General features: G+C 41.6%; 3 protein-coding genes and 2 long non-coding RNA genes across 8 annotated transcripts; 2 read left to right on the plus strand and 3 right to left on the minus strand.

The window, feature by feature from the left end:
• The first annotated feature begins 45,990 nt into the window (after positions 1-45,990).
• On the plus strand, positions 45,991-115,603 carry LOC132869642 (scavenger receptor cysteine-rich type 1 protein M130-like). Its single transcript, XM_060902933.1, has 19 exons — positions 45,991-46,906; positions 53,011-53,319; positions 56,583-56,885; positions 57,108-57,449; positions 57,635-57,940; positions 58,258-58,638; positions 63,766-63,828; positions 64,116-64,418; positions 64,576-64,893; positions 65,008-65,322; positions 65,407-65,732; positions 65,876-66,200; positions 66,423-66,766; positions 66,966-66,999; positions 67,463-67,765; positions 67,978-68,062; positions 68,133-68,266; positions 68,424-68,522; positions 115,483-115,603. The coding sequence occupies exons 1-19, from the start codon at positions 45,991-45,993 to the stop codon at positions 115,554-115,556; spliced, it is 5,280 nt and encodes a 1,759-aa protein (XP_060758916.1). The 3' UTR covers positions 115,557-115,603.
• On the minus strand, positions 85,062-86,176 carry LOC132870188 (uncharacterized). Its single transcript, XR_009651077.1, has 2 exons — positions 85,967-86,176; positions 85,062-85,395 (listed from the first exon to the last, which is right to left on the minus strand). It is a non-coding gene; the product is annotated as an uncharacterized LOC132870188 (long non-coding RNA).
• LOC132870185 (uncharacterized) lies at positions 90,235-92,989 on the plus strand. The gene is made up of 5 exons (XM_060903771.1): positions 90,235-90,925; positions 91,491-91,622; positions 92,120-92,211; positions 92,322-92,432; positions 92,887-92,989. Exons 1-3 carry the CDS (start codon positions 90,333-90,335, stop codon positions 92,151-92,153), a joined length of 759 nt encoding a protein of 252 aa, XP_060759754.1. The 5' UTR covers positions 90,235-90,332; the 3' UTR covers positions 92,154-92,211; positions 92,322-92,432; positions 92,887-92,989.
• LOC132870171 (uncharacterized) lies at positions 93,769-104,205 on the minus strand. Of its 3 annotated transcripts, XR_009651065.1 has the most exons (7): positions 103,935-104,205; positions 103,356-103,795; positions 95,792-95,906; positions 95,549-95,651; positions 94,975-95,115; positions 94,765-94,879; positions 93,771-94,473 (listed from the first exon to the last, which is right to left on the minus strand). XR_009651065.1 is itself a non-coding variant. In XM_060903753.1 (2 exons), exon 2 carries the CDS (start codon positions 103,052-103,054, stop codon positions 99,977-99,979), a length of 3,078 nt encoding a protein of 1,025 aa, XP_060759736.1. In that variant the 5' UTR covers positions 103,055-103,795; positions 103,935-104,197; the 3' UTR covers positions 99,969-99,976. The 3 variants fall into 3 exon arrangements, 1 of the variants encoding a protein (XP_060759736.1); XR_009651066.1 differs by lacking the exons at positions 95,549-95,651; positions 95,792-95,906 and having other exon boundaries at positions 93,769-94,473; XM_060903753.1 differs by lacking the exons at positions 93,771-94,473; positions 94,765-94,879; positions 94,975-95,115; positions 95,549-95,651; positions 95,792-95,906 and having other exon boundaries at positions 99,969-103,795; positions 103,935-104,197.
• Positions 104,634-105,043, minus strand: LOC132870189 (uncharacterized). Of its 2 annotated transcripts, none has more exons than XR_009651079.1 (3): positions 104,982-105,043; positions 104,801-104,884; positions 104,634-104,692 (listed from the first exon to the last, which is right to left on the minus strand). It is a non-coding gene; the product is annotated as an uncharacterized LOC132870189 (long non-coding RNA). The 2 variants fall into 2 exon arrangements; XR_009651078.1 differs by having other exon boundaries at positions 104,958-105,039.
• Positions 115,604-121,896: the final 6,293 nt, after the last annotated feature.

Consider the following 121,896-nt stretch of genomic DNA (forward strand, 5'->3'; position numbering starts at 1 on the left):
CACGCCCCGGTCGGTGGGTGGGCCTATTTGGGGAAAAAGTCCAGGGCCTTTTTTTGGTCCCAGTCCGTCCCTGAGTGGAAATAATGATTGATAGTGTAAAGCTGGAAAGAGTATATGAGAATATATTTCTCGGGGTAATAATCGACCACAACTTTAGTTGGAAACCCCATATTAAATACAGTGGGGCAAAAAAGTATTTAGTCAGCCACCAATTGTGCAAGTTCTCCCACTTAAAAAGATGAGAGAGGCCTGTAATTTTCATAATAGGTACACTTCAACTATGAGAGACAGAATGGGGGGAAAGAATCCAGGAAATCACATTGTAAGATTTTTAATGAATTAATTGGTAAATTCCTCAGTAAAATAAGTATTTGGTCACCTACAAACAAGCAAGATTTCTGGCTCTCACAGACCTGTAACTTCTTTAAGAGGCTCCTCTGTCCTCCACTTGTTACCTGTATTAATGGCACCTGTTTGAACTCGTTATCAGTATAAAAGACACCTGTCCACAACCTCAAACAGTCACACTCCAAACTCCACTATGGCCAAGACCAAAGAGCTGTCAAAGGACACCAGAAACAAAATTGTAGACCTGCACCAGGCTAGGAAGACTGAATCTGCAATAGGTAAGCAGCTTGGTGTGAAGAAATCAACTGTGGGAGCAATTATTAGAAAATGGAAGACATACAAGGCCACTGATAATCTCCCTTGATCTGGGGCTCCACGCAAGATCTCACCCCGTGGAGTCAAAATGATCACAAGAACGGTGAGCAAAAATCCCAGAACCACACGGGGGGACCTAGTGAATGACCTGCAGAGAGCTGGGACCAAAATAACAAAGGCTACCATCAGTAATACACTACACCGCCAGGGACTCAAATCCTGCAGTGCCAGACGTGTCCCCCTGCTTAAGCCAGTACATGTCCAGGCCCATCTGAAGTTTGCTAGAGAGCATTTAGATGATCCAAAAGAGGATTGGGAAAATGTCATATGGTCAGATGAAACCAAAATAGAACTTTTTGGTAAAAACTCAACTTGTCGTGTTTGGAGGAGAAAGAATGCTGAGTTGCATCCAAAGGACACCATACCTACTGTGAAGCATGGGGGTGGACACATCATGCTTTGAGGCTGTTTTTCTGCAAAGGGACCAGGATGACTGATCCATGTAAAGGAAAGAATGAATGGGGCCATGTATCGTGAGATTTTGAGTGAAAACCTCCTTCCATCAGCAAGGGCACTGGAGATGAAACGTGGCTGGGTCTTTCAGCATGACAATGATCCCAAACACACCGCCTGGGCAACGAAGGAGTGGCTTTGTAAGAAGCATTTCAAGGTCCTGGAGTGGCCTAGCCAGTCTCCAGATCTCAACCCCATAGAAAATCTTTGGAGGGAGTTGAAAGTCCATGTTGCCCAGCGACAGCCCCAAAACATCACTGCTCTAGAGGAGATCTGCATGGAGGAATGGGCCAAAATACCAGCAACAGTGTGTGAAAACCTTGTGAAGACTTACAGAAAACGTTTGACCTCTGTCATTGCCAACAAAGGGTATATAACAAAGTATTGAGATGAACTTTTGTTATTGACCAAATACTTATTTTCCACCATAATTTGCAAATAAATTCTTTAAAAATCAGACAGACAATGTGATTTTCTGGATTTTTTTTTTCTCATTTTGTCTCTCATAGCTGAGGTATACCTATGATGAAAATTACAGGCCTCTCTCATCTTTTTAAGTGGGAGAACTTGCACAATTGGTGACTGACTAAATACTTTTTTGCCCCACTGTATGTCAGGTCCAAGTTAGCACGTACAGTGGGGATTCTTTGTAAAAGAAGGCACATTCTGAACTATAAATCATTGCACATATTGTATTGTACTCTCTTTTTACCATATCTGACTTATTGTGTGGAAATTTGGGGCAACAGCTATAAAAGTACCCTGCAGTCAATATACATTATGCAAAAGAAGGTAATAAGAATAGTGAATAATGTAGAATACCATGAACATACCAATGCACTGTGTCTAAAGTCAAAAATACTGAAATTTAGAGATTTAGTCAATTTCAAAACTGCACAATTTCTGTATAAAGTAAGACATAATTTACTTTCTGGCAATATTCAAAAAATGTTTATAGATAGAGAAGGGGGTATCACTTAAGAGGGAGAGGGAACTTGAAACAGCCAATAGTTCATACCGCGCTGAAAAGTATGTGTACTGTATATCTGCATGTGGGGTGAAGCTGTGGAATAGTTTACCTGTTGAAATTAAAGAGAGTAAAAGTGTTGCACATTTCAAGATAAAGCTTAAAAACATTATACTTGAGAAGTATAGAGAGGAATGTACGGATAGTTAAAGGATTAAATACATGTTGATTAATCTCTTTTCTTTCTTTTTTTTCTTCAATCTTTTCAAATTTATAAATGTATATTTATTTAAATGACAGTTATTTCTTTTTTGTTATTGTATTTTGTTTGTATGGCTCCTGTAGGGCAAGTGATTTGTGGTTAGGCACTTATAAGCTTTGTTTCAGCCGAAACCCTTTTCGGTCGGCCACAGAACTGTTGCGTTTGTGGTGACTAAATTGGCTTGTATTGTACATATATTGCTGCTGTTGTTGACCGAAATAAAAAAAAAATTAATTCATTCATTCATTCATTCAGGTCAACTTGTCAGATCCTGAAGGATTTCATAGTGATTTCAAAATCAACATCACTATTTAAAATTAAATTCCTACAACTCATCATTTCTATTCATTCATTTTTTACCCATTTTCTTTATCTTTCAGCTTGTGGCTTTTCTTGTGAAAGATTTCTTCACCTTTCTCTCGCTCTTTCACCGCTTCTTTCCTTGTCTTCCTCTGGCAAAACTCTCTTTCTCTTCCCGGGTTTGGCTTCATCTTTCTCTCCTTGGTGAACTTGTTCTGACATCTTTTTAAAGTTTGTATTAAAGTGTGTATAAATGATGATTATTGTGTTGCGCTGTTTGAGTTGTTCTCGGTGGAAAAACCCGATAAATATGAAATTATCTGCAGACAAAAATAAGTTATGTCGGCGCGCTCGTGCTTCTAGTTCCCGCCAAAATCAAACAGCCAATCAGAATGGCGAGGGGCAGGGACGGACGTACACGACTGGGATCCCTGTGTGTCCATGAAAAACCAACTCAATGGGTTACCAGATTTTCTTAAGTATGGAGCTACGCAAAAGCTCCACGATTAAAAGAGGTGGCATGGTAGTGTAGTGATTAGCACTGTTGCCTCACAGCAAGAAGGTTCTGGGTTCGAGCCCGGCGGTCGGCGAGGGCTTTTCTTTGTGGAGTTTGCATGTTCTCCCCGTGTCTGTGTGGGTTTCCTCCGGGTGCTCCGGTTTCCCCCACAGTCCAAAGACATGCAGTTAAGGGTAATTGGTGGCTCTAAAACTGTCCATGACCCAAAGCAGTGCAGCAGAGCAGTGGCTAGCCGGCTGTACTTACTTAGCCAAGAAACCCTAGGAAAGGGACTGAACCCAGAACACACTGGACAGGCAAAGAAGAAACTGAAAGAAAGAAAATTTAACTGTATCTGTAAAACCAGTCATTCTTACAAATATGAAAACTGCAGGTTATTTAATATCAACTCACACTTTGCCACTTTAAATAGATCCTCTGGTTGTTTTTTTTTTTTGCATATTCACTGCATTCCAAAAGTTCACTTCCCCACGGTAAAATCATGCCCCACACTGAGGGTTTCTATTAATCGGAGCCCACGAGTGACTCTTGTGTGCCCTGGACACCGTCGTGTTGGTGTGTGTCAGTGAAAAAGCCCCGCCTTGTACATGTGCACAGGATTGTGGGTGATTTAAGAACACAGAGCATCCACAGGTGCGGCCCTGGGGAAGAGAAGCAGCGCTTTAGGTGAGGAGGCTGTGGGAGGAGCTCTTGAGGGAGCTCGGTGTGTTCGTTTGGTTGTTTGTTTAGGTTAGGGCTAGGTTGTGTTTGGAGAATTCTGTGAGGGTGTCGGCCGACGGCCTGTATAGGTCCGGTATACGACATTCTTAAGAGTTCTCTGCCATGGCGGAGAATCAGGGATATGAGTGTTTTAGTATGGATGGCATTGATGATGATGATGATGGTAGCTGGCAATCGAGGAAAAGGTTTAGATTGGCTATGACTAGAGACAAGGGGGGGGGGGGGGGGGGGAGGGAGAAATGCTATTTTGTTGTTGTGAGGTTTGAAGGAGGTGGTGTTAAAAATATGGACCCAATAAAACTGACGAATATACTTAAAAACCAGGTTGGGACAATAAATAATGCCAGAATATTGGATGATGGTAATTTATTAATTGGATGTGTGTCTGAGGAACAGATAGCGAAGGCTGAAAGGCTGCAAGTTGTTGGGAAGACAAAAGTTGTGCGAGTGGTGAGAGTTGGTAGTGAGGGAAGTAAAGGTGTGATATATGGCATTCCTCTGTCAGTGCAGATGAGCGATTTGGTAAAGAATCTAAAAGAAAAGTGTGAAGCGGTTCAGAGTGCAACTCGATTGACCAGGGGAGTTGAGAAAAAGGAGACTGAATCAATTCTGATTCAGTTTAGCACTAGAGAAGTACCAACTGAGCTTTATCTTGGGTACATGAGGTATAAGGTGAGGGAGTTCATTCATAAGCCTATGAGATGCTTTAAATGTCAAAAATTCAGTCATATTGCCAAAGTTTGTAAAGGGGTGCAAACATGCGCAAAATGTGGGGGAGCTCACGAATACGGAAAGTGTGATGTGGGAACGAGTCCTAAGTGTTGTAATTGTGGAGGAGCGCACAGTGCAGCATATTGGGGATGCGAAGTCATGAGAAGGGAGATTGAAATTCATAATGTAAAGTTGAAAAACAAAACGTATGCGGAAGCAGTTAAAAAGGTGGATCAGGCTAGAAAGGACGGAAGAAATGTCAGAGGGGACTTGGCTGCAGCTAAAGATAGGGGGGTGGGGCTAGCATCTGTTAAAACAAAGGAATATGAATGGAAGGAGAAAAGAGACCTGGTCATATTTATTGCAGGTGTGATAAATGCAACAGCGGAGGTCAAATCGAAGACTGAAAGAATTCAGATTATTACAAAGGCAGCAATCCAGCATCTGGGTATGGTGGGCTTGAAATGGGAGGAGGTGAGGGATGGTCTTAGTATAGTACCAGCAAATCCGGAGGGAGGTGCAGGATGATCTTTTACATTATGTTAATTCTTTAATGGAATGCAAGGAGTTTGCTTGCAAATGGGCAAGAGTTTAAAAAGTATATAGATGGTATGATCATAAAACCAGATGTTATTTGTGTCCAAGAAACATGGCTTCAACCCAGGTTTGACTTTGTTTTGGTTAATTATATAACTGTAAGGAGGGACAGAATGGGAGGAAATGGAGGGGGATGTGCTACCTTTGTGAGGCAGGGGATGCCATATAGGGTATTGGGTGTAGGGCAAGAGCAGGAATATGTGGTGGTGGAAATTTGGGCAGGTAATAGAAATATAGTAATTATAAATTATTATAATCCTTGCAAACAGTTGGGACTAACTGATCTAGAGGGAATAGAAGGACAGGATAGAGGAAATGTGATGTGGGTTGGGGATTTTAATGCCCACAGCACATTATGGGGTGGAGACAGAACTGACAGCAATGGTCAGGTAATTGAAGATTTGGTAAATGATAGGCACCTAGTTTGTTTAAATGATGGTAGGGGAACTAGGTCTGATGTGACGACGGGCCGTGAGTCAGTGTTAGATCTCACACTCTTATCAAATAGATTAGCCCCAAGGTGTGAATGGGAAGTGTGTGGACATACTTTAGGGAGCGATCATTATCCTATTGTTTGTACCTTGGATGTTGAGATAAGATTAAGACCAGGAGTGAGGTCAGGGAGGTGGATATTCGAAAAGGCAGATTGGGTAAGGTTCGTGGAAATTAGTGATTTATATCTTAGGTCAGTTCCAGACACAGATGATATTGAGGGACATGAAATGGAGGTGCGCCAGAGGATTTGTATGGCTGCGATGGAAACAATTCCCAAAAGTTCAGGGAAATTGGTTAGGAGTGCAGTACCATGGTGGAATGATGAGTGTGAGAAGGCTGTGAAAGGTAGAAACAGGGCTTTTAGAAGGCTGAAAAGAACACATAATTTTAAACATTTAATTGAATATAAACAGGCGCAAGCAATAGTCAGGAGGGTTATCAGACAAAGAAAAAAAGACCTACTGGAGAGATTACTGCAGCTCAATAGGTAACAGTGTTAATATAAATGAAGTATGGGGCATGATTAAAAAAATGGAGGGTAACACAAGAGAATTCCTGCAGGCTGGAAAGAGGCTGTCATTATTCCGATTAGAAAATCAGGAAAAGATGCAAGTAACCCTGCCAATTACCGGCCGATAGCTTTGACATCCCAGTTGGGTAAATTGATGGAAAGATTAGTTAATGGGAGATTAATGCACTTAATTGAGGAGAAGGGGTTGATGACAAAGTATCAGAGTGGTTTCAGGAAGGGGCGGAATACAACTGACTATTCTATGTCTTGAAGATGCAATTAGAAAAGCACAGGTAAAGAAAGAAACTGTTGTGGCAGTGTTTTTAGATGTTGAAAAAGCGTATGATATGCTTTGGGTGGAGGGACTTTTAATTAAGATGCATTTGTTGGGCATTGGGGGAAATATCTTTAACTGGGTAATGAATTTTTTGAGTGGCAGAAGCATTCAGGTCAAAATAGGGACAGACATATCAAGGCAATGTCTAGTTGAAAATGGAACTCCACAAGGGAGCGTGATCAGTCCACTGTTATTTAATATTATGATCAATGATGTTTTTTGTAATGTTCGACCAGACATTGGCCAGTCTCTGTTTGCAGACGATGGTAGTTTGTGGAAAAGGGGAAAAAAATGTAAGACACACTTTGAAGAGGATTCAGGAAGCCCTAACCATTGTGGGGAATTGGGGTAGGAAGTGGGGTTTTAGATTTTCAGTTGAGAAAACCAAAGTAATGTTTTTTACCGGGAAGAAGATATGTGACAGTCTGGAACTACAACTTTACAACTGTCCCTTGGAGAGAGTTCCTTGTTTTAAATTCCTAGGTGTGTTTTTTGACACAAGACTTACATGGAGAGCACATATCTCCAGAGTGGTAGATAAATGTAAAACTGTACTGAACTTAATGAGGTGTCTTACTGGAAAGGAATGGGGGGCAGATTTGACATCTTTAAAACAGATTTATATTTACCTAATTAGAGCAAGAATTGACTATGGGTGTTTGGCTTATGCATCTGCAGCGGCGACTGTACTGGCCAGGCTGGATGTAGTCCAAGCTGTTGCTTTGAGATTGTGTACCGGAGCCATACGTTCTTCCCCAGTATGTTCCTTGCAAGTTGTGGTAGGAGAAATGCCTCTTGGTTTGAGGAGAAAACAGCTGCAGGCCAATTATTGGGTAAATCTGATGGGACAAGGACCTGATCACCCTGTTAGGGGAATAATTGAGCCAAGCTGGGAGAAAGAGGTGGCAAATCTGTCAAGCTTTGGATGGACAGTAGAATCTGTGGCCCAGGACATAAATTCTCCATAGAACCTTTTGCCCAGGAGTGTTGTGGCCATTGATTCCTGTGTGGCAGCTGGGGGTCCCAGACACTGACTTAATGTTGCTAAAAATTAAGGAAAGGGATCCTGAAGCAGAGCTGGTATATAACTTTTATTGTCGTGTAGAAAATAGGTATCAAGACTATGTCTTAATATTTACTGATGGGTCAAAGGATCAGGGCACAGGTGCTACTGGGGCAGCTTTTATTGTTCAGGGAATGAATGTGCAGGCCTCGAAGAGAACTTCTGATTTTTTAAGTGTGTTTTCAGTAGAGTTACAGTGGTGCTTGAAAGTTTGTGAACCCTTTAGAATTTTCTACATTTCTGCATAAATATGACCAAAAACAATCAGATTTTCACCCAAGTCCTAAATGTAGATAAAGAGAACCCAGTTAAACGAATGAGACAAAAATATTATACTTGGTCATTTATTTATTGAGGAAAATGATCCAATATTACATATCTGTGAGTGGCAAAAGTATGTGAACCTCTAGGACAGGGGTCTCAAACCTGATCCATAAAGGGCCGTGTGGCTGCAGGTTTTCATTCCAGCCATGCAGCAGCACACCTGACTTAGCTCATTCAATCAACTGAACTGTCTTCACACAGTCAAATACTTGCAGCCACACCCACCCTTGATTAAAGGGTGGGTGTGTCAGTTGATTGAATAAGCCAAATCAGGGTGCTGCTGCATGGCTGGAATGAAAACCTGCAGCCACACGGCCCTTTATGGATCAGGTTTGAGACCCCTGCTCTAGGATTAGCAGTTAATTTGAAGGTGAAATTAGAGTCAGGTGTTTTCAATCAGTGGGATGACAATCAGGTGTGAGTGGGCACCCTGTTTTATTTAAAGAACAGGGATCTATCAAAGTCTGATCTTCACAACACATGTTTGTGGAAGTGAATCATGGCACAAACAAAGGAGATTTCTGAGGACCTCAGAAAAAGCATTGTTGATGCTCATCAGGCTGGAAAAGGTTACAAAACCATCTCTAAAGAGTTTGGACTCCACCAATCCACAGTCAGACAGATTGTGTACAAATGGAGGAAATTCAAGACCACTGTTACCCTCCCCGGGGGGGGGGGGGGGGGTCGACCAACAAAGATCGCTCCAAGAGCAAGGTGTGGAATAGTCGGCGAGGTCACAAAGGACCCCAGGGTAACTTCTAAGCAACTGAAGGCCTCTCTCACATTGGCTAATGTTAATGATCATGAGTCCACCATCAGGAGAACACTGAACAACAATGGTGTGCATGGCAGGGTTGCAAGGAGAAAGCCACTGCTCTCCAAAAAGAACATTGCTGCTCATCTGTAGTTTGCTAAAGATCACGTGAACAAGCCAGAAGGCTATTGGAAAAATGTTTTGTGGACGGATGAGTCCAAAATAGAATTTTTGGTTTAAATGAGAAGCATTATGTTTGCAGAAAGGAAAGCACTGCATTCCAGCATAAGAACCTTATCCCATCTGTGAAACATGGTGGTGGTAGTATCATGGTTTGGGCCTGTTTTGCTGCATCTGGGCCAGGACGGCTTGCCATCGTTGATGGAACAATGAATTCTGAATTATACCAGCGAATTCTAAAGGAAAATGTAAGGACATCTGTCCAGGAACTGAATCTCAAGAGAAGGTGGGTCATGCAGCAAGACAACGACCTTAAGCACACAAGTCGTTCTACCAAAGAATGGTTAAAGAAGAATAAAGTGAATGTTTTGGAATGGCCAAGTCAAAGTCCTGACCTTAATCCAATCGAAATGTTGTGGAAGGACCTGAAGCGAGCAGTTCATGTGAGGAAACCCACCAACATCCCAGAGTTGAAGTTGTTCTGTACAGAGGAATGGTCTAAAATTCCTCCAAGCCAGTGTGCAGGACTGATCAACAGTTACCGCAAACGTTTAGTTGCACTTATTGCTGCACAAGGGGGTCACACACTTTTGCCACTCACAGATATGTAATACTGGATCATTTTCCTCAATAAATAAATGACCAAGTATATTAGTTTTGTCTCATTTGTTTCACTGGGTTCTCTTTATCTACTTTTAGGACTTGTGTGAAAATCTGATGTTGTTTTAGGTCATATTTATGCAGAAATATAAATTCTAAAGGGTTCACAAACTTTCAAGCACCACTGTATATGCCATCCTGATGGCTGTGAGGTGGACTGAACAACTACAGAATAAGAAGGTATTAATATGCAGTGATTCAGTGTCAGCTATTAGAAGTCTTGGGAAGGGAATGTCCAAGGCAAGACAAGATTTGATATATGACATTTTACTGGCGATTAGAGATGTTGGAAGACATGGAGTGAAGGTATCATTTTTATGGGTACCTGCCCATGTAGGAGTCAGACTGAATGAAAAGGTGGATAAGTTAGCTAAGGAGGCAACTCAAAGGGAATCCATCGATGTCAGTGTGAGCTTATCAAAATCAGAAGGCAAGAGTATTGTGTGGCAGGAGTCTCTTTTGAGATGGCAACAACTGTGGGAGAATGACACAAAGGGAAGACATCTGTTCTCAATCACTAGTAGTGTTACTGACTCAGTTAAAGTTTGCAGTAGTGGTAGACGTAAGAAAGATGTAATCATTGCTAGTTTGAGAATAGGTCATACTGGCCTAAACAGTACTTTATTTATTTTAGGAAAACATCAAGACGGCTTATGCTCTTGCCAGGAGATGGAGACAGTTCAGCATGTTTTGCTGTCTTGTAGGAGTTATGACAGCTATAGACAAGAATTGTTCAGTCACTTGAGACAGAATGGCATGACAGAGGTGTCTTTGAAAAGCATGTTGGATATGGGGACAAGTGTGAAGTGCAAACGTCACTTCTTCAAGTTTTTACTGGACACGGGACTGTACGGAAGGATCTAGGCCAATGGCGTTTTAGTTCTATAGGGGGCAGCAATGCAACTTTTTGGATGCCGGCTGCCTAAAAACCACAAAGAAGAAGGTGCGGCCCTGAAAAATTCCCTGAAAGGAGGACGCAGTCCGTGGGAGAATTTGAAGGCGCCTGGACCTCAGGTAGGATTCAATAACGGGGTGTCCTTGAAATAGAGCCTTTAAAGGACACATCCATGAGAGCTAATCACCTGTGATGTTACTGTAACCCACCTGGCAGATAAGTGACCACAGGACCAGAATTCTCTAGATTCACAGGGAGAAGTGATGATGGAGGATATGATGTAAAACCAATTGAGTAAGAGGAAACACGCAGAGGTAAGATTAAACAAGATCAATGTATTAATACACATTAAAAAAAATGAAGCATTTTTACAAATACAGCCGGCTTTCAGTTTGTTTTCTTTTAAAGTGTCTTTTAAATTGGGTGCACCCTTAAAAAAGTCTCTTCTTTTCCAAAAAAAAAAAAGAATAGTTCCTCTCAATTTCTGAGTCTTTCTCGGTCCTACCACACCGACAGGACGACAGATGAAAGAGGAGAGGGTCCTCTTCAGCCCAGATGTTCACACGGCTGGCTCGCCATCCCCCTCGTCAGGGAGAGAATCCAGTTCCATCCAAAATCCAGGGTATCCAAAAAACCCACACTGTACAATAACAGGCTTAAATAAATCCACTCACTTCTTTTTTTCACTGTACAGTTTCTAACTATGATCTACATCAATGTATAAAACAACATTTAACTGTTAACTTAGAAAAGATAACTGCTGCATTAGTGACAGCATATGAAATATCAGCCTCACAGTTTCTTATAATGAAAATAAAATCATTAACTGACTGATAAACAATCAGAAACCCATCTGTAAATGATTATAAAGCCACTGAGAGTTCAGCAGTAATCACTCACACTGGATTAAGGTCAGTAAAATAGTGTGATATGAGTTTGCTGTGAGTTTGTTTCCCAGCCCTGATAACAGCACAGCGCTCCACAGAAGAATGAAGCATCTCACAGCCCGACACTCATCTTAATGATGCCTCTCTCTACTCACACACTGTAAACAACATGCACACACACTCTTTAACACACACACACGGTTTTCTCTCCTATCACAGGAAGAAGATTACCACAACACTGTGAGTTTGTGCTGCAGCTCGGAGGCTAACACACCCCGAGGTGATGCTAACTCGCGGGGCTAACTCCTTATGCTCCACAGGCCTCACCGAGAAAAGAAAAGAATAAACACAGCTCGGGTTCCCAGGGTCGCTTCTCCGCGCTTCACCGGACACTCACGGATGAGCTCGAACAGTTCCTTCCTCTTGTTTTGAACAGTTTGCACAATACCGAGTGTTTGAGCGAGTTTTGCGCTGCAGCTCCCTGTTTCTGCTCCTCCTGCTGCCGCTCTGTGCAGCTCTCACAACGCGCCGCACTAACCTGCGCCAAGGAGGCGGGACATGAGCTGTGTTCACCAATAGCAATTCAGCTCCACCACGATGAACCAATGAAATCACTTTTTCCTCACAGAGCCGCTGCTGAGGTGGGAACAGACCTCTGGGATAAAATGAATTCATAAATTAAATGCAGAATCAAATAAACACTGTGATTAGAAATTAAATGAAAATAATGCTCGATGAAAGAAAAATATTTCTAAATGTTGTAACACTCTTTTTTTCCTTCTCAACAGGTTACAGAACTAATTTAACAGTTCGGTTTCTCTTCCCTTTTCCCCAGCAGGTTACACACCACATGCTTGTCTGTATTTGTATAATGATGATGTGTTTTGTAGAATGTTCTTTCATGTTGCCTGCGACCCTGTAGAAGGATAAAGCGGCGAGAGATAATGAGATGAGATGAGATGAGACAATAACCCAGCAGCATCCTAACAGCGCCCTCAGCAGGTCAGTTCAGAGAAAAACACATTTCACTCCACAGTAATTTCAGGTTGGAAGCGCTTTACTGCCATCTAGTGGAGGGAAAATTGTCCTGTTATTAATAATAACACTAATAATTTATTTTTAGTTATTAATGTGTATGAATCTGAAACATGTATCGAGCCTCTGTGTGTGCTGTAAAAAATCTAATAATTTATTTCAAAGCATTTCAGAGTCTCAATTCTCTAACAGTAAAAATCATGAAGTGAACAAATAACAGTAAAAGCAAATGTAAATTCATGTTTACATGTCTCATCTCATCTCATTATCTCTAGCCGCTTTATCCTTCTACAGGGTCGCAGGCAAGCTGGAGCCTATCCCAGCTGACTACGGGCGAAAGGCGGGGTACACCCTGGACAAGTCGCCAGGTCATCACAGGGCTGACACATAGACACAGACAACCATTCACACTCACATTCACACCTACGGTCAATTTAGAGTCACCAGTTAACCTAACCTGCATGTCTTTGGACTGTGGGGGAAACCGGAGCACCTGGAGGAAACCCACGCGGACACGGGGAGAACATGCAAACTCCACACAGAAAGGCCCTCGCCGGCCCCGGGGCTCGAACCCAGGACCTTCTTGCTGTGAGGCGACAGCGCTAACCACTACACCACCGTGCCGCCCCTCATGTTTACATGTATTAAATATTATGAAACCAGATAGAACTCGACGCCAACGGCGTCTATGGGGATGCCTCCGCCCGGTAGACTACACGCCTTATTAAGTTGTGATTTGGGGATGGACATTTGACCTCACAGTAATCTTGACCTGGTGAAATTACTTGTATCAGCCTTGGAGATATTGTGTTCACAAGGTTTTCGGACAGACATTTGACCTCACAGTGACCTTGACCTTAGACCTTTTGATCTCAAAGTCTAATCAGTTCATGTTTGTCCCAAAGCGCACAAATGGTGAAAGTTTGGTGAAATTCCTTTCATTAGCCTTTGAGATATTGTGTTCACAATGTTTCAGGACAGACGGACGCACGCATGCACGGACAGATGGACAACCCAAAAACATAATGCCTCCTGCACCTTACGGTGGCGGAGGCATAAAAATTTTTTAACCGAAATGAAGATTAGTATTCAAATCTTAAGTAATAATAATAATAATAATAATAATAATAATAATAATGTTGTAAAAGTAATGTCTCTAGATCAGTCTTGAAGGTTTCATCTGATTCAGCTTTATGAAGGAACTACAGGAGCTTATTCCACAGTCTTGGTCCAGCTGATGAAAATGCTCTATCACCGTAACTTTTGGTGTTGGTCCTTGGAGCAGCCAGGAGCTTCTTCCCATTCGACCTCAGTATGTGAGGTTTGGAATCTACGCACAACAGTTCCTCTCAGTATGTCAGAGTGAGTCCATGTAATGATTTGTAGACCAGCATCAATAACTTAATTCAGTTCAATTCAATTCAAAACACTTTATTTGTCCCCGAGGGGCAAATTAAAGGCTCACAGAGAAGTACAGTTAAACACATTAATAATAATAATAATAATAATAATAATAATAATCATGCATTAAACAAAAATATGACAGTATGCAAGGTGGCAGTATGTGGATAAATAACTGTACAGTATGTATAAATATGATCATTTAAAAAACAGTATCTACAAAAATATGGTGTGATGCAATTTGCTTCTGAGGGAGAAGGATCAATCGCAGCAGAGACGATATTTAAAGGAGTACGCCACCCCCAAGTGAAATTGAGTCAGTCCCTGCAGTCCCTAGAGTTGGATGAGTGAGCCAAAGGATTTTGTAGCCGACCCAGCCATTGCCCTGATCTGGAAACGTCCCGGTTAGCTTTAGCTTAGCATAGTCGCTGTAATCCGGCATGTCCAGATAGCATTGTCGTTGCAAAAGTGAATCAAATAACTCAAGATTTTTTATAATTATTTCTCATGACCTGTACATTCACATCAAGTACACATATCAATGCAAATTAACACGAAGGGATTTACTAGACCAATTTATATCTGGAACTATTTTCGGCCACAGCACAGGCAAAGCACCGCTGCAGGCACAAAGACACCACGCAGCACCTGAAAACCCTGGTTTCCCTGGTAACACTGGTGTATTGATGGAAGTTGTGGTGCTGCGTGGTGTCTTTGCGCCTGCAGCGGTGCTTTGCCTGTGCTGTGGTCGAAAATAGTTCCATATATAAATCGGTATTCCTTTAAAGTGGTGTGTGTACAGAGGGGGTGGTTAATGCACCAGACAGGTTCGAGTGCATGTGAAGAAGGGGGAAGGGGCTGGAGGGGTGAGGAGAGGGACAAGGATGGCAGAGAGTTGAGGAGCTGAACCTCTCTGGGGACAAAGTTCGCTCTTCTCCTCTGTGTTCATCAGCTCAGACAACGCAGCCAGCGTCCTGAGGGGACCCACTCAAATGCAGGGAACTGGACATGTGAAGGGTCCTGAAGAATCCTGCTCACTGATGGGCCTTTTCCACTACCCTTTTTCAGCTCACTTCAGCTCACTTCAGCCCAACACGGCTTGCAATTCAACTACCTCAGAGCAGCACGACTGAGCTCACTTCAGCCTTACTCAGCACCCAAAACTCGCACGGTTTTGGAGTGAGGCTGAAGTGAGCTAAACCAAGCCGAGTGGGGCTAGGGGCGTGAGGAAACACCTCCCTGTGCACTGATTGGTGAGGAGGAGTGTCCTCACATGTCCACACACGCCCCGCGAGCACACTGGGAACCACCATCTGTAAACACCATAAACCAGGAAGAAGAAGAATTATGACAAATTATGCACCTCGCCTCATCTATACGCTCTTGCCAGTATCTGTTGGCGTTGTCGGTGACAACAAGCCACAGCACCAAGACCAGCAACACTAACGACTCCATGTCCTCCATGTTTATTGTTTACTATCCAGGTCGTGAGACTACCGCTTAAAAGGTCACTGATGTCACTGTTTGCGCCACCTAACGACATCACGTGACATCCACCCACTTTCGCTAACTCCACCCAATGTGTCCACCCACTTCCAGCCAGCACGGTTCAGCGTGGTTGTAGTCGAAATGCAACCCCAACAGCCCCACTCAGCTCGACTCAGCCCAACTCAGCACCGCACGGCTCAGCCCAACTCAGCCGCGTTGGTAGGGGAAAAGCCCCATGAGTTTACTGTCTGCTGCTCACACAGTGTTGAGAGGGACCTGGGGGGGGGGGGGGGGGGGGGGCGCAATAATTTTAGAGCACACCTTGACTGTGCTCTGCAGGCAGTTTTTGTACTGAAGGCTAAGGGAGTGGAACCAGCAGGTTATGGAAAACAACATTCTACTCTCAGTGAAGGAGTAGTAGAAAGTAGTCAGAATGTCCTTGCTGACCCCAAAGGACTTAAGCTTCCTCAGGAGGTACTGTCGCTGTTGGCACTTTCTGAGGATCTCCTCTGTGTTGGAGGCAAATCTGAGTTTATTATCAAAGATTGTGCCCAAGTACTTGTACTCCTCAACCATGTCCATCGCCTTCCCATGAATGTTGGTGATGATGGCAGCATTATACTCGATGCAGGCATTATACTCGAAGCAGGCATTATACTCGATGCAGGCATTAATCGGCAGCCAGTGTCGCCTCTTCAGGGACATTGGTGACGTCTTCACCATGTTGAGGTCATGCTACGCCTCTGGCAGCTGAATTTAGGACATGTTGGAGTTTCTTGAGCTTGGACTCCAGCAGACTGTAAACCAGGCTGTTACAGTAATCCAGCCTTGATGTAACAAAGGCATGGACTGACCTCTCAGCAGGTGGGTGATCCAGGCCCTTTTGAATCTTGCTAATTTGGCCAGCTCTGCTATGGGGCACTCGCTACGACGGTATTCCTATATCACACCGACAGCCTTGTACGACTCGATCAAATTCTTGCCTCTTTGGTAATGTTGCAAGACCTTCTGGTAGCTCTTGACCACCTGGTGTGGATTTACTGCTATCATGGAAAAGACAAAACAAAGATAAATGAAATGTATACAACAGCTATTTCCAACCATGCATTGATATCGGCCAAGATACATTCTAAGCTGTGCCAATATAATTTAAATAATCCACAGAGGTACAAAAGAAATTATTTGTTGCACAACTCTTTTGGAATTAACTGGAAAGTCAGTTGATGGGAACATAGGATAGCATCTGTGAATCTCTGACTCCACTGCCTGAATTCATATTTTGCCCATGTGCTGGCAGGGGTCCCAGACAGATGATGACAGGGCAGATTATTTAATGTTGCTATTAGGGCTGAATAAAGGCCACATTTGTGATAGCTAGTGACACATTTTGATTACTTTATTTGGGAGGACCAATACTTCTTAAAAAAGCAACACAGCACCCAAATATTTACAAAGAGCATCTTGTGACTCCCACATCAATACAAATACTGTGCTGGCATGCAACCACATATAGATGTTAAGTATATCAAGGATACAGGTTACATTGCCTTCTTCATATATGCAAACTGCCTATAATTGCTGACACAGAGTGATATTTTGCTAACTGCTTTGAGTTCTTCTTGTTTAGGCCAGCTATTTGCAGCCCTCTAACACAGTCTATGGACGTGTCCAAGGCGACCATAAATGAGACCCACCAGATTTGTACTATAGCCACCTACTCTAAGAGTGTCCACTAATGGCTGGTATTTTATCATTTTCTCAGAAAAACACAAGTCCATATCTGCATCAAAACACCATCATACTTCCAAAATCACAATAGTTTTTAAAATCTCATCAACAACAACTATGTCAGGGGAGTTAGGGGAGTCTTTTATAACATTTTTCAGAGCAACATTGTTCATCAAATTTGAAAACCAGCTCAACTGTATTTTTCTGTTTGTGTGTATTACAGATTGTCCATATACTTTCTGCAGCTCTGTCGCAGTTATATTAACAATGCGATCATGATGAGCGATGTTCAGGCCTTTAAATGCTGGACAACCATTCATTATATGTGCTGTTGTTTCTATTGTTTTATCATTGTGCAACAAGCAGCGTGGTTTATGACACCTCGGAAACCACAAAGAGAGGTTATACTGAGCTGGACGGGCTTGCAGTTTAGCCTTGGTGACAAATTTTAGAATGCCTTCGTTGACAGCTGGATTGTGCAGCGCTACATGAGAATCAGTGTGATCAGCGCACTGAAGGCACGCGAGTTTGCCTTGAAGACACAAGTTCACCCAGGGAGCACGTTGTTGTGAGTGAAAATACTGGAGAATCTCATACCTGCACACCCGGCCGTTAAGCTTTTTACTGATTCCGTCATGATGTAGAGTTGCCTCCGCATGCACATTTACGTCCATGATTAGCTCCTCACTGACGTTCATCTGAGCTCCGCTTGTATGTATCCAGCTCAACTCTATGTTGTTACGACTGCACAGGTCGTTCAAATCCGGCCAATCCGAGCGCACCCCAAATCCACTGGCACGAGTATCCAATTTTCTGTTACAGTTCTTCTTGAAGCCAAGGAAACTTGGTTGTCTGCAGGGGGCAGGGGAGATCTTGCATTTCCCTAAGGGTTAGGGACACACACACACACTGAACTCATCCAAAAAAGGTCAGAATTGTGGGTTTGGTGGATCATATCTCTGTTGTCACTGTATTAAATAGCATAGTTGGGTCTTATGTAATCAGAAAGCCTGCTCTTTTCTCTTTACACTGACCCATCCATAAAGCTCATGCATTTCTGGGATGAGCAGCAAAGGTGATGATCCTTGCAGATGTGACATCATTGTAAAGGGAAATGAACAGGCTTTCCAATAATGTAAGCTGCAATGCTACTTATAACAGTGACAACAGATATATGATTGACCAAACACAAAGCACAACAACTTTTTGGGTTCTAAACCAAGAACAGCATGCAGTGAGCTGAAATGGACATCCATGAATCAACAACACTGTGGATAATTCAACAATAAGTATCTGTGTCCATAATTCCAAACTATTCATTTTAAACAGTAATTCACGCCCAGTTTTTGTAATCATAGCTCTCAAAGACACACAATTTCTCCAGCCCATATTTACCTCTGTGTCTGAAGTGTTTTTCTTCCCTTCTGGTCTTCTCTTTTCCCCTCCTCTACTTCTGTTTCTTCTTTCTCTTATCCTCAGAGGATGAAGAGGATGAGGAAGATGATGAGGAGCTTGAGGAACCCTGGAATGATTCTGATGATCCAGAGTCTTCCAGGTCTATCGCAGCATCCTCATCTGCCCTGGCACTGCTTTCTTACTTTTCTTCTTATCTAATACAGAGCAAAAATAAAGACAGACATACAGTAAAAATTTATTAGACACAGTAAAGAAAATAAAGAGCTTAGTTGTGGCTGCAAATAGTGTGTTGGCATGAGCTGAAGCTGTCCATGACCCGATGAAGACTGTGTTCTTATTTACTTTGAAATGTAATAATACAACAGCGTGATTTCCTCAATTAGCAAATTTATAATCGTTCTTGAAGTTCAAACAACATATTAAATTTACATAGTGTTTACAGGAGCATATGCTGAACTTAGGCATTGATTTGTAAGAGGCATTAATATTCAGACCCTCCAGGATTTCGCAATGTTGCGATTTTCAACTTCAACGCAAATTCAGCCAATCCCCGCGAATTCAGGGCGGTGCTGCAATTATATCCAATCACCACAACCTTCCCGCAAATTTGACCAATCGTTGGCGTCGTCTTGAGGTGACGTCGACAAACTACCTTCCGCCTTACTTCCGTGTTTCCGTTCAAGAGAAGTAGCATGTGCGAGTCAGTGTTTATGTAGGCTTAAATTCTGTTACTGAAAGTATGTTATGTTTACAGTGAAGGACTGTGTGCACTTTACATTATTTTTTTACTTAATACAATAAATTAATGGATGCCAACATTTTTGCCAAAATGGTATTTTATTTTCCATTGTTTAGGCAGCTTCAGCATCATACTGTGAGATTTTGTTCAAATTGTTTTTTTTTTTCTTCTATGAAGCCTGAGCCATTTATTTTATTAGTTTATAATTATTGTTTAATTTAGTCTTCAATTTTAGTCTACAATTTTAAGAATTCCGATTTTAAAAAAGTTGTCCATGTAAAAGAGGCTATTGATAGAAAATGCAGTAGCGAGCTTGCCAGAGTGGTTTACTACCGATTCTCAATCTGAACTGGTTCTTGATTCCCATCTGTAGTTATAATGCCAGCTATAACAATAACGACTATCCTTAATAGCAGTGGTGGATAGTAACTAAGTACAATTACTCAAGTATTGTACTTGAGTACCAATTTGAGGTACTTGTACTTTATTTGAGTCTTTCCATTTGATGCTACTTTATACTTCTACTTCACGACATCTCAGAGGCAAATCTTGTACGTTCTACTCCACTACATTTGTCTGACAGCTTTAGTTACGTTTCATATTACAATACTTCATATCCTTCCTCTCCAGTGGAAACCATGTATCTCCAAATGTGCTGATTTTGAATGTTTGTGATAAACTGAGAGATTAAGTGTTTCTTTATGAGTTGAGAGAATTCTCCTGCTCCTTAAACGAATTAAACTATTTAAAAATCCTCTTGGATTCGCTGGAAAATGCACTGTTTTTCTGAGCTCATGAAAAGTAGTCTTTTTAGAGATAAATGTTTCTCACAGGACAGTGATGCTACAAACAGGCTGTGATGATCTTATAGATTAAACGACCCAACAGCATATAAAGTAGTGAAAATGAGCTCAAACTTAAACAGCTACAACAGTAAAATGCAACATGAACATTAATGTAGTCGTAATATTAATCCAAACCATCCTATATAATATAAAAAAACACTGAGAAGGACTATTTTACTGCACAATTCAAACTTTTACTTTTGATATTTAAAGTAGATTTTGCTGATAATACTTACAGACTTTTACTTCCGTTAGGTTTTGAATGCAGGACTTTTACTTGTAGTGGAGTATGTTCACAGTGTGATATTAGTACTTTTACTGCACAAGCACAAAGTATTCAATGTTTCCTGTAACACGAACTCATCCCCTTGCATCGATCTGCATTGACTATGTAGGATTAGCAAAACTATCATATCTGTCATGTAGTAGTGTTGATAAAGTTGGCTAGACTAGCCGATATAGCTAATATAGCTAACGAGCTAAAAAACGATTAGTGTTTGTGCTTGCTTGATAGCTTAGCAGATTTATCCAGTCAAAATAAGTCAACAAATAAGTTAGCCTGCAAATGTCAATTTAGTACTTTGGGTTTACTGAATACTGTAATGTTAGCTTACCTGTGCTGGTGCTAGCTTCTTCCCCATCTTCGATAGTAGAGTGTCACTTGGAGCACTTAGCTCTTGTTCTGGCGTCCATGTTCCAGCTTCAGAGTGTCTAACAAACAGTGTTTAATTATCATACAAGCTCAAACTTATCACATTTTGATGAAAAGTAGCTTAGACGAGTCATAACCAAGATACATTTCTGGTCTATCTGAGAAACTCAGGAGGATCTTCTACAAACACAACATTCCGGTACATTTCAGACCCAGTAACACCCTGAAGCAGAGACTGGTCCACCTTAAGGACAGAATCGCCAGACACAAATAGGACAGCGTAGTGTATGCTATTCAGTGCAGTGAGTATTGCACAGACTCATATTTTGGGGAAACAAAACAACTGCTTCACAGGTGCATGGCTCAACACAGAAGAGCCAGTTCCTCAGGCCAGGACTCTGCTGTCTATCTTCATCTTAACAACAAAGGACACTCATTTCAGGATTGCAACGTACACATTTTAGCCAGAGAGGATCGTTGGTATGAGCGAGGAGTTAAAGAAGCCATTTTTGTCAACCTGGAATGGCCATCACTGAACAGAGGTGGTGGTGTAAGACACCATTTATCAGCCACCAACGTACAATGCAGTCCTTGGCACACTTCCCAGATAACTGAATGCACACCAAAACCCAGCTGTTTTCAGGGACTCACAGGAGGACAGAGAGAACCAACAAACCATTGATCACCCCAACGACTCTCTAGGCCGTTCACACCCAGCCCCCAGTGACCCACACCAACAGGATGACTCAACGACACCTTAGGATTGCTTTTCATCCATGAGAGGATAAATACCTGATACTCCCTATTAGTCAGACAGAACTGAAGAAGCCTTTTGGATGAGAGGTGAAATGACTTCAAGACTCTTCAACCAAGTCCAGTTGCTCTCTTTTACCACCCACAGTTGTTTGTACTGTTTCTTTACAAATGAGGGCGTTTCTTTGTGGGTGGACGAGTGATGTAATTTCTACACAGTAGCAAAACCACTGTGTAGAAATTTACCAGTAAAAGTACAAGTAATTTTTTTATTTCTCAAAATAAGCAATAAGTGACTCCAGCTACCAAATAAATGTACTGGAGTAAAAACTAGGAGCCTATAATTGCTTTAAGAGCAATTATGAAACTTCACCATCGAAGATGAGCTTCAACGCTTATTTCACGCCAATCGGATGAACGGCTGATTTTTGGCGAATTTTCAAAGATTTGACCTTGGATGACCCCGTGACCTTGGAAAATGAGGTCAAGGTCAGCGATTTTGATCGCACTCCACTCAGGGCCCCAAGGGGCATCTTTGCACCAAATTTGGTCGAGATCGGACCAATTTGAAAATTTCGCGATATTTGATGACGTCATAATGACGTCATTTCCGGCGATATCGCTTATTCCCGCCTTTCTGCACTCGGCGGTCCTAAAAGACATCGAATAGCATCAAAAACTGCGAATTTCCTTCGGCGGTTCTACCGGAAGTGAATCGAGACTGAATTTGATGACGTCATCAGTTCCGCCATATTGGATGGGCGGAGCCAAGCGGTCAAGGTGCCGGAAGTGAGGCAAATGTCCATGGGGTAAGGTGCCATGGTCAAATCGTCCATATCTGTCGCTGCCGCAGAGTTATGAGCATCAGAAAATCGGCCAAATCGGCACTTAATGAGCCCGTGACCTTGACCTTGGGGGTCAAGGTCAAATCGGCCGACGCAGCGAGTCTTAGTTTTCCATGGGGTATCATGTCTGATAAGTCTCATGGGCCGGGAATGAGTTTGGGTTGTAACAAAAAAAAAGAATAATATGAATACCTACGAAAACAATAAACTTCACCATAGTGATGGTGAAGTTTAATCACCATAGTGCTGGTGAAGTTTAATTACAGGTGCAATTACAGTGCTGTTAAATAAAGCAAAGTAAAAGAATAAATAAACTAATGAAGTAAAGTAATTCAGAAAAGACTTTTGCCTTCTTTTTCTTTTCTAATATGCTGTTTTGCATTGTTATTCTGTTTCTTTAGGTGGTATTGGTTTGCACCCCTTTGGCCTTTTGGAATAAAAAATTAAAAGTTTACTGTATTTAAGTAAATATACATTCCTCCACTGATTTTTAATCACTAATAATCCACTAAGATCCACATATTTCTTTAAATCAGGTGTGGTGGAGCAGGAAAACATCGAAAACATGCAGGTCAGGGGAAAACCAGTGCCTTATGGCACATACCATATTACTCTTTCTTCAAAAAAACCCCATCTATTTTTCTAAATTGTGGAAGGAAATTCTGAAATTAGATACACTGGGCAACAATGAAGATATTGAAATAAAACGAAAAATAAATAAATGAATAAAATCTACATCAAAGAAACGTGCCCCCCCCCCCCCCCCCCACACACACACACACACCACCTTTCTGACCTTCCCATCTTCTCCCAAACATTTTGCTACGACCCGGCGATTCCCACATGTGCTGCTGACTCTAACACCTGTGGATTAAATCCTGGGAGGAGCCAAGACACTGCAGGTAAGACTGATGATGAAACTCAAAACTCAGGTAACAATTTTACGCAGTAACTACGTACTTACAATGTAGTGGTTCGGTAGATGTTACGTCATGTTTTTACATAGTTACTACATAAAATTCTGGACTACCAACAACGTTTTACTATGTCGTAAAGTTTTTACGTAAAGAAATTACTTACCCACCACCTTCCCACTACCCTATGGGCACCTTCCCACTACCCTATGGGGACTTTCCCACTACCCTGTGGGGACCTTCCCACTACACTATGGATACTTTCACACTCAAATGGGCACGTTCTCACCACCTTACATTTTCACATCCTTTCACATTTTCACTACCTTACAAAACCCGAGCAATATTATGCAGAAAACTTGGAAGAAGCAACAATATTTTGCATAGTCGGTGCATTTATTTCAACAAAAAAATAGCATAAAATGGCATAAAAACCTACAGAGACTGACTGCAATATTTACACACATGCCAACCATTATTTTTTTTCTGGCTCTAGAAAATATTTAATGGTGAACCAGTATTCAATATTAGAAATTCTAGCAGTGAAAGAGCTAACAGCTGTCCCTGGTCTCCGAATCAGATGAATGGTGGGTTGGTACAGTAGTTGTCTCCTTAGTTGTTGCAGCCACAGCAGCGCGAGCCTGTAAATATAATTATAATCAATGATAAATTGGGAAATCCTTGTTTACCATTATATGGTCAAATTAAGTGATGTATGTACACATGAAATATTTGCAAGAGGTACAGATAATTTTCTACACTGAACATGAGAGAATACTTTCTTATCCAATCAATATTGAAGATCTTGAAGACTTATTACCCCATTTGCATTTTGCAATATCACTGAAAAATAGTAATGTTGAACTCGGAAGGGATTTCCATGATAATATCACAAAACTAAAGAAGAACCATGAGCATGTCATGTATTTTCTTGCATAATAATATACCAGTCAAGCATCATGTCATTGGAATCGAGACCCCAACCAAGTACTAACCTGAAAGAGGTATCCACCCCTCTTGCTTGGGGCATGTGTCAGTGTCTCCGCCACTTGCAGCTCAGTGTTGTGGTCTTTACAGGTTGGGTGGATCTTTCTGCATGCTTCTGTTAGTATATATAACACACCTTGATTACAACCAGCCCCAATTAATTAAAGTACTCAAAGTTTTTAAATTGTCTCTATAATTATTTGTGTAATGTTTAATGAATTTATTTCTGAATTTATATATGCGGAATTCAGGTTTATTCTGCAGGTAAACTTCATCAAGAATTTCTTAAATGTCTGCAATTTTGATTCATGTTGTCATTTTTAAACTGTTGCTAATCTTATCATCAGCATCGGACCTCGGACCACGCAGGGTCAAGTGGCCACTGGCCAGAGTTAGAGAACAGCTTCCCTTACAATGAAAAGTGTATATCAACCAATGCTTACCATCATCCTCATCTTTGTTATCCATCATTTCACCAAATTCTTCAAACTTTCAATCTTTTAAACCAGCTTATCAAATAACTTTATTCATTGAAACTCCTACCAACCATACATTTGTACATATAAGTTAGAGCATAATATAAGTGAGCCTCCATGACAGAGTGGTAGATTCACACCCGAGTCTGGGGATCGTTTCATCCTTCGTCTCATTATCCCAGGAGGTCTCTTGGGCCGCATAAGCCTTAGTTGCTAAAAGGTGGGCAAAAATCCCAATTCACCACCACTTAGAGTGCAAAAACTAACCGATATTGCTTGAGTGTTGTTCACCAGTTTAATTTCATACTTTTGGGTCTTTAGGCCTGAATTAATGTAATGTAAATATTATTTCCTGAGAATAAATGACTTCTGTGCATATACATACTATATATAACTCTGTTGAGTGGCAGGGCCTCAAATGACCGCTTCTTCTTCCTTCCTTTCATGTTGAACTGAGACCGCAGTGGGGAAGTTCCCAATTTTTTCATCATCCTTTGGATGGTGTCTCCCACATCATGCCCACCGATAGCACGCAATAGTCACCTCTAAACAAAAACAAAATTCTTTCAGGACATTTTGTTAAGAAAATATATGCAGACTAAATGTTTTTATTTCATTAAAATCATATGAAAATTTGTTGATATAATAATATTGCTTATGTTTCATACTAATAGTTCCCTATCATATTTACTGCATTTGCTTTCATACAGTATAGTTAGAAGAACAGAGTTGAGGGTTATAATCACATATGGTGGATAGGCCAATGCAGCAGTGATTTTTACTGATGTAACAAAGTGGCCTGTACTCTGTCATTGGCATCTCATCAATATAAATATATAATTACCAATTTCTTCCTTCGAGCTGGATCTGCCAGCTTTTCACAGAACCTGTCTAACTCTTCAGCTGATGTTAGAGGATCCTCCAACACGTCTTCAATAACATCAACATCAGGCCCTGCTGCTGAACCTTTTGCCAGGATTTGTTTCAAAAGATTCATCTGAACCTTCTGATTCTGCACAATTTCATCTAGGCGCATCAGAACCTTTCTCTGATAATCTATAAAAACACATAAAAAGGAAACTGTTAGTGTCATGGGTCACATAAAAATGAGTGAGCATTATGCATTTATGAATTAAAGACATAAATTTTAGAAATGGTTGGATTTTATGATAAAATGCCACACATCAATAAGTAATATTATTAGTACTAGATGTCACTACACAGATATTCAGACTGACAGATCACAAATGGAAGTCATTTATTCAAGTAGTGTTTCTATCTTTTCATAAAATGTGTACGCTAGCATGCCTCTTTTGTAAGGAAGAATAGAACTCCCTGTCTGATCTGGTATTTTGCCGTGGATCTGCACTCCTCGGCCTGAACAGCTCTTCAAGGTCCTCTGCATTGGAGACAAATTTGCAAACCAGTTAATATCTTGCAGAACGAATAGAATTAATTAAGCTAATGGTAAGATTTTACTGTTTGTTTTTAATAAATGTAATATGCAAACCTTGGAGATGAATGATATTCCCAAGAGATAAAAAGAAATTCCACCTAAGTGAATTTTTCTATAGATTGCATAATAAATACATGTAACAGTGAAACAAACTGAAATAGTGTGGAACAGCGTTATGAAACATTCCAAATACCCCAATAAGTAGTCTACATATGTTGCTACAGAATACATTTTGTGAAACAATTTAGTTTTTAAATTTCACCAAACATTCATATTAGGATGCATGTTTATCAGTTTATATTGTAACAATACGAAATAACTGACCAAAGTCATCTTTTGATTGAAATCAGGAGGTAGTTAAACCTTCACAGCTTTAAACCATGGTTTAAAAAAGTGATTGAAATTCCCCATAAAGGAGCCACACTAACATTCAGTAACAGGGTTGCCACTCAAGTAAGATTTCAAAATGGCGCCGCGGCGCGCTTTCCTGCGGTGGATACTCATACACTAAAATTCGTTAAAATAAACATTTAACGATAACTTTTGCATCTAATATATCGTCAGACTTAATCACCTTACATTTATGGAATCAATTTTGTGCCAAAATGTTCATACAATACTTTTGAAATATCAAACAAAAACGACAAATCAAAATACAAAAAAAGAGAAAAAAAGTCAATTTTTTTAGACTGGCAAACAAATTATTCGTGTAATCATGCAAAATATCAGTCTATTACTCTTCAGAAACCTTTTATTTTTGTTCCGTGTCTTTCTCAGTTTTGTTTGACGTAATTTATTTTGGTTGCGATTCCAGCTTTCTCATTTGCGCTCCCTGACTTTTTGCTTGCAGTTTTGGCACAAAATTCCCGTGTGGGTGGGCTGTCCAGGAACGCATTCCCATTGGCTAACTTGTGTTTGACTGACAGCTACGCTCAGCCATTCCCCGGAGGCTGTTGCGGCCATTTCCTACTCGGATTCTGGCAGACTGTTTGATGAGTGACCGATCCATTGACTGTAAACAAGGATCGAGTGGACTTCAGTGGCGACTATGATACTGAATTAATTCAACAAAGTGTAAATTCAATATCATAGTCGCCACTGAAGTCCACTCGATCCTTGTTTACCATCAATGGATCGGTCACTCGTCAAACAGTCCGCCAGAATCCGAGTAGGAAATGGCCGCAACAGCCTCCGGGGAATGGCTGAGCGTAGCTGTCAGTCAAACGCAAGTTAGCCAATGAGAATGCATTCCTGGACAGCCCACCCACACGGGAAGTTTGTGCCAAAACTGCAAGCAAAAAGTCAGGGAGCGCAAACGAGAAAGCTGGAATCGCAACCAAAATAAATTACGTCAAACAAAACTGAGAAAGACGCGGAACAAAAATAAAAGGTTTCTGAAGAGTAATAGACTGATATTTTGCACGATTACACGAATAATTTGTTTGCCAGTCTAAAAAAATTGACTTTTTTCTTTTTTTGTATTTTGATTTGTCGTTTTTGTTTGATATTTCAAAAGTATTGTATGAACATTTTGGCACAAAATTGATTCCATATACATTCACATTTACTATTCTTACCTTGAAAGATTCTGTTGATCAAAGCTCTCCGATTATAATGAAACACCTTCCCTTTGCATGAATAAAAAAAAACTGGGACAGAAGTCAATCCAACGGGTTTTGAAAGACTGACGCGATCTGGAGCCACAAAGCATGATGGGATAGAGGTCAGCCCAAAGTTCGGGACATTCCGCATGCCCTTTTCCCACCAAGTTAACAGGGTGAAGTGGGGTGGTGGAGGGGGTCACGGGATAGGGGCGGGTATTGGCTTTGGAAAAAAAGTGGGGGGATATTGATAATTTCTATGAAAAGTGTCGATGAATGGCCCAAAGGCAGCGCCCTGGAAAATGAAAATGTACATGTTCATTCAGTGAATTTGAGCATATTTTGAATATTTTTGCTTGCTTCAAGCTTTCTGTTGTGTTTACTCTTTTATACCTCCCCCCCTCTCCCCTGGTCGCTGAAGGGGGGTGGGGGGTTACGGATCCGCCACTGGGGGATCACAAAAATAAAAATTCTCAATCACACATCACAGGAATAGAAACAGGCTCAAATCACGGGTCATGGAAATTGGCAATCATGGATCATGTGAAAGTCCTCCCCTTCAGTTAAAGTTTTGCGTGTACCGCACATGATTTGGGATTAAAAAAAATACCACTAATAGTTATATTCGAGGGTTACAATGCAGATAAACTGATAAGACAAACTGCAAAATCATGAATCTACGAACTTTTATTTCATTGAAATGGCCTCATTCAGCGCTATTTTAAAGTTAAATAAACTACGATCAATTCATCAATAGACCAAGATCACATTGTTAATGTTATTCACAGAGACATACAACAAAATGTACGAAAGCAAATTATTAATACATCGATCATCAAATAGAAAATACACATAACATGTAGACTAGGACATACGTTACTGGATGGTCGCTGGATAATGTGTCCATTAGATATTACCACTACGTTGTCATTACGTATTACCACTATGTTGTCGTTACTACATTGTCATTACGTATTACCACTACGTTGTTGTTACTGTGGTGTCGTTACGTATTACCACTACTGTACATTGTCATTATGTATTACCACTACGTTGTCGTTACTACGGTGTCATTATATATTTCCACTATGTTGTCATTACGTATTGGCACGACGTTTTATTAGGACGTGCCTACTACATAACTACGACGTATTTCCATGACATTACCAGACCACTATCTAACCACTGCGTCGTATATACGTATGTGTTTGCTGGGATGTAAAGAACCTGTTCACACTCTGGAAGAAGATTGCCACTGAAAACAAGATGCTGACAGTCACTGGCACTTGTCAAGTCAAGTCAAGTGAACGTGATTGTAAATTCTGCCATATGTACAGGACAGACAGGATTGAAATAGCATTTCTCCCACACCCTCGGTGTAAACACAAATAAAGTAAGTATGTCTGTGTGTGAAAAAAAAAAAAAATCTCCTTCTCACCCCCGGCGGGGGGGTGGTATCCATGTCATCCTCAAGCTCGGGTCCTATATCAGAGGCCTGGGAGTTTGAGGGTTCTGCGCAGTATCTTCGATGTTCCTAGGACTGCGCTCTTCTGGACTGAGGCTTCAGATGTTGTTCCTGGGATTTGCTGGAGCCACTCTCCCAGTTTGGGGGTTACTGCCCCAAGTGCCCCCACTACCACGGGGACCACGCAACCCTTGACCTTCCACATCCGTTCCAGCTGCTCTTTCAACCCTTGATACTTCTCAAGTTTCTCATGTTCCTTCTTCCTGATGTTGGCGTCAGCTGGGATCGCCACATCTATCACCACCACCCTCTTCTGCTCTTTGTCCACCACCACTATGTCCAGTTGGTTAGCCAGGATCTGTTTGTCAGTCTGGAAGCTGAAGTCCCACAGAACCTTGGCCCTGTTGTTCTCAGCTACCTTCTGTGGTATGGCCCATTGGGACTTGGGTACTTCTATTCCATACTGGTTGCAGATGTTCCTGTATACTATCCCAGCCACTTGGTTGTGCCTCTCCATGTACGCTGATCCAGCTAGCATCTTACACCCTGCTACTATGTGCTGGACTGTTTCAGGGGCTTCTTTGCACAGTCTGCATCTTGGGTCTGATCTACTCTGGTAGATCCTGGCCTCTATGGCTCTTGTGCTTATGTCCTGTTCTTGTGCTGCCATGATTAGTGCCTCTGTGCTGTCTGTCAGTCCTGCATTATCCAGCCACTGGTAGGATTTCTTGATATCAGCCACTTCCTCTATCTGACGGTGGTACATGCCATGTAGGGGTTTGTCTCTCCAGGTTGTCTGTTCCTCCTCCTCCTCTGCACTCTCATCAGGGTTCTGCTGCCTGAGACATTCACTTAGCAGTTCATCCTTTGGGGCCATCTTTCTGATGTATTCTCGGATTTTCGATGTTTCATCCTGGACCGTGGTCTTGATGCTCACTAGCCCTCGGCCTCCCTCTTTCTGCTTAGTGTATAGTCTCAGGGTGCTGGACTTGGGGTGGAACCCTCCATGCATGGTGAGGAGCTTTCTAGTCTTGATATCTGTGGCTTCTATCTCCTCCTTTGGCCAGTTTATGATACCAGCGGGGTATCTGATGACTGGTAGTGCGTACATGTTGATGGCTCGGACCTTGTTCTTACCATTCAGCTGACTTTTCAGGACCTGCCTTACTCTCTGGAGGTATTTGGCTGTGGTTGACTTCCTTGTGGCTTCTTCATGGTTTCCATTAGCCTGTGGGATGCCAAGGTACTTGTAGCTGTCTTGGATATCACCTATGTTGCCCTCTGGTAGGTCAATCCCCTCAGTCCCCTGGATCATCTTGCCTCTCTTTGAGACCATCCGGCCACACTTGTCCAATCCGAATGACATCCCTATGTCATCGCTGTAGATCCGGGTGGTGTGGATCAGCGAGTCTATTTCTCGCTCGTTCCTGGCATACAGCTTGATGTCATCCATGTAGAGCAGGTGGCTGATTGTTGCCCCACTACGGAATCGGTACCCATAGCCGCTCTTCGTGATGATCTGACTGAGGGGGTTCAGGCCTATGCAGAACAGCAGTGGTGATAGCGCATCTCCTTGGTATATGCCGCACTTGATGTTGACTTGGGCAATGGGTTTTGAGTTGGCCTCTAGGGTTGTCTTCCACATTTCCATTGAGTTCTGGATGAAGGTCCTTAGGTTCCTGTTGATCTTATACAGTTCCAGACATTCCAGTATCCATGTGTGTGGCATTGAGTCATAGGCTTTCTTGTAGTCAATCCAGGCAGTGCACAGGTTGGTCTGTCTCTTCTTACAGTCTTGGGCAACTGTTCTATCGACCAGTAGCTGGTGCTTGGCTCCTCTGGTGTTACTGCCAATTCCTTTCTGTGCCTCGCTCATGTATTGAGCCACATGCTTACTCATTTTTGCCACAATGATGCCTGACAGGGCCTTCGATGTTGTGCAGAGACAGGTAATTGGCCGGTAGTTGGATGGGATGGGTCCCTTCTGGGGGTCCTTCATGATTAGGACTGTCCTGCCTTGGGTTAGCCATTCTGGGTGGGTTCCATCCCTCAGCAGCTGGTTCATCTGTGCTGCTAGGCATTCATGGAGTGCAGTTAGCTTCTTCAGCCAGTACGTATGGATCATATCGGGGCCTGGTGCTGTCCAGCTCTTCATCTTTGACACTCTTTCTTGGACATCTGCCATTGAGATGGTTACTGGTTCTTGTTCTGGGAGGTTGCTGTGGTCAGCTCTTAGGTCCACTAACCATTGGGCATCGGTGTTGTGTGATGCCTTTCTTTCCCATATGTCTTTCCAGTATTTTTCCACCTCAGCTCTTGGTGGGTCTGACCGGTTGTTGTTCCCCTGCCACTGAGAGTACACCTTGGCTGGTTCAGTGGAGAACAGCTTGTTTATTCTCCCTCCTTGGTGTATCTCTTCAACCGGGTGGCCAGAGTCGTTAGTCGCTGTTTGGCAGTTTCGAGTGCCTCTGGTATGGAGAGTGAGTTGTACTTCCTGGGTGCCCCTTTATTCACCATGTTCCCTTTCTGTAGTTCAGCTAGCTGGCTAACTTCTCTCCGTGCTGCCTTTATCTTGGCCTCTAATCGTCTCTTCCATGGTGGATACTGTTTATGTCCTGAGCCCACCTTGTATCCAAGCATCTTCATGATTACTGTGTTGCTGTACTGTGTATCAGCTTGTTGGTCTCAGTGATGGTTCTTGTGGAGATTGTCTTCAGAGCAGCATTCACATCTACTAGTAGATCTTCTGAAGGTACTTGGTATTCAGAAGTATACAGAGGTATTCGTCAGGGGCTCCAGGTTTCCAGTTGGGTCACGATCTTCCTTCTTAGGTCAGCAGCTCTTGTGTTGAGGCTGTTAGCTGTTGGGGCTTGGTACCCAATCTCTGGTTGTGGGGATGATGACATCTCCCCGCTGACCTGTCTTCCTGGCTCCCCCTTGCCGTAGCATCGTTGTATTGTATTTCATTAATCTCTAGTTGTGATAGTAGATTTCGATTACGGATGTTGGAACACTGGGCTAATAGCTGTTTCTTTGTTAGCCTTGATTGTGGGTTTCGAAGTATCCTGCATGTATCCCCTCTCTCTGGGATTGCTTGTATAGTAGCATTCCAGCAAATCCGTATTTTCTGTCCTCGTCCATCGATGTCTTGTTCCAGTAGCCCATTTCTCATCAGTTTCCCTAGCAACTGACGCAGACCTTGTTGACCCGGGCAACGTCTGAGCCGGTATGACTCTATCAGTTATGTCTTCACTCATTCCTGAGGTAGGCTGATATATCATGAGGGGTTTTTGCCTAAGGACCCTTACTGGATGATGTTTTGCCCCGACCGGGATTCGAACCCCGATCTCCTGCGTTGTAGTCAGTGAGCGTTACCACTGTACTATCCAGCTGATTGGCTGGTATATTGGCAGCCAATATACCAGAGAGTTCTGTACAAAACTTTTAGGCATCCTATTTTTTAATGAAATCTTTGTGATAGATTTTTATTTTATGACTTCTGCATGGGGGCAGCATGGTGGTGTAGTGGTTAGCACTGTCGCCTCACAGCGAGAAAGTCCGGGTTCGAGCCCCGTGGCCGGCGAGGGCCTTTCTGTGCAGAGTTTGCATGTTCTCCCCGTGTCCGTGTGGGTTTCCTCCAGGTGCTCCGGTTTCCCCCACAGTCCAAAGACATGCAGGTTAGGTTAACTGGTGACTCTAAATTGAGCGTAGGTGTGAATGTGAGTGTGAATGGTTGTCTGTGTCTATGTGTCAGCCCTGTGATGACCTGGCGACTTGTCCAGGGTGTACCTTGCCTTTCGCCCGTAGTCAGCTGGGATAGGCTCCAGCTTGCCTGCGACCCTGTAGAACAGGATAAAGCGGCTAGAGATAATGAGATGAGATGGGATGAGACTTCTGCATGATCCAGTCAGTACAAAAACATTTTAGATTTCAAACATTAGTTTTCTGCAACAAAATTAAATGATTAAATGTTACAGAAGGGCGGCACAGTGGTGCCTCACAGCACACCTCACAGCAAGAAGGTTCTGGGTTCGAGCCCAGTGGCTGACAGGGGTCGTTCTGTGTGGAGTCTGCATGTTCTCCCCGTGTCTGTGTGGGTTTCCTCTGGGTGCTCCGGTTTCCCCCACAGTCCAAACACATGCAGGTTTGGTTCACATGGATCATCCTTGGGCTGAAGAGCCCCTGAGCGAGGCCCCGGACCCACAACTGCTCCCTGGGCGCTGTAGCATAGCTGACCACTGCTCTGGGTGTGAGTGTGTGTGCTCACTGCTCACGTGTGTGTGTGTGTGTGTGTGTGTTCACTGCTTCAGGTGGGTTAAATGCCGAGAGGAAGTTTACTGTGCTTGAGTGTACGTGTGATAAATAAAGTTGTTGTTCTTCATCTTAAAAAATGATTGAATGACAGTAAAGAAAGCAGCAGATTTCAGAAAAGATCATTTTCAGGAAAAAAAAAATGAAGGCTGCTGAGTTTTCTGCAAAAATAAGAAGCAAGTGTGACAGTAAAAACCTCCAGAAGAACTGTGGCTGGTTCTGCAAGACTTTCACTAAAACGTATCTTTGAAGGTGTCTTTGTTCTCTAGCATTTCTTTACACATGCCCAAGACATTTGCACAGTAGTGTGTGTGTGTGTGTGTGTGTGTGTGTGTGTGTGTGTGTGCACTTCTGGTGACATCTAGAGCTGATTGTTACCAGTTGAACATGTTGAGGAAAAGGCGATATTTTACTTGTAATTTTATTGATTTCCCACCAGAAAAACAGAAATAAACCCCAATAGTAGTCGCCCTGATGTGGGTGGAGTCCTGGAGCACGACAGGCAGGAGATGATGTTCACACACACTTTATTTTTAAGACTATCGCTTTTCAGCTTCATTCATTCACTCACTCACAATTCACACACACACACACACACACACACACACACACACACACACACACACACAACATGACAATTTTTCCATCCACTAGATGGCAGAAAAGCGGTTCCAACCTGAGAATACTCATCACATCTCATCATCTATAGCCGCTTTATCCTTCTACAGGGTCGCAGGCAAGCTGGAGCCTATCCCAGCTGACTACGGGCGAAAGGCAGGGTACACCCTGGACAAGTCGCCAGGTCATCACAGGGCTGACACATAGACACAGACAACCATTCACACTCACATTCACACCTATGGTCAATTTAGAGTCACCAGTTAACCTAACCTGCATGTCTTTGGACTGTGGGGGAAACCGGAGCACCCGGAGGAAATCCACGCGGACACGGGGAGAACATGCAAACTCCACACAGAAAGGCCCTCGCCGGCCACGGGGCTCGAACCCAGAACCTTCTTCCTGTGAGGTGACAGTGTGAACCACTACACCACCATGATGCCCAGGTAGGGAGATGGTACATGGTAATCTACATGAATGTGAGGACCCAAGGTTTCCCAGCAGAACATTGCCCAGAGCATCACACTGCCTCCTCCGGCTTGCCTTCTTCCCATACTGCATCCTGGTGCCATCTCTTCCACAGGTAAGCAACACACACACACCTGGCCATCCACATGATATAAAAGAAAATGTGATTGATCAGACCAGGCCACCTTCTTCCTTTCCTCTTTGGTCCAGTTCTGATGCTCATGTCCCCGTTGTAGGTCTTTTGCCAGTGGACAGGGGTCAGCATGGGCACTCTGACCGCTCTGCAGCTACACAGCCCCAAACACAGCAAGCTGCAATGCAGTCCTTTCTATCACAGCCAGCAGGAACTTTTTCAGCAGGTTGTGTTACAGGAGCTCTTCTGTGTGATGGGACGAGATGGTCTAGCCCAGTGATTCTCAAACTGTGGTACGCGTACCACTAGTGGTACGCGGGCTCCATTCTAGTGGTACGCCAAAGAATCACTTAATTAAATATAAATTAAAATAAATAAAATGTGAAATACTATCCATAATATCCGAATGGATGAAAATATCTTATCAACCGATGACAAGAAAATGAAAGGAGATACAAATTAAGTTAATAATTTTAAAAAGTTTGCAAGTGCTTCTGGGTAGCCATACGTAGCGTACGTACGCATTCCCGCCGGTTCCGCTGACAGACGGTTATCTGCCATTGGTAGCTACAGAGTAGGCTGTGATGGGAAAAGGTGGAGGTGGCTTTGCTAATTATGATGAGTAGGACAAAATTACTGTCGTGGCTTAAATCCGCGAATGGGAGCGTGGATCAGGGGAGAGGGAGAACTGAAGAGGACGTGTGTGAGCCGAGCGCGGATGCTAACGACAGTGGCAAAACCAGCCCCAGAACTGCTAGCAAACAGCAGAAACCAGTAAGGAGGAAGTATGATGAAAAATACATAAAACTGGGATTCATTTGGAGCGGGACAGAGGAGCTGCCCAGGCTGCAGTGTGTTGTATGCGGGGACGTTCTGAGCAATGAGTCCATGAAACCATCGCATCTCAAACGGCATCTTACAAGCAAACACACAGCACTAAAGGACAAACCAATGGATTTTTTTTACGATAACGTGATGAACAGAAGCAGTCCAAGTCCACCATTCTGTCCTATGGTACACCCATAGCCAAAGCACAGGAAGCTTCATATCGTGCCAGCCTCCTGATCACCAGAGCCGCTAAGCCGCACACAATCAGGGAACTGCTGTGTTTACCATTAGCCAGAGAGATGACACGTATCATGTGTGGAGAGAAAGCTGCCAGAGAGTTAAACTTGGTACCGCTTTCAAATGACACCGTGTCAAGGAGAATAAATGACATGGCTGACGATGTTAAAAAGACACTAATTGAGCGCAGTAAGAACAGTAGATATTTTGCCATACAGCTTGATGAGACTACAGATGTTGCAGATTTGGCCAATTTATTGGTTTATGTGAGATATGAATATGATGGTGTGGCACAGGAGGACTTTATGTTCTGTAAATCACTGGAGACCAGAACTACATCAGAGCAAATATTCCAGTTACTGAACAAGTTCATCCAGGAGCATGGCTTGGACTGGGAAACGTGTGTGGGTGTATGAAACACTGAAGGCATCTTTCAGAAAGCACACTCTGTTGGACTTTTGGATAAAGCAGTACAGTGAATACCCTGTGCTTTCTGACAAGGCTGTGTGATTTCTCCTTCCTTTTGTGACCACCTACCTGTGCGAGAAAGGCTTCTCTTCACTTGTTGTCATAAAAACAAAGTACAGAAGCAGGGTGGATGCTGAGCCAAACCTGAGACTGAAGCTGACCATTGACCCAGACGTTGCAGGACTGTGTTCACAGAGGCATGCACACCCATCACATTAAGCTCAGTAAGTTGTCAATCAATAGTCAGTCAATAGTCTGTGTATATTTAACTACAGCTGTTATTCTTAATGCTTTTCCTCACTTTTGTTTTATTCTTAATCTTATTGTTCTTCCTCTGTTTGTGGGTGTGTGTTTCTGTTTCAGAAAGCAGTCACTGGGGTTAAGAAACGGCAAGAACTGCAGCTATGCATAGCCTGTTTTGATTTTTTTCAAGTACATCAAGTACAGTACTTTTTTTTTACTTAACATTTAAGTACAGTACAGTTATTTAACTTTTAAGTACATTTTCATTTAATCTTTAAGAACTGTCTTTTAATATTTATTTTAGTACAATGTTTATTTCACTTTTATGTGCAATTAATTTTATTTGATTCATTATTTAAGTACAGTGTTTTATTTTCCTATATTTAAACACAGTGTTACTGTTCAAAGTACTGTGTGTAATGTTACAGTGGCCAACAATATTAAATATACTTGTTAAATAAAACCTCCGCCTTGTTTTTAATGAATACTTAGGTCTACTACGCTACTGTATTTTAATGTTGGTCAGTATGGTGGTACTTGGAGAGCCAAGTATTTTCTGACGTGGTACTTGGTGAAAAAAGTTTGAGAACCACTGGTCTAGCCTTCGCTCCCCTCGTGCATCAGTGAGCCTTGGATGCCCATGACCCTCTCACCAGTTCACCAGTTTCCTTCTTTGGACCCCTTTTGGGAGAGACTCACCACTGCATACTGGGAACGCCCCACAAGACCTGCCATTGCGGAGAGGAAATGACCCAGTCATCCAGTAATCATAATTTTTGTGGCAAAAAAAGAAAACAAACAAACAAACAAACAAACAAAATTTAGTGGGTGGGGATTGATGGGGGGAGGGGTGTGTGTTTGCCCAGGGTGCCATATATAGCTCACACTGCCACTGCCTAATATACCCCACCCCTTTACAGTTGCCATTGTTACAAGATAATCAAAGTTCTTCATTTCACCTCTCATCATCATCATCATCATCATCCAGCAACATTCTAACAGCGCCCTCAGCAGGTCAGTTCAGAGAAAAATACATTTCATGAAACACAATGTCAGTTTGGAAGTGTTTTACTGCCATCTAGTGGATGGAAAATTATAATAAATAATCAAACTAAAATGGATTTTTATAATTCATAATATTAATCAGTGTGTGTGTGTGTGTGTGTGTGTGTGTGTGTGTGTGTGTGTGTGCGCACTGTAAAAATAATATCTCACTGAAAATGAATGGATTTTTTTAATATGCAAATCTGTCGAATATGTGTAATAATGCTGAGGGAAAAAATGTTGAACTTCAGTTTAAAGTCTAGAAATTGTTATAATCATGGAATAATAGTGTTATAATAGTGTAATACTTAAAATATTAAATATTTAAAGTTTACCATAATACCAGATTAAAGATTAGATGAGTGTGTGTGTGTGGGGAGGTCATGGTCAGTTCCCACCCCCAGACAGGTCTCCTCTATCACATGGCAGCTACCAATCAGGGACAGCAAAGACTCTCATGCGTGTCCTCCAAGGAACGTGACACCAGCCAACTGCATCTTCTTGATGCAGCTGCTGATGTAACATTAGGGGGCAGAGTAACACACTCAGAGGAAAACGGTCTCCACCCATGAGCACGAGCTCACAGATGCCCATGATTGGCTATCGTCACTGTAATAGACAGGGGTCAGAGAGTACACCACCCCTCCCTCCCTGAGAGCACGGAGCTCTTGGGCTTCCGGCCACGGATGGCTATGACATCATCAGGATCTGAACTAGTGACCTCCAGATGATGGGGCAAATACTTTTCTGTTGTGGCCCTCAGGAGCCAAGTTAATTATAATTATTTGGAATGTCGCCAAAAAGAGTCTTCAGCTGAAAGAGAAAAAAAGACCGAAATGTGGCCCTAAAAGATGAAATGGGCCGACAGTGACGTGTCAGATCTAATGAATAATGTTAATGGTGATGTGAATTAGAGAGGGATTTATTTTTGCTGTTTTTGTGCCTGTGTTGTGCTGAATTCTGACTCCCTGCAGAATCTGACTCCCCTTCATGTGCACATGCAGATGGACCTGATTTCTGCTGTTTCTCTTCTCTTGGTAGATTGCAGTTCATTTTTAATTGTCCTCCACAGTAACCACCAGAATAACGCAAAACATCCCAACAAAGAGCCTCACAGTGAAACTAAATGCATCTAATGACCTGAAGACTTTGTGAGTGCGCTGTTCAGAATCCAACTTCCCTTCACATGCGTGCAGGCCTCATAGTGTCCTTTTCCTCACATCGCATGTTCGCAACAGAAACTGGAGGAAATATGCAGCTTCACTATACGGATTCTGTAACACACATGAAGAGCAGTCTGATTCTGCCGGGAGTCTGAATTGGACACGACACCGGCAAGCGATTCCCAAGCTCATGAATCGGCCATCAGTTCAGGATGATTATATCGTTTATCTCCAGATTTTAAAATCTCAATCATGGACAAGGAATAAATCAATATCGCACAAGCTGATACTGCACTATTGCCCTTTCACCTGCCCCTGACTACCTCTATAAGCTGCTGTACCGTTCGACAGCCCACATTCTCATCATTACGTACACTGAAAAAAATGGCCTGTTAAATTAACACAAAAAAATCTTGTACATCGGTTGCACTTATTAAAATCATATCCACTAAGACCAATTAAGTCATGTTCGTCAAACAGAACATGACTTAATTGGGCTTAGTGGATATGATTTTAATAAGTGCAACCGATGTACAAGATTTTTTTGTGTTAATTTAACAGGCCATTTTTTTCCGTGTACTGTACATCCATATTTTTATTTCTAATTCTGGACATTTTAGGACTTTTTTTTTTTACTGCAACCCAAATGTAGACTGTACCTGTACAATAACAATAAAGATTCTATTCTCAGGAACACAAACATCATCGATCATGAGTTTATACATGTACATCATCTAATTTAGGCACGCCAACATAATTTTATTTGTTTTATATATATATATATATATATATATATATATATATATATATATATATATATATATATATATATATATATATATACAGTGGGGCAAAAAAGTATTTAGTCAGTCACCAATTGTGCAAGTTCTCCCACTTAAAAAGATGAGAGAGGCCTGTAATTTTCATCATAGGTATACCTCAACTATGAGAGACAGAATGAGAAAAAAAATCCAGAAAATCACACTGTCTGATTTTTAAAGAATTTATTTGCAAATTATGGTGGAAAATAAGTATTTGGTCAATAACCAAAGTTCATCTCAATACTTTGTTAGATACCCTTTGTTGGCAATGACAGAGGTCAAACATTTTCTGTAAGTCTTCACAAGGCTTTCACACACTGTTGCTGGTATTTTGGCCCATTCCTCCATGCAGATCTCCTCTGGAGCAGTGATGTTTTGGGGCTGTCGCTGGGCAACACGGACTTTCAACTCCCTCCAAAGATTTTCTATGGGGTTGAGATCTGGAGACTGGCTAGGCCACTCCAGGACCTTGAAATGCTTCTTACGAAGCCACTCCTTCGTTGCCCGGGCGGTGTGTTTGGGATCATTGTCATGCTGAAAGACCCAGCCACGTTTCATCTTCAATGCCCTTGCTGATGGAAAGAGGTTTTCACTCAGAATCTCACGATACATGGCCCCATTCATTCTTTCCTTTACACGGATCAGTCGTCCTGGTCCCTTTGCAGAAAAACAGCCCCAAAGCATGATGTTTCCACCCCCATGCTTCACAGTAGGTATGGTGTTCTTTGGATGCAACTCAGCATTCTTTCTCCTCCAAACACAACAAGTTGAGTTTTTACCAAAAAGTTCTATTTTGGTTTCATCTGACCATATGACATTCTCCCAATCCTCTTCTGGATCATCCAAATGCTCTCTAGCAAACTTCAGACGGGCCTGGACATGTACCGGCTTAAGCAGGGGGACATGTCTGGCACTGCAGGATTTGAGTCCCTGGTGGCGTAGTGTGTTACTGATGGTAGCCTTTGTTACTTTGGTCCCAGCTCTCTGCAGGTCATTCACTAGGTCCCCCTGTGTGGTTCTGGGATTTTTGCTCACCGTTCTTGTGATCATTTTGACCCCACAGGGTGAGATCTTGCATGGAGCCCCAGATCGAGGGAGATTATCAGTGGTCTTGTATGTCTTCCATTTTCTAATAATTGCTCCCACAGTTGATTTCTTCACACCAAGCTGCTTACCTATTGCAGATTCAGTCTTCCCAGCCTGGTGCAGGTCTACAATTTTGTTTCTGTTGTCCTTTGACAGCTCTTTGGTCTTGGCCATAGTGGAGTTTGGAGTGTGACTGTTTGAGGTTGTGGACAGGTGTCTTTTATACTGATAACGAGTTCAAACAGGTGCCATTAATACAGGTAACGAGTGGAAGACAGAGGAGACTCTTAAAGAAGAAGTTACAGGTCTGTGAGAGCCAGAAATCTTGCTTGTTTGTAGGTGACCAAATACTTATTTTACCGAGGAATTTACCAATTAATTCATTAAAAATCCTACAATGTGATTTCCTGGATTCTTTCCCCCCATTCTGTCTCTCATAGTTGAAGTGTACCTATGATGAAAATTACAGGCCTCTCTCATCTTTTTAAGTGGGAGAACTTGCACAATTGGTGGCTGACTAAATACTTTTTTGCCCCACTGTATATATATATATATATATATATATATATATATATATATATATATATATATATATATATATATAGTGTAATATATAGTGTATATATAAAATATTAGATGAAAAAAAATATTGTGTGTGTGTGTGTGTGTGTTTAGCTGATGTAGTTGCAGTGTGCTGCAGTGGTTTATCAGTGTTTGTATCTGCTCTGTGCAGCTGTCAGGAATTAATGCTGTATGAGAGCTGAGTGCTTCCTCTCTGTGAAATCAGTGTGTGATGTGGTCGACTCTCATCAGTCACACAGCTCAGAGCCGGGAGGAGGAGCTCTGTTCATCAGTCACACAGCTCAGAGCTGGGAGGAGGAGCTCTGTTCATCAGTCACACCCCTCAGAGCTGGGAGGAGGAGCTCTGTTCATCAGTCACACCCCTCAGAGCCGGGAGGAGGAGCTCTGTTCATCAGTCACACACCTCAGAGCCGGGAGGAGGAGCTCTGTTCATCAGCGCTGATGTTATTTTGATATATATGGAGAAAGTGAAAGATGCCTCGTCTGATTTGTTCTTGAGGCTGTGTGATGATTTCCTCTCATCTTTCTAATAAGGTAACAGTGAGTGTGATTGGTGTCTCTCTCTCTCTCTCTCTCTCTGTAGGGGCTGAGTGAGGGGACACACTTCTCTCAGTCTCTCTGGGTGAGTGGAGGTGAACACATCGTGTACAGCGAGGAGGGAGATGGAAATCTGTCTGAGTTTTATTCTTCTCTCTTCCACATTCCATCTCTCTTCTGCAGGTAAGAACACACTGATTATTCACACTAAAACATCACACACTTCTCACTTTAACAGGAGAGATTATTTTTAATCATGAAATCTGAGAAAGTCTCATGGATCCATCGTAACTTTATAAACAGTGAAACTTTCATTGTTATAGAATTTAAAAAGCTGTAGATGTGCAAACACACCATCCTCAGGGTTTTTTTTTTTCTGAGGCATCGGTTATAAAATCAGCTCCAGATTAATGTTTAGAGTTTACACATGATTTTTTGTGAGTAAAAACACCTGAACTAACACAAGGCTGTGTTCATGTGTGTGTGTGTGTGTGTGTTTGAGAGAGAGAGAGAGAGAGAGAGAATTCTCATGAACCACAATATAAACTGGAATATCTCTCTCTCTCTCTCTCTCTCTCTCTCTCTCTCTCTTGCTCTCTTTTCCCACTGTAATGCTTTATTGTATAAAATACATAATTATCGCACAGTAATATTGTAAATCAATAATATGAAAGTTAAATAATAAAGGAAAATGTTTCATTGAAACTGTAACATTTACTAAACTAACTAATTTATGCTAAATACTGTATTTCATAAACAAAGTCTTCATCCTTCTCTCTTTTCTCTCTTTGTCGTATATTATCCCGGTTTCTCTGGCTGCAGAATTTCAGTGTGATCAGGGATATCATCTCTACGGGGATTACTGCTATCACTTCAACAGTGAATCAGATAAAACATGGCAGGATGCTGAAAACTATTGCAGCTCCCAGAACGGACACCTGGCCAGCGCCCACAACCAGGAGACAGTCAGATTCATCACAGGTGAGTGACAGACAGGTGCTCATGCTGGACATCACGGTGGTGTAGTGGTTAGCACTGTCACCTCACAGCAAGAAGGTTCTGGGTTTGAGCCCAGTGGCTGACGGGGGTCTTTCTGTGTGGAGTTTGCATGTTCTCCTCGTGTCTGTGTGGGTTTCTTCTGGGCGCTCCAGTTTCTCCCACAGTCCAAAGACATGTGGTTTGGTTAACATGGGAGCAGCCTTGGGATGAAGAGCCCTTTAGCAAGGCCCCTAAACCCCCAACTGCCCCGGGTGCTATAGTATAGCTGCCCACTGCTCTGTGTGTGTGCTCATTGCTGATTTGTGTGTGTATATGTGTGTGTGTTCACTGCTTCAAAGGGTTAGTCTTAGTAGCTTCATGTAGTAGGTGGGATTTGAATATGACTGTATTTATGGGTTTTTTTCTTTCTCAAGCTTACATTCCCAGTTCTTTCTGGATTGGACTTAATGACCGACTACATGAGGGAAACTTTGTCTGGTCTGATGGAACGCCTTCTGTATGTAACACTCCCTCAATATCCTTCAACATGTACTTGAAGTAAAGGCTCTCATTTTAACCCTAAAGCATCATTTTAAAATGACTTTAAATAGTTTATGTCCATGTTTAGTTGTTGGTTTGTTTACAGAAATATGTATTTGAACCACTTTTTATTGTATATCTCTTTTCTATACAATATTTATTCTGATGGAATAAAATATTAAGACATCTTCAATAAATTCTCCAACACCACAGCACTGATGGATTCTTGATTCTGATTGGTCAGAAGGTGTTGATTAATTTTCTGTAACAGCAACTGAGACAAAAGTGTAGCTCTAAATCACAGGTTTATATTAATGCTCTCATTCTTATACGTTGTTTCTATAGCAACAACTCATTCAGAGGGACTTTTACAGTCGATGCTCCAGATAAGCAAATGAAAAATAATTATTTTCTCCAGGGTCAGGAGATGTTTATTTAACATTTATGGAAGGAGTCTCCAGTGTCAGTGCTTTGTAATAGTCAAAGGGAAAACTGAAACTTTTTCCCAGACGGCTGGAGGATGTTGCGTTTCATGCATTACAGTTTTTATTAACTCCATGAGAAAGTGAGGGAACGACCGATTATAGCTGCTATAACGTAAAAGATGACAGGAACTTACTTGTTCTGCAGATGTTCCACAACATTGACTGTAACTTTTAGGGAAAAAAGTATTACATGTATTTTTTTTATATCGTTATTTTTTTACTGAATACAAATTTAAATCTTTGTCACATTGTTGTGGTATAAGAGGAATAAAACACATCAGGACATATTTTTACAGGATAATAATCAACTTTAGTGTGGTGAGATTAACTCTGCTTCATCACTCCGCCCTGTAATTGATTATCTAACAATAACAGTATGTCCTGTCATATTGTCATTATTTTCTTTCATGATTTCTGGTTTGCTGTCTCCAGGACTTCTTGCCGTGGGCCCCAGGTCAGCCGGATAACTGGGAGGATGATGAGCACTGCGTACAAATCCACGGCATGGAGGACAATTATAGGGGAAAATTCAGTGATCTAAACTGCTCGAGCTACGAACCGTTCATCTGCCAGAAAGGTGAAACCTGAGCTCGGTTTTGAGGTGGAAAGTTGTGCTCAGGTCATGTGTAAACATTATTTTATGATCAGAGCATCTCCATCAGTCAGAGGCGATGACCTTCGACCTTATAGCCTGCTTCTTTCTACTGTAATCTTTATGTCCTCTTTTCAAAAGGATGAGATTCATTATATTTCTTTTATTAATTCTACAAATTTATGTGTATTTACAAATTTAAGTAAAGAGTGGAAATATATGATGATTTGCAGAACTTTCAGCTTTCTGTTAGAGTTTTATTATATTATTAAATATCAGTTTTATAATATTCAGATTAATGTGATGTTTTGATGTCTTTAGGAAAAAATGTTGGTCCTCCACCAGTTCCACCCACCGCCCTACCAGGTATCAGTTTCTCTCTCTCTCTCTCTCTCTCTCTCTCTCTCTCTCTCTCCCCTTTATTAAGCTTTATTTTATATAAAATATATAATAATCACAGTAATACTGTAAACCAATAATGTGAAAGTTAAATAATAAAGGAAAATGCTTCAATGAAACTAACATTTACTAACTGTGTAAACTTTATTTGATGATCACAGCATCTCCATCAGTCAGAGGCGATGACCTTCGACCTTATAGTCTGCTTCTTTCTGCTATAATCCTCTTTTCAAAAGGATGAGATTCATTTATCTTTCTTTTTTAATTCAACAAAATTACCTGTATTTTCAAATGTAAGTAAAGAGTAGGGCGGCACGGTGGTGTAGTGGTTAGCGCTGTCCCCTCACAGCAAGAAGGTCCGGGTTCGAGCCCCGTGGCCGGCGAGGGCCTTTCTGTGCAGAGTTTGCATGTTCTCCCCGTGTCCGCGTGGGTTTCCTCCGGGTGCTCCGGTTTCCCCCACAGTCCAAAGACATGCAGGTTAGGTTAACTGGTGACTCTAAATTGACCGTAGGTGTGAATGTGAGTGTGAATGGTTGTCTGTGTCTATGTGTCGGCCCTGTGATGACCTGGCGACTTGTCCAGGGTGTACCCCGCCTTTCACCCGTAGTCAGCTGGGATAGGCTCCAGCTTGCTTGCGACCCTGTACAGTAGAAGGATAAAGCGGCTAGAGATAATGAGAGGAGATGAGAAGTAAAGAGTATTAATTATCTGAAATTTCATGAAATATATTTTGATCTGAGCCCTGTGATTACCTGGTGACGTGTCCAGGGTGAACCCCACCTCTCGCCCATAGTCAGCTGGGATAGGCTCCAGCCCGTGACCCTGTACAGGATAAGCGGCTACAGATAATGGACGGATATTTTGATCTGCATTACTTTCAGTTTCTGGGAGAGTTTTATTATCTTATTAAATAAACGTTTTATAATATTCAGATTAACGTGATGTTTTGATGTCTTCAGGTCAAAGTTTTGATCCTCCACCAGTTCCACCCTCCTCCCGACCAGGTATCAGTCTCTCTCTCTCTCTCTCTCACACACACACACACACACACTCTCTCTCTCTCTCTGTCTCTCTCTCTCTGTGTGCGCATGCAGAGTGAGTGTGGAGCTGTGGCCGCTGTGCCGCGAATGAGTGGTCTGTTTAAATCTCTATTTCTTACTTTTTTCTTATTTTCTTTCTTTCTTTTTTTTCTCCTTGTAACTTTCTGCTGAACTTCTACTTCGTATTTGGGTTAGTCCCTTTCTGCTAATAAACATGGGTTTCCCCTAAAGTCACTGCCTTCAGCCTTTGTGCTGGAATCATGGCAGAGGATTTTGATAAACTTACTCGGCGTCATGCTGTTAAAATAGCATCGACAGCCAGTGTGGAGGATTGTAGTTTGGCTGCTGGTGAAGTTGTTGGTTATGAGAATATCGGATCAGCTTCCCGCATGAATAATGCGATTGTTTTGTTCCTAAAATCAATTGAGCTTGCCAATCACCTGACGGAGACGGATGTGGTGATAGATGGTGTTTTTACATCTGTTGTCCCTCTTTCTAAGCCATCCAAGAAAGTAATTCTCTCAAATGTTCCCCCCTTCATTTCTGATGAAGTTCTAGGACAAACACTGTCGCGCTATGGTAAATTGGTCTCGACAATTAAGAAAATTCCGATTGCGAGCAAATCCCCTTTGTTGAAACATATAGTGTCCTTCAGGCGTTGTGTGTACATGGTTCTTAAGGATAACAAAGATGATTTGGATTTGACAATGAATGTGACTGTGGATAACTTTAATTATGTGTTTTATGCAACAACTAGCGTGATGAAATGCTTTGGTTGTGGACAAACGGGTCATCTCGTACGTGCGTGTCCTGATAAAAAGGAAGACGCTAATAATTCTGGAAACAAAGAAAATTGTAATGTTAATGAAACTAGGGGTGATGTGGCAGAGGGAGCGTCTAGCGTGATTGATGTTAACACTAACGTTAGTGCAACTACTGAGGGGGAGGGTACCGCTGGTGCTACTGGGCCTGTGAGCGAAGCCCAGGAACAAAATGTTGCGCATGGGTCTGAAGCGCAAGTAGAAAACCTCAATGATAAAACTACTGATGGGGAGGGTCTTTCCACACCTTTGGGGGAGATCATCACTGATTCTCAGTGTCAGGGAAGCAATGACGATGCCACTATTGCTGAGGAGGCTCCAGAGGAAGATATGGAAACTTCTGTTTTGGAAGAGGGTGATAAGTTTTTTAAAATACCGTCAAAGAAAAGGAAAAAGAAACCAATTCAAAAGAGTGAAAAAGTCGAACGGTCTCTTATTGATTTGAGCGATAATGAGAGTGAGAGCGATCTATCTGATTGTAGTATATCCTGCAGTCTGCGACTAAGTGGCTACCACACTCGCAATTACAGAGTGGAGGATATAAAGAAATTCCTTAGGGATACAAAGCATGCTAAGAAGGTCCGGGTTGATGATTATTTTCCTGATATTGAACAATTTATGACGAAAACACGAACATTTATGCGAGAGGGAAGCTTCTCTGATCAAGAGTGCTATCGTCTCAAAAAAATTCTCACAAAACTCAATGTTCTACTTGCTAAAGATGTTTAGTGTTAAACACCCTTTCAACATGTGTCTTGGGATGGCTGATTGTATAGGTCTATTTTTCTTTTTTCTTTTTTTCTTTTTAATGATGGGTGAGGTTCGTGTGGCTTCTCTAAATGTAAATGGTGCTAGAGAAAGAAGTAAACGAGCCGCTGTTTTTGAAATAATAAGACAGAATAAATTTGATGTCTTCTTTGCTCAAGAAACGCACAGTGACATGTTTAATGTAGCTGATTGGGCTCAGGAGTTTGATGGGCTATCTATTCTTAGTCATGGTACATCTAATAGTGGTGGTGTTGCAGTGTTGTTTTCAAAGTCCTTTATCCCTATTACCTATCAGATTGATGAAATTGTAAAGGGTAGACTTTTAAAAGTTAGAGCCCAGTTTGAGAATCACTTCTTTGTGTTTATCTGCATTTATGCTCCTACAACAGCAACAGATAGAATGCTGTTTTTGAATACCATAGGAAATGTTTTACGAAATTGTTGTCCTGATGATATTGTTATTCTTGGTGGAGATTTTAATTGCACTGCACAAAGTATTGATAGAAATCATGTAGAGCCACACATGCCCTCTCGTAGACGACTTGTAGAGATTGTGAACTCCAATGACCTCAGTGATATCTGGAGAAACTTTCATGGGGGGCAGAAGCAATATACCTGGGTACACTCACATAACAACTTGTTGTCTTTGGCAAGACTTGATAGATTTTATGGTTTCAGACACCAGCTTAGTTTATTTAAGAAATGTTCCATAATTAAACTTCACCATCACTATGGTGATTAAACTTCACCATCACTATGGTGATTAAACTTCACCATCACTATGGTGAAGTTTATTGTTTTCGTAGGTATTCATATTATTAAACTTCACCATCACTATGGTGAAGTTTATTGTTTTCGTAGGTATTCATATTATTAAACTTCACCATCACTATGGTGAAGTTTATTGTTTTCGTAGGTATTCATATTATTCTTTTTTTTTGTTACAACCCAAACTCATTCCCGGCCCATGAGACTTATCAGACATGATACCCCATGGAAAACTAAGACTCGCTGCGTCGGCCGATTTGACCTTGACCCCCAAGGTCAAGGTCACGGGCTCATTAAGTGCCGATTTGGCCGATTTTCTGATGCTCATAACTCTGCGGCAGCGACAGATATGGACGATTTGACCATGGCACCTTACCCCATGGACATTTGCCTCACTTCCGGCACCTTGACCGCTTGGCTCCGCCCATCCAATATGGCGGAACTGATGACATCATCAAATTCAGTCTCGATTCACTTCCGGTAGAACCGCCGAAGGAAATTCGCAGTTTTTGATGCTATTCGATGTCTTTTAGGACCGCCGAGTGCAGAAAGGCGGGAATAAGCGATATCGCCGGAAATGACGTCATTATGACGTCATCAAATATCGCGAAATTTTCAAATTGGTCCGATCTCGACCAAATTTGGTGCAAAGATGCCCCTTGGGGCCCTGAGTGGAGTGCGATCAAAATCGCTGACCTTGACCTCATTTTCCAAGGTCACGGGGTCATCCAAGGTCAAATCTTTGAAAATTCGCCAAAAATCAGCCGTTCATCCGATTGGCGTGAAATAAGCGTTGAAGCTCATCTTCGATGGTGAAGTTTCATAATTGCTCTTAAAGAAATTATAGGCTCCTAGTTCTTTTTTTTTGTTACAACCCAAACTCATTCCCGGCCCATGAGACTTATCAGACATGATACCCCATGGAAAACTAAGACTCGCTGCGTCGGCCGATTTGACCTTGACCCCCAAGGTCAAGGTCACGGGCTCATTAAGTGCCGATTTGGCCGATTTTCTGATGCTCATAACTCTGCGGCAGCGACAGATATGGACGATTTGACCATGGCACCTTATCCCATGGACATTTGCCTCACTTCCGGCACCTTGACCGCTTGGCTCCGCCCATCCAATATGGCGGAACTGATGACGTCATCAAATTCAGTCTCGATTCACTTCCGGTAGAACCGCCGTAGGAAATTCGCAGTTTTTGATGCTATTCGATGTCTTTTAGGACCGCCGAGTGCAGAAAGGCGGGAATAAGCGATATCGCCGGAAATGACGTCATTATGACGTCATCAAATATCGCGAAATTTTCAAATTGGTCCGATCTCGACCAAATTTGGTGCAAAGATGCCCCTTGGGGCCCTGAGTGGAGTGCGATCAAAATCGCTGACCTTGACCTCATTTTCCAAGGTCACGGGGTCATCCAAGGTCAAATCTTTGAAAATTCGCCAAAAATCAGCCGTTCATCCGATTGGCGTGAAATAAGCGTTGAAGCTCATCTTCGATGGTGAAGTTTCATAATTGCTCTTAAAGCAATTATAGGCTCCTAGTTCCAATTGGCTTTTCAGACCATAGCTTAGTCTTCTGTTCTTTGTTTTTAGAATCTGTCAAACCAAAAAGTGCCTACTGGCACTTTAACACCAATTTATTGACTGATGGCCATTTTAGAGAAGTCTTCCTCTTTTTTTGGAAGGAATTCAGAACCACAAAATCCTGTTTTAAGTCTTTGCAGCAATGGTGGGATTGTGGCAAGGTACAAATTAAACAATTGTGTCAGGAGTATACAGCCAATGTCACAAGGAGCATAACACTTTCAATGAGAAAGCTGGAGGAGGAAATTATTGTACTTCAAAATCAGGCAGAGCAATCCGGTGATCAGAGGTCTACTGAAATTCTCAAAACAAAGAAGAAAACATTGGCTGATTTTCTAGGGTTGAGGGCACAGGGAGCTCTGGTCAGGTCCCGCTTTCAGAGTGTGGAGTTGATGGATGTACCATCAAAATTCTTTTTTAACTTGGAAATAAGGAATGGCCAGAGGAAGTTCATTCATGTTTTGAGGTCTGAGGATGGGAATATCTTATCTGATTCTGCGGCAATACGTGAGAGGGCAGTCAATTTTTACAAGGAGCTTTACAAATGTGAGATTCCGCAAGATCAGGCGACTGACAAGGCGTTCCTTTGCGATCTACCTAAGGTATCCGAAGAGGCAAATGCAGCCCTTGGAGGGGTGTTGACCCTAGAGGAGCTGGAGAGAGCCCTCCAGAGCATGGAGAGTGGCAAAGCACCTGGTGTGGATGGCCTGCCAGTAGACTTTTATAAGTCCTTTTGGCCAGAATTGGGCACAGATGTGCTTGCTGTTCTGAAAGACAGTATTACCAGGGGGAAGCTGCCACTGAGCTGCCGTAGAGCAGTGCTTACTTTGTTGCCAAAAAAGGGAGACCTGACAGACATAAGATCATGGAGGCCAGTGTCAGTCCTCTGCTCTGAGTACAAAATGCTCCCAAAAGTTTTAGCAAATAGACTGGGGGAGTTTCTCGACCAGGTAGTCCACCCTGACCAGACCTACTGCGTGCCAGGCAGACTGATTCATAACAATATTTCCTTCATTAGGGATGTTTTTCACATTAGTAACATCTGTAGCCTTGATTTTGGTGTGGTCTCAATTGACCAAGAAAAAGCTTTTGATAGGGTGGAGCACAGTTATTTGTGGAATACTTTGTCAGCCTTTGGTTTTAGTCCAAATTTTATCTGTATGATTAAAGCATTATATTGTGACATTGAAAGTATACTCAAGGTTAATGGTGACTTGTGTGCTCCTTTTAAAGTATACAGAGGTGTCCGTCAAGGATGTCCCCTGTCAGGTATGCTGTACAGTCTGGCTATTGAGCCACTCCTAGTAAGGTTGAGGAGGGATATTGCTGGGGTGAAAATCCCAAACTGTGAGGAGGTTTTTAAATTGTCAGCCTACGCTGATGATGTGGCAGTCCTTGTTAATGGCCAGAGAGATGTTGACACCCTTTTGAAAATCTGTGATGAGTTTAAAGCTGTTTCTTCAGCAAAAGTGAACTGGTCAAAAAGCTTAGCCTTGCTTGTTGGGAGATGGGTGAATGGTGAACCTTGTCTGCCCGATGGCTTATCCTGGAATAGGGGTGGGTTTAAATACCTTGGAGTGTTCTTAGGTGATGATGTGTACATCCAAAAGAATTTTGAAGGAGTGGTTGAAAAGGTTAAAGGTCATTTAGAAAAATGGAAATTTTTACTTAACATCACTTCCTACAGGGGGCGTGTTCTAATTATTAACAACCTGGTTGCATCCTCTCTCTGGCATCGTCTGGCTTGTGTGGACCCTCCATCAAACCTGCTGGCGAAGATTCAGTCAATACTGGTTGATTTTTTCTGGGACAATCTTCACTGGGTACCACAGAGCGTTTTATACCTGCCCAAGGAGGAGGGTGGACATGGACTCGTTCACCTACAGAGCCGAACCGCTGCTTTTCGTCTGCAGTTTATACAGCGTCTTCTCACAGGATCAGTGAACTCAAGCTGGAAAGCTGCAGCCTGTTGTATTTTACAACGTTTTGAAGGGCTGGGGATGGATAGAACTTTGTTCAGGTTCAGTCCAAAGAGAATGAATCTTAATTTGTTTCCTGTTTTTTATAAGAATCTGTTTAAAGTCTGGTCCCTTTTTACTACACAATGCACACGACCAATAGGGTCATTATTCTGGCTACTTAATGAGCCTCTGATTTATGGCTCTGTTCTTGATGTAAGCCAAGAAATTTCCCTGGTACCTACATCTAAACTTATCAGCTCAGGAGTTACAACCCTTGGGGATTTAGTGGAGTTTGTTGGTCCTGATTTGACTGATAGCTGTACATTAGCCCATCACTTGGGTGTGAGGTCAATTCGGATAATAGATCGGTTACTAGGGAAATGGCGGTCTCTCTTAACTGGAGAGGAAATGCAAATGCTACGGGATTTTTTTAGGGGGGAAAGGGGTCCTGATTATCAGGACCTTTTTCCCAGGTTTACTTTGCTCCCAGATTTAGCAGGGTGTACAGGTTGTTATTTAAATACGGAGAGTTTGGTTTTTCTTACTGCAGCAGGTAAACAATTGTATAAACTGTGTGTTTTATCTTTTAATAAAAGGTTCCTAGACAAGAGGGTGGATACACCCTGGCGTGAGGTCTTGCAGGTTGATAATAATGTCAAACCACAATGGCGAGCTCTGTACAAGTCACCATTAACCAAAAAAGCTGGGGATTTACAGTGGCGTATTCTACATGGTGCAATAGCTGTGAATGCTTTTGTCTCTGTTTTAGATCCAGGTGTGGATCAAGGGTGCCCTTTTTGTTCTTCAAGGGAAACTGTATTCCATGCTTTTATGCACTGTCAGCGGCTGAGCCCTCTTTTTGCTATTTTGTTTACACTTTTTTTTGAGCTAAATGAAAGCTTCTCTTTGGAGACTTTCATTTTTGGGTTTAAATATGTAAAGAAATATCGCTTTAAATGTCAACTCTTAAACTTCCTGCTTGGGCAAGCGAAGATGGCGATATATGTAACTCGTAAAAGGAAAGTTGAACAGGATTTAAATGTTGATATTTTAGTGGTGTTTTCTACTCTTGTAAGATGTCGTATTTTGATTGATTTTCATTTTTATAAATCTATGAAAAGCCTTGATGTATTTGAGGAAAGATGGTGTTGCAACAATATGTTGTGTGCTGTTGAAAATGATAAGCTGCAGTTTGCACATTTCTTTAAAAAATAGACTTTTTAAAAATATTTATTTATTTATTTATTTATTTATTTATTTTTAAACTATTTTTACATGTTGAATACAGTGGAAAATTGATTTTGATGTATTTTTAAGATTGCAATAAAGATCTTTTGAAAATTCAAAAAAAAAAATTCTCTCTCTCTCAGGCAGTGTGAGGTTGGTGAATGGTGGAAGTCGCTGTGCTGGGAGAGTGGAGGTTCTTCATGATGGTCAGTGGGGAACAGTGTGTCATAATGGCTGGGATATGAGAGAAGCTGCAGTGGTGTGTAGAGAGCTGCGCTGTGGGGAGCCTGTAAATGTTCGGTATGAGGCTCACTTTGGACGAGGATCCGGACCAATCTGGATGGATGGTGTGAAGTGTAGAGGATCAGAGTTGACACTGAAGAACTGTACATCAGCAGAGTTGGGCAAAAATAACTGTAATCATGGTGGAGATGCTGGAGTCACCTGCTCAGGTAAATTGGTTTTAATCTTAACATTTAAAATATATGCTCAAAAATATATTTTTTACCACACTCGATATTTACGTTCTATAAAATAAATGTTGATCATAATAGACTGCGCTGTCGGGGTCCAGTGTAAAGTCTACTTTGATGAACATGACAGTGTGTTGGACGCAGTGTCACTGCAATCTGCTGTAAAATCAGCTTTAGAGGAATTACACACTGTATGATCATTTTACTACAACTGATAATAATAATAATAATAATAATAATAATATTGGTATATTAGAGGCAGATGACATAAAACGCAGTGACATGAGAAAGGCAATGTCTAATGAGTAGTTGAGAAGGATATGAAGGATACTAAAGTCAGAACTCAATGGTGGAAAAGTGATGAAGGCGATCAATTTAAGGGCAGTTTTAGTGGGAAGGTCTGGTGCAGGAATTATCAATTGGGCCAAAGAAGGGCTCAGGAAATTGGACCAGAAAATGAGAAAGTTGTTCACCATTAACAGAACACTTCACCCACAGGGGGATGCCGATAGATTTTATGTGAAATGATAAGTGGTGGATGAGGTTTATTAAGTGTCGAGGACTGTGTGAACATTGAAGTAGGTCGTTTATACAAGTTTGTTGAAGCAACTATCGAAAGGTTACTTCATATTGTAGCAGACAGAAAAAAAATTTGGATGAGGGGGTGAGAAAGCAAAGTATAGCTGAAGAAAGAATGAGCAGATATAGAAACAAGACACTGCATGGACAATTTATGAAGGTACCGGAGGAAGTGAGAGATTAGGATTTGTGGAACTGGTTAAATAGACGTACCATAAAGAAAGAAACGGAAGGACTCTTAACTGCTGCACAAGATCAAGCATTCCGAACCAACAGCATCAAGAACAGAGTCGACAAGGAGAATGTGTCCCTGATGTGCCGATTTTGTGGAGAAAGAGAAAAGACAATTCGTCATCTAACAGCAGAATGAAAGAAACTCACACAAACAGAAAACAAAATGTGGAGACATGATAAGGTCGGACAAGTCATTCACTGGAAGCTCTGTCAGAAGTTCAGTGGTATAAGTGGTATGACCACACTCCGGAATGGCTCATGGAAAATGATGAAGTGAAAATACTGTGGGACCTCAGGGTTCAAACAGGCCATCATCTTCAACATAACAGACCTGATATGGTCAAATTGGAGAAGGAGGAGAGAACGTGAAATGTAATCGACATAGCATGCCCCTTTGACACGCGAGTGTTGGAAAAGGAACATGAGAAAATTAAAAAATATCAAGACCTTAAAAGAGTGATTGGGAAGATCTGGAAGTGCAGGAGAGTAAATGTAGTACCAGTTGTTATTGGAGCACTTGGGAAAATCACTCAGAACTTCAAGGCATCGATAAACAAAATTGGACTGAATGACAGCACTGCGTTGCTTCAGAAAGCTCACTTGTTGGGAGCAGCAACGATTTTAAGAAAGTCACTCGACACCTCAGGATATAGGCTAAAGCTCGATGTCTAGATTACAAAAACCGCATCATCAGCTTACCATGTGAATTGCTGAAATAATAATAATAATAATAATAATAATAATAATATCTCAGGTGACCTCTGGTGGGATCACAACCCTGAGGGTAATAAGCTCTGCCTTAAACATTCACACTCTGCTTTTCTTTGATTTCGATGAAACAACAGGGAACTCTGATTATGTTTTGTGATTATTACATTACATTCTGCTCAGTGAGATTCTGTTCAGTTTCTTTGACAAATTGGAAGAAATTTTAAATTATATTTAAATCTCCACATCAGTATTCAGACCTGCGATGTAACAACTGTCATATTTTCAGACGTTACACACAAGGGGCGGAGTTTATCTAAAACAGAGGCGTGTCTCAGTTGCGTGCGTTTCTGATGTTGAATTTAAACACGTGTTTCTTGCGTGATATCAGCCTGAGTGAGGAGCAGTGTTAACTCCAGCGCCACCATCTGACAGTTTGATGGAACAACAATGCCACGCTGACATTTATATTCATGCTGTAAATTCACTCAAAAACACGATGGAGCGTCATTCAAGGACAATAATCAAGACATAAATATGATGGTATTAATTGATCAACAATATTCACACTTATAGTGCACAAAAAGGTTGTTTCACATGGAGGATGTTGGAGGAGACACATGTGAATAAGAAATATTGCTTATCTGGAGGAGTGAAGTCTTTATGGCCAAAATTATAAATGAACTTAAAGTTTCTCTGTAAGTGTATCAGATGAGCGCTCGGTCAGATTATCCTTCACACCGTGATTATGTTTTCTGACCAGGAGAGCAGATGGAATTAACACAGACATCATGTTTTATTCATTTGAAGAATTAAAATTCCAATCTAAAGCATGAAAAAAATTGACTACAATAGAACATGATGTTCTGGATCAGGGCCTATTTTATAAGCTGGAGAACGAGTGTGGAAGCCATATAATTAAATTAATAGAACTATTCAGGCATCAAAATCTTATCAATATGATCGACTCAGTGCTCGCCATCTCATTCCTATATCATCATATTAGTCTTTTTATTTTTAAACTGTTTCTTGCTTTTATGTTCCATCTTGTTACATTTGACAGGAAATGTAAAAAGTGCGATTTTCAGTCCCAGATATTTTGTGAATTTAATGATGAGTGTTAATAAAATGATGATATTAAATGTGAATAATATAAAGGAAGAACACATCAAACTGCCTGAAGCAGCTGTGTAACCCGACTCTGAATATGAGGAACTCTCCCTGCTGACATTCTGATGGGACTTCTGGACTTCACTGGTTCTGAATCTGGCCCACTGGGATTGTTGTGACTCTTCAACACTATTTCTGTCACTTTAATGTTCATTCTGACTTCATCACTTTAAATATCTGTGTGTTACTGTAGGAAATGATCCTGAGAACGATGATGACGCTGTTCCAGCTGATCAGAGGACAGTTATAGTGACAGGTATGATAATAATGTCACAGTTTTGTAATCTCCATAATGAACACAGTCATAAATAACATCAAAGTAGAAAACTGCCATTGATTTAATTAATTTGACAGAGAAAATACCAGAGTCCTGTGATACTGCTGTTACCAATAGTACATGAGGATCATATCACAGAGAAAGAAAGAAAGAAAGAAAGAAAGAAAGAAAGAAAGAAAGAAAGAAAGAAAGAAAGAAAAGTGAAACTTCTTTCTATCTGTGGGTCTTTTTTTTTTTTTTGCAGACTGACTCCATTGTTCTGTCCACCTCTCAGACGGTGTGAGGTTGGTGAATGGTGAAAGTCGCTGTGCTGGGAGAGTGGAGGTTCTTCAGGATGGTCAGTGGGGAACAGTGTGTAGTTCTGCCTGGGATGTGAAAGATGCTGCAGTGGTGTGTAGAGAGCTGCGCTGTGGGGAGCCTGTAGATCTGCAGTATTGGGCTGAGTTTGGACGAGGATCAGGACCAATCTGGATACACGATTTGTACTGCAGAGGGTCAGAGTCAACACTGAACAACTGTAGCTCACAAGGGGAACATGCCTGTGGTCATGTGATTGATGCTGGAGTCGTCTGTTCAGGTAAACTGATGTATTTGAAAAAATAAATAAATAAATAAATTGATATCAATGCAATAATGTGAGTATATTTTATGTAAATCTAAAGCATTTTGCAACTCCAGTGTAATGATTTATTGATATTCTGACTGAAAATGTGTGTGCGCGTGTGAGAGAGAGAGAAGTTTTATTTGACGGTATGGTTCATATGGGGTCTCTCTCTCTCTCTCTCTCTCTCTCTCTCAGACGGTGTGAGGTTGGTGAATGGTGGAAGTCGCTGTGCTGGGAGAGTGGAGGTTCTTCAGGATGGTCAGTGGGGAACAGTGTGTGGTGATGACTGGGATCTGGACGATGCTGCAGTGGTGTGTGGAGAGCTGCGCTGTGGGGAGGCTGTAAATGCAACACAAAACAGTGACTTTGGAGCGGGATCAGGACCAATCTGGCTGGTTGGTGTGCAGTGTAGAGGATCAGAGTCGACACTGAAGAACTGTCGATCAGATGGGAGGGGGGATTACTGTGGTCACGGTCGGGATGCTGGAGTCACCTGTTCAGGTAAACTGCTGTATTTAGGAAAAAATATTACAAAGAGTAAAATTATTGTTTTGATCAATTTGACTAAATTTTGCTCCTCAACTGTAATGATTTATTGATATTCTGACTAAAAATGTGTGTGTGTGTGTGTGTGTGTGTGTGAGAGAGAGAGAGAGAGAGAGAGAGAGAACACATATGTTTTTTGAATTCTCTCTCTCTCTCTCTCTCTCTCTCTCTCTCAGGCAGTGTGAGGTTGGTGAATGGTGGAAGTCGCTGTGCTGGGAGAGTGGAGGTTCTTCAGGATGGTCAGTGGGGAACAGTGTGTGGTGATGGCTGGGATCTGGACGATGCTGCAGTGGTGTGTGGAGAGCTGGGCTGTGGGGAGGCTGTAAATGCAACACAAAACAGTGACTTTGGAGCGGGATCAGGACCAATCTGGCTGGCTGGTGTGCAGTGTAGAGGATCAGAGTCGACACTGAAGAACTGTCGATCAGATGGGAGGGGGGATTACTGTGGTCACGGTCGGGATGCTGGAGTCACCTGTTCAGGTAAACTGCTGTATTTAGCAAAAAATATTACAAAGAGTAAAATTATTGTTTTGATTGATTTGACTAAATTTTGCTCCTCCATTGTAGTGATTTATTGATATTCTGACTAAAAATGTGTGTGTGTGTGTGTGAGAGAGAGAGAGAGATAGAGAGAGAGTGTGTTTGTGTGCGTGAGGGAGAGAGAGAGGGAGAGTGTGTGTGTGTGTGTGTGTGTGTGTGTGTGTGTGTGAGAGAGAGAGAGAGAGAGAGAGAGAGAGAAGTTTTATTTGATGGTCTGGTTTATGTGGATTCTCTCTCTCTCTCTCTCTCTCTCTCAGGCAGTGTGAGGTTGGTGAATGGTGGAAGTCGCTGTGCTGGGAGAGTGGAGGTTCTTCATGATGGTCAGTGGGGAACAGTGTGTCATAATGGATGGGATATGAGAGAAGCTGCAGTGGTGTGTAGAGAGCTGCGCTGTGGGGAGCCTGTAAATGTTCGGTATAAGGCTCACTTTGGACGAGGATCCGGACCAATCTGGATGGATGGTGTGACCTGTAGAGGATCAGAGTCGACACTGAAGAACTGTACATCAGCAGAGTTGGGCAAAAATAACTGTAATCATGGTCGAGATGCTGGAGTCACCTGCTCAGGTAAATTGGTTTTAATCTTAACTTTTAAAATATATGCTCAAAAATATATTTATTACCACAATCGATATTTAAGTTCTATAAAATAAATGTTGATCATAATCGACTGCGCTGTCGGGGTCCGGTGTAAAGTCCACTTTGATGAACATGACAGTGTGTTGGACGCAGCGTCACTGCAATCTGCTGTAAAATCAGCTTTAGAGGAATTACACACTGTATGATCATTTTACTACTACTGAGAATAATAATAATAATAATAATAATAATAATAATAATAATAATAATAATAATATTGGGATATTAGAGGCAGATGACCTAAAACACTGTGGCGTGAGAAAGGCAATATCTAATGAGTAGTTGAGAAGGATATGAAGGATACTGAAGTCAGAACTGAATGGTGGAAACGTGATGAAGGCGATCAATTTAAGGGCAGTTTCAGTGGGAAGGTCTGGTGCACGAATTATCAATTGGACCAAAGAAGAGCTCAGGGAATTGGACCAGAAAACGAGAAAGTTGTTCACCATTAACAGAACACTTCACCCACAGGGGGATGCCGATAGATTTTATGTGAAATGATAAGTGGTGGATGAGGTTTATTAAGTGTCGAGGACTGTGTAAACATTGAAGTAGGTTGTTTATACAAGTTTGTTGAAGCAACTATTGAAAGGTTACTTTGTTTTGTAGCAGATGAAAAAATTTTGGATGAGGGGGTGAGAAAGCAAAGTATAGCTGAAGAAAGAATGAGCAGATATAGAAACAAGACACTGCATGAACAATTTATGAAGGGACCGAAGGAAGTGAGAGATTAGGATTTGTGGAACTGGTTAAATAGACGTACCATAAAGAAAGAAACGGAAGGACTCTTAACTGCTGCACAAGATCAAGCATTCCGATCCAACAGCATCAAGAACAGAGTCGACAAGGAGAATGTGTCCCTGATGTGGAGAAAGAGAAAAGACAATTCGTCATCTAACAGCAGAATGAAAGAAACTCACACAAACAGAAAACAAAATGTGGAGACATGATAAGGTCGGACAAGTCATTCACTGGAAGCTCTGTCAGAAGTTCAGTGGTATAAGTGGTATGACCACACTCCGGAAGGGCTCATGGAAAATGATGAAGTGAAAATACTGTGGGACCTCAGGGTTCAAACAGGCCATCATCTTCAACATAACAGACCTGATATGGTCGTATTGGAGAAGGAGGAGAGAACGTGAAATGTAATCGACATAGCATGCCCCTTTGACACGCGAGTGTTGGAAAAGGAACATGAGAAAATTAAAAAATATCAAGACCTTAAAAGAGCGATTGGGAAGATCTGGAAGTGCAGGAGAGTAAATGTAGTACCAGTTGTTATTGGAGCACTTGGGAAAATCACTCAGAACTTCAAGGAATCGATAAACAAAATTGGACTGAATGACAGCACTGCGTTGCTTCAGAAAGCTCACTTGTTGGGAACAGCAAAGATTTTAAGAAAGTCACTCGACACCTAAGGATATAGGCTAAAGCTCGATGTCTAGATTACAAAAAAACGCATCATCAGCTTACCATGTGAATTGCTGAAATAATAATAATAATAATAATATCTCAGGTGACCTCTGGTGGGATCACAACCCTGAGGGTAATAAGCTCTGCTCAAACATTCACACTCTGCTTTTCTTTGATTTCGATGAAACAACAGAGAACTCTGATTATATTTTGTGATTATTACATTACATTCTGCTCAGTGAGATTCTGTTCAGTTTCTTTGACAAATTGGAAGAAATTTTAAATTATATTTAAATCTCCACTTCAGTATTCAGACCTGTGATGTAACAACTGTCTTATTTTCAGGGCGGAGTTTATCTAAAACAGAGGCGTGTCTCATTTGCGTGCATTTCTGATGTTGAACTTAAACACGTGTTTCTTGCGTGATCTCAGCCTGAGTGAGGAGCAGTGTTAACTCCAGCGCCACCATCTGACAGTTTGCTGGAACAACAATGCCACGCTGACATTTATATTCATGCTGTAAATTCACTCAAACACACAATGGAGCGTCATTCAAGGACAATATCTCATCTCATTATCTCTAGCCGCTTTATCCTTCTACAGGGTCGCAGGCAAGCTGGAGCCTATCCCAGCTGACTACGGGTGAAAGGCGGGGTACACCCTGGACAAGTCGCCAGGTCATCACAGGGCTGACACATAGACACAGACAACCATTCACACTCACATTCACACCTACGCTCAATTTAGAGTCACCAGTTAACCTAACCTGCATGTCTTTGGACTGTGGGGGAAACCGGAGCACCCGGAGGAAACCCACGCGGACAACATGCAAACTCCACACAGAAAGGCCCTCGCCGGCCCCGGGGCTCGAACCCAGGACCTTCTTGCTGTGAGGCGACAGCGCTAACCACTACACCACCGTGCCGCCCTTCAAGGACAATATTCAAGACATAAATATGATGGTATTAATTGATTAACAATATTCACACTTATAGTGCACAAAAAGGTTGTTTCACATGGGGGATGTTTGAGGAGACACATGTGAATAAGAAATATTGCTTATCTGGAGGAGTGAAGTCTTTATGGGCAAAATTATAAATGAACTTAAAGTTTCTCTGTAAGTGTATCAGACGAGCGCTCGGTCAGATTATCCTTCACACCATGATGATGTTTTCTGATCAGGAGAGCAGATGAAATTAACACAGACATCATGTTTAATTCATTTGAAGAAATAAAAATTCCAATCTAAAGCATGAAAAAATTGACTACAATAGAACATGATGTTCTGGATCAGGGCCTATTTTATAAGCTGGAGAACAACGAGTGTGGAAGCCATATAATTAAATTAATAGAACTATTCAGGCATCAAAATCTTATCAATATGATCGACTCAGTGCTCGCCATCTCATTCCTATATCATCATATTAGTCTTTTTATTTTTAAACTGTTTCTTGCTTTTATGTTCCATCTTGTTACATTTGACAGGAAATGTCTAGACCGGACAATTCCCCAGGGGAAATTGTGAGAGGATGCAGTGCGCGAAGCAATTCGGTCATGCATGTTCGCTGGCCGTGAATGTGTGACCCGCAATGATGTTTCAATGCAATGATTATGTGTGTGCTTGAGACAGCAGCCGTCATGAAGAAGAGCTATTCAACAGTATAAACAAAGTGACTACAGGCGGAAATTAGCATGTACTGCTTTAACCTGGGACAGACATCTGTCCTTACCACAAGGATAATGTTTAATTTGTGCACTGTCCCTTTTAAAAATAAAATAAACTCTAAGAAGAGTGTTTGTAGTTTGTATGTACGAACAGAAGTGTTCCTAATAAAGTGGGCGGCTAAGGTGAGGCCTGTCGGCTGTCCTCTTCTCAGTTTCTCAGAGCAGCGGATGTTTGAAAAAGTGCTTTTTTTTCCAATTAATTCCATAGAAATGAATGGGGTTTTTTTGGGACAAGTGTGACTACTACTTTTGAGAAAATTATGTCTGTAGTGTGAAATTTGTGGCTGAAAACAGTTTAAGTTTGAAATTTTGAGCATGATTTGTATGTGTGCTTGAGACAGCAGCCCCCCTCTGCCCCGTCACTGGCCCCAATCGGCATGGTGACGGGCCTGAACAGGAGAGTTAAGACACACACACAAGATTATGTCAGGTGTCTGCTGTTTTGCTAAGGAGTAGGCCTCGAACAATCACAAATAACTCGACAACGAAAGCAGCTATGCACAAAATTCTTTCACAGTGAGCGCTAGAAGGGTCTCCTGAATAAAATGATGTATTTTTTTGTTTGTAGTCTTAAAAATAACGACACTAGAGCGATTTAAAAACGTTGAAAAAGTGCTTTTTTCCAATTAATTCCATAGAAATGAATGGGGTTTTTTTGGACGATTTTTTCACGACTACGTCGCGAAAAAATCATATTCTGTAGAGGAAAGTAATAGCATAGTGAGTCCGATCGAGCCGCACGTTTTGATATATTGTTTGTCTGTGTGCGACGTACGGTTGTGTGACCTGCTATGAAGCTACAATGCCATGATTTATGTGTGTGCTTGAGACAGCTGCCCCCCTCCCCTCTGTGCTCGCTTACTGAAGCCAGTAAGCATGGTGACAGGCCTGAGCAGGCTAAGAGACACACACAAGATTTTATCAGGTGTCTGCTGTTTTGCTAAGGAGTAGGCCTCGAACAATCACAAATAACTCGACAACGAAAGCAGCTATTCACAAAATTCTTTCACAGTGAGCGCTAGAAGGGTCTCCTGAATAAAATAATGTATTTTTTTGTTTGTATTGTTAAAAATGAGGACGCTACAGGGAGTTAAAAACGAGTGACTTTTCAGCAACGTTTATACTGGGAGTCAATGAGGCCGCTCACCTGTGCTCTCCTCACTTTGAGGCTTGTCATTCAAAAACCGTAAATCCTATCGTTTAGGTAGACACATTGTGTGAATCAGGACAAGTTTTCCTACTACTTTTGAGAAAATCATGTCTGTAGAGTGAAATTTGTGGCTGAAAACACGGTTTAAGCGAGAAAGTTTGAGCTTTTTTTTGAAGCCGCCTACACTCTAAGCTTAACGACCCTTACTGGTGTGTAACGCAATAGACACCCATTCAAAAGCCGGATTTTCTCCCAGAAACCACATGGCGTTTGAACCGGGCCTGATCCGAAAGTGTAAAACCTAGCAGAAAAGTTGAATGCCAGATCCACAGAGGAGAAGTTTTCCTACGTTTTAGAGTTTGAATCATGTCTCTAGGTGAAAGCATGCCAGAGCAGCGGATGTTTGAAAAACGTTGAAAAAGTGCTTTTTTTCCAATTAATTCCATAGAAATGAATGGGGTTTTTTTGGGCGATCATATTAGTCTTTTTATTTTTAAACTGTTTCTTGCTTTTATGTTCCATCTTGTTACATTTGACAGGAAATGTAAAAAGTGCGATTTTCAGTCCCAGATATTTTGTGAATTTAATGATGAGTGTTAATAAAATGATGATATTAAATGTTAATAATATCAAGGAAGAACACATCAAACTGCCTGAAGCAGCTGTGTAACCCGACTCTGAATATGAGGAACTCTCCCTGCTGACATTCTGATGGGACTTCTGGACTTCACTGGTTCTGAATCTGGCCCACTGGGATTGTTGTGACTCTTCAACACTATTTCTGTCACTTTAATGTTCATTCTGACTTCATCACTTTAAATATCTGTGTGTTACTGTAGGAAATGATCCTGAGAACGATGATGACTCTGTTCCAGCTGATCAGAGGACAGTTATAGTGACAGGTATGATAATAATGTGACAGTTTTGTAATCTCCATAATGAACACAGTCATAAATAACATCAAAGTGGAAAACTGCCATTGATTTAATTAATTTTGACAGAGAAAATACCAGAGTCCTGTGATACTGCTGTTACCAATAGTACATGAGGATCATATCACAGAGAAAGAAAGAAAGAAAGAAAGAAAGAAAGAAAGAAAGAAAGAAAGAAAGAAAGAAAAGTGAAACTTCTTTCTATCTGTGGGTCTTTTTTTTTGCATACTGACTCCATTGTTCTGTCCACCTCTCAGACGGTGTGAGGTTGGTGAATGGTGAAAGTCGCTGTGCTGGGAGAGTGGAGGTTCTTCAGGATGGTCAGTGGGGAACAGTGTGTAGTTCTGCCTGGGATGTGAAAGATGCTGCAGTGGTGTGTAGAGAGCTGCGCTGTGGGGAGCCTGAAGCTCTGGGGTATTGGGCTGATTTTGGAGGAGGATCCGGACCAATCTGGATACACGATTTGTACTGCAGAGGATCAGAGTCAACACTGAACAATTGTAGCTCACAAGGGGAACATGCCTGTGGTCATGTGATTGATGCTGGAGTCGTCTGTTCAGGTAAACTGCTGTCTTTGAAAAAAAAAATCATAATATCAATACAATAATGTGAGTACTTTTTATGTAAATCTAAAGCATTTTGCAACTCCAGTGTAATGATTTGTTGATATTCTGAATGAAAATGTCTACAATATTTAAACAATGAAATCAAACCCAGGTCACATAAGGCCGAGACTCTCTGCTGGTCCTCACCGGTGCTCTGGGAGAGTGGAGGTGCTTCATGGAGGTTCCTGGTCCACAGTGTGTGATGCTGACTTTGACCAGCAGGATGCAGAGGTTGTGTGCAGAGAGCTGGGCTGTGGGATTCCTGTGGAGGTGCTGGGATCAGCTGCTTTTGGCCGAGGGGAGGGTCAGGTGTGGACAGAGGAGCTTCAGTGTAGAGGAAACGAATCTGAGATTTACTTCTGTCCAACATCATCTTCACTCAAACACTCAACCTGCTCCCATGACAACGATGTGGGATTAAAATGTTCTGGTTAAGTATCATGATTTAACTTCTGTTTAAATAGAGACCACAAACCTGTCAATCGAACTTTAAGGTGCCTTTGTTAATTTTCCTCTTTCACCGAGCTCTCAGCTGTTTGTTCAGCTCACACAGGGGCGCGGCTGGTGAACGGACCGGACTCCTGTTCCGGTCGAGTGGAGCTCCAGTACCTCAGTGAGTGGGGCACAGTTTGTGCTGTAAGCTGGGATATGAGAGCTACAGATGTTCTCTGTGCACAGCTGGACTGTGAGAGTGCTGTGGCTGTGGTGGAGGTTGACTGGTTTGGGAACGGGAGTGGCCACATCTGGGCTGATGTGTTTGATTGTCAGGGGAATGAGACACACCTCTCACAATGTGGCGTCTCATCATGGAGTCGAGCTGCATGCTCTCATCAACACGATGCTGGAGTCATCTGTAATGGTGAGATATTAACATCACATACACCATGTTAGTGAATAACGTCAGTGTTCATTAGAATATTTAAACCATGTTCTTCTGCTTCAGGATCATCCGTGGCGTTTCATGAGGGGCGAGTGCGGTTGTCTGGAGGGAGCGAGTGTCAGGGGGAGGTGGAGATTTATTTCAGGCAGGACTGGAGGAGAGTTCTCCTGGACTCGTGGAGTCTGTCTGAGGCGTCTGTGCTCTGCAGACAGCTGGGCTGTGGCTCCGTGCTGAACTACCGCTCCTCTCCATCCACCACTGAACACAAACACATGTGTGTAACGGGTTTCAGCTGCTCTGGGACTGAAGCTCATGTGGGGAACTGCAGCAGAGCACAAAATGTCAGCTGCAGCTCCGGGGAACAGCTGTACATCACCTGCTCAGGTAAGCAGCACAACACCGACCAATGAGCAGCGATTAACAACAGGAATAAATGTTTTATCATTCTAAAGTGTTCTATTAAATATACAGAATAATCACATAGTCTACAAAGGGATATTAGTTTTATATACTTTATTAAATTAAATAAATCTTTAACTCAGACCCCAGGTCCATCAGGCTGGTTGGTTCTGGTGGAGACTGTGCAGGAAGGCTGGAGGTTTTCCACAGCGGCTCGTGGGGGACAGTGTGTGATGACTCGTGGGATATTGAGGATGCACAGGTGGTGTGCAGACAGCTGCAGTGTGGAGAGGCCCTCAGTACCCACATACCAGCCTGGTTTGGTCCTGGAACTGGGTCCATATGGCTGAATGAGGTGGAGTGTGAGGGGAACGAGACGTCCCTGTGGAACTGCAGATTTCAGCGGTGTGAAGAGGGTGAATGTGGACACCAGGAGGACGTAGGAGTCGTGTGCTCAGGTACAGTGTGATGACTGAGATTAAACCTGTTAAATATGGACATGTCTGTGTTTAAAAACTCAGCTCCAAAGTTCCTGAAATTCAACATGAGAGTAAAGAGCTGTTTATAAATGTCATCCATGTTGAATATCTTTTTACAGAAAGATAATATTACACATCTTTAACTGAGTCAATAAAACAGGATTTTTACAAATGAAGTCGAAGTCGTTCTTCTTCCAGCAGAGTTTAAAGAGATCCGACTCACGGAGGGCTGTGAGGGGAATCTGGAAGTGTTCTACAATGGAACCTGGGGTAATGTGTGTCACAATCAGATGGAGCAGGAAGTAGAAACAGCAGACATGGTGTGTCGAGAGCTGAACTGTGGAAGACATGGCAGTCTGTCAAACACTGCAGCGAGAGTAAAATCTGCTCCGAACTGGCTGGATCATCTGAAGTGTCGGAAACACGACTCTAATCTGTTGCAGTGTCCATCTTCACCCTGGGGACAGAACCGCTGTGATAATGGTGATGAGGTGGTTCATATTACCTGTACAGGTGGGTGGATTCAGACTTTTCTGCTTCTGTCCGTTGCCATAAACTGCAGTGTTTCATTGTGAATAGTGTATAACTAATGTTGCTGAAATATAAAGTGTATTTGGTAAAAAATCCTGTGAAAAGTCTGAGGAAAGTCTGCTCTGAGAGATAAACCTGCATGTGAAACCTTTTCATTCCTGCATGTATTTTATTCCTGCAGATGATGGAAAGTCTCTCCATCCACGAGAAAAGTGCTCTTCATTTCCCTCTCAGAAACATTGCTCAAGTAAGGATGGATAAGGAAAAGCTTTTTGTACTGTTCTTCATTTGCATTTGTTCGTGACAGAAGATATTTCCTCGTGTTTATAAAATCATTTTCTGAGGACTTGAATGGATTTCCTCATCGAACCATCCTGAGGGCATCAGTCTTCCTCACACTTCATGAAAATTCAACCAACAGAGATCAAATCAGGAAACAGAACCCAAAGCTGATCTTACTGCTTTACATGATTTCATTCAGCAGCAATTCATTCCTTTATTTATGAATAACACATCAAAGTAAACACCTGGATATGGAGTTGGTACAGTATGAGATTCTTTTTCAGAAGACCTCAGAAAGTGTTTTTGGTAAACGAGCCCATGCTGAGTGTAATATAAGGTTGTATTATCATTGTGTTGTAGTGAGCTGTGTGACTGGAGCTGTTCTTCAGCGTGGGTGTGTTTCCTCATGTGTGATGTGTGTGATGTAGAGCGCTGGTCTCTCAGGCTGAGGGGAGATAAGGGAAGCTGCTCTGGGAGGTTGGAGGTGTATCATAAAGCTACGTGGGGCTCCGTTTGTGATGATCAGTGGAACATCAGCAACGCTCAGGTGGTGTGCAGACAGCTGGGCTGTGGGTTGGCGCTGAGAGCTGAGAGGAATGTTCCTGGTCCTGGTGAAGGGACGATCTGGCTGAACAGAGTGAAGTGTCGAGGGGATGAGATTCACCTGTGGGACTGTCATCATTCCCTGAAGAACCACACTGACTGCTCTCATGCTGGAGTCACCTGTGCAGGTCAGAGGGGTGCACTAACTTTTCAGCTTTCTGTCTCTGCTCATTACACTTTTCTCCCAGTGTTAAAACTTGCTGACTTTTATTTATAATCTTCAATGTAATCTTGAAAGCTCAGATCTGAAATTCACTCATCAGCATCTCATAAACCTTATTGAGTGAGAGTTTATTTTAATTGGAGAATATAAATGTTTTTTTTCTTTTTGTAAATACAGACATATCCACTGTGTCCACGGCAAGACCCACCACCACCACATCAGGTCTGTATATTTGTTCCACTACAATAATTGCTACTGTTCAGTATTTTTCTAAATATTTATGATTACAGTGTCATATCGAGATCCTCTTCTGTGTTTCTGACTTCAGTAAGAGCCACTCAAACCCCTCCATCAGCTGGAGCTCCATCCAGCCCTCCACTGGTTCTCTTTGTGTTGGGAACGCTGCTCTTCCTGGCCTTAGTGCTTCTGCTGCTCCTGTTTTACCAGAACAGAGCACTCAGGAGAGGTACGACACATTCACACATTTTCTTTTCTCTACAACACCAACTCTATTATTGGATTATATTATTTACAATCTCACACTTTATTCAAAATTGTTATTCAGAATTATTCACAAATACAAACTCATTATTATTATTATTATTATTATTCTCCACTCCCAGATGTCTCTAAGACGAGGCGTAAGACTCAGCCTGAGGCAGTCTATGAGGAGATCAACCACAGATCCATCACTAGAAGAAGCAGGAGCTCCACTCAAAGAGGTGAGTGAGATGTGAACTGATCTCCATCACACTGAGGGCCCGGTCCCACAACACCCATAACTATAACTCTACCTATAACTCCAACTCTGACTCTCCCTCTGCCTGAGTTTAGTTCCAGTCTGGAGCAGAAACACCACAACTATAATCCCCACTATAATATCGCTTGGTCCTGACCCTCAGGGAAATAAATATTCATGATTGTTGGTTTAAACAATGAGCTGATTGGTCAGATGTTTGATGGGATCAGGTCCAGGCCTGGAAACATCGCTCCAGAAGCAGCGATACGGATAAACCCAGGCCTGGGCTATAGGGATCCATATCGCTCTGGTGTGAGCACCGACCACATACACTGCAGGGGACCCACTTATTTATAGTTAGAGTTAGAGTTATTGTGGGAGCGGCCTTCAAACAATATTTTCCCCCAAAATCCAGTGAGATTTATTTCTTTACAACAAATCAATAAAAATGAATAAAAATAAGTGTGTGTGAGAGGAAGTGTGCAGTTGGAGTCCATGTGGCGTCGAGACAGAATTCTGCTGATAAACATCTATTAAAGCTTCTGATTTAGTGCAAGTGTGTGTGTGTGTGTGTGTGTGTGTGTGTGTGTGTGTGTGTGTGTGTGTGTGTGTGTGTGTGTGTGTGCACTTTCCTGCAACACCCCACCCCCTCCTTAGCCCTGAGCCCCCCTCTCTACCTGTGTGTGTGCATGCACTGTAAACCCCCCCCCCCCCCCCCCAATGTCTTCCTGTACAGGTGCATTACTCTCTCCCTCCGTGTGTGTGTGTGTGTGTGTGTGTGTGTGTGTGTGTGTGTGTGTGTGTGTGTGTGTGTGTGTGTGTGATTTACCAAAAATAAATAAAAATAAGTGTGTGTGAGAGGAAGTGTGCAGTTGGAGTCCATGTGGTGTCGAGACAGAATTCAGTTGAGCAAAGTGCTGTACAATCATCACAACCCAATAAAGTTAAGAGACAAATCAAAATAATAACTAGACAGGGACACTCTAACGAGTGCAAACCCCGCCTTTTCCCTATTAAAATACATTGGGCGAAAATTTCGAAGTTCTGCCATGACCTTGACCTTTGACCTTTGACCTCCAAAATTTAATGGTTTCCTTCCTGGGTGATTGGCAACACATGTACAAAATTTGGTCCAAATCGATCCATTGGTTCTTGAGATATCTTGCAGACACACAGACAGACAGACAGATACACACACACACAGACTGACGCAGGTGAAAATAATAACCCCTCCGACTACTGTCGGCGGGGTTAATAATAATAATAATAATAATAATCTGAAAATGTCACTGATAATTTCGAATCTTCATCTGTTTCAAACGTAAACTGACAATGTTAATGTTAACAGTCTCGCACCATTTGCTTCACACCGAGCGACATTCACCTCGCGGCTCACTTCAGACAGTTCCCCCTACACACACACACACACACACACACACAGAGTTGTGTAATGTGACTCATCTTACGATGCATTTACACTCCATCCAATCTACACTTTCACTGCACTGTTCACCAGTTACACTTTTTAAAAGCCTGACGATGATTTCTCTTCTTACACACTGACACACAAATCTCATCCACTTCTCTTTTTAAACACAACTTTCCTCTTCTGGATCATTTTATACAAACTCCATCTGTTTGTGTTTTATTTCCATTACAATCTGCACTGAAGATTGTGTTTACTCCCTAAAGTATCTGTCCATGGAAACAGCCGACGCAATTAGTGCATTAAAAACTGAACATCACCGACCCGACCTCGCAAAGGAGCTCAAAGGTCAAATCTGACAGTTGATTCAGGGAGAATGGGTGTATATTTGGGGTCGTTTACTGTCACATGTTCTCAGCCAAAAACTTTATTTCATGGTGAAAATGACATTTTTGTCTCTTTTGATAGTTTTTCAGACTTTAGAGCTGAAAATATCAGAGAAACCTGTGATTTGACAGAACGAACAGAAAGAGCAGATGTAAATTATACACAGTGAATAATACATTTCATTTATGTCGAGGTCATAGTTTCGGGTAAAAGTGGAGAAAACGCCAACGCAAAGTTTTCAGTGATAACCATCACACTGGGGAATTTCTGTAATTTTTATCTCCAGCTGTTGATAAAATATATCAGTTTGTCAATAATCTACAAAAGAATCTGCACTAAAGAAAAAATACAAGGTCATTGTCTGTAAATATAAAACTATTTTTATGATTTTTTTGAAAATAGTACAGTCAGAAACAGAAAATGACCTTTTTGACCTCTCACAGTAGGTCAAAGGTCAGATTTGACACTTGATTCTGGTTGAACGGGTCGGTGTTTGGGGTCGTTTACTGGAACATATTAGAAGCCAAAATCAATATTTCATGGTGAAATGGCGATAGTGACCATTTTTGTGAGCGCCAAAATACATTAAATTCAATTTTTCAAAAAGTGATAAAGAATTCTTGACCAAAGAAGAACCTGCACTGGTCCAGAGCAAATCATAACTTTTGGCACAATTGGTGTTTATGAACATGTTGTGGTTTTGGCTGTTGAGGGAAAAAAAAAAAAGTTTTCGACCGCAGTCCAGAACGCGTCACTTTCCACTTGACTGGAGTCTGAGATTTTTCTGCAAGAAATGAGCTCATCATTTATTTACATAAAATCCAAGGGGAAATCCTGATATCTTTAGGAGATACTGGAATAAATGAAATAACATTTTCAACAAAAAACATAAAATGTGCTCTGTGACCTTGAAAAATAGGTCAAGGTCACTCATCTTGGGTCAGTGAGTTTCCGTTGTCTGTGGCTACCAGCAGTTAAAATTTCATCCAAAACCAAAAACTTTTGGAAGAAAAAAATAAACATCACCAAAAATAACAATCCAACAGTAACAGTTAGGGGGCGACAACTGCAAAGGCACCATCTCCCCTGGGCTTCAACCTCGATTTTGGGACGCGACACCCAAAGCAACCAGTCAGTGACCTGACTGACCTTGATGGGACGTGTGGTTGTAAAAGGTCAGAGAGAGAGGGTGGAGCTCGCCCATTTAATGAGTTGCTTTTGGAAAATAAAAATGGATCCTAAACCCTACAGGGAGTTGGTGAAGGAAGGCCAGTACAGGACAAGTAAGAGCTGAAGGCCTCCAGAGCAGGAGCTTTAATGCCCACACAATGCTCCAGGCAGGAGATGAGGATGCTGTGGTCTACTGTGTCGAATGCAGCTGTGAGATGGAAAAGCATCAGAACGGCAGAATCCCTGGAGTCAGTAGCCAATAACAGATGGTTAAAACTTTTAAAAGTGCAGATTCAGTGCTGTGAAGGACTTTAAAACCAGACTGGAACACCTCAAGAACGCCGTGTGTGTCTAAAAAAGATTGCAATTGTAAGGGCACAACTTTCTCCAGAATTTTTGAAAGCCAGTTTAGAAATTGGTGTAAAATCGGAGAGGACTGCGGAGTCCAGATGAGGTTTTGTGATCAGTGGTTGCATGACTGCAGGCTTCAAATGTACTGGAACAACACCTGAGGAGAGACTCCTGTTCATAACCATTTGGATGTTTGGGCCAATAGTTTCCAAAATCTCTTGAAAAAGACGAGGGGGGACAACATCTGTGGGACAAGCTGAAGATTTCATCTGACCAATAATTTCCTTTCAGAGAGAAAGAGACACAGGCTCAAAGTGGGTAAAAGCAGCAGAGCGAGTGACAGTGATAGACGGCTCATAAGAAGGGGGTGAGATGATGCTCTAAGGCTCGCAATCTTGTCCACAAAGAAGTGGAGGAATTTTTTCCATGTTTCTGGGGAAACATCAGGACGAGCAGATTGGGGGAATTAAGAACAGTGTTAATGGCGCTAAAAAGAACGTGAGCTTTATGACAGTTATTTCAAATAATATCAGAAAAATATTTTGTCTTTTCAGCTTTGACAATTTTCTGGTATCTGCATCAGCTGTCCTTTAAAATCTCAAAACACACCTGCAACTCATCTTTTTTCCGCCTGTGTTCAAGCTGTCCTGTGAATGTTTTCCTGTACAGGTGCATTTCTCTCTCTCTCTTGCGCTCTGTGTGTGTGTGTGTGTGTCTCATGACCGTGCTGCTCTCCTCTAACAGGAAGTCTCCTCTCTGAAGAACAGCATTCTGGGTATGAGCATGTGGATGATGAGCTTCTCTCAGGTAAAAAAGCCCAGAGTGTGAGTTTGTCGAACTCCATGAACTGAAAGAGATTAGAATTGCAATTAAAAATCAGAAATGACTAAACGTGTCCTTTCTGAGACGTGATTATGATGTATTGTATCGAAGAATTACAGTAACTCCAGTGTTTTAATGCTGACACATGACATCTCACAATCAACCTGATCTTACTTTAAGCTTCTGAAATCCCTCTAATCAAATTGATCAAAGCTTCTTTGGATGAGGATTTTATTGAGTATAAATGTGTTTAAAAACCCCAAACAAACAAATGGTTCTTTTTACAGTCAAGTCTGGGATTGGAGAAAAGGCGGAGTATTATGATGATGTCATCGACACCAGTGACTTCATAAGTGGGTGCAGTTGTGAACTGATCCCATAAATTTAGTGACTTGACATGAAACCATGAGGTCAGAATGTGATGGAGCTGTTTGTACAGACCCTCTGCTTATATTTCATTTAGGTGATACAGGAAGAGTCGAGCCACCAGAGGACTACGATGATGCCGTCACTGCTGGACCAATCCCTGATAACGTGGAGGGTGTGGTTCTGTTTGGGGATTTGCTTTAGAAAGCAGTAGAAATTAAACACACACACTGCACATCAGTTTGTTTCTTGCTTTGTGTGTCGTGACATTTTTGACATGTATACGATGTCATTTTGCATTGTGTCATCAAATACACAGTGTACAAACTGCCACTTCAGTAAACTTTAACTCTCTTTAAATATCTGTGTTTTGGTGCAGAGGATGAAGCGGAGAATTATGATGACGCCATTCCAGCTGATCAGAAGTCAGTTATACTGACAGGTATGATAATAATGTGATAGTGTCGCATCCACAAGCATCCAAACCATCATTAATGACATTCATGTGGATTTAATAGCTTTTATCTCCACATTCTGACAGAGGACGTGTCCGAGAACTATGATGATGCGGTTACCATGGAAATGAACCCAAACATCGTCACAGGTCAGTTTTTATCTGGAAATAAACAAACAAACAAAAAAAAGCTGCTGAGGGAACCACTGTTTATAGCTGCTATGACATCAGTGAGCAAAGGAACAAACTTCTCATCTCATCTCATTATTTCTAGCCGCTTTATCCTTCTACAGGGTCGCAGGCAAGCTGGAGCCTATCCCAGCTGACTACGGGCGAAAGGCGGGGTACACCCTGGACAAGTCGCCAGGTCATCACAGGGCTGACACATAGACACAGACAACCATTCACACTCACATTCACACCTACGGTCAATTCAGAGTCACCAGTTAACCTAACCTGCATGTCTTTGGACTGTGGGGGAAACCGGAGCACCCGGAGGAAACCCACGCGGACACGGGGAGAACATGCAAACTCCACACAGAAAGGCCCTCGCCGGCCCCGGGGCTTGAACCCAGGACCTTCTTGCTGTGAGGCGACAGCGCTAACCCCTACACCACCGTGCCGCCCAGGAACAAACTTATTTTTCCAAAGATATACAACATTATCTGTAACTATAAATGGATGAAAAGTACAAGATCTAATTCTTTACTCAGTGAAAAACTGCAATTGTTGGCAAATTCCCATGGTCTAAGAGGAATAAACCACTTGGGGACATGCTGTTGTAGGTAAATGATCAACGTTAGGGTGGTAGCAGTAACTCAGCTTCATCACACCACCCTGTAACTCAGTATTTTACTAGAACAGCAACACACACAGGGGTTTATTACTGATTCATTGATTTCTTCAGGAGACGGTCCAGAAGATTATGATGATGTCATCACTGAGGAACAGGATGGAGGAGAGACAGAAAGTGAGTGAGTTGTTTATTCTGGTAATGTACGTGAGTGCAAAGGCTGCAAAGTTAAAGCGTGACTCTATTCTATACCATATATAATATAAATATCAGCTTTCTGTTCTGTAATCTCCATTCTGTCATTGAACAAGTGACGTCATATTTATTACACAGTTTAGATAAGACCTATATTTATGTCTCATTTACTTCCACATCTTATACACATGGCCTGTGTTCATATTAAGAAAGCTGAACTGATAAATCTCCTTTTTTCTCTTTTTTATTGATAGAATATTAAAGACATTCCCACATCGTGCATCACTGACTGTATTTTTAAGGTTTTACATCCCGATTAATACAATACACAGGATCTATTAAAGAGGTCGATGTATTTATTTTACAGAATATGATGACGTGGAGGAGAAATCTCAGAAAGACAGGGACCATGTGACTGAGACACGCCACCAAAGGCCTTTTCTCAGGAAATTACATTTCAACTTTTATAAACACAAAAAATGATTTTATTATCCTTCCAATAATGTCATGTTTCCTGAACTGTATTCATTTTCCCCGAGTTATTAGCAAATAGAGGAGAGTTAAATCACCTTTCATATTCCCTAATGCAATGTCTCCAGCTTTTCTTTTACAACACTTTTAATGCTATAAGTCAGCTTCAATATCACTGACACAACACACCTCATTTATCTCACCAGTTATTTCAGCTCAACTCATATAAATTCATCTTCATCTTTTACATTTATCAACCTGTTATTCACTCTTTTACAAATGTCTTAGTAACTATAAGCCACTTGGCAAAAGAACACAAATCTTTGGATTCCTTAAAACAATGTGTGTTTTTACATTTTTAAAGACACATTTACCTTTATGTTCAATGCTGTGCTTTTAACTGTAAAACATCTCATTGAGACGGATTCGAGAATTCCTTTATGAAATATTCAGACCATGACGTGCTCATTAGATCGCTTGCTATATTGCATTTTTGTTGTCATTTTTATTCGGTAGCTGGCGATGTTACAAGCCAGATATAGTCTATGCAAGTATCATAAATATATATACAGGTTTCATTACACATTCTCAAATTTTCATTTTAAATTCTCAGGTTTGTTTCCTTATTCTCAGGATTTTGTTTTATATTCTCAGTTTTCATTGAATATTCTCAGATGTTTGTTTTATAATCTCAGCTTTAATTCAATATTCTCACTTTTTAAATGAATGATGGCCAGTTCATTTTAATATTACATCTTCATCAACAATATACAAGTTAATGTGACTTTTTATCTTTCCACAATGAGAACAAGTCAATATTTTACATTCTGCAGTTTTATTGGCTCTTTTTCATATTGTGTAACAATCATCTATTTTTATCCATTCAATGAAATAAAAGTGCTTTGATTATTTTGAGTATAATGTGATGTGTGTTGGAGTTGAGTGAGCGGCTCTTGTAGTGATGAATCTGAGGTCGATGCCCTTATAGAACATCTCAGGCAGTAAAAAATAAATCAGTATTTATCGACTGATCAGAAGGTTGTGAGTTCAAATCCCAGCACCACCTTGAGCTCGACCCTTAACCCTCGGCATCTCCACTGGATCATAAAAGCTTCAGCTAAATGAATGAATGTAAACACACACACACACACGTTAGTCTTCCTGTCCTTCTGAGGACCTTCCACTGACATCATTATTAATGCACTTAATTAATGCTGTGACTGCAGCTGAACCGAACCCCAGCCTGAACCTCAGGAATGAAAAGGACACGTTTTGCCTCTTTGATTTATTTATTGGTCAAACAACAACAACAACAACACTTTCCTTATGGGGACCATCGAGTTCTGATTTGACAGAAGTTGATGAAGTGCTGCTGTGGTTTGATTTGGACTGAAACCCGGCTGAAGCCCGTGATCCCTGATTTTTTTTTATTTTGATCTTTTGTTTTCTATAATATTTGGGTTTTGCCAATAATAATAATAATAATAATGGGCGGCACGGTGGTGTAGTGGTTAGCGCCGTTGCCTCACAGCAAGAAGGTCCGGGTTCGAGCCCCGTGGCCGGCGAGGGCCTTTCTGTGTGGAGTTTGCATGTTCTCCCTGTGTCCACGTGGGTTTCCTCCGGGTGCTCCGGTTTCCCCCACAGTCCAAAGACATGCAGGTTAGGTTAACTGGTGACTCTAAATTGAGCGTAGGTGTGAATGTGTGTGTGAATGGTTGTCTGTGTCTATGTGTCAGCCCTGTGATGACCTGGCGACTTGTCCAGGGTGTACCCCGCCTTTCGCCCGTAGTCAGCTGGGATAGGCTCCAGCTTGCCTGCGACCCTGTAGAAGGATAAAGCGGCTGGAGATAATGAGATGAGATGAGATAATAATAATCCAGCAGCATCCTAACAGCGCCCTCAGCAGGTCAGTTCAGAGAAAAACTGGTTGTTTTCCGAAATAGTGTTCTTGATCCTCTAATACATAAATGTACGAATTTCATAGTGGACCTCCGAGCGGAGCACCATACCTAAGAAAAAACCCATCAAGTCGATTTTTTGTGGTTTGTCCGTGTACGTGTACCACTGGTCATACACACCGCCTCGTAGTCAGTGTTAGTAATTACCAGTCATACACACCGCCTAGTGGTCAGTGTTAGTAATTACCAGTCATACACACCGCCTAGTGGTCAGTGTTAATAATTACCAGTCATACACACCGCCTAGTGGTCAGTGTTACTAATTACCAGTCATACACACCACCTAGTGGTCAGTGTTAGTAATTACCAGTCATACACACCGCCTAGCGGTCAGTGTTACTAATTACCAGTCATACACACCGCCTAGTGGCCAGTGTTAGTAATTACCAGTCATACACACCGCCTAGTGGCCAGTGTTAGTAATTACCAGTCATACACACCGCCTAGTGGTCAGTGTTAGTAATTACCAGTCACACACACCGCCTAGTGGTCAGTGTTAGTAATTACCAGTCATACACACCGCCTAGTGGCCAGTGTTAGTAATTACCAGTCATACACACCTCCGAGAGCGGTACGGTGGTGTAGTGGTTAGCACTGTCGCCTCACAGCAAGAAGGTCCGGGTTCGAGCCCTGTGGCCGGCGAGGGCCTTTCTGTGTGGAGTTTGCATGCTCTCCCCGTGTCCGCGTGGGTTTCCTCCGGATGCTCCGGTTTCCCCCACAGTCCAAAGACATGCAGGTTAGGTTAACTGGTGACTCTAAGGCCCTGTCCACACGGCAATGGATTCAGGTGAATCTGATCAAATTGTTTATTGTTTCGGCCTGGTGTCCACACAGCACCGGCGTTTTGGGTGCCCCAAAATGAAATCTTTTGAGAACGGGTTCCAGAGTGGAAAGATCTGGCAACGACGCCGTTGCGAAGTCGTCTGGATGAGTAGAACGGATTTGTTTACGATGACGTCACAACCACATGACTGTGAGTGCTTCACGCCGGGCATAGACATATAAACATAGACGCCACCTTCTGCATAGAATCATACGTCATCCTCGCCGCCATATTGGATGGGGCAAAGCGGAGAATAAAGATGCCTCATTCATGTGCTGCGTTTAACTGTACCAACAGGTTTATCGTCCAAACAAGATCACATGGGATTACCTTTCACAGGTGAGACTGGAAAAATACTTCTCATTGTATTTGGTCATTATAACGTAATTTTACGAACAGATTTTTCTGATTTTGTGGCTAATATGAAGTCTCACGCATAATAGCCGCTCGGTGAAACCTGTCTCCAAACAATTTATAATTTATAAATAAATTTATAATTTATTTCATAGCCCACCCAACCAATTTCACCACCAGCTGTCAGATGATGATGGCACACTCAAAAATAGAAGAGATTGGAAGCATGTCAGACTGTGAAGCAATCACATGGAGCAATCCCATTGTAATATGGTTTAATTGAATTTTTTTCCATATAGCACTGTATATTGCAAAAATTGTTTTTGGAGACATTTTATAACCTATCTGCACGGCATTTAATGAAAGTGATGCGGAGACGGCACGGCTTCAGCAGCGTAAGCACAGCACATTATTCTACACGATCCCCACTGAGCTCCAAAACATGCCTTGTTGTGTAGATATCGTTAGTAGCCTACGATAGTAGCAGCGGAATAAAAAAAAAAAACAAGTTTCCGATAGCTTGATTCCGGTATAGGCCTGCTGCATGTTGAAGAAATTTATTTATAACCATCACATTTAAAGTTATATATGTTGTTTTGATGCTTGTTTGTTTCCCAAATATATACGTGTGTGTCTTAATGGGTGAATAAAAGGCATCGAGTTAAACATTATTGTAGAAAGGGGCTTTATGAAGTTCAGTCCATTTACTTGCATTGGTTTACGGGGAAGATTTGCCACATCCAATACGGCGGACACTCTGACGTATCCCAGCAACGGGCCACCAGCTCAATGCAGCGTCTATGTTTATGTCTATGACGCCGGGTAAAAGAAGGCGCATGCGTCGTACTTATTCTATTGTTCTGGTGTCTCCAATGGTACCGTCTTACAGCGCACGTAGAGGTGTGGCATGTGTATTGCATCGTTTTCAGCAAGCGTTGCGTTGCCGTATATACCTTATATTTTACTGATCCGTTGCCCATGTGGACGCGATATTTAAAAAAAAAAATCTCGTTGCCGTTGTCGTGTGGATGTAGCCTAAATTGAGCGTAGGTGTGAATGTGAGTGTGAATGGTTGTCTGTGTCTATGTGTCAGCCCTGTGATGACCTGGCGACTTGTCCAGGGTGTACTCCGCCTTTCGCCCGTAGCCAGCTGGGATAGGCTCCAGCTTGCCTGCGACCCTGTAGAACAGGATAAAGCGGCTACAGATAATGAGATGAGATATTTACTCACAACTTGGAAGACAATGTAATTGGAGGATTACTAATAAATGATATCAGCAGAGGTGGATAGTAACGCACTAAATTTACTCCATTACATTTACTTGAGTAACTTTTTGTACTTGTAAGAGTAGTTTTAATGCAGCATACTTTTTACTTTTACTTGAGTATATTTGTGAAGAAGAAGCGGTACTTTTACTCCGTTACATTGGGCTATATTCTGCTCATTACTCGCTACTTTATTTTTATTGATCCGTGCGATGCGTGGTCTGTTTGTTTGTTTTGTCGAGACTTCCAGCAGAGGCTCTGTCACATGACCGCATCTCACCGATCACATGTAGCAGCCAGAGCCAGTGGGAGGAGCTATGGTTTAACTCCGTTTCGCCAATCAAACAGAGCCAAGCCGCCGCGTGCGCCTGCACACAAAATTCCCGCGGAAAGACCAGTCCAGGTGGAAAAGAGCACGGAAGCAGAAGAAAAATGGCAGAGACAGCGGCCAGCGTTTCTCATCAAGCCGAAGAGGCACACCCCTGGCCACACATACAAACCATGTTCACTCTCCAAACAACAACAAATAATAATGTTATGCGGTGTCACGTGTCTCCCCGAACCAGTGGCCGTTGCAGCTTATAAAAACTCAACGTCGAATTTGAGGAAACACATTGCGGTCAGTAGGCTGTGTGCTTTTGGCTGTCTTCGTAGGCAGACGTTAGCCCTGTTGTAACATCATAAATAACTGTAAAATACATTGTTTTGTGGAAATGTATTGACGCACTGCGGCCTCAGACGACAACACACACACACACACCAGAGAACCAAGAAATAAAACTACAAAAAATCTTCCTAACAATCACTTTTTATTGATGTGAAACCAAAAAAATGCTCATGAAAATAAGGTTGCTCGCCTAATGTCAGCTCCTCAATAGCGTTACAGTTGTACACGGCTCTGGTCAAAAACTGGGAATGGAAGACTGGTGAAAACTTACTAAATAACAAAACACCTAACATATCATTTGTGAAATCTCCATTTTTCGAGCCACTGTATTTGTTGTGGATTAGAGGGATTTGTGAAGACTTTGTGTTTTTTTTTCTGTGAGATTTGTTTTATTATTTGTCTACAAGTGCTTGTTCACAAAAGGAAGGGCATTAGCTTGTTAGCTTGACCGCTTGCTAGCACTCCCCACCACCACCCAGCCAAGCTGGGCACTGGCAGCTAGTTAGCAACCTTTTTGCTTGTTACTTCCACTTGCTAACTCCTCTGCGAGATGGATCCAGTAAACAACTTTTTGGGAGATGAAAGGATTAACATCGTTGATCGCATCTTACAGGATTATTTCCAGTCTTTTTCGTACGAGGAGATATTACGTGTGATGTTCAGCTGCTGTTGAAACTGAACAGTCACTTCACGGAGTGAACATGCACGCGCACACGCGCACACACACACACACACACAGTGTTATGGTTTATGTGCAGACTGCCTTGAGCTTCTTGTTGTTATTATTAATACACAGAACTACACACACACAGTTTGTGTGAAATATATATGAAATCTCTGCCTGTTATGACATCCTGATCAATAAACAAAAGTTACTCAGCAGTTACTCAGTACTTGAGTAGTTTTTTCACTTAGTACTTTTTACTCTTACTCAAGTAATTAATTGGACGACTACTTTTACTTGAGTAATATTATTCTAAAGTAACAATACTCTTACTTGAGTACAATTTTTGGCTACTCTACCCACCTCTGGATATCAGTGACCACCTGCCCGTGTTTGTTAATTATGATTGTGAATATAAAATGTTGAAAGATGAAAATGAAATAAGACAGAGGAGAGGAAGCACAGAAGTTACCATAAAAACATTGAGAAGTGAACTGTTATGTCAGAACTGGAGAAATGCATACAAAGCAGTGGATGTAGACTCTGCTTATGGCTGTTTTCTGGATACTTTCCTTTCCTTATTTTACAGAACATGTCCAATAAAACAGAGCAGGAGGAAAATAATCAGTTATGATGAACCCTGGATTACAAAGGGCTTGCTGAATGCCTGTAAAAAAAAAATATATATATATACTGTACAAACAATTTATAAAGCATAGAACTATAGAAAGAGAAATAAAATATAAAAGATATAAAAATAAATTGATATTATTCGGAAATGTAAGAAAGATTTCTACAATAACGTATTAGAAAAGAATAAGGAGAACATTAGAGGTGCATGGAATGGATTAAATTCAATTATTAGAAATAGGAAAACTTGTCCTACGTTTTCAGATTATTTTATGGAAAACGATAAGAATCACTGATAAGAAGGATGTGGTGGAGGGTTTCAACAGGTTCTTTGTGAATGTAGGGCAGAAACTTGGAAAAGACAAACCCTCCACAAGGGGGAGCTGTTGAAAAATATTACGGAGAAAGAAATCCATCCACTATATTTTTGAGAGACACAGATAAAAATGAAATTATTGATGTTCGCAAGTTTAAGAACAAAACATCGTTGGATTGGAATGGTATAGATATGACTTTAATAAAACAAGTAATTGATACTATTGTGGACCCTCTAACATACAGCTGTAACTTATCGTTGAAGCTGGGCTGCTTTCCAAGCAAAATGAAAATTGCCAAAGTGATTCCACTATATAAAGCTGGAGAAAAAAATCTGTTTAACAATTACAGGCCAATTTCACTACTCTCCCAGTTTTCTAAAATACTCGAGAAACTTTTTGTTGCAAGGTTGGACAGCTTCATTGATAAACATGAATTGCTTAATGACAGTCAGTATGGTTTTAGAACAAGCAGATCATCAGTAATGGCTTTAACATAGCTAGTAGAAGAGTTAACAACTGCAATAGACAACAAGAAGAATGCATTGGGTATTTTTATAGATTTGAAGAAAGCGTTTGATACAATTGATCATGAAATTTTACCACAAAAATTGGAAAGGTATGGGATTAGAGGGGTAGGGCTAAATTGGTTAAAAAGCTACATTGAAAATAGACAGCAATTTGTTCAGATGGGTGCTATTAAGTCTACTCTCTTAGATATCACATGTGGTGTACCACAAGGGTCAATTCTTGGACCAAAATTATTTACATTGTATATCAATGACATAGGTAATGTTTCAAAAATATTGAGATGTTATATTTGCGGATGACACAAACGTATTCTGTGTAGGGGAGAGCCTTCAGCAGCTACTGGAGGTAGTCTCGGAAGAACTAGGAAAGCTCAAGCTGTGGTTTGATGTAAATAAATTATCATTAAGTATAAAAAACACAATTTATGTTTTTTGGCAAACAAAAACATCTGGACACACCGGTGGAAATAATGATTGATAGTGTAAAGCTGGAAAGAGTATATGAGAATATATTTCTCGGGGTAATAATCGACCACAACTTTAGCTGGAAACCCCATATTAAATATGTCAGGTCCAAGTTAGCATGTACAGTGTGAATTCTTTGTAAAATAAGGCACATTCTGAACTATAAATCATTGCACATATTGTATTGTACTCTCTTTTTACCATATCTGACTTATTCTGTGGAAATTTGGGGCAACACCTATAAAAGTACCCTGCAGTCAATATACATTATGCAAAAGAAGGTAATAAGAATAGTGAATAATGTAGAATACCATGAACATACCAATGCACTGTGTCTAAAGTCAAAAATACTGAAACTTAGAGATTTAGTCGATTTCAAAACTGCACAATTTCTGTATAGAGTAAGACATAATTTACTTTCTGGCAATATTCAAAAAATGTTTATAGATAGAGAAGGGGGTATCACTTAAGAGGGAGAGGGAACTTGAAACAGGCAATAGTTCATACCGCACTGAAAAGTACGCGTATATCTGTATGTGGAGTGAAGCTGTGGAATAGTTTACCTGTTGAAATTAAAGAGAGTAAAAGTGTTGCACATTTCAAGATAAAGCTTAAAAACATAATACTTGAGAAGTATAGAGAGGAATGTATAGATGGTTAAAGGATTAAATACACGTTGATTAATCACTTTTCTTTCTTCAATCTTTTTTGTGTTTTTTTATTTATTTATTTAAATGACAATTATTTCTTTTTGGTTATTGTAGTTTGTCTGTATGGCTCTTTGGACCATCCTGTACGGCAAGTGATTTGTGGGTTAGACACTTATAAGCTTTGCTTCAGCCGAAACCCTTTTCGGTCAGCCACAGAACTGTTGTGTTTGTGGTGACTAAATTGGCTTATATTGTACATATACTGCTGATGTTGTTGACCGAAATAAATTCATTCATTCATTCATTCATTCAGGTCAACGTGTCAGATCCTGAAGGATTTCACAGTGACTTCAAAATCAACATCACTATTTAGAATTAAATTCCTACAACTCATTTGTATTCATTCATTTTTTACCCATTTTCTTTATCTTTCAGCTTGTGGCTTTTCTTGTGAAAGATTTCTTCACCTTTCTCTTGCTCTTTCACCGCTTCTTTCCTTTTCTTCCTCTGGCAAAACTTTCTTTCTCTTCCTGGGTTTGGCTTCATCTTTCTCTCCTTGGTGAACTTGTTCTGACATCTTTTTAAAGTTTGTTTTAAAGTGTGTATAAATGATGATTATTGTGTTGCGCTGTTTGAGTTGTTCTCGGTGGAAAAAAAACAATAAATATGAAATTATCTGCAGACAAAAATAAGTTATGTCGGCGCGCTCACGCTTCTAGTTCCCACCAAAATCAAACAGCCAATCAGAATGGCGAGGGGCGGGGACGGATGTACACGACTGGGATCCCTGTGTGTCCATGAAAAATCAACTCAGTGGGTTACCAGATTTTCTTAAGTATGGAGCTACGCGAAAGCTCCGCGATTAAAAGAGGTGGCATGGTGGTGTAGTGATTAGCACTGTTGCCTCACAGCAAGAAGGTTCTGGGTTCGAGCCCCAGGGCCGGCGAGGGCCTTTGTGGAGTTTGCATGTTCTTCCCGTGTCTGTGTGGGTTTCCTCCAGGTGCTCCGGTTTCCCCCACAGTCCAAAGACATGCAGGTTAGGCTAATTGGTGGCTCTAAAACTGTCCATGACCAAAAGCAGTGCAGCAGAGCAGTGGCTAGCCGGCTGTACTTACTTCGCCAAGAAACCCTAGGAAAGGGACCGAACCCAGAACACACTGGACAGGTGAAGAAGAAGAAACTGAAAGAAATAAAACTTAACTGTATCTGTAAGACCAGTCATTCTTACAAATATGAAAACTGCAGGTTATTTAATATCAACTCACACTTTGCCACTTTAAATAGATCCTCTGTTGTTTTTTTTTGCATATTCACTGCATTCCAAAAGTTCACTTCCCCACGGTAAAATCATGCCCCACACTGAGGGTTTCTATTAATCGGAGCCCACGAGTGACTCGTGTGCTGTGGACACAGTCGTGTTGGTGTGTGTCAGTGAAAAAGCCCCGCCTTGTACATGTGCACAGGATTGTGGGTGATTTAAGAACACAGAGGGTCCACACGTGCCGCCCTGAAAAATTCCCTGAAAGAAGGACGCGGTCCATGGGAGAATCTGAAGGCACCTAGACCTCAGGTAGGATTCAACAACGGGGCGTCCTTGAAATACAGCCTTTAAAGGACACATCCGTGAGAGCTAATCAGCTGTGATGTTACTGTAACCCACCTGGCAGGTAAGTGACCACTGGACCAGAATTCTCTAGATTCACAGGGAGAATTGATGATGGAGGATAGGATGTAAAACCAATTAAGTAAGAGGAAACACGCAGAGGTAAGATTAAACAAGATCAATGTATTAATACACATAAAAAAAAAAGCACTTTTATAAATACAGGCAGCTTTCAGTTTGTTTTCTTTTAAAGTGTCTTTTAAATTAAATATTAAAAAAAATAAAGTCTCTTCTTTTCCTAAAATAATAAAAAAAAAAAAGAATAGTTCCTCTCAATTTCTGTGAGTCTTTCTCGGTCCTACCACACCGACAGGACGACAGATGAAAGAGGAGAGGGTCCTCTTCAGCCCAGATGTTCACACGGCTGGCTCGCCATCCCCCTCGTCAGGGAGAGAATCCAGTTCCATCCAAAATCCAGGGTATCCAAAAAACCCACACTGTACAATAACAGGCTTAAATAAATCCACTCACTTCTTTTTTTCACTGTACAGTTTCTAACGATGATCTACATCAATGTATAAAACAACATTTAACTGTTAACTTAGAAAAGATAACTGCTGCATTAGTGACAGCATATGAAATATCAGCCTCACAGTTTCTTATAATGAAAATAAAATCATTAACTGACTGATAAACAATCAGAAACCCATCTGTAAATGATTATAAAGCCACTGAGAGTTCAGCAGTAATCACTCACACTGGATTAAGGTCAGTAAAATAGTGTGATATGAGTTTGCTGTGAGTTTGTTTCCCAGCCCTGATAACAGCACAGCGCTCCACAGAAGAATGAAGCATCTCACAGCCCGACACTCATCTTAATGATGCCTCTCTCTACTCACACACTGTAAACAACATGCACACACACTCTTTAACACACACACACGCTTTTCTCTCCTATCACAAGAAGATTACCACAACACTGTGAGTTTGTGCTGCAGCTCGGAGGCTAACACACCCCGAGGTGATGCTAACTCGCGGGGCTAACTCCTTATGCTCCACAGGCCTCACCGAGAAAAGAAAAGAATAAACACAGCTCGGGTTCCCAGGGTCGCTTCTCCGCGCTTCACCGGACACTCACGGATGAGCTCGAACAGTTCCTTCCTCTTGTTTTGAACAGTTTGCACAATACCGAGTGTTTGAGCGAGTTTTGCGCTGCAGCTCCCTGTTTCTGCTCCTCCTGCTGCCGCTCTGTGCAGCTCTCACAACGCGCCGCACTAACCTGCGCCAAGGAGGCGGGACATGAGCTGTGTTCACCAATAGCAATTCAGCTCCACCACGATGAACCAATGAAATCACTTTTTCCTCACAGAGCCGCTGCTGAGGTGGGAACAGACCTCTGGGATAAAATGAATTCATAAATTAAATGCAGAATCAAATAAAGACTGTGATTAGAAATTAAATGAAAATAATGCTCGATGAAAGAAAAATATTTCTAAATGTTGTAACACTCGTTTTTTCCTTCTTAACAGGTTACAGAACTAATTTAACAGTTAGGTTTCTCTTCCCTTTTTCCCCAGCAGGTTACACACCACATGCTTGTCTGTATTTGTATAATGATGATTTGTTTTGTAGAATGTTCTTTCATGTTGCCTGCGACCCTGTAGAACAGGGGTGTCAAACCTGATCCATAAAGGGCCTTGTGGCTGCAGGTTTTCATTCCAGCCATGCAGCAGCACACCTGACTTGGCTCATTCAATCAACTGAACTGTCTTCACACAGTCAAATACTTGCAGCCACACCCACCCTTGATTAAAGGGTGGGTGTGTCAGTTGATTGAATAAGCCAAATCAGGGTGCTGCTGCATGGCTGGAATGAAAACCTGCAGCCACACGGCCCTTTATGGATCAGGTTTGACACCCCTGCTGTAGAAGGATAAAGCGGCGAGAGATAATGAGATGAGATAATAATCCAGCAGCATCCTAACAGCGCCCTCAGCAGGTCAGTTCAGAGAAAAACACATTTCACTCCACAGTAATCTCAGGTTGGAAGCGCTTTACTGCCATCTAGTGGAGGGAAAAATTGTCCTGTTATTAATAATAACACTAATAATTTATTTTTAGTTATTAATGTGTATGAATCTGAAACATGTATCGAGCCTCTGTGTGTGCTGTAAAAAATCTAATAATTTATTTCAAAGCATTTCAGAGTCTCAATTCTCTAACAGTAAAAATCATGAAGTGAACAAATAAATTATAACAGCAAAAGCAAATGTAAATTCATGTTTACATGTATTAAATATTATGAAACCAGATAGAACTCGACGCCAACGGCGTCTATGGGGATGCCTCCGCCCGGAAGACTACACGCCTTATTAAGTTGTGATTTGGGGATGGACATTTGACCTCACAGTAATCTTGACCTGGTGAAATTACTTGTATCAGCCTTGGAGATATTGTGTTCACAAGGTTTTTGGACAGACATTTGACCTCACAGTGACCTTGACCTTAGACCTTTTGATCTCGAAATCTAATCAGTTTATCTTTGTTCCCAAATGCACAAATGGTGAAAGTTTGGTGAAATTCCTTTGATTTGCCTTGGAGATATTGTGTTCACAAGTTTTTCAGACAGACATTTGACCTCACAGTGACCTTGACCTTAGACCTTTTGATCTCAAAATCTAATCAGTTCATGTTTGTCCCAAAGCGCACAAATGCTGAAAGTTTGGTGAAATTCCTTTCATTAGCCTTTGAGATATTGTGTTCACAATGTTTCGGGACAGACGGACGCACGCATGCACGGATGCATGCACGGACGAACACACGGACAGATGGACAATCCAAAAACATAATGCCTCCTGCACCTTACGGTGGCGGAGGCATAAAAAATTTTTAACTGAAATGAAGATTAGTATTCAAATCTTAAGTAATAATAATAACAATAATAATAATAATGTTGTAAAAGTAATGTCTCTAGATCAGTCTTGAAGGTTTCATATGAATCAGCTTTCTGAAGGAACTACAGGAGCTTATTCCACAGTCTTGGTCCAGCTGATGAAAATGCTCTATCACCGTAACTTTTGGTGTTGGTCCTTGGAGCAGCCAGGAGCTTCTTCCCATTCGACCTCAGTATGTGAGGTTTGGAATCTACGCACAACAGTTCCTCTCAGTATGTCAGAGTGAGTCCATGTAATGATTTGTAGACCAGCATCCATAACTTAATTCAGTTCAATTCAATTCAAAACACTTTATTTGTCCCCGAGGGGCAAATTAAAGGCTCACAGAGAAGTACAGTTAAACACATAAATAATAATAATAATAATAATAATAATAATGCATTAAACAAAAATATGCAAGGTGGCAGTATGTGGATAAATAACTGTACAGTATGTATAAATATGATCATTTAAAAAACAGTATCTACAAAAATATGGTGTGGTGCAATTTGCTTCTGAGGGAGAAGGATCAATATGAAGGTAGGATATTGCCATATATCCGAAGAAGAGCAGACTATGATTTGCACTTGTAAAACCCGTAATTCGCAACTTGTGAATGCGCATCTCAGAGTTTGTAAGTGTAACTTCAGATCCACACATCTGCAAAAAGCAAACTGCAAGCATATTTCGCAACTTGTGAAAGCGCATCTTCGAATTTGCACTTGTAACTTCAGATCTGCAAAGCTGCACAACAGGATTTGCATGTGCAGGTTCCTATTTGCTCGCTCAGTTGCGTCATCCTTCTCACGTGATTTTTGGCTTTGCATGTGCAGGTTCCTATTTGCTCGCTCAGTTGCGTCATCCTTCTCACGTGATTTTTGGCACGATTCACTCGGATGGATTTGAAGGAAACGATTTGCGCGCAGGGCGGCACGGTGGTGTAGTGGTTAGCGCTGTCGCCTCACAGCAAGAAGGTCCTGGGTTCGAGCCCCGGGGCCGGCGAGGGCCTTTCTGTGTGGAGTTTGCATGTTCTCCCCGTGTCCGCGTGGGTTTCCTCCGGGTGCTCCGGTTTCCCCCACAGTCCAAAGACATGCAGGTTAGGTTAACTGGTGACTCTAAATTGACCGTAGGTGTGAATGTGAGTGTGAATGGTTGTCTGTATCTATGTGTCAGCCCTGTGATGACCTGGCGACTTGTCCAGGGTGTACCCCGCCTTTCGCCCGTAGTCAGCTGGGATAGGCTCCAGCTTGCCTGCGACCCTGTAGAAGGATAAAGCGGCTAGAGATAATGATAATTTGCGCGCAGAGACCAGGAATGCCTGTTCTACCACTTTTGTCCAGGAGGTGGCAGTGTGGTTATTGGCCATGCAAAGTCGTATATAGGGATAATATCTCAATAAACGGCTCTGTGGCCATGAATCTTGGTCTTGGGAAGAGGTGTTCAACAACGTGTAAGTAACATTATGGTTTAAATGTCTTATAGTTAACTAACTCTGTAATATACACGGTTAGTGAAATTATCCTATTTGAGGTAATGTGCACGTAAAAGCAGCCTTGAAGAATGAGGTAATTAGGCTATCTTGACAGGCTAAGTTGGCTAACTATATTGTAATACATGTGTAGTAACATTTACAGTTAGCGAAATTATTCTAATAGAGGAAATTTGCGAGCGATACAGCTTGAAGAGTATAGGTAGTTATCTTGAGAAGCTACGTTAGCTAACTGTATATAGTAGGCTAACATTTCACAGCAGTGGCGAGCTGACCATCGGGACCACTCCTGGTGGCCTGACAGTTAGCCTGATTTAAACAGTCAACTTCACCAGCAATAATATAGTAAGCAATTAAACACACCTTTGACAATGGGCAACATTGGACTGTGGTATATTAAAACGCGCTGCCTGTCTTTGGGCTGCACAGAGTATCCGCCTCCACTGAGAGAGGAGAGGAGCAGTATTATTTTTTCCTGAGTGCTGCAGTGACTATTGGCGGCTTTCCCTCCTGTTTTTCAGGAAAAAAACAATATTCAAACAGAGAACTTAATTGACATAAGGAGAGACCATTTTTAAATCTATTTTGTACATCATTTTCCCCTAGACATATAAACATGTTTATACGACTATGGTTTTTCGATATTTTCTCCGCTGTCCATGATTTGTCAGTCAATAGTTATTTGGCTACCGGTACTTTACTACTGTTATTGTTACCATTCATAAGCGCATTGATATGGAACGGTGATTACTTTTTTGGGGACTACTTCAAAGGTAGGCCATTTATACGACGTTAATGGCCACCCCATCAGCCAATCAAGGAAGAGAATCCCATTGTTAAGGGAGATAAAAGTGCAGTAACTGATGCAGAACCTATGTATGTTTGCTAAATGCCTTTCATGTATAGTACAATAACAATGGAAAATTGTCTTTTATTTACAGGCACTGTTGCGTCATGTCCTTCAAAGACTGCTTACACGCCTGGAACATGTCCTGCAACAGCCACACCTGGACATGGACTTCATGCAGTTTGTATGTTGTCAGGAGAGAGTTTTTCTCAGTGCCATAGCAGGTCAAGTCACTATTCCAGCAGAGGTAATTGCAGGAATAGATGAACTGGACCGTGCGATCAACACTGAGATTGATCAAGAAAAAGTAACAGCATTGAGTATGGAGCAAGGTGCAAGAGGGCGCCCAAAGACACTCATTTCTGACGAGCAAATAAGCAGCCTGTTGGAGTTGTCGTTCCCTGTACCGACAATTGCTGATTTACTTGGGGTGTCCATCAGAACAGTGCGTCGGCGGATGGAGGAGTTCAACCTTAGTGTTAGGGCCTCCTACAGCAACCTCTCAAATGAGCAGCTTGATGGGATTGTGTCTGAGATTAAAACCAGGATGCCACATGCAGGATACCGCATGATGAAAGGGGCATTGGAGGCAGAAGGACACAAAGTGCAGTGGGATCGTATCCGAGCATCACTGCATAGGGTGGACACCCTTGGTGTGTATTCCCGCATGATAAACCTTGGGTGTGTGGTGAGACGGAGCTACTTTGTTCCGAGCCCAAGGTTTCTCATGCACATTGACACCAATCACAAACTGATCAGGTTAGTTTTTTTTGTTTAATCATGCCTGATGTTTAATTAAAAGTGGTGATATTCACAATCACCGAACTAAAGGAGTTTACATAACTGTGTGGAAGATAGTCAAAGGAGTTAAGTTGTAACCAACTGGACTTCTTGTTGGAGCTTGAAGACCGTTCACCTTTTATCCCAAAGGCTTTTTCAGTTCTGGCCTGATGTTTGAAAACCAGGAATTATATCTCTGGATCACTGGAGGTGTGAACCACACCCCTCATTTCCATGACAAAGGGTCATGAGTTACCCGTCAAGGTGTGAATTGGAGTGAGAGTCGTTGGGGTCACATGATCCAGAGAATGATAGTTCTGACAATTCTGATAATAATTCTGACCACAACAACCATAACTCCTGGTATCCAAACATCTGGCCAGAACTGAAGAAGCCTTTGGGATAAAAGGTGAAACAACAATGAGAATCTACACAGACATCTGTGTGGAAAATATTTTTATTTTTGTATGCAGGTGAAGTTATGTGATGTATAGAGTTAATTCGACAGTTTGTCTTTTAAACATGCCTCTCTTTTAATACACAGGTACAACATGGTCATATTTGGGGGTATTGATGGATATTCATGCAAGGTAAAACAACTTGCTGTATGTCCAGATTTTCATCACTGTCCTTTCAGCTGTCTGGCTACTTGTTGCACTACATCCAACAGTTGTCGGTAAATATCTGTGCTTTACTGTGATATGGTGCTGTGGTGGTTAAAAGGTGATTGTTTGGCGGTGAGATGAGAAGATGGCAGGTTGTTTTGGTTTGTGGAATGATTTTGATTTATACTAAACAAAACAATCTAAAATTGACATTGGAAGGGTAACACACACTTACTTCTCTCGTCCTGTTACCCCTAGCCCTGAAAGTTAATTTTATTACCCGATGCTCATTGTGGACGTTGCAGTGAAGAAGAGATTTGTTTTTTGTCTTGCTGGTTAGTTGGTTAAACTTTACTAACTTTTTACTATGCTGATGGTTAAAAACCAACCCCCCTCTCGAACCACACCCAGGTGATATGGGAAAAGGCAAGACAGCAGGTCTGCAACAGTAGCAAGAGGCCTGTTGCACAAATCAATCAATCAATCAATCAATCAATCAATCAATCAAGGATAAGTGTCAAAGCTAGGCATGGCAAAATCTCATTAGTGAATTGATGTTTCTGTGCAGATCATGTACCTGGGGGCTGCCCCCAATAACCTAGCCTCAACCACCCTGAGCTTCTTCATGGCAGCAGTGGAGCAGTTTGGCTTTCCATTAAGGTAATGCTTTTTTGGTAAATAAACATTGAAACAGATATGACTGAATAGATACCAATGTTGTGAAAAGTTGGAAAATATGAATACAACTAATTGGTGAATTTCTCTCTTAGGGTACGGGGAGACCATGGCGTGGAAAACGTTGACGTGGCTCGTTTGATGTTTTCAGTCCGAGGCACGGGGAAAGGCAGCTTCATAGCAGGGAAGAGTGTGCACAATCAGCGGTAAGTTCTAAGATAACTTTCAAACGCAGTCTCTTTAGTTAAATGCACTAAATGTAAATATACCTATGCAATGATTGAAATTCTTGTCATTGTCTTTGCTTATCAATAATAAACTTGCTTTGCAGTTGATTTAGAAGTGGATCAGGATTTAAATTGATTTAATGCTACGCTGCCAGTTTATAACATAAATGGGAAACACTGGTGTAACATATTATGTAATGTGCAAGAGGCACACGTGTACTTTTGAAAGTTCAGAACTAATAACTTATTGGGCCTAATGTAACTCATTAGAACTGGTATGATATAATAATACACCAATAATGCACCAACATGACCTCCTTTAACCAACTGATAAAGAATTCAACAAGAGATGGAAATATTTCAGTGACAAGCCTTTTCATACAGATCATTTGTGACACTGAGTTGGTCTTGTCAATGTGTTATGTACTCCTAGCATAGAGCGGCTGTGGCGAGATGTATGGTCAGTGACAAGTGCCTACTACAACACCCTCCATTCCCTCGAGGATGATGGTCTTCTGGACATCTCAGATAGTGTGCACCTCTTCTGCTGTCACTACACCTTCCTTCCTTGCCTACAAGCCAGCTTGAACACTTTCACTGAAGGTTGGGACAATCATGCTTTGAGTACTGAAGGGAATCTGACTCCAAACCAGATGTGGCATCTCGGTCTTGTGCGGAATCCAGTAGCAGAACCAGAGGGTACAGAGGTATGTTAATCATTTTGTAGCTATAAGGTGCTCAAAGGAGTTAAGTTGTAAGCAACTGGACTTCTTGTTGGAGCTTGAAGTTTCACCTTTTATCCAAAAGGCTTCTTCAGTTCTGGCCTGATGTTTGAAAACCAGGAGTTATATCTCTGGATCACTGGAGGTGTAAACCACACCCCTCATTCCATGACAAAGGGTCACATAAGTCACCCGTCAAGGTGTGAATTGGAGTGAGATATAACTCCTGGTTTCCAACATCAGGCCAGAACTGAAGAATCCTTTTGGATAAAAGGTGAAATGTCTTCAAGCTCCAACAAGAAGCCCAGGTGCTTACAACTTAACTCCTTTGACTACCATGACCTGGATGAAATGAGAATCTACACAGACAGCTATAAGGTGCAATTTGCCATTCTGGCAAATGGATTTTTGTATTGTTCCACAGTCAAATTATGACACTCCTTTCTGTGCTCTTGAGACTGAAATAATGTAATGTACTGTTCTAAACCAGTTTTCCAACATAAAGATTTTTTTAGATTGGAGAAGACTGCACCTTTTTAAAATATACATTTTATCCCAAGATAGTGAACAAGTGTTTCACATGGGATCATGACTTTGTTTTAATATCATTTTCAGGTGCTAAACATTCCCCTGCTTGACTGGGAAAGCAGTGGACTGAGAACAGATCCAAACCCTGGGGTTACTGTGCCTTCAATTGCTTGCCCTTTGAGCAGTGCACAAATGGAGGAGTTGAAACAAAGGGTCAATCCAACGGCTCCATCTTTGTCCTTTGGCACAGACCAGTACCTGGCAACTCTGCAAGTGGTGCAGAATATGATTGCAAATTAAAATATTGTAGTTACCACAATGTTAATGTCCACTTTTGTTACTTAAATAAACATGCTGATGTTTTACAGTGCTTTTAATGTTTTTTTTCCCTTCTTCGCTTTTTAGATGTTGACACACTTAACAGGCAGTGCTTCTACAAAGACAAAAACAGTCATTCCAGAGAACCTAAACCTTAAAATTGAATGAAATTACATGAAAGGTTGCATATACTGTAGAAAGTCAATCAAAATAACTTTATGCCTGTGTCACTTGTTATATGAGCCCAAATCCAGTGTTGCTCGTTTTGATGCACGCCTCTAGGTCCTTTTGAAACTGCCTGAAATCAGTGTAATGAGTGGGAAGATGGAGTGTTTCAAAACAAGTTGCTGCTCTTGGGTACTTTGATGAAGTCATCGCGACAATGAGTTCACGGGGCAAGACCTCCCATCCAGTCCAAAAACGCAGCAGTTCTTTCCGGTCATTGCTGGATGCTGCAGGTGAAAGACCAGATGTCTGTTGACCATACTTTAAAAAATGATGGATTCTTGAACAAATTGAAGTTGGGTGGTCTCTGTTTACATCCATGTCCAGTCATAATCAGTATTAGCTGCAGCATGTATATGGATGGTATAAGATACTAATACTAAGACACTTAATACTGATTATGAGTGGACATGGACGTAAACCGAGAACAGTCAGACATTAACTGACACAGCATGTTTACATGACAAAGTAAAATATAGAAAATATTCTTTAGACGTTACAAATAACTGGTCACCTACCATTCTCAATAAATTCACGAAGGTATCCTGTTATGCGACTTGTAGTTTCGACTGGACATTCATCTTCAGAGTCGTCATCTGTAGCACTGGGCCAGGTAATTACACGTAGAATAGCCTTGAAACATTTTCAGAAGGTTAGAGTTAGATCTGAGATCAACCACAGTTCCCCTTAAAGGCTATGCACTTGGCACTTAAGCATTTTTGTTTTACCTCTGAAGTTAATGAGGCATCCTTCTCCCTTGGAAAAATTAAGGGTACCACATCAGGTTTTTCTGTCATGAGATGCCAGAGATGAGTCTCTTTTAGACCCTTGCGCAGTTGCTTCACTTGTCTGGTGGTGCGTCCAATGACCTTTAAAAATGAGAAATATTTTTATGTTAGGAATGCAGTGTCCTTGGTCCATGGATAACGTCTTGTATAAAATAAGGTTCCAGGAATTAGCTATCGACATGGCCATGAAACGGAACATCACTTAATAAATGCTGTTGCTAAATGCTGTGATTGTGAATAATTTTATTTTTTCCATTAAAAACCCAGATGAAACACATTTAAAATAGAATTGAAATCCTGAAAATTAATTTATATTTTATACATGTTAAAAATAAACTCGTTATCTGTTATGGCAGTCTTTTTATGTGGACATATTTCTCCAAGGAACCCTAACGGGAAAAAATCTGTAATTGAGGCACAAGTGTTAAATGCCTAGACTAAGTGCACATTGAATCTTTTGCTCCATCTACAGTACTGCTCTCTAGTAATACAGTAACTGCAAAGTAAGACTCACAGTTTAGCTGCACTGGTTCCGTTAAAGAAGGCCACGAAACATACTGATGTCTTTTTGTCTTTTATTGTCTCTCTCTCTCTCTCTCTCTTAGACACCGTGTAAACTAAAAAGTAAAAAACAAAGTTAAGCTAACATATTCATCTGACATATTAAAAAAAAAACACAAACATATATACATTAAATAAATTTACATTGTTCATGCCTTAACCAATAAACAGAAATATAACCAAATAAAACAATTACCGTGTGCGCCTCAATGAAACCAGTGAAGAATATTTTCATGTTACGCAGCACACCATCTTCTTCTCAACGGCCACACCCATCTTCTACCCATAAGGCCGAGGCCGTGACCCTTAACCTTGGCACGTGACCCAAAGCCAACCAATGTTTTTATGCACATATATTTTACATTTTATACATATTATATGCATTCACAACAAACCTCTTCTGCAAACAAAAACAATACATTTTCCATAAATTTGTAACCCTTTGTTTTCTTAAACTTGTGTTGCCGACTGCTACACTCCCACCAAATTACTAGGATTTATGATGACCTTTGTGTAACATCTGAATGAATCTAGTAATTTTCAAACTAAAGTGGGCTTTCTTAGAAACTCTCAAATCAAACAAACCTTTAACTCTCTACACATATTAATATCTCAACCAAAGTTCCACTGGAACACTTCCTAGTTGTTTTCTACAAGCACAACTAATTTATGAATAGGGCGTTCAAGAATGGTTGGCTAATGAGTCGTTGACCCTCCTTTCCAAGCTTCTTGTTTCCTATTTGTACTTTGACCTTTCGCACTAGTCCATCCTCATCCTTACAAACATCGAGCACTCTTCTAAGGCCACATCCACACGACAACGGCAACGTGATGTTATTTAAAAAAAATATCGCCTCCAAATGGGCAACGATCAGTAGAAATCAGGTCCATATGGCAACGCAACGCTTGCTGAAAACGATGCAATACACATGCCACACCTCTAGGGGCGCTGTAAGACGGTCCCTTCGGACACACCAGAACAACCCATACGAAAAAGAACAGTAAAGAACTTATAAGAGTTTACCACTGTCTTAGTAGTAAATCCTTATAAATATAAATAAATATATATGCCATGTATGATTTACTCCTGAAAGTGGCCCATTTTGCATTTTCCTCATACAAATTTTTTATGAAAATCTAGTATGTATGAAGTGAACATTGTGCATGGTTTTTACAGATAATGTGTATGATGAATTACACTGTCTTTGTATGCTTCATGTAATGTTTGTAGTTTTAAATTATATTTTACAGTTTAAAATGTACATGCCTTTTATATGTAAATCCAACACAAACATATGTGGATTTACATATAAAAGGCATATACATTTTAAACTGTAAAATATAATTTAAAACTACAAACATTACATGAAGCATACAAAGACGGTGTAATTCATCATACACATTATCTGTAAAAACCATGCACAATGTTCACTTCATACATACTAGATTTTCATAAAAAATTTGTATGAGGAAAATGCAAAATGGGCCACTTTCAGGAGTAAATCATACATGGCATATATATTTATTTATAAATCCTTATAAGGATTTATCCTTATATTTATAAGGATTTACTACTAAGACAGTGGTAAACTCTTATAAGTTCTTTACTGTTCTTTTTCGTATGGGAATAGAAGTAAGGACGCATGCGCATAAACTATTATGCGCGAGACTTCATATTAGCCACAAAGTCAGGAAAATCTGTTCGTAAAATTACATTATAATGACCAAATACAATGAAAAGTATTTTTCCAGTCTCACCTGTGAAAGGTAATCCCATGTGATCTCGTTTGGACGGTAAACCTGTTGGTACAGTTAAACGCAGCTAATCTTTATTCTCCGCTTTGACCTTTCCAATATGGCGGCGAGGATGACGTACGCGGAAGGCGGCGTCTTTAATGGTCCGGAATAAATTGAATACTACACGTTGATGGATTAATTTGCTGTTTCTCACCTGTGAAAGGTAATCCCATGTGATCTCCTTTGGACGGTAAACCTGTTGGTACAGTTAAACGCAGCTAATCTTTATTCTCCGCTTTGACCTTTCCAAAATGGCGACGAGGATGACGTACGCGGAAGGCGGCGTCTTTAATTGTCCGGAATAAATTGAATGATACACGTTGATGGATTAATTTGCTTTTCTACGCCCTTTTTTGAGGAATGTATTGTAGGACTTAAACCATCATCTGAAGAGGTGAGATCGCTCCTTTTTTCCCCTTATTTTTGCTGGCGGGATTGACTCTGCCCTAAGGGCTATTCTCTCTCTCACTTTGCACCAGGCATTACACAATAAATATTCACAGTGAAAATATTTTGTAAGCGCGTTTCATGAACCAAGTTATAGGATTTCTTGACAACTCGCATCGCATCGCAATGAGATCATTGGCACTACTGGTGTTAAGAATCAGACCATTTTATAAATGAATATTTTGCTGTAGAGCTGCAGTGTTTGTACAATTGCATGTTTTTGCTTCACTATTACTGTCACTATTCTGCTTCTTGCATTACTACTGTGAACTAACACTGAACATAATAATAATAATAATAATAATAATAATAATAATATCCAAGCTCGTGTTTCACTCTCACTAGTGCTCTGTAAGGCTTTTTCCTGGTGATATTCGTTACACTTCTACCCGGCGTGAAGCATTCACAGTCATGTGGTTGTGACGTCATCGTAAACAAATCCGTTTTACTCATCCAGACGACTTCACAACGGCAACGTTGCCAGATCTTTCCACTCTGGAACCCGTTCTCAAAAAGATTGCATTTTGGGCACCCAAAACGCCGGCGCCGTGTGGACGCCAGGCCTAAACGATAAGCAATTGTATCGGAGTCACCTGAATCCGTTGCCGTGTGGACAGGGCCTAAGTCTCCACTCGTTTCGCGGAAGCTCTTCCTCTTTGAGAATGACAACATCTCCATTCTTAACATTTCTTCTTGGAGTTTGCCAGCACTGTCTGCGGGTGATGTTTGCTAGATACTCTTTCTTCCATCGACACCAGAATTGCTCTACCAGGTACTGCACTCTGCGCCACCGTTTCCTAGCATACAGATCTGCTTCTACGAATTTTCCTGGTGGAGGAAGTGGAACTGAGGATTTCAAGGTACGTAAGTGATTTGGAGTAAGTGGCTCTAGACCTTTAGGATCGGTAATGCAGTCAGTGGTGAGTGCCACTGTGTTGGTTCTGTTCTTTCTCTGATTCTTTGCACTCTGTTCGCAACGAAGACATGAAATCTTTTAGCTTCGTTGTTGATGTAGGCCAGGACGACCTGTGAGTCAGTCCAAAAATATTCTTGGTTAATCTTGAGCTGTAGCTCCTCTCTTAACATACAACTGACTGCTGAGGAAACTACTGCAGCTGTCAGCTCCAGCCTTGGAATGGTTACGACTTTGGAGGGTGCAACCCTTGCCTTGCCCATTACCAAAGAGCAATGCACCTTGTCCTGACTCACCACTCGAATATATGTGCACTGGCCATATCCAAAACTACTGGCATCTGAAAAGTGATGTAGCTCAACTCTCTGGACCTTTGCCAGGTCTTCAGGGATAAAGCACCTTGGGATCTGAATATTTTGCAGATTTTGGAGGTCATTCAACCAGCTCTCCCATTGTGGCTTTAGTTCTTCAGGCAATGGTTCATCCCATCCGACACCTTTTTGACACATCTCCTGTAGTATTTTCTTCCCCAGTAGGAGGAATGGCGCCATGAAGCCTAGTGGGTCAAACACCGAAGCTATGACTGAGAGAATTCCCCGCCGTGTTACTGGTTTCTCATTCAGAGTAACCTTAAAGGAGAAAGTGTCGCTGCTTACATTCCACTTCACTCCGAGCACAGTCTGGACTGGGAGCTCATTATGGTTGAGATCCACATCATGAACTCCACTGGCTCGCTCGCTGTCAGGAATTGACTCCAAAACGTCTCTGTTGTTAGAGATGAACTTGTGGAGATGCAATCTTCCATTTGCACATATGTGTTGCGCCTCTCTTACCAGTCTTATGGCATCGTCCGCAGACTCCACACTGATAAGGCCGTCATCCACATAGAAATTGTTCCTGATGAAGTTGGCTGCTTCTGGATAATCCTTTTCATTTTGGCTTGCAAGATACTTCATTCCATAATTTGCACAGCCAGGAGAAGATGCTGCTCCAAAAAGATGAACTCTCATACGATATTCCTTTGGCTCTGAGTTCGTGTTGCCATTTTCCCACCACAGGAAGCGTAAGTAGTCTCTGTCATCTTGGTTTACATGAAACCTGTGAAACATCTTCTCTACGTCACAAATAACTGCTATTGGATGTTTGCGAAATCTGCAGAGTACTCCTGTCAGACCATGTGTGAGATCAGGTCCAGTTAACAAGTGATCATTCAGAGCTGTGCCCTCATATTTGGCTGAGCAGTCGAACACGACTAATTTTTCCAGGTTTTCTCGGGTGGTAGACCCCTTGGTGTGGGATATACCACACATGTCCTGCTTTAGGTTGACTTTCAGCTTCCTCTGCGTCTCCATCCTTGAAGACGCCTTCCATAAACTTGGTGTAGTCATCTTTGAACTCGGCATTCTTCTCAAACTTTCTTTTCAGTTGATTCAGTCGCACAAGAGCCAGTCGTTTGTTTTCTGGCAGTTTTGGACGTGTCTTAAAGGGAAGCGGCATTTCCAGGTGCCCATCTGAATCATGATGTATTGCCTCATTTAGTATTTTCATGAACTGTATGTCATCTTGTGATATGCTCTTTTCTCTAGGATTGGTATCCTTGAAATCTGACTCAAGAGCTTTGATGACCGTAGCCGGTGTCAATGGAGGAAGTTCTTTCACGGACACACGGTGACACAGACCTGTCACCTCTGATGACTTTGCTACTTGTGGTGAGCTGCCGACAATACTCCAACCCAGATCGGTTTTGACAGCATATGGCTCATCATCACCTCCTGTGATGACTTGACGAGGTGCCAATGCTCTGGAGCAATCATAGCCGATCAAGAGTCCGACCCCACAATCCATCAACTCTGGTATTTCCTTGGCTATGCAGTTCAGATGTTTCCACCTTCTGGCAGTTTCAGTGGTAGGTATGTGAGAACGTTCAAGGGGAATAAAATCCCTGGTATAGGCTGGTGGCAAGTTAATGAAGCTAGGTGAGGAAAATCCTCGAACTCTAAGACCACTTACTCTGTCACTCTGAACGATGGCATCTTTGCCAATCATAGTGGTTAACTTCAACTTGACTGGCTCTAAACCGGCTCCCATTTTCTCACATACTTCTTGGTCCACAAAGGTGCTGCTACTCTGAGTATCCAACAGAGCATAAACTAATGTCTCCTTTTCGGGTGCGCTAGTGGATGAAATCCATACAGGCATGATCATGGATGTACTCCCACCATCGCCTTTGTCCACAGAGCAAGAGAGAGATGACGTGTTCTCTTCCGCTTGCATGGCATGGGAGGAGGATGTGTCTGTAGCAGCAACAGAACGGTTTTCATGAAGTGGTGTTGGATGAGGTCTCTTACATATTCCACATGTAGCTTTGTTCTTGCAGTCCCTTGAATTGTGTCCTCTCCTAAGACAGCCAAAGCACAGGTTATTGTCATGTATGAACTTCCTCTTGTCTTCTACAGGTTTGTTGGTGAATATTTGACATTTGTGAATGGAATGAGTCTCACCACAGCACATGCATGTGACTGCACTTGATGTGAATGATGGGTTCACTTTCCTTGCTCTGTTTGAAACCTTTATGCTGTTCTCTGCAGCACTGCATTCCAGCTCTGTACTTGTCTTATCAGATGCCTTCACATTTGTGATGAATGCATTAGCCTTTGTGCGTTTTATATCCCTAGACTGCTTTTCGTCAGTGGGTTTCAAGGCATTGAGTGATGTCACAGGATTGCAAGCAATTTCTGCTTCTGTGGCCAGGAAATCTGCAAACTCTTTGAATTTGGGATATTCTTCTGTGTGTCGCAGCTGCTGTGTTACATGTCTGTTCCAGCGGGAGGTCACCCAATCAGGGAGTTTTTGTAGCATCTTTTGGTTCTCCTCACAATCATTTAACACTTGCAGGCCTTTGACATGAGGCATAGCATTACTGCAGGCTGTTAGAAAATCACTAAATTGTCTTAGTTTAACAGAGTCTCTTGAGCCAATTTTTGGCCAGTTTTTCAGCTTTTCTCTAAAGGCACGCTGGATTACAAAGTGATGGCCATAACGTGCGTTTAGGGCCTTCCAGGCTTGTTCATAAGCTTCATCGTCTTTTCTGTAAAAGGTTCCTTCTAACACAGATCGTGCCTCACCACTGATGTATTTCTGTAAGTAGAACAACCTATCAGCGGGATTTGTACAACGTCGCTCTATCAAAGTCTTGAAACTTGTGCTCCAACTTATGAATTTAAGTGGGTCTCCTGTGAAGACTGAGGGCTCAGGTGCTGGAAGTCTGCTCAAAACCATTGTGTCATGTACGGCTTGTGTAAGAAATGCATCATTGATAGTGTTGTTTGGTTGTTCATTTTTACTGTTCTTACATGTTTGATCTTTTTCCATTTGTTTAGGAGGGGCTGGAGAACAATTGTGCATTGAACTGTATGCAACTGAATCCTTCTCACAGTTCTCTCCAGAGTCAGCATCTGAGTACGCCTTTAGCTTTGCAGATATTACTTCAAGATCTCTCCGATTTTCCAGTTTTTTGAGTTCTTGCCTTTGTGCAGCAATTGCTGCTTCCATCTCAATTTCAGCCTTTTTTGCAGCAAGCTGTGCAGCACAGTCCGCTCTTTTAACTGTAAGAATTTGCTGTTCTGATGGGCAGCTTGAGCGATGACTATGTTCAGTAGATTTAGAGGCTGTTGACTTCCCAAATATGGATTGTGCATATTCTCTGTCAAGCACCATATGAAGTCTGGCACGTTCTGCCTTGGCATTAAACTCCTCTTGACCAACCTCACTCATGCGTACTTTCATTAGTCCCATTAGGTCTGTAGTTACAGCTGAGCAAGAATCCATTTTCCTTCTAATTTCAGTAGAGGGTGCCGAAAGAGATCTCGCATTATCATAAAGATCCCTCACTTGTGTTTCCAGCTCTTCCACAATGTCCATCATATCACACAAGTCCTTATCTGAGCACTCATCTTTAAGTTCTGAGCGTATATCTCTAACTTTTTCTTTCCAGCATTCATATTTTGTGATGAATTTGTTCTCCTTCTGAGAAACCTCCTTTTGCTTTAGCTCCAGCATTTTTGGGGTTAACTTCTTCTCACGTGAAGATGTCCTAGGTATAACACTCTTAACTGTGGTTGAGGTGGGTTCTACTGTTACTTTATGTATTTCAATAGTGGCATGAATATCACCTATGAGTGTCTCCAATCTTTCCCTTTCAGCATCATCAGTCTGTGATTCTAATAGTTCACTTAACCTAGTCAGCTCAGCTTGTAAGAGCTCAAGTTCCCCACTCTGTGACTTTTCTCCATGATCTGACATTATGCTTACATTGGAAATGATGCAGTATCAGTAATATCAGTTATTGCTTTAACATTTGCAACCATGCAATTACTGGTGTGATTCAAACCTTAATGTTCTGTGGTTATCTAGTCAAATCTAGGCAAACCTCTTAATAACTGCTTAAAACATGCTTTAAACTCTCAGATTAAGAAAACCATTCAAACCTTGATAACAATAATAAAGTAGAAAACTTTCAGCAATACTATTAAATCAGTTACTTTTCACCATAAGCCAGTCTTAAACAAATGTCCGTTTAGTTGCAGAGGTAACACAGTCAAACCTGGCGCCGTTTGCAGTCCCGTTGTCTCCTGCTTTCCCCGCAGCGGTGAATGAATCAGTCCTGCACGCTGAGCCTGTGGTGAGGATGTTTGCAGAGCTGAATCTGATGCTGATGAACGCTGCGCTCTGTTGCTGAAGTTGCGCCGCTCTCGGCCCGACGGCAGGCGATTCCCGTGACTTTTCCCGTGTAGTCTGTCAGTAAGCTCCGTCTCCGACGTCTGCTCCGGCGACCGGCTACACGCTCCTTTGCGGCTCCGCTTTTTTATGGCTGTGCTTCCCCGCGGACCGGCGGTGCTCTGCTCTGAACTCTCGGCCGTGTTGGCGTTACGTTTACACTTTAGCTGCACTGGTTCCGTTAAAGAAGGCCACGAAACATACTGATGTCTTTTTGTCTTTTATTGTCTCTCTCTCTCTCTCTCTCTCTCTTAGACACCGTGTAAACTAAAAAGTAAAAAACAAAGTTAAGCTAACATATTCATCTGACATATTAAAAAAAAACACAAACATATATACATTAAATAAATTTACATTGTTCATGCCTTAACCAATAAACAGAAATATAACCAAATAAAACAATTACCGTGTGCGCCTCAATGAAACCAGTGAAGAATATTTTCATGTTACGCAGCACACCATCTTCTTCTCAACGGCCACACCCATCTTCTACCCATAAGGCCGAGGCCGTGACCCTTAACCTTGGCACGTGACCCAAAGCCAACCAATGTTTTTATGCACATATATTTTACATTTTATACATATTATATGCATTCACAACAAACCTCTTCTGCAAACAAAAACAATACATTTTCCATAAATTTGTAACCCTTTGTTTTCTTAAACTTGTGTTGCCGACTGCTACACACAGAATGAAGAAGCATTTTTTCACATAACCATCTTCGGTTATTTTCAGTTACTCTGGGAAGGTCCCATGCAAAGGCCAAATTCTGAACACGCGCTCTCTCTTGTTCTGATAGCTCTGATGTTCCATCAAGCTGTAAAAACAGAAACAATGCAAGCATGACATTTGGAAAATGTTCACCGTTTTGGACAATGCAAGGCCAACAGTTATTTCAACTCAACACACCAAAGTGATTGTTTCACGAATGTCGACATCTGGGCAGTCCTTTATGGTTACAGTTGCCACGTCAGGGCTTCCGCCAAGGAGGACGTGTAGTATTGCCTGGCTCATTCCCACAAAACCTGGGCCACCATGGAGAAAACTATGTCCCAGCATCCTTCTGGCCATCTGGAAAAGGTCGCTGTCAACGAGCAGTGATGATGACGAAGGAACCAAGTAGTCTGGCTCACCCTCAAAAAGCTGAGTGATATTGGCATTTCCTGCATTCAAAATGACAAATATACCAACCTTAACAGATGAACATTCTGTTCATTGAATACAATTCTTAAAAAAAACAAAAACAATGCACAGAATAAAATTATATTCACCACAGTTCAAAGAAAAGCCTGATCTCAGCTTTTGCATGCAGATGGAGAAGAAACGGGTCACCCCCTCTCCAATAGCAGTGTCCCCTAGGATGGACATGAGAAGTGTTCAATTCAATTCAATAGAGCACATAATTTTTAAAGTTTGTGTAATTCTTACCCTCCAATTTGCAATTCAATGGACCTGCCCAGTTTTTTTGGTGTGCTTTATAGAATGCAACAATTGTCCTGTCCTGGTCTTCTGGGCTCTCTCTTAAATCCATCCTTAAACACAGTGGGGGTCCAGAGTCATGCGTTTTGAGAAGAGCCTCTCTGAACAGTATGGCAGCTTTAGCAGGGTCCGAGGCTACTTGCCACTCTGTTCAAATAGTAGAGTGAGGAAAAATAAGTCAGATTGAATGTGTGTATCCCATAAATATTTTTTCCAATTACACTTGTTAACAAATCTTGTTATACCATCTGTAGTAGAATCAGTGGGTGCTGCTACTGAGAAACTTCTGGATGGACCTTCTAGGGCCTCCAACTCACCTCCAACTGTGCCATCTGATGGATCGATGTCCCTAGTAGTATAAATACAACACAATGATTAATGTAATTCTGACATTCACAAACCCGTTTCTTTTTCCAAAACAGTAAGTAGTGTCATGTCACTCTTATGGTAGCACATGTAAATAAAGTGTTACCCTACAGAAGTAAAAGATTGATTATAAATGTAGATAATATCCATGTTGTTACACTCGGTTCTTAGAACCCAGGTCTCCCAGGTGGTAATCTGTGGACAACCCACCAGTCTACTGAGCTGAGAATGGTACGACTCAATAGCAGGCTAAGGAAAGTCTTTAGTGCATGGGTTTATTCCAATAGTAACTCAAGGCAAAAGCTCAGTTTCTCAAACAGATAATTCCAGTTAGCACAGCGGGTCAACAGGAAAAGAATAGGCAAATCCAGTTCACAAAAAACACAGAAAATCCAAACAAAAATATTCCACGAGGTAAGTTTAACAGGTAATCCAAAAGGTGATTTCAGTCCACAAAAAGCACAGAAGATCCATAAGGCAAAACATAGGCGGAACAGGGCATAGGTACTTCAGAACAAGGAAACCAGTGAAAACAAGAGAGAGTTCCTTACTGTGTTCTCCTTGAAGACTCAGCAACGACTGAATGAAACACATGGCTTAAATACAAAATGGCTAATGGGTGGCAAGGCAGGCACATGACCAGAGTAACAGGGTGCAGGTGAGAGTAATCAACCAAGGACACAATAGGAAAGGTAACATCACATGAGGCTAGCCCACAAGGGCGACATCTAGTGGCCAAAACACAAATGTCCAGAGAGTGGTGAAGGAAGTCCATGAGTGTGACACATGTTTCTGATGATCAGATTTTTCTGTGATATACACAGTAACAATAATGACAACCATGTATGTTACACAACTCTTTTCGATTATTTTTGGATGGACTATTGTACATAACTTTAGTCATTTCTAAACTGACTGAATAAAGCAAAGTACTTACCTCTCACCACAAATGCTGGCATGCATTTCAATTGTGGCAGAGGAGAATACACATGAACACACTGGACATGTTGCATTGTCCTCTGGGATCTCATCACATGCTTCAGAGTCCTGGATTTTGAAGGAAATTGAAACTATTAACACATACTGTGCGTTACTACATTCCAGAAATACAATCAAAGAGAGAATTTTCACTTTAAAAGGGACATCATTATTGAAAGACAACCTCTACGGGAAAAATTACTTTATGTACTTGATAAGTGTAGTGATAACCTAAGCAGTACAGTTATATTATTAATATATTTGTTAGTATTTAACAGATTCATAACGTTAAAAAGTACACCAGAAAAATTCAAGAAGAGAACACATCATGAACCTTGTCAACAACTGTATAGGCTACTGTGTTGTAAATAGCAGGCCTATTAATGCGCTGAACACAAAAGTACAGATATTTATCATCATTATAGGTTTGTTAGTAAAATAGTGAACCTGTAGTGTCCCTTGACATTTCTCCAGGTGGACTAGCAGAACATGCACCGGCATGCTTGACCCACATTTTTTACAGTCACTTTTCGGCATTTTTGAAAAGAAACTGTCATCTTGTGGGAGGGGAGTTGTATCAAGTTCTTCTTGCAGAGGCATAATGAATAGTGTGTTTTTGCCATTGTTAGAAGCAATTTTTAACTGTCTGGCAGAGTACCCCTCTGCTTCGGGTGGAAGCAAGCTTAGCTTGCGTTGTCCAGTGCCTCCTATACAAAAAGAACACACACACACAGATTTATATTACTCTTTCATAATAATTTTAATCTTATTTGAATAACGTGAGGTCTAGTTCAGTAAATGCTACCTGAGGCTTTGTAGAGGAGCCATCCCCCAGTTAAATTCCCCATTTTGGGAAACTCTTGGGTTAGAAGTGATGTGCTCTAAGAGAAGATAAAACTTAAGCTCAAGACAGATCTGATACAGGCCGAAATGCTAATATAAGATCAGCTGTAAATTAGTTTGTACCTGGGTATGGTCACTGTCCTCTGACATAGAAAAATTCCTCCGGCCAAGCCCTGACATCAAATAGGATACTTCATCAGACGGCTGTGGTGTGCGGCTCATGGTCTTTGGAAGCAGGTAAAAAATAAAAGAGCATGTCTTGGAGACCGAGACATTTTGCCTTACTCCAACATATGGCCTCTTTCTACCTCTTTGACCTCTCTGGAACAATCCAGGAAATGACCTGAAAAAAAAAAGACATTCAGTCATTTTGTTGACTTAAAGGGATAGTTCGGGATTTTTGACATGAATCTATATGGTATCCCCGTCAGCAGTGTCGTGCATCCACACTGACTTACCCCCGACAGTGTTCTGTGAGCCTAGATATTGTCCAGTGTTGGTCAGTGCACAAGTAGTTCCGGCAGGTTTCCTGGGGTCTGCAAAGTAACACGTTTTTCTTCTCAAAACAGCTCGTGTTTGAATGAGTGATTTATTAGCATAACAAAACCCTTGTAGTCCAAAAAGTCACACCTTGTAATTGCTTGGGGCTACTTTCTCTCAATAGCGATCAGTGCGCGCTACAGTCGCTAGTTGACAGGTAGCTAGGCTATCTGTTTCATTCACTTAGTTTAGTGCTTGGGAAGTTGACTGCATCATGTCTGACTACAGCAGCGACGACGAAGACATTGATTTCAGCACACAGCCAAGGGGGTATCTTTATGAACCCGAATATACGGATGCTGAAATTCAACAGATGGAAGTAAAACGGGCAGAGAGAGAGAGAGAGAGAGAGAGAGAGAGAGATGGTGAGCAGAGAGGTGGAAGGTGAAGCCGCAGCCGCGAGACCTCGAGTGACGGACAATTGGTGGTGTACTTGTTTCAAGTGCGAAGTAATGCAGACCGAGGTTGAATGCTACTGTTGCCAAGAATGGGACCTCGTTATGCCACGGATGCAAGACATTTCGATTGACAAGGAGGCCGACGCGTCAGCATCTGTCTGCATCACCAACAATAAGGATTTACCTGCGCTCCTGACTGCGAGTGTCCTGGAGACATTTTTCCACATCCCGAAAATCAACTGGAAGAAGCGCCCCAGACCAGCTGGACCCGATGGCCAGTTGTCTGCAGAGTGAGTGTTATTACCCTACTGTACAAGTGCTCAATTATATTGTATGGCGTAATATTTTATTAGTCTGAGCCCTGCAGTAGGTTACTGCAACCTACAGTCAAAACACGAATCATTGAATGAATCTAATGATAATCATATACATACCATAACATTTTATTGGTGACGCATATCTTTATTATTATTGTGTATCCCCAAGTCATTTATGTTGCAATTTCATGTTTGAAGCAAAGCTTTTATCCTGAGCATCACCTTGTTTGCGTTTGCGTCTTGTCTGAGCTCGCTGCTAAACACTGTCGAACAACTAATGAAAGTTGTTGGCTAGCTCGCACACAACTGTTAACAGTGACAGCGCGCACTGATCGCTACTGAGAGAAAGTAGCCCCAAGCAATTACAAGGTGTGACTTTTTGGACTACAAGGGTTTTGTTATGCTAATAAATCACTCATTCGAACACGAGCTGTTTTGAGAAGAAAAACGTGTTACTTTGCAGACCCCAGGAAACCTGCCGGAACTACTTGTGCACTGACCAACACTGGACAATATCTAGGCTCACAGAACACTGTCGGGGGTAAGTCAGTGTGGATGCACGACACTGCTGACGGGGATACCATATAGATTCATGTCAAAAATCCCGAACTATCCCTTTAAGAAACCATTTTTTGCAGCTGTAGTATAGTCATTGATATTTCTATTCAATTCATGTGTTGAAGTACTGCAGCTCCCATTTTACTGACTGTGACAACTTTCACATGATGAAATATCAATGGTGTAAATTGGAGTATTCAAAGTTCAGCTGAGTTAGTATCAGAAAAGCACAAGTCAAAAATACAAGGTCAGCAATCACAAATATTACCACTGAGTATTACAAGATAGGGACAGGTGCATGTGCACAAAGTGGATGGTGTTTATTTCCTCCTCATTTGTTGAACAGTTTATTTTGGTTAATATGATTTTCAAAGGTCAAACCTGGTCATTTCCTGATGAACTGTAGGCTGTTGCCCTGCAGTTAGGTTACTTTGCGGTTGAGATGTTCCCACAGGTTCATCTGCCAATTGCTGGACAATAGGTTGCAAGACAGAGAGGAGGTTCTGTGCTGCATCCCGTACACTGACCTGTTTGGAAAAGAAATGTGAAAAACGTAATGACTGGCGGAATTTAAATGTTTCCACATACTTAAACTTTCACTTGCTCCCGTATGCCTATACACATTACAACATTCACTGCATTTTTAAAGGGTGCCGTGAAACAAGATATTTTAGGCCGCAAAAGTCACAAAACGGCCAACGCAATCCTGGAGGGACTGATTAGCTAACTTGGATATTCGCAATCTAATGTTGCCCATCGACATATGTGGGAATCGTCACGATGCTCCTGATGGTCAGCCCGCCACTGATGTGAAACGTTAGCCTACTACACGTATGTTACAAGCACAATTATATACAGTTAGTTAACGTAGCTTCTCAAGATAACTACCTATACTCTTCAAGCTGTATCGCTCGCAAATTTCCTCTATTAGGATAATTTCGCTAACTGTAAATGTTACTACACATGTATTACAATATAGTTAGCCAACTTAGCCTGTCAAGATAGCCTAATTAACTCATTCTTCAAGGCTGCTTTTACGTGCACATTACCTCAAATAGGATAATTTCACTAACCGTGTATATTACAGAGTTAGTTAACTATAAGACATTTAAACCATAATGTTACTTACACGTTGTTGAACACCTCTTCCCTCCATGCTTTCGTGGCGCCGTGTCGCAGACCAAGATTCATGGCCACAGAGCCATTTATTGAGATATTATCCCTATATACGACTTTGCATGGCCAATAACCACACTGCCACCTCCTGGACAAAAGTGGTAGAACAGGCATTCCTGGTCTCTGCGCGCAAATCGTTTCCTTCAAATCCATCCGAGTGAATCGTGCCAAAAATCACGTAAGAAGGATGACGCAACTGAGCGAGCAAATAGGAACCTGCACATGCAAAGCCAAAAATCACGGAAGAAGGATGACGCAACTGAGCGAGCAAATAGGAACCTGCACATGCAAATCCTGTTGTGCAGCTTTGCAGATCTGAAGTTACAAGTGCAAATTCGAAGATGCGCTTTCACAAGTTGCGAAATATGCTTGCAGTTTGCTTTTTGCAGATGTGTGGATCTGAAGTTACACTTACAAACTCTGAGATGTGCATTCACAAGTTGCGAATTACGGGTTTTACAAGTGCAAATCATAGTCTGCTCTTCTTCGGATATATGGCACTATCCTACCTTCATAGATCAATCGCAGCGGAGATGATATTTAAAGGAGTACGCCACCCCCAAGTGAAATTGAGTCAGTCCCTGCAGTCCCTAGAGTTGGATGAGTGAGCCAAAGGATTTTGTAGCCGACCCAGCCATTGCACTGATCTGGAAACGTCCCGGTTAGCTTTAGCTTAGCATAGTCGCTGGAATCCGGCATGTCCAGATAGCATTTTCGTTGCAAAAGTGAATCAAATAACTCAATATTTTTTATAATTATTTCTCATGACCTGTACATTCACATCAAGTACACATATCAATGCAAATTAACATGAAGGGATTTACTAGACAATTTATATCTGGAACTATTTTCGGCCACAGCACAGGCAAAGCACCGCTGCAGGCACAAAGACACCACGCAGCACCTGAAAACCCTGGTTTCCCTGGTAACACTGGTGTATTGACAGAAGTTGTGGTGCTGCGTGGTGTCTTTGCACCTGCAGCAGTGCTTTGCCTGTGCTGTGGTCGAAAATAGTTCCATATATAAATCGGTCTAGTAAATCCCTTTGTGTTAATTTGCATTGATATGTGTACTCGATGTGAATGTACAGGTCATGAGAAATAATTATAAAAAATCTTGAGTTATTTGATTCACTTTTGCAACGACAATGCTATCTGGACACGCCGGATTACAGCGACTATGCTAAGCTAAAGCTAACCGGGACGTTTCCAGATCAGGACAATGGCTGGGTCGGCTACAAAATGCTTTGGCTCACTCATCCAACTCTAGGGACTGCAGGGACTGACTCAATTTCACTTGGGTGTGGCGTATTCTTTAAAGTGGTGTGTGTACAGAGGGGGTGGTTAATGCACCAGACAGGTACGAGTGCATGTGAAGAAGGGGGAAGGGGCTGGAGGGGTGAGGAGAGGGACAAGGATGGCAGAGAGTTGAGGAGCTGAACCTCTCTGGGGACAAAGTTCGCTCTTCTCCTCTGTGTTCATCAGCTCAGACAACGCAGCCAGCGTCCTGAGGGGACCCACTCAAATGCAGGGAACTGGACATGTGAAGGGTCCTGAAGAATCCTGCTCACTGATGGGCCTTTTCCACTACCCTTTTTCAGCTCACTTCAGCTCACTTCAGCCCAACACGGCTCGCAATTCAACTACCTCAGAGCAGCACGACTGAGCTCACTTCAGCCTTACTCAGCACCCAAAACTCACATGGTTTTGGAGTGAGGCTGAAGTGAGCCAAACCAAGCCAAGTGGGGCTAGGGGCATGAGGAAACACCTCCCTGTGCACTGATTGGTGAGGAGGAGTGTCCTCACATGCCCACACACGCCCCGCGAGCACGCTGGGAACCACCATCTGTAAACACCGTAAACCAGGAAGAAGAAGAATTACAACAAATTATGCACCTCGCCTCATCTATACGCTCTTGCCAGTATCTGTTGGCGTTGTCGGTGACAACAAGCCACAGCACCAAGACCAGCAACACTAACGACTCCATGTCCTCCATGTTTATTGTTTACTATCCGGGTCGTGAGACTACCGCTTAAAAGGTCACTGATGTCACTGTTTGCGCCACCTAACGACATCACGTGACATCCACCCACTTTCGCTAACTCCACCCAATGTGTCCACCCACTTCCAGCCAGCACGGTTCAGCATGGTTGTAGTCGAAATGCAACCCCAACAGCCCCACTCAGCTTGACTCAGCCCAACTCAGCACCGCATGGCTCAGCCCAACTCAGCCGCGTTGGTAGGGGAAATGCCCCATGAGTTTACTGTCTGCTGCTCACACGGTGTTGAGAGTGACCTGGGGGGGGGGCAATAATTTTAGAGCACACCTTGACTGTGCTCTGCAGGCAGTTTTTGTACTGAAGGCTAAGGGAGTGGAACCAGCAGGTTATGGAAAACAACATTCTACTCTCAGTGAAGGAGTAGTAGAAAGTAGTCAGAATGTCCTTGCTGACCCCAAAGGACTTAAGCTTCCTCAGGAGGTACTGTCGTTGTTGGCACTTTCTGAGGATCTCCTCTGTGTTGGAGGCAAATCTGAGTTTATTATCAAAGATTGTGCCCAAGTACTTGTACTCCTCAACCATCTCCACCGCCTTCCCATGAATGTTGGTGATGATGGCAGCATTATACTCGATGCAGGCATTATACTCGATGCAGGCATTATACTCGATGCAGGCATTAATCGGCAGCCAGTGTCGCCTCTTCAAGGACATTGGTGACGTCTTCACCATGTTGAGGTCATGCTACGCCTCTGGCAGCTGAATTTAGGACATGTTGGAGTTTCTTGAGCTTGGACTCCAGCAGACTGTAAAGCAGGCTGTTACAGTAATCCAGCCTTGATGTAACAAAGGCATGGACTGACCTCTCAGCAGGTGGCTGATCCAGGCCCTTTTGAATCTTGCTAATTTGGCCAGCTCTGCTATGGGGCACTCGCTACGACGGTATTCCTATATCACCCCGACAGCCTTGTACAACTCAATCAAATTCTTGCCTCTTTGGTAATGTTGCAAGACCTTCTGGTAGCTCTTGACCACCTGGTGTGGATTTACTGCTATTATGGAAAAGACAAAACAAATATAAATGAAATGTATACAGCAGCTATTTCCAACCATGCATTGATATCGGCCAAGATACATTCTAAGCTGTGCCAATATAATTTAAATAATCCACAGAGGTACAAAAGAAATTATTTGTTGCACAACTCTTTTGGAATTAACGGGAAAGTCAGTTGATGGGAACATAGGATAGCATCTGTGAATCTCTGACTCCACTGTCCTCTCTGCCTGAATTCATATTTTGCCCATGTGCTGGCAGGGGTCCCAGACAGATGATGACAGGGCAGATTATTTAATGTTGCTATTAGGGCTGAATAAAGGCCACATTTGTGATAGCTAGTGACACATTTTGATTACTTTATTTGGGAGGACCAATACTTCTTAAAAAAGCAACACAGCACCCAAATATTTACAAAGAGCATCTTGTGACTCCCACATCAATACAAATACTGTGCTGGCATGCAACCACATATAGATGTTAAGTATATCAAGGATACAGGTTACATTGCCTTCTCCATATATGCAAACTGCCTATAATTGCTGACACAGAGTGATATTTTGCTAACTGCTTTGAGTTCTTCTTGTTTAGGCCAGCTATTTGCAGCCCTCTAACACAGTCTATGGATGTGTCCAAGGCGACCATAAATGAGACCCACCAGATTTGTACTATAGCCACCTACTCTAAGAGTGTCCACTAATGGCTGGTATTTTATCATTTTCTCAGAAAAACACAAGTCCATATCTGCATCAAAACAGCATCATACTTCCAAAATCACAATAGTTTTTAAAATCTCATCAACAACAACTATGTCAGGGGAGTTAGGGGAGTCTTTTCTAACATTTTTCAGAGCAACATTGTTCATCAAATTTGAAAACCAGCTCAACTGTATTTTTCTGTTTGTGTGTATTACAGATTGTCCATATACTTTCCGCAGCTCTGTCGCAGTTATATTAGCAATGCGATCATGACGAGCGATGTTCAGGCCTTTAAATGCTGGACAACCATTCATTATATGCGCTGTTGTTTCTATTACGTAGTGGATGTTCATTATGTCTAACTCTTACCGATATTTTAAGTTCGTTTCTTAGACAAGGATATTTTTTAAGCTTGTTACCTTGTTAACAGTTTCGGCGTGAATCTCCCGCCTTCTTCAGAAACAGTCACCAGATGTCGAGTGGTGACGTGCCTTATCAGCTGATGTTGTGTTACGGAGGCGTGAACGTCCCGCCCAATTTGACAGGTAGTTCACGCCTCCTGCTGTCAGGTCGCTCCTCCAGGACGGCACTCCAGGTATGCGACAGCGCGTACGCTCCCTCATCCCGGTTCATCGTCCTCTGCGCCCGCTTACGTATCTCCACTGCCTCCAAAATCCAACGCTGGAATCTATTTTCTTCAGCGCGAATGACTCTGGCCTCTTCCCAATTCATTATGTGATTTTGCCGTTTGCAGTGGTCTGAAATGGCTGATTTTAGGTTTTTTTGGTTTGCTTTTTCTTTCTCGGATCTTGTGAGTCTTTTTGTTGTTTCTTTTTCACATTCTATTTGGTGTTCTTTCCTGCGAGTGTGGAAGCATCTGCCCGTTTCACCAATATAGACTTTATTGCATGAATGACAAGGGATTTCATAGATGACGTTGCATTTATTGTCCAGTTGTATTTTGTCTTTGGGGTGAACTAGCAGCTGTTGGAGGTTCTTGTATGGTTTGACCGGGGTGTTGATGTGGTATTTTCTCATGGATCGTTGGATGCGTTCTGTGACTCCTTTTATGTATGGTAGTGTGACAAAGCCTCGGTTTGTTTTTTCGGTGTTTTTTCTTGTTTGTTTGTTATTTTCTTTTATTTGTGTCTGTAATTTCCCTTTCCGAATTGCCCACGGTGGATATTGGCAGTTTTTTAATGCCTGTTGGATGTGTTGTTCCTCCTCCTGTCTGTCTTTCTCCTCCGTGATGTTCTGTGTTCGGTCGTATAGTGTTCTGATTACTGACATTTTGTGTGCGATGGGATGTTCAGATGTCCAGAGAAGATATTGGTCGGTGTGTGTTGGTTTTCTGTATGTTGTAATTCTAATGTTCCCTTCTTCTGTGTGGTGTATTTTTAAGTCCAAAAAAGCTATTGTCTTGTCCGTTTCCTCTTCGTGTGTGAATTTGATGTTGCCTGTCTTGTCTATGGAGTTTAGATGATCCGTGAGTTGTTGTGTGTGGCCTGTTTTGGTTATTTCGAGAATGTCATCAACATATCTTTTCCAGAAGATAGGTTTGCAGTCATCCGGTGCTGTTTCTATGGCTCGGGTTTCCAGATCCTCCATAAAAAAGTTGCATAGAGTGGCAGATAGCGGGTCCCCCATTGCAAATCCCTCTTTTTGTCTATAGATTATGCCTCTAAATTGGAAAAATGTGGAAGTGGAAATGAAATGTAATAGTTTTGTTATGTCCTGTGCTGTAAGTTTTGTGTGTTTTTTCAGGGTTCTGTCTGCTTTTAACCAGTTTTCTACTATGTTGAGTGTGTTTGTGACCGGTGTTTTTGTAAAGAGGGATATGACGTCATGCGATACAAACATTTCATCCTTTTTTATCTTGATTTCCTTTAGTTCTTTCGCCAGTTGTTTTGAGTTTTTGCAGTGGTATTCCGTGAGTCCGAGGAGTGGTTTGATGATGTCTGCCAGTGTCTTGGAAAGGTTGTAAGTAACTGATCCTATACTGTCTACTATGGGTCTTAGTGGTGCTCCGGGTTTATGAATTTTCGGTGTGCCGTATATCCGGGGGGTGATGTTTGCTGTGGGGATGAGGTGGTTGTATGTTTGTTTATCGATTTTGTTGTCATCCAGTAATGGTTTGAGTAATAGCTTTAGTCTTCTTTTCTTTTCCTCCGTCGGGTCTTTTTTTAATACTTCATATGTGTTTGGGTCCGTGAGCATTTCATTCATTTGTTTTTCATATTGATTAGTGTCCATGATAACCGTGGTCCTCCCTTTATCAGCCGGTAATATTGTTATTTTCTTGTTCTTTGTAAGTGTTCTGATGGCAAAATCACATAATGAATTGGGAAGAGGCCAGAGTCATTCGCGCTGAAGAAAATAGATTCCGGCGTTGGATTTTGGAGGCAGTGGAGATACGTAAGCGGGCGCAGAGGACGATGAACCGGGATGAGGGAGCGTACGCGCTGTCGCATACCTGGAGTGCCGTCCTGGAGGAGCGACCTGACAGCAGGAGGCGTGAACTACCTGTCAAATTGGGCGGGACGTTCACGCCTCCGTAACGCAACATCAGCTGATAAGGCACGTCACCACTCGACATCTGGTGACTGTTTCTGAAGAAGGCGGGAGATTCACGCCGAAACTGTTAACAAGGTAACAAGCTTAAAAAATATCCTTGTCTAAGAAACGAACTTAAAATATATATGTTGTTTCTATTGTTTTATCATTGTGCAACAAGCAGCATGGTTTATGACACCTCGGAAAACACAAAGAGAGGTTATACTGAGCTGGAAGGGCTTGCAGTTTAGCTTTGGTGACAAATTTTAGAATGCCTTCGTTGACAGCTGGATTGTGCAGCGCTACATGAGAAGCAGTGTGATCAGCGCACAGAAGGCACGCGAGTTTGCCTTGAAGACGCAAGTTCACCCAGGGAGCACGTTGTTGTGAGTGAAAATACTGGAGAATCTCATACCTGCACACCTGGCCGTTAAGCTTTTTACTGATTCCGTCATGATGTAGAGTTGCCTCCGCATGCACATTTAAGTCCATGATTAGCTCCTCACTGACGTTCACCTGAGCTCCGCTTGTATGTATCCAGCTCAACTCTATGTTGTTACGACTGCACAGGTCGTTCAAATCCGGCCAATCAGAGCGCACCCCAAATCCACTGGCACGAGTATCCAATTTTCTGTTAGGGTTCTTCTTGAAGCCAAGGAAACTTGGTTGTCTGCAGGGGGCAGGGGAGATCTTGCATTTCCCTAAGGGTTAGGGACACACACACACACACTGAACTCATCCAAAAAAGGTCAGAATTGTGGGTTTGGTGGATCATATCTCTGTTGTCACTGTAGTAAATAGCATAGTTGTGTCTTATGTAATCAGAAAGCCTGCTCTTTTCTCTTTACAGTGACCCATCCATAAAGCTCATGCATTTCTGGGATGAGCAGCAAAGGTGATGATCCTTGCAGATGTGACATCATGGTAAAGGGAAATGAACAGGCTTTCCAATAATGTAAGCTGCAATGCTATTTATAACAGCGACAACAGATATATGATTGACCAAATACAAAGCACAATAACTTTTTGGGTTCTAAACCAAGAACAGCATGCAGTGAGCTGAAATGGACATCCATGAATCAACAACACTGTGGATAATTCAACAATAAGTATCTGTGTCCATAATTCCAAACTATTCATTTTAAACAGTAATTCACGCCCAGTTTTTGTAATCATAGCTCTCAAAGACACACAATTTCTCCAGCCCATATTTACCTCTGTGTCTGAAGTGTTTTTCTTCCCTTCTGGTCTTCTCTTTTCCCCTCCTCTACTTCTGTTTCTTCTTTCTCTCATCCTCAGAGGATGAAGAGGATGAGGAAGATGATGAGGAGCTTGAGGAACCCTGGAATGATTCTGATGATCCAGAGTCTTCCAGGTCTATCGCAGCATCCTCATCTGCCCTGGCACTGCTTTTCTTACTTTTCTTCTTATCTAATACAGAGCAAAAATAAAGACAGACATACAGTAAAAATTTATTAGACACAGTAAAGAAAATAAAGAGCTTAGTTCTGGCTGCAAATAGTGTGTTGGCATGAGCTGAAGCTGTCCATGACCCGATGAAGACTGTGTTCTTATTTACTTTGAAATGTAATAATACAACAGCGTGATTTCCTCAATTAGCAAATTTATAATCATTCTTGAAGTTCAAACAGCATATTAAATTTACATAGTGTTTACGGGAGCATATGCTGAACTTAGGCATTGATTTGTAAGAGGCATTAATATTCAGACCCTCCAGGATTTTGCGATGTTGCGATTTTCAACTTCAACGCAAATTCAGCCAATCCCCGAGAATTCAGGGCGGTGCTGCAATTATATCCAATCACCACAACCTTCCCGCAAATTTGACCAATCGTTGGCGTCGTCTTGAGGTGACGTCGACAAACTACCTTCTGCCTTACTTCCGTGTTTCCGTTCAAGAGAAGTAGCATGTTCGAGTCAGTGTTTATGTAGGCTTAAATTCTGTTACTGAAAGTGTGTTATGTTTACAGTGAAGGACTGTGTGCACTTTACATTATTTTTTTACTTAATACAATAAATTAATGGATGCCAACATTTTTGCCAAAATGGTATTTTATTTTCCATTGTTTAGGCAGCTTCAGCATCATACTGTGAGATTTTGTTCAAATTGTTTTTTTTCTTCTATGAAGCCTGAGCCATTTATTTTATTAGTTTATAATTATTGTTTAATTTAGTCTTCAATTTTAGTCTACAATTTTAAAAATTCCGATTTTAAAAAAGTTGTCCATGTAAAAGAGGCTATTGATAGAAAATGCAGTAGCGAGCTTGCCAGAGTGGTTTACTATCGATTCTCAATCTGAACTGGTTCTTGATTCCCATCTGTAGTTATAATGCCAGCTATAACAATAACTACTCTCCTTAATAGCAGTGGTGGATAGTAACTAAGTACAATTACTCAAGTACTGTACTTGAGTACCAATTTGAGGTACTTGTACTTTATTTGAGTCTTTCCATTTGATGCTACTTTATACTTCCACTCCACGACATCTCAGAGGCAAATCTTGTACGTTCTACTCCACTACATTTGTCTGACAGCTTTAGTTACATTTCATATTACAATACTTCATATCATTCCTCTCCAGTGGAAACCATGTATCTCCAAATGTGCTGATTTTGAATGTTTGTGATAAACTGAGGGATTAAGTGTTTCTTTATGAGTTGAGAGAATTCACCTGCTCCTTAAACGAATTAAACTATTTAAAAATCCTCTTGGATTCGCTGGAAAATGCACTGTTTTTCTGAGCTCATGAAAAGTAGTCTTTTTAGAGATAAATGTTTCTCACAGAACAGTGATGCTACAAACAGGCTGTGATGATCTTATAGATTAAACGACCCAACAGCATATAAAGTAGTGAAAATGAGCTCAAACTTAAACATCTACAACAGTAAAATGCAACATGAACATGAATGTAGTCGTAATATTAATCCAAAACATACTATATAATAGAAAAAAAACACTGAGAAGGCCTATTTTACTGCACAATTCAAACTTTTACTTTTGATATTTAAAGTAGATTTTGCTGATAATACTTACAGACTTTTACTTCCGTTAGGTTTTGAATGCAGGACTTTTACTTGTAGTGGAGTATTTTCACAGTGTGATATTAGTACTTTTACTGCACAAGCACAAAGTATTCACTGTTTCCTGTAACATGAACTCATCCCCTTGCATCGATCTGCATTGACTATGTAGGATTAGCAAAACTATCATATCTGTCATGTAGTAGTGTTGATAAAGTTGGCTAGACTAGCCGATATAGCTAATATAGCTAACGAGCTAAAAAACGATTAGTGTTTGTGCTTGCTTGATAGCTTAGCAGATTTATCCAGTCAAAATAAGTCAACAAATAAGTTAGCCTGCAAATGTCAATTTAGTACTTTGGGTTTACTGAATACTGTAATGTTAGCTTACCTGTGCTGGTGCTAGCTTCTTCCCCATCTTCGATAGTAGAGTGTTACTTGGAGCGCTTAGCTCTTGTTCTGGCGTCCATGTTCCAGCTTCAGAGTGTCTAACAAACAGTGTTTAATTATCATACAAGCTCAAAATTATCACATTTTGATGAAAAGTAGCTTAGACGAGTCATAACCAAGATACATTTCTGGTCTATCTGAGAAACTCAGGAGGATCTTCTACAAACACAACATTCCGGTACATTTCAGACCCAGTAACACCCTGAAGCAGAGACTGGTCCACCTTAAGGACAGAATCGCCAGACACAAATAGGACAGCGTAGTGTATGCTATTCAGTGCAGTGAGGATTGCACAGACTCATATTTTGGGGAAACAAAACAACCGCTTCACAGGTGCATGGCTCAACACAGGAGAGCCAGTTCCTCAGGCCAGGACTCTGCTGTCTATCTTCATCTTAACAACAAAGGACACTCATTTCAGGATTGCAACATACACATTTTAGCCAGAGAGGATCGTTGGTATGAGCGAGGAGTTAAAGAAGCCATTTTTGTCAACCTGGAATGGCCATCACTGAACAGAGGTGGTGGTGTAAGACACCATTTATCAGCCACCTATGTACAATGCAGTTCTTGGCACACTTCCCAGATAACTGAATGCACACCAAAACCCAGCTGTTTTCAGGGACTCACAGGAGGACAGAGAGAACCAACAAACCATTGATCACCCCAACGACTCTCTAGGCCGTTCAGACCCAGCCCCCAGTGACCCACACCAACAGGATGACTCAACGACACTTTAGGATTGCTTTTCATCCATGAGAGGATAAATACCTGATACTCCCTATTAGTCAGACAGAACTGAAGAAGCCTTTTGGATGAGAGGTGAAACGACTTCAAGACTCTTCAACCAAGTCCAGTTGCTCTCTTTTACCACCCACAGTTGTTTGTACTGTTTCTTTACAAATGAGGGCGTTTCTTTGTGGGTGGACGAGTAATGTAATGAGGTTTATATTACAGTAGCAAAACCACGGCGTAAAAATTTACCAGTAAAAGTACAAGTAATTTTTTTATTTCTCAAAATAAGCAATAAGTGACTCCAGCTAACAAATAAATGTCTCATCTCTCATCTCATTATCTCTAGCCGCTTTATCCTGTTCTACAGGGTCGCAGGCAAGCTGGAGCCTATCCCAGCTGACTATGTACGAGAGGTGGGGTTCACCCTGGACGAGTCACCAGATCATCACAGGGCTGACACACAGAGACACACAACCATTCACACTCACATTCACACCTACGGTCAATTTAGAGTCACCAGTTAACCTAACCTGCATGTCTTTGGACTGTGGGGGAAACCGGAGCACCCGGAGTAAACCCACGCGGACACGGGGAGAACATGCAAACTCCGCACAGAAAGACCCTCGCCGGCCACGGGGCTCGAACCTGGACCTTCTTGCTGTGAGGCGACAGCGCTAACCACTACACCACCGTGCCGCCCCCAAATAAATGTACTGGAGTAAAAATTACAGGTGCAATTACAGTGCTATTAAATAAAGCAAAGTAAAAGTATAAATAAACTAATGAAGTAAAGTAATTCAGAAAAGATTTTTGCCTTCTTTTTCTTTTCTAATATGCTGTTTTGCATTGTTATTCTGTTTCTTTAGGTGGTATTGGTTTGCACCCCTTTGGCCTTTTGGAATAAAAAATTAAAAGTTTACTGTATTTAAGTAAATATACATTCCTCCACTGATTTTTAATCACTAATAATCCACTAAGATCCACATATTTCTTTAAATCAGGTGTGGTGGAGCAGGAAAACATCGAAAACATGCAGGTCAGGGGAAAACCAGTGCCTTATGGCACATACCATATTACTCTTTCTTCAAAAAAAAACATCTATTTTTCTAAATTGTGGAAGGAAATTCTGAAATTAGATACACTGGGCAACAATGAAGAGATTGAAATAAAATGAAAAATAAAT

This window comes from Neoarius graeffei, chromosome 21, assembly GCF_027579695.1.
Source record: "Neoarius graeffei isolate fNeoGra1 chromosome 21, fNeoGra1.pri, whole genome shotgun sequence".
Lineage (NCBI taxonomy): Eukaryota > Metazoa > Chordata > Actinopteri > Siluriformes > Ariidae > Neoarius > Neoarius graeffei.

Bases quoted from the DNA above. Each gene is read 5' to 3' on its own strand.
- LOC132869642 (XM_060902933.1), top strand. From the start codon at position 45,991: ATGGCAGAGGATTTTGATAAACTTACTCGGCGTCATGCTGTTAAAATA. The intron at 46,907-53,010 runs GTGATAAGTTTT...TCTCTCTCTCAG, and splicing joins AACTTCTGTTTTGGAAGAGG to GCAGTGTGAGGTTGGTGAAT. The intron at 57,941-58,257 runs GTAAACTGCTGT...TCTCTCTCTCAG, and splicing joins TGCTGGAGTCACCTGTTCAG to GCAGTGTGAGGTTGGTGAAT.
- LOC132870185 (XM_060903771.1), top strand. From the start codon at position 90,333: ATGGACTTCATGCAGTTTGTATGTTGTCAGGAGAGAGTTTTTCTCAGT. The intron at 90,926-91,490 runs GTTAGTTTTTTT...TTTAATACACAG, and splicing joins ACCAATCACAAACTGATCAG to GTACAACATGGTCATATTTG. The intron at 91,623-92,119 runs GTAAATATCTGT...GTTTCTGTGCAG, and splicing joins ACTACATCCAACAGTTGTCG to ATCATGTACCTGGGGGCTGC.
- LOC132870171 (XM_060903753.1), bottom strand. From the start codon at position 103,054: ATGTCAGATCATGGAGAAAAGTCACAGAGTGGGGAACTTGAGCTCTTA.